Source organism: Haliotis rufescens, unplaced genomic scaffold (genome assembly GCF_023055435.1).
Source record: "Haliotis rufescens isolate VD_foot unplaced genomic scaffold, xgHalRufe1.0.p SCAF_5, whole genome shotgun sequence".
Classification (NCBI taxonomy): domain Eukaryota; kingdom Metazoa; phylum Mollusca; class Gastropoda; order Lepetellida; family Haliotidae; genus Haliotis; species Haliotis rufescens.
Genome location: NW_025964223.1, coordinates 55712586 through 55856764, shown reverse-complemented (window position 1 = coordinate 55856764; position 144179 = coordinate 55712586). Strand labels below are relative to the sequence as shown.

The window sequence follows — 144179 nt, the reverse complement described above, 5'->3', positions numbered from 1 at the left end:
CGATTCACGCATGCCCTAGTGCACACGAGACATGTATAAAAAACAACAGAAACGGCAAAGAGTGACAAGCACAACCAAGAAATATATTAAGAATGTTGTGGCTGTGGAGAATGTTGCGTTCCCCACACATTTCTTGAAAGATAATAAACATATTTTGTATGCTTATTGACTAAACATAATATTCCTGAAGCATATTTTTGTTCTATGATTCGAATGGTGTTGTTACCGCACTTTCAGTTCTTGATGCCCGAAGTTCTTACACAACCACAACTTATGACAAACCATCTTCCCGAGGCAAGGGAGTTAACTGACTATGAAAGTCCAGTTTCCACCCTTGCCGAACCAGACTGGAATTTCTGGGCTCAGTGGTTATTACGAGTTGTGTCCCTTTTTTGACTCTCCTACTGGCCAATCAGATTCCACCTCTCATATCACTTGCGTTTGCTTCAAACAAAATGGCGGCGCCCAGTCAAGACGATCTGATGATCTATATTGTTACAAAACGGGTCTTACACTGCGAAGTGCATCAAATCACGTGAGCACCTTGATTAAAAATATGAAAACATTTGGAAAATATCGGCTTTGCAAATGTTGCAATCGCCCAAAATCTGCACGACAGTTTACAACCCGGATTTCGATTTCGTTACGCGATTTTGATTGGACTATGCATAGACTCGTTAGTCCAGCCAAATGTAACTCCATAATACCAGCCTTATTCGGCAAGGGTGGAAACCGGACATTTATAGTCAGTTAACTCTCTTGCCTCGGGAGTGAGTGAGTGAGTTTGGTTTTACGCCGCTTTTAGCAATATTCCAGCAATATCACGGCGGGGGTCACCAGACATGGGCTTCACACGTTGTACCCATGTCGGGAATCGAACCCGGGTCTTCAGCATGACGAGCGAACGCTTTAACCACTAGGCTACCCGACCGACCTTGCCTCGGGAAGATGCTGACAAACAGAACCTTGAGGCAATGTGGCAAGAAACCAATGCGACCATGACATTGAATCCAGGACTTTCCAAACACAAGGATAAGGTTGTATGTGGGTGTCTTTCAATTAATATAAATTATTAACTCAAGATTCACAGATACTGTTTGAGGATTTGAGATCACACTTGTCAACTTTGTATCAAATGTTTCAGTTCTCCCACATGTTCTGTGCCTACACCAACGATGCATAGCGTCAGGGTTCTGCAGTTGACGGATTAAACGCCACATCAACTGTTAACTATAGTATTCAGAGTAACGAGCATGGAAAATTTTAACGATCGCATCATTTATGCATTTTCTCATTTATTTGACTGGAGTTGATTAATTCGTGATGCAGTGTAATATGCCTTGGAGATTGAGTAAATCAGTAAATAATGTGCGATTATTATTTTCATGATATTTTCCGGTGTTGTGTTCATGCTCATTAAGAGATAAAAATGAATATTATGACATTTATATGCGGGTCAAACGTTGTAACACACACCATGAAACCCCAAGACTATCGTCGTCACAACGAAACATTCATTTTACCGATGAACGTAATCACGTGTGTCTGTACATTGCGGATATTCTCAGGAAGAAAAGAACTTTGGTTTAGACAAGTTATTTCTAATTAAAGTAAATTAGTCTTAGTTCTGTATATTAAAAATATAGCGAAATGCATGTCATATTGATTATGTGCAATATATCGAGAGTTTCAGAAACACATGGTATCGTCTCTATAAATGCAATCAGAAATGAGACAGAAATATTACGTGCTACTGAAGATGCATAATTTGTATGAGTATGTTCAATGCTGTATTAGAGTATTGTACACTCTTCAATCACAAAATTATTGTTCCTAACTTAAATTCCAAAACACGTATAGCTCGGTATGACTTGGCTGTAGGGTATAAAAAATAACAACAATAAATGAATTATTGTCCAGAGGAAACGGAAAAGTGACAAGTATAGGCGAGAACTTGGCCTGTACTGGTCCAGACTAATGTCGATTTTAAAATGCAGCCCACTGAGATACCAAGCCGACAACAAGGGCTATCTTTAACGTCCTCAGGTATGTCGCGGTCCGGGGGTGGAACCACCGACCTTCTACTCTTCAGGCATCATCATCATCATCATCATCATCATCATCATCATCATCATCATCATCATCATCATCATCATAATACTAATAATAAGCATCATCACCATAATCATCATCATCATCATTATTATTATTATTATTATTATTATGATTATTATTATTATTATTATTATTATTATTTACAGATTAAAATAAAAAATGCAGCAAAGAGGGTTTGGGTGATCCTGGCACAGTCAGGCTGGTTAGGCTCATCAGCTCAGGGAAATGGCCCCTTTTCCCGCACGACGCACGCCCAGACAGCGCATGGGACTTCTCCCAGGTAGCGCTGCCTAGTCAAACCCAACCAGAAATTTTCGGAGAATGTGAAGACTCTCCAACACTGCAGCCTTCTGCATTACCCAGATTGTCAGAAGGGCTGTATTCCTGGTAGCACACCCGGGTACTCTCCCAATGTCAGTCAACAGATTGGGAGGTACCAAACCTAAGGCACCGAGAACAATGGAGAGTCGGACGACTTGGTACTTGGGATGCAAGCGTGACATTTCGAAAGCGAGGTCCGCACATTTGCCATGTTTTTCCCGAATCTTGTCAATAACATTGGTGTCAAAAGGGACAGAAAATTCAATGATATAAATGATTTCATTGGATTTATTAAAAAGGACAAGATCAGGTTTGTTGGCCTGGATATGTCTGAGGCTGTATACGGGCCTATTCCAAAGAATTTTGTATTTATCATTCTCCATGACGCGTTCTACATATTCCGGGTCGTACCATGGATGGACATCTGTGTCAAAACCACAAACATGGCGAAGACGGTAATAAAATCATTGAGCCACTCCATCATGTCGCTTAAGATGCTGTGTTTGTGCCAAAGCTGGACATTCCACTGATAATGTGTTGGACAGTCTCATTGAATTCATTATATAATCTCATTCATTTTTACATTTTGATGCAAAATCACACATTGACGGTTTCGAGGGGGAAATGACTGGTCCTGAGCAGCAAACAGAAAGCCTTCTGTTTCACTTTTCAGGCCAGCCGATTTCATCCAAGCGAAGAACTTCGCAACACACTGCACGCAAACTCGATGCAGTGGTCATTCAGAAACTGTTCTCCTATCCGAGTCTGGGCCGATTTGATATGGCACTTCGCTTGGTTGATACTCATTTCTGTACCGTCCAGCAGTGGGGTAATCGTCGCTGGTCACGTATCATGTTTTCAAATGAGTCCCGATTCACTTTTGCAGTTCCTTGATAGGCGTGGTCGTGTCGGGCGACGTCGACATGAACGTCAAGCCGATGTCAACCTGAGACCTCAGGACAGATTTGGCGGTGGATCGGTTATGATGTGAGGTGAATCACTTTCAAACCGAACCCCTCTCCATATTGTGCAAGGAAGGGTCACTGGACATGATGCCCTTTGCTGTCCTGTAGGCAAGGCGTAAGGGTCGACGTTTTGTCTTTCAGGGCGACAACGCCATTGCTCACCGTGCACGAACCGTCCTACCTCCAGCAGCACAACATCTATACAAAGTCATGGCCATCAATGAGCCTTGACCTTTTCTCCATTGGACACGTCTGGGACATGGTAAGAAGACGTGGAGACGTGTGCATCAACGTCACAGGCCGCCGACCTCGTTGGTTGAACTTGGCTAGGTTCTGCAAGAGGAGTGGGACAGACTCCCACTAATCGCCACTGGGAGACTCATACGCAGTATGTCTCGTCGAGTGAATAAATGTTTGACAAATCGTGGCGGTATTGAACACAACTGATCCAGAAACGCTAACTTTAAATTCCCCATCTAACACCTATCGTCCTTCAAGACCGTTGGCGGTCATAGCATCTACTGTCAAAATCTACCGGTTGTAATATGTTCCCCGGATACCATCATGCATGTGTGGGTTTAAGGTGTGTACATGTTGCCAGAAAGTAAAACAAACCCTGACTTTTACATATATATTACTTCTGAACATCACCCAAACTTTGAAAAAGCTTGGATATTATCGTTTCGTTCACGGCGATTTATTCGATTCTAGAAGAGTGTGTATGACTATGTATTTAACCCCATTCACATGGACGTGTGTGGGAGTGTACCCACACGTTATGCATTTTAAAAGTTTCACGTCATATTCACCACCCTTACATGGTAGTCCCTACACACCATTCTCCTGATAGCAATTCAACGCAGAGCGTCGATGAAGTCTGGGTAAACAAATACTCAGCGGACACAGGAAACTTCATTGGTCTGTGGCAATGGTTACCGCACAGCAAAGTGGATCTCCTCGCCTAGACTGTGGAATAGAGCTAGCTTGAGCTGGCTAGACTTGCTTTTGTATGCATTTGTAGATTATTATTTTTTCATAAAATAAATATATTCCACGGTCATGGTGCAGGACTACTCCTCGCCGTATGGTACTAATTACGCCACCGACGTGTGCACTAACGAGCAAATGTTGGCATATAATACAGTTATATTACCAAACTGTTAAAATGCGAAGTCTTGTTTTTATGGTATCCTTCCAATTACCTATGAACGAACATATTCCATACGTTAGAAAATACGTGAAAACGATGACCATGTTTACACATCTCTGCTGTATGTTTGGAGTCACCTGTTTGCTTTTTTTATTTAATGACCTGCGTAATTTATACAAATTTGGAGGCAAAATAAAACTTTGGACATAATATGGTTCTCAGATTACACGTTCACTTTCTTTGCGAGCAATATTTTGGAAATACTGTCCATTCTTATCGTTGCCTTCCGTATTTTGTGCGTGAAGTGATTAAAATAACAGGATGTGAAATTATTATTGTCATCATTTAATCTAACTACCTTGGTTTGCAGGATATTTTTAAAAAATACTATAGCATTTATTCTTGAGTAGATTTGTTTCTCTGACTCTCTGTCAATTAATCATAAGAATGACTTGAATGTGTTTTTGCGTTTAAAGCACAACACATGTAACCGATTTCGCTCACACGATTTTACCTCCATAAACGCAAAATAAAATTGACGTTAAACTTATTAACTCTTAAATCCATTAGGTCAATTTGTATTTTCCAGCACATACGGGAACAGATAACAGACACACACGTACACACACACACACACACGTACACACACACACGTACACGTACACACACACACACGTACACACACACACACACACACACACACACACACACACACACACACACACACACACACACACACACACACACACACACACACACACACACACACACACACATATATACACACACGCACGCACGCACGCACGTGCGCACACACACATACACACCACCGAATACCAGGTGACCATCCCCTTACAAAGAAGGGTAAAACTGTGTTAACATACATGTGCACCTGTACATCGATCACGCCTCCACGGGCAAACCATCAGTGAAATTACGTACATTACGTAGATGTTAGTATGATCTACGTGGTTGTAAGTATGATCTACGTGGATGTAAGTATGATAAAGTAGATGTGAGTATCATCTGCGTGGATGTAAGTATAATCTATGTAGATGTTAGTATGATCTACGTGGATGTAAGTATGATCTACGTGGATGTAAGTATGATAACGTAGATGTATCATCTACATGGATGTAAGTATGATCTATGTATATATGAGTATCATCTACGTGGATGTAAGTATGATCTATGTATATGTGAGTATCATCTACGTGAATGTAAGTATGATCTATGTATATATGAGTATCATCTACGTGTATGAAAGTATGATCTATGTCTATGTGAGTATCATCTACGTGGATGTAAGTATGATCTATGTATATATGAGTATCATCTACGTCGATGTAAGTATGATCTACGTAGATGTAAGTATGATAACGTAGATGTGAGTATCATCTACGTGGATGTAAGTATGATCTATGTATATATGAGTATCATCTACGTGTATGTAAGTATGATCTATGTATATGTGAGTATCATCTACGTGGATGTAAGTATGATCTATGTATATGTGAGTATCATCTACGTGGATGTAAGTATGATCTACGTAGATGTAAGTATGATAACGTAGATGTGAGTATCATCTACGTGGATGTAAGAATGATCTATGTAGATGTAAGTCTGATCTACGTGGATAAAAGTATGATCTGCGTAGATGTAAGTATGATAACGTAGATGTGAGTATCATCTACGTAGATACAAGTATTATCTAGGCAGATGACATTTTTAAAGAATGTGGCACTAATAAGCTTCCATAGCTTAGACACCAGTGGGACCCTTGCACACTTCTAAAACTCAACCATAGCATCAAGACTAACTGCATCACGCACAAAAACGAAATACTGCTGTAGGATTTTCAGGATGTGTTTAAGTTCACCAAGGTTTATCAGTTCAGAGTAGGGGACCATAGTAAGTGAATGCGTGCGTGAGTGCGTGCGTGAGTGCGTGCGTGAGTTGTCCACCCTGGTTTTCGGCGTAACGAGCTAAGTTTTAACAAACTAGTCCTTAAATATGCGACGTCATTAAATCGTAACGTTACAACCATTTTTTTTAAAGGAATGAACAGTTAGGGATTTTTGTTAGAGACAATTTTCAATCCCCGCTACAAGACATGCATTCTCTTCTCTGAAAGGTCTTTCCTGCGGGTCGCAATGTAGGCGGTGGATCATACAATATCGTATGATGCATTGTGTCTCGCATGTCAACACACAACCATAAAGTCACGTCCTCTCTAGTGGCAAGGACAAAGGTTGTTCGCGTGGGATGGTTCGCTCGATAACTCCAATCATACAGAAACTGCATTCAGACCCGGACTAAACATATCAAAGATATGGTGTTAATGATTAGTCTTCACAGCTGATCGATTTCTTGGGCGTGTAAAAAACCCTAGCCATGGATAAGTAAGCGACATTGTTCACGAAAACAGCAATTACTCTGAATATTCTACGTGAATCGATCTAACATGCGCGATACAGTATTCACTATGGAGTTAAAGCACTATGTCAATATGATTAGAAAGTTTCAAACTGGCATTAGATGCTAGTGATACTGGTGCTGGAGCTGTCCTGTTACAGGAAGATGCATCAGGAGTTTATCATTCTGTTTGTTATTATTCACGCAAATTTGACAAACATCAGACTGAGAAATTATTCCACCATTGAAAAAGAAACTTTTGCTCCGTTGTAAGCGTTGCAACAATTGGAAGTACATTTGAGGACCACTTTGTTTCCTCGTCATAATATGAAGAACAATAATCATCGCCTTATGCACTGGAGCTGGTCTTTGCAAGAATTCGATAAAACATCAAGCATATCAAATGTAAGACAATGTTATTGTTGATGCATATTCTCGAGTTGGTTGAATGTGATCAGTTCTGCCTGCACACATAATTTGCATTTTTGTAAACATTTCGCATAATTATCATGTGTTTTGTTTACTTTTATTTACTGTAATTAGCAGTTTCTGTACTTTCATCAGCAAAGAAAGTACTCAGTAAGTTAAAACTTTCTTTCCCCGAAGGGTGAGAGCGTTGTATAGCAGTGTATCTATTGTTAAACAATGATTGTAACTTATTACAATGTTTCTGTTGAGATTCAGTGGAAGTTCATTGCATTGTATCTGGACAATGACTAGATGTCAGGAATGTAGTACTATTCAAATTAAACAGTGTTGAGGAAGTTAGTATATTTAGATGCTCGAATCATCTGTAAACTTCCGGAAAAGCATGGATGGATGTCAAGCGTTATAGAAACATGTGGAATATTTTGTGATGTTTTAGTGGCACTTGACTGGTCTAGCACTGTGTGGAAAGTGCTAGAAGATGGTTAGGCTATATGAGTTAAGCGGGCGCGTCCCTGTCTCATTTCACAAATCATCTCACATTACACCAAGGCCAGCTTTCACGTGAAGATCACTTTTCACCCTGGTGGTCGGAAGCTTATTCTCTTGATAATGTTTTGTTACCAGCTGGCCCAGGTTTTGACCATCATCTAAAACTGCAATTAAAATCAACACTTGTTAAGCAATACTGATACTGTTCTATACAGTCAACTTTGACAGCCTAGGGCAGATACCTTAGCCAGAAATTATCACATCAAAGTAATTATTAGGGTGATACCAGTAGAGCTGTGGGGGTATATAACTCCTTGGGTGTTGGTCCTCGGCACACTTGCTTGAATAAACCCTAAGGACCTCACAGCTCTCTTCTCTCTTGTTTCAAGGTAAGAAATATTTAAATATTCCTATTTTATAACTAAACTTCTTATTTCATTGTTATTATTATCTAGAAAACGTTAGAGTTAAGTTGAATCAGTACTGTCGTATTGAAACGCTCAATCTAATATGTACAAGTTCTAAATGACTGAACCCGTGAAGATCCAGGGTAGAATAGGTCTTCAGCAACCCATGCTTGCCATAAAAGGCGACTAACGGGATCGGGTGGTCAGGCTCGCTGACTTGGTTGATGCAGGTCATCAATCCCAATTGCGTGAATCGATGCTCATGATATCAATCACTGGATTTTTCTGGTCCAGACTCGATTATTTTACAGACCGCCGTCATATAGCTGTAATATTGCTGAGTGCGGCGTAAACCAACCAACCAACCAACCAACCAATCTAAATGACTGCTCATTATATTGTATTTACCGTTTAATACACAGGCGGTATCCAGTGATGATTGAAGTGTAATGCTTCGTGGGCTCCTCCAGTTTATGTGTCATTAATATGCGAAACCAATATTTCTCTCCTATATTTCTACATCCATGATTAGGGGCGGTCGGGTAGCCTAGTGGTTAAAGCGTTCGCTCGTCTCGCCGAAGACCCGGGTTCGATTCCCGACATTGGTACAATGTGTGAAGCCCATTTCTGGTGTCCCCCGCCGTGATATTGTTGGAATATTGCTAAAAGCGGCGTAAAACCTCACTCACTCACTCACATCCATGATTATAGTCGCCTTCTGCGTCTATCATTATCTGTTCAACATGCCAGATCCATATACAGTCTATATTTCCGTGCAGTAACGTACATGTAGCTTAGTCACAAAACGGGGAGGTCGGGTAGCCTAGTGGTTAAAGCGTTCGCTCGTCTCGCCGAAGACCCGGGTTCGATTCCCGACATTGGTACAATGTGTGAAGCCCATTTCTGGTGTCCCCCGCCGTGATATTGCTGGAATATTGCTAAAAGCGGCGTAAAACCAAACTCACTCACTCACTAGTCACAAAACGGTTCCTAGAGTTAACACAACTGTTTCAAGCAAGATTTCGTTTATACGTAGGTCGCTTATTCCATATTTTTCCGACAGTCCCACGTTCAAAAGTTATATGAGCTGCCTTACCTTCCGTGCGCGTTTACAGAATAGGCTATCACAACGTACGCATTCCATATTTCTTAGGTTTTATCCTCATGAAGTAAGAATTTTAATATATTGTGAAGAGTCCCGTCCCTCATATAGTTGCATACGCTACAACACGTACTTGCGACAATTACATTACCGTAGTCATTTAAATACTGTTGTAGTCATCCTTTATACTCCACAACAACGTAAATTCAATCGCACACCGTTTAAGTATACATTACCGTATTCATCCCATTAGCTGTTATCGTCTAGCTCCGTATATATTTAGGAAATGCGCGTAGTCAATAGCAACATAGCCGCCGCGATTCATTACCGTAGTCACCAAAATAATCACTACTAAATCTAATAATTACACTAACTAAAACCGAGCTATAACTTCTATCGCGTACATTCGTATCTTTATTTGGAACAAGTATTTACTTTCCGTATTTGGCGAAATTATTATGCTGTGATAATTATTACTGAAACTACAAATATTAATGTTTCATAAGAAAATGCCATGTTCCTCATCTACCGTATATGCTCTAATTATTTATTTTGATTTAATGTTAATATTCATAAATGATTTACCGTAGTTACCCATTGGCGCGAGATACACACACAGAATTGTCATGTAGATTATACCGTACATTCTCTGTTTAAATGGTACGATTACTCAATTTAGCAGTTAAGAAATGTTATTTGGCATTACCGTTATTACTCTAGTACATACTGCACCCGCTGTATAATTATACCTTACATACTCCAATATAACATACATGGATTTTGTTCCCACATTTAGATTGAAACTGTGTTAGGATATTATTATCATTGTATGTCACTATTGTATACTAAGTGATGTCACTTGAATGATACATGGACACTTGCTTGAATAAAACGTCACAGCTCTCTTCTCTCTTGTTTCAAGGCTAGCTCCCAATAGCTAATTCCCAAAATCGAGGCCTGACAGTCATTTGAATCACAACAATGCTGCCTTAATTTGTAAACCTAGTTAATTTGGGGATACAATTGTTGATTGTATACCATTTCTTGGTTGCTGGTTTCACACTAAATTCTTTTATGTAAAGATTTCTGGGTTAACATATTGTTTCAATTTGGGAATCGACACGTAACAACATGCAGTCGTGATACATGATACACACAGTCGTGATACATGATACACACAGTCGTGATACATGATACACACAGTCGTGATACATGATACACACAGTCGTGATACTTGATGCATGCAGTCGTGATACATGATACACACAGTCGTGATACATGATACACACAGTCGTGATACATGATACACACAGTCGTGATACTTGATGCATGCAGTCGGGCGTAAACGCCTGGATATTGAATTCTAAGCTGCTTGTGGTGCGAGTGGTCTCTGTCGCCGATTTTGACGAATGAGGTTTTTTTTAGCTTCAACCTTCACCTGGGGCACATGTTTATATAGATATGAAACTCATTGTGTATGGAACCGTGAAGATTCGGGGTAGAATAGGTCTTCAGCAACCCATGCTTGCCGGAAAAGGCGACTATGCTTGTCGTAAGAGGCGACTAAAGGGATCGGGTGATCAGGCTCGTTGACTTAGTTGATGCAGGTCATCCTATTCCAATTGCGTGGATCGATGCTCATGACATCCATCACTTGATTGTCTGGTTCAGACTCGATTATTTACAGACCGCCGTCACATAGCTGGAATAAGGTTGAGTGTGGCGTTAAACAACAAACAAACAAACATTGTGTATGGCGAATGACACAGCGTTCGAGACCGTTTTCCGGGCGGTCAGGGTGGATGAGGCGACGTATAATCTGAGTTGTCGGGATTCAGCTGCAAGTACCTTCCATTATCGGTGCGATTTACAGGTATACGACCTTTGACAATAGCCCTAGGTACTTTGATTTGAGCGCGAGCACATCGCTCCAATGTCGCCAATTTTTTTTCGTAATCGTTTTGTAGGATGAGATGTCTCATTTATGAGTGACAGCGTATCTCGCCATCGTCTTTTGCTGATATCTCTCTTCAGAATGATATCATGAACACATGCAAGCAGATTAATTTCATACACGTTATATACTGAAACGCAAAAGAAACGTCACATGGATATATATGAGAAACCTTATTTGTCCAAACACTGTAAACATACTTTGAGACATATTTAAAAGATGAAACTTGATCAAGGTTGAAATTTAAGTGTCAAATGTTCTTAAAGTGAAACACAACACTAGTCTCTGAGAAAATAGCATCACAAGTCAGTATCTAATGTGTCCGCCCTGTGCATTGATGATTGCCGTGCAACGTCGATACATGGAATGGATGAGGCGTATGATGAAGGCCATAGGCACTTGATTCAACAACATCTGAGGAACGCCTGGCGCAGTTCAGCTGCAGTTGTCGGCCTTGGTCGGACGTCATTCAGCCGTCTTTTAATCTCGTCCCACAGGTTCTCAATGGGATTTAAATCGGGACTGAGGGCAGACCACTGCATGGTTCTGATGTAATTCTGCTGTTGCTCTCGCAGTGTGGGCACGGGCGTTATCATGCTGAAACTCGTAGTTGCGGCGACGTGCCAGTGAGGTATGGCGTGTGGTTTCAAGACTTGATCAATGTACCGAGCTGCTGTGACACCTTTGCCTCTCCCGGGACCGATGTTCTGGAAGACCCGGGGCCAGCCCCCTGTGCAAGACCAATTCCAGCCCACACCATGATGTTCGGACCACCCCACGAGTCTCTCTCAACAACACAAGCATCCGAATAACGCTCTCTCTCTCTCTCTGCCATCTGCTGTTGAGATACAGTAACGGCTCTCGTCTGAAAAGAGGACTCTTCCTCACTGCTGGTGGTGCCAATGCTGGTGCTGTGTTGCCCACTGAGGTGTGGCCTGTGGCAGTGGAGGTGTCTGCTCGTCAATCGTCGACGCACGGTGTCCGAACTAATGTGTCGCTGGTGTGTCCCCTTGGTCTGTCGATCACTTTCCGCATCCGTGACAAAGCGATCTTGAAGATGCAGTCGTACAATCCGACGATCCTGACGTTGAGTGGCGACCCTTTGTCTTCCACTACATGGTCGGTCATCTGTAATGTTGGTGGTCTGGTACCGTTGCTGGAGCCTGTATATGGTCCTTACGTGGACTTGAAATGCAAATGCATTGGCCACTTGCCAGGCGGTTTGTCAAGCTTGTAATCGTCCAAGGTCTTTGTGTCGCTGATTTCTTGTCAATCTCGGCATGTGGCAATTTAATAACGAATGAATGTTAGCCGATCTGGGTGGATTTTTATAGGGCAAGAAATGGGGGAACGCATGTGCATTTCAATTTGCACGGAACTCACGTGCATCGGGTTACCATGGCCGTTGCCGTGATGCGTTTGGGCGATCGGTTTTATTGTCACCTGCTTTGTTTTTTTATCATCAAATTTTAATTTTTCCGGACAAGGTAATGTTCACTTTTAGAAACTTTGACAAAAATTATCCAGATATTTAAATGTCAACTTTTCATACAATGTTACTTGGGGTGACGTTTCTTTTGCGGTTCAGTATATTTTATATTGTCATCTGGTTATTGTGTACATTTTTTTTTAAAAACTCAAGCAATCTTGAAAAACGACAATATGGGGTAGAAACGCTGGTCAGTGCGGGTTCAAAAGTGAGACCAGGTTTGGAGCTGATTTCTTATGTCAGCTGGACCCCGGTGCCCAAGAGTTCTGTAGTTAAATATCACCTTAATATACGAATTGCTCTTTCTGCATACGTAACTTTCGTGACTCCGTTTTGAACATAGTCTTTGAAAACACAAGCAAATTTGGGTCTGTGAATTTCTTATTTACGCGCTCATCAATGAATTCAGGCCCTCTTCCCCCGTCTCAGTTTTTTTAAATAATTAGCAAGACCCACAAATATCACGATAAAATGTCTCTCCCGATCGGTTATGGTTTATAGGTTTCCATTTAATAACGACTGACGTCAGTGACGTTCATGCTTTTCATTCACACTCATTCACTTAAGAATTGACTTTCACTTTGTGAGAGTTCATTGGAGTATGAACCTTCATACATATGATGTTTATTTTAAAATATTTGATACATAAATAAGCCCGATTCTATTGTATGGATCAGAAATTTGGGGCCTAGAACATTTGGATGTTATTGAGAACATACATTTATATGCATATAAAAGGTTCTTGGGGGTAAAATCTAGCACAGAAAACGCAAGGGTGTATGGTGAGTGCAGACGGTTTCCCATGTATATCAATAGTTATTTAAAGGTTATTAAATACTGGGTCAAGCTATTAAATATGCCATCTTCAAGATACCCGAGAAAATGTTATTATATGATGCTACTATACGACAGCTATGGGAAACAAAATTGGGCATCAAAAGTTAAAAACATGTTATACGAATGTGGATATGGTTGTATTTGGTTACAGCAACATGTAGATATGCCACAACGTTTCTTCTCCCGTTTGACACAGACTTTAAAAGATATGTACATCCAAAAATGGCATGGTTCTTTGTGCAGTTCTAGAAAAGCAAATTACTACACTACATTTAAGACTACTATTATACTAGAACCTTATCTACTAAGTGTAAATTTACATAAGTTTAGAACAGCTCTTCCTCGATTTCGTTGTGGCTCACATGATCTATTTATTGAAACAGGCAGATATGAAGGTATTGCAAGAGAACATAGACTTTGTAGGATACTGATTGTATTGAAGATGAATATCACTTTTTATGTGTATGTCAAGTGTATAAAGATTTAAGAGCAAAATATCTAAATAACTATTTCTCTCGCAACCCAAACGGTAACAAATTTTGTAAATTAATGACTAGTGATTGTACAGAAACTATTAGAAATTTATCAATGTTCATTTATCATGCCATGAAACTAAGAAAATGTATGAATTTGTAACACGCCCCAGACAATGTACTATAGGCCTTTGGCCTCATAAGTACCATGAATAAAGATTGATTGATTGAGTGAGGGCCAAATTGTATGAACGTCGGAGCTCTCGTCCAATGGAAAAGCCGTATATTGTGTAAACTTCAAATTAAAAAAAATATATGAAGTTAATACCATGCATTTGCAAAGAAGACTGAAATTTTGTTTCTCCATAAAAGTCTTCCCTTTTGAGGGGATCAAACTGACCCGTGTTTTTACTACGCTTGACATGATTACAAACATAGATAGTAAGTTTTAATTCATATTAACATGCACAGCCAGTCATCGTATAAAATGCACAGTTGGTAACCGTATAAAATGTACGGTCGGTACACCGTATAAAATGCACAGTCGGTACACCGTATAAAATGCACAGTCGGTACACCGTATAAAATGCACAATCGGTAACCTTATAAAATGCAAAGCCGGTACACCGTATAAAATGCACAGCCGGTACAGCGTATAAAATGTACAGTCGGTACAGCGTATAAAATGCACAGTCGGTACACCGTATAAAATGCACGGTCGGTAACTGTATAAAATGCACAGTCGGTACACCGTATAAAATGCACAGTCGGTACACCGTATAAAATGCACAGTCGGTACATCGTGTAAAATACACAGCCGGTACAGCGTATAAAATGCACGGTCGGTACACCGTATAAAATGCACAGTCGGTAACCGTATAAAATGCACAGTCGGTACACCGTATAAAATGCACAGTCGGTACACCGTATAAAATGCACAGTCGGTACATCGTGTAAAATACACAGCCGGTACAGCGTATAAAATGCACGGTCGGTACAGCGTATAAAATGCACAGTCGGTAACCGTATAAAATGCACAGTCGGTACACCGTATAAAATGCACAGTCGGTACACCGTATAAAATGCACAGTCGGTACATCGTGTAAAATACACAGCCGGTACAGCGTATAAAATGCACGGTCGGTACACCGTATAAAATGCACAGTCGGTAACCGTATAAAATGCACAGTCGGTACACCGTATAAAATGCACAGTCGGTACACCGTATAAAATGCACAGTCGGTACATCGTGTAAAATACACAGCCGGTACAGCGTATAAAATGCACAGTCGGTAACTGTATAAAATGCACAGCCGGTACATCGTATAAAATGCACAGTCGGTACAGCGTATAAAATGCACAGTCGGTACACCGTATAAAATGCACAGTCGGTACAGCGTATAAAATGCACGGTCGGTACACCGTATAAAATGCACAGTCGGTACACCGTATAAAATGCACAGTCGGTACAGCGTATAGAATGTACAGTCGGTACAGCGTGTTGTACAACCGAGTTTGTAAGTACAGTAAATTACCACTGAAAGGGACCACTAATTTTAGTTCGTTATAACCGTAGTCCGTTATAAGCATATATACAACAAATATACAGCAAAATGACTCGACCAAAAACAGTTTGTTATATCCGTCACTTCGTTATATAAGCGTGTTTGCTATGATTGTAGTTTACTGTTCCACTGTCGAACAACTTATTTCGGTAAAACATACTAGAGCATTGCATTCGACAAACCCCTCCACTGATATTGTTATAACACAAATGAACACAATGTCGAGTCTTAATTCACTACGTCCTCGCGCACTGTGTGATCACGTGGTCTTCTCCTGGATGTGTTAATGTGCCATGGTACATTTTTCTTTTTGTTAAAGTGTTAGGGGGAGGGGATGAAGATGTAAGAGAGTGTGAAGACTGATAAGATTTCATCTACCGTATCAACCCTTTTCGAACCAAGTCGGGTCACGGAACGATGACTTTGTATTTAACATACTTGCTTCTGCCTTAAAACCACACACTGGAGTTATGGCACGCATCAGGCACTTCAGGTAAAGACACTCTTGTTCGGCATGGTTCTAACAAGTCACATCGTTAAATTGTTAAGAAGAAGAGCTGCCCCACAGAGCCCTTTGCTTGGACGAAGTCGGCTGGCCTGAAAGATTCTCAGGACCAGTCGGGGTCACGGGTGGCCCAGTCGTCTAAGGCGCCGCGATTCGCTGTGCAGAGTTGCGTCCCTTGGGCACGCCAGAAACCTATGATTGTGGGTTCGAATCCCGGTTATGTTTCTAGGTTTGTCAGCACCATACCCGTGCTCGTGGGTTTCACCGAAGTTGTAAACGTCCGAGACCTACATCACTTCGGGCTTTCCTCCCACATTAAGCTGACACGCCGTGATATAACTGGAATAATGTTAAAAGCGGCGTTAAACCCAACTCACTCACTCACTCACTCAGGACCAGTCACTTCCCACTCGAAACTGTCAATGTGTATTTTTGCATCAAAAAGTAAACATGAAATGTAGATTACGTAATAATTAGTCAATGGATGTCCCCGCTTTTGCACTAACACAGTTTCTTAAGCGAAATGTGGGCATTGATCGATAATTCTATTACCGTCTTCGCCAGGCTTGTGGTTTTGACAGACAGCTTTGGCACAAACACAGTATCTTAAGCCACATGATGGAGTGGCTCGATCCTTTGTATTATCGTCTTCGCCAAGATTGTGGTTTTGACACAGAGGTCCATCCATGGTACGACCCAGAATATGAAGAAAATGGAAAATGATAATTGTATAATTCTTTTGAATAGGCCAATAGACAGTCTCGGGCGTATTCGAGTCAACAATCCTGATCTTGTCCTTTTAAATAAATCCAAAGAAATCATCCATACTTTCAAAGTCTCTGTCCCTTTTGACACTAAAGTGATTCACAAGATTCAGGAAAAACATGGTAATTATGCGGACCCCTAATACGAAGTTGTTCGATTCCCCTCAGTTCTCTGTGCCTTAGGTTTGGTACATCCCAATCTCTTGACTGACGTAAGGAGTGTACCTGCCAGGAATACATTCCTTCTGAAAATCTGGGTAATGCTGAAGGCTGCAGTGTCGGGGTGTCTTCACATTCTCCGAAAAGTTCTGGGTGGGTTTGACTAAGTAGCGCTTCCTGGGAGAAATCCCATTCGCTGTCTGGGCTGCGTGTAGAGGGGGCAAGGGCCCTGACCTAATGATGAGCCGAACCAGCCTGACTATGCCAGGATCACAAAAACCCTGATGCATTTTTTATTTTAATCTGTTCATCTGTAATGGTTCGATTCCCGACATGGGTACACTATGTGAAGCCCATTTCTGGTTCCCCATCCTAATACAGTGCTTGATGTGTTCGACTAGCCAGCATCTTCCCGAGGCAAGGGCATTAACTGACTATAAGCGTCCAGTAATGATGATGCCAGGTGTTTGCGAAAAGGTGAAAAAGTGGCTGATTCCCAAACAGTCGTACAGTTCGCGGGAGTTCGTCGAATCGGCGAGAAAGTTTTGGTTTGTCAAAAACTTTGGTGGAAGGGTCCCCGAATTGCAATTTCGTGGCTGTATCGTAATCCGTTCGTAATTAATTCTTATGTTCCGTATGAAGTATGTAGCAGTTTACGTCATATGCTTCAAACGCCAACACCTTGTGATTGGATCACTGGTTGTCTTTGCAAATTCTGTTGCAATATATATAATATATAATATATAAATAGCAAAGACTCGGAATGAGGCGAGGTTAATTTCACGATAAAGACGTCATCTCTGGAGATCGGAACATACGCTCGAAACTCAATGACGTCGTAAATTGGCCACGCCATTTCTGAGAGGGTAGTAAATTTTTGCCCTAAGATGTAGCTGGGCAGCGCAGATAAACACTTTTGCCGAACAATTGCATCCCAAAGTGGGCGAGATATAGTAATCTGTGATGGGGAAAATGGTTCAGATCATGGCCATGAGAGTTGTGAGAATATTAAGGAAATACCAAACTTACCCCTTTGTTCATACAATGGGCTTGACCGACAATGCCGTGGTTTATTCTTCCTTCAGTGTTATATCGAACGATAACCAACTCCCCTCGTCATTTATATATGTATATATACTAAAAGAGAAAAGTAACTAGTCACGTTCTTTATTATGCTTAGATTTCCTAGAAGCAAATAACTCGTTTTGAATTATTTGAAGTGTGCTGGTGTTGAATTGACAATGCAGTAACATTTGATACTGCGTTGAAATGTAATTGTTATTTGTGATTTACAACATTAGTTATCATATTCTTTGCAGCTGACCGTGTATAGTTGTTATCTGACAGCGTATTTTATTGTTTAACAGTGATTGTAGCTGTGTTGCATTGTTTCTGTTTAGATTCGTCAGACGTTCATTTCATTATCTTTGGACAGTGATTAGTCGTCAGAAAATTACTATATTTAGATGCTAGTGTGGTGTGTGAACTTCCGGTCCGGTATACCGCGGACGGTGATAGCAGGTTATGGAAACTTCTTTAATGTTCAAGTACCGTTAGACTGGTGAAGGCACTGTACAGAAAGTTCCAGTAGCTTGTTTGGCTGTATATATACAGGGACAAGATCGTGTTTGCGTATCTCTCACATTTTTCATCACCTCAAGACCAGTTTTCCTGTAGAGGTCACTCATCATCCCCTAATTCCCTGTCCAGCTCTTCTCGGAAACTCGCCGCTGAGTGAATATACTATTATCTCTGACATTTCCTATAAACACTGTATTTTTGTATTTGATACTGATCTCAGTGGGAGAGAGGTGAGTGAAACATTTTGGTTTCACTCTTTTTGTAGCATAATGGAAGTCGAAAAAAGAAATGTTTAAGTCGAATAAACACTGGAATTCGAAGTTGTTTGGAGTCGGAACCAAGACGAGAAAGAATAAGCTGTTACAATTAACGTAAGTATGTATTACGTTTCAACACTGTGTGTTACACTTAACCATTCAAATATCAGGATGAATGAGAGCAATAGAGGAATCACCTGGGTTCCACTTTTTGGACATTTTCGAGAACAGTCACTAAAACTCGAAGTTCCTTGGCGTTCCTTTTCTGTGTGAATGAAATCAAATAATGGAGACAAATGACTTGTATATTCTATATCAGTCCACTTGTATTCTACCATGACATTGATGAATTCTTGATTATAATTGGTTAAAAACAGGTTTCGCTTCGGAAACCCCTTTCAAATATATTAAGCCTTTTCACACAAAAACGTGTGTATGAATACACCGATAGCCTACATATCGATTCATAAACAAATGTTGCCTATTGGATGACCCCCACATGAACTGTTAAACGTATCTATATTTCCTATATTACTCGCTGGGTCTTATATACAAAGCAGGTCTCTAACACACGCCGTGTCAACGGTTCTAGCGAAACTAATAGACGGCCTTGCGTCTAACAGAGGAAATACGGTACTTTGATATTGGATGTTTTAAGCGTTCAATGCCGCGATCCTGACTTCTACATTGATGACATTAAAATATTTAACGAATGCATATAGTTTCCATACAAATGAACTGTTTATGAAACTGTAGGGGACATTCTATGGCGACCAGAATCGGAACAGGCTATTTACTCATTGAAACAACCGACAATGAAAGTAAAAAATAACATTATAAAAATGTTTGAAGAAACTTTATTCATGACAATGTTGTTTAAAAACCTTTTCGTGATTGTTATTCATTGCCATCTCAGTCAACCACCACCGAAAGGATTTGGCAGGAGAGGATTTAAAAGTTATCAGAAAACAGTCCAATATTCTCTAGCTCCGTTCAAAAAGCGAAAACAATGTCCCGACATCACTGAATTCAAAGCACACTTGATCATAGCAACTTATCGAACTTGATGAGATTCATTTCAGAGCACGCACACTTATAATCATACACGAGCCACTGTTTCTAGGCCACAGCTGTCACAATATTTCCCAGTGAATCTGCAGGTTCCAAATAAAATTAATTATAACTTCATTTTTCGATCAGGAATAGGTTTCGGCTTGAGCGTTCTTCATGTTGGGAAAAGATGGAGAATTCGGTTGGTGCTTAAGGGAGTTCAAAGTCAGACTCGTGGATTGTATCTGGCGGAAGAGCACACCATTTCTGAACTTCCCACTTCTCAACTTGAGTGTTGTTTGGCATTAAGGCGGACCTTAGTGAACTCAGGTTTCAACCATAGTCACATGTCGTTGCAAGAACCTTTCTGGCCAGCTTCAAACAGATTATCATGAGACATGTTCTGCCTGGTGCGTTTTCGATCAGATGTCAGAAGCTTAGGAACCCAACTAGCTGCCAAAGTGTCTGTGATAATGGACAGCCATCTCCCCGAGGCAAGTTACAATCTTGCCGAACTGACCTGGAATTTCGAGGCTGGATCGTAGCATGGCTATTATGAGTTATGTCACTTCTATGTTTCCCTACTAACCAATCAGATTCCACCTCTCATGCTGCTTGCATTTGCTTCAAACAAAATGGCAGCGCCCAGTCAAGATGATCCGATCAAGGTAACCGAAGAGAATTTTCACCCAGTGCATCTGGATTGTAGCCGTAACGCAATATTTATTGGACTATAAATGGACTCGATAGTAGAGCCAAATTTCGGACTCAATTTCTGGTGTGTCCACCATGTAAGGTGAATCATGCACGACAACGTAATGGCATACAGTATATTAACTTGTGTAAGGTTGCCCTTGGTATTGCCCGCCCTTCCGCCTGAAGAACTACCCCAAGCTTTGCCCCTTTGGCGTACGCTGGGTCTCTGGCGTGCTCCACCCGAGAACATCCCACGGATGATCTGTTGGGGACATGTCTAGGGACTCAGCAGGCTCGTCCGATGTCGGTATGCCTTCTCGTCAGATATAATCAGTGACGACCTGGGCACGACATGGTCTGGCATTGTCATCTTGCAGTTCAAAATCTCTGCTGATGATTCGAGCGAATGGAACAATGACAGAATGCAACATGTCGTAAACATATCACTGGCCAGTCAAATGTCAATTCACCATGAATACATCAGTTCGCCTGTTATGTGTGATACCACCCCATACCATGACACAACCATACCCATACCGATCTAGGTCAAGAATTTTTGTTCAGGCATTTTTGCTTTTTCTGCCATCACTGAAACTGAGGTGAAATCTTGATTCGTCTGTAAACATGCTGCAATGGCATTGGCACACATACCATCCCTGGTGTTGGCTAGCCGACCCAAATCTTTGCCGCCTGTTAGGGTCACACCCTTCAAAGGACACCATGCTTTCATGCGGGCATAAGAGCCGATTTTTTTGGCGGTAGATGTTGAAATTTGCGTTCCCTGTTATTGTAGTGAATTCTTTTTTGAAAACAGAAGCAGATTGGAAGCTATAAACACCTCAACGATAGCTACATTGAAATCATTGGTTCTCTTTTTTTGTCGGTGGAACAGGGCATAGTCAGGTACTGATAGTTGGAACAGGGGCATCAGGCCTGGCAGCAGCAAAGACGCTGGGTGAAAGAAGCATCAATGGATGCTGGAAGGTTCGAATAGAATTGGTGGGAGGGTCAAATCTGTAAAATTTGGCGGCAAGCCTGTTGAGGAAGGGGCGAACAGGGTGATAGGAAAAGAAGGCACCCGTTTATGGGATGTTGTCCAGAAGTACAAAGTGTCAGGAAAAAAGACAGATTATGACAGTGTTCTAATCAGAAACTTCCGTGGCCTCACAGGTACAGAAGGAGAAAACGCATGGACCAAATTAGAAGCTGCTCAAATGACCGTATCCGAGATCTACAAGAGAATTGAAGACAAGAAAACGGAGGACATGTCTGCGCGAACCAGCCTGGACATTGGAAGATGGTCTCCTGTGGAAAAGGTTGTGGAGATATTTGACTATGACTTCGAGTATGGGGGATCCCCGGGAGTCACTTCATGCTATAGTTTCGGTATTCCTGAAGAAAGTGCCAACGATCTCTACTACATCATGGACAAATCGGGGTTTTGAGTTTATACTTAAGACATATGCTGAAGAGGCAGTGACACCAAATGACCAACGGCTACACCTGAATGAAGTCGTCACAAGCATCAACTACAGCGACACTACAGTGGCAGTTACAACCCAGAGGGAAATGTCTTCACGACCAACGTAGTCATTGTTACTTTCAGTATTGGTGTCCAGAAAAGCGGCTCTGTGACCTTCAACCCACCACTCCCAGACTGCAAGAACGACAATCTGTTCCGGGTCCGGTTAGAGAACTATGTTAGTGTATACTTCAAATTCCCTAACACCTCATCGAGGTTCTGGGACAACACTAAATACATCCTGTACGCTGATGACAGACGAGGTTTATTTCCAGTCTGGCAGAACCTAGAGGTTGACGGACTATTTTCCCCTGGAACTAACATTCTCCAGATGGTCACACAGGGGGAAGATGCAGACAGAGTGTCCGAACTGACTGATGCAGACATCACTGGTGAGGTGATGGCGATACTCCGGCGCGTCTACACGAACGTTGTCGATCCGGAAGATGTATTCATCACCAACTGGAAGAGTAACCCGTTGTACATGGGAAGCTTTTGCAACATGGACACCTTGGCATTCAAGCCGGTAATCTTTGAAGCTATAAGAGCTCCTGTTGGGAACGTCTTCTTTGCAGGGGATTCGAAGCTTTTGATTGGGAGTTTGCCTGTTATTCAACGCGGGCTGCGAGGAGCGGAATCTACACTGTGAATGAAGTGGCTGAGTATGACTCATCAGGACCGAAACAGGCTGATGCCATATCAATGATTTGTCTACTCTTCCTGTTTGTAATAACAAGAGCGTAAGTTTGTGTATCCAAAATGTATACCGTATTCGACGTAATAAGCGCCCAGGGCGCTCTTAAAAATAGAAATAGGGGGCTCTTATTAGAATTTTGGTGAAAAAAACACAGAGTTGAATGATTGTAAATATCGTGGTTTATGCTGACAGCTTGAATGGCACAAAAGAAAAGTCTGTGCGTATTATACACGACAAACATATTTTCCAGAATTGAATTGCCCGTAATTATGGATGCATATAACACACGAGTGTGTATTAAACACAAATAAATAAGTCTTGTGTACATTGATCAATCGGAAGAGGTGCCAACTGGGATTGTTCACCAGCCAATATATTAGCAAATATTGCCGTGGGCGCTTATCACGTCGAATACGGTATCTGGCATTATCTGCCCATTGTGTCAATCAGTGTAAAATATGCAGATTCCAATTAATGCCTTGTTTTTGTTCTGCCCAGATATAGGAAATGCTCTTTGCATGCAATAGGCACGTTTGATATTATAAATAACAATTTGTTCATCGAAACAATTACCTTAACATGAGAGAGGATGGTAACATGGTACGTATGCATATTAGATGCATAACATCATCATAATAGGTTGGAAGGGATTACTGTCAGTTGGCATGTGTATTATTCTGGCATAACGGTCTTGTGGGTAAGTTGGATTAAACGTCGTTCGAAGAGGTGAGGTGATGGTAAATAGGGTTAAACGTTTCGACGTGCATATGTGTAAGTTACTGTTTGTGCAGTACTGTACTCTGGCCTGTCAGCATACTGGTAAAGGAAACCAAGAATGCACAGGTAGTAGCGGTTTATCATCAACGATGATTCAAGAGCAGATTTTGCGTATATAGTGCTGATAGATCAATGGAGTGAGGTGAGGTGAAATTGGGTTTAACGTCGCGTCCAATTGCACTTATATAGCGACGTGCATGTACGTATGAGTGTTTGTGTGGCTGCTTGTACTAGTCCGGACTGATGCCGATTTATAGTGCTAGCTCACTGAGATACCATGCCGCAGTTTAACATGAATACCCTACTCAGACACAGTATACTGACTCCGAGCCGACCAGTCCTTGTTTTAGCCCCTTAATGCCGAGCGCCAGACAGGGTAACAACAAGTACCATCTTTTAACGTCTTTTGGTATGACGCAGCCGGGGATCGAACCCCGGACCTTTCGCTCTCCGGGTGGACGCTCTACCACTAGACCACGGAGGCGGTCTATAGATCAGTGGATACTGATACTGGTCATGACACTGATTCAAACCTAGACCGAAAAAAATATCTAGAAAGGATGGCTAACGTTACTCGTCAGTATTCTTATACTTTAGTAGTACTGTTATAAGGGTAAAATGCGTCTCAAAAACATTAGAAGATGGTAACAAATTAAACCGTTATAGCTGCAATGATGAGTTGCATTAGATATACAAAGTTTGTGACAGAGAACTTTAAGATCGAAAGGAATTAATAGATAAAAGGCATTTCATATTTATCACAAGAGTATTCTGGACATTTCATATTTATCATTGGATTGGTTCCATGTTATCGTCGATTAGTTAATGAAACAAGCAGAGCGGTAAGATACTTTTCATTTGTAGCATCCGGAGTGAGTCACAAAATCAATAGTGAGATGATCAATCTGGCACGTAGGCTTCGGTATTACGACACACATGAGTTCATGGTCCGATCTAACTTTTAACGAATGAAAATGAGGTATTGTGACATGTGACAAAGATAGGCCAGGCCCGAACACTATAAAATGATACCTTCAACATTAGGAGAGGAGAGTGTGGTTTGCAATCGATCGAGTCGAATCCCGATCGATCTAAGTTCTCCCCATTTAGTGACGAGCCTGGTCGGTCTGATCCCGTCGTGTATTGATAGATGGGCTGAGAGTAAGTACAACTACATGTATGTGAGTATAAAGCTGGTATTGCGTTTCTTTATTATGCGAGTATGAATGCTGATGGAGACAACTTGGAGTAAGCCTTTTTAGACCAAACACTTCTTGACTGAGCTGAGCCGATGCTTACAGGGCGAGTTGCACAGTCATGGCTTAACTGGCCATGATGACCAGGAAAGACAATACTTTCTGTAACTGTAGTAGGGTCGCACTTGACACCCGAAAGCAGTTACGACAGTACTTTCATTAAAAGTTGAAAACCTTCCTGATTCAAAACTAAATTGAGACCTCATAAACGGTTAGGTCCTTTGGGAGCCTTCACTTCCACACCTCTGATACGCACGTAAAGTTCTCATATCTATTTGAAGTGAGGTACGTGTATGGCGAAGTACAGAAAGTTGAGGTGAGGTGAAATGGGGTTTAACGTCGCGTCCAAGATTATTGCAGGTATATAGCTGGTTGGTTTGTTGTTTAACGCCGCACTCAGCAATATTCCAGCTATATGACGGCGGTCTGTAAATAATCGAGTCTGGACCAGACAATCCAGTGATTGACATCATGAGCACTGATCCACGCAATTGGGATACGATGATATGCATCAACCAAGTCAGCGAGCCTGAACACCCGATCCCGTTGAAAGCCTCTTACGACAAGCATGGTCGCCTTTTACGCCAAGCATGGGTTGCTGAAGACCTATTCTATCCCGTATCTTCACGGGTCGCACGTGTGTGTGTGTGTGTGTGTGTGTGTCACTGCTTGTACTAGTCCGGACAGGTGCCGATTTATAGTGTTAGCCCACTGAGATACCATGCCGCAGTTTAACATGAATACCCAACTCAGACACAGTATACTCCGAGCCGATCAGTCCTTGTTTTAACCCATTAATGCCGAGCGCCAGACAGGGTAACAACAAGTACCATCTTTTAACGTCTTTTGGTATGGCGCGGTCGGGAATCGAATCCCGGACCTTCCCGTCTCCGGGCGGACGCTCTACCACTAGACCACGGAGGCGGTCTCAAAACAGAAAAACCCACGCATCCACTTACTGACAAACTCCAAAGCGGAATGACAGGTCCTCATCTCAGTGCTAGTTAAAAGTGAGGTTGGGGAATACCTATGCCCAATAACTGTTCACAGGTAGATCATGAGATCACCCCTTCACATCTCACAGGTAATGTTTCCACCCATTTCACAATCACGGATAGTTATCGTGTAAATTAGTATATATTTCATAGAGATTCATCCTAAATTATCAATCTGATAGTGATTTAAACCATATTATTGTCAAGTTTCTGTGTTCGGATTGTATAAACTAGGACTGCATCTCGTGTTTTTGTAACATAGAAACATGTCAGATTTGTCGGACACACCTTCTCGGGCGTTGCTTGATTTTAGGAAACAGATCCCCAAACTGTCTACATGATATTACCGGTTTCGGTATAACAAAGACCGGGTAACGATTCATGAGAATAACGCCATTTCACGGAAAACATGTAATTTATTTGCAAACTCACAATAACAGGACTCTTGTGAAATAACGTATCACAGCTAATTCTTAACTCGAAATATCGAATCACAGCTAATTAAGAGAGTCAATACCGTATCACGAAATAGGTATAGCCGACCAGCTACATTATCTTGAACTACCTAACACTTATGGACATGAATAATTGAGTCAGCACTCAGCAATATTCCAGCTATATGACGGCGGTCTGTAAATAATCGAGTCTGGACCAGACAATCCAGTTATTGACATCATCAGCATCTATCCACGCAATTAGGATACGATGACATGCATCAACCAAATCAGCGACCACCCGATCCCGTTAGTCGCCTCTTACGACAACCCTAGTCGCCTTTTAAGGCAAGCATGTATATCTTGTATAAAGAATGGGGTAAAATTATCAGGGTGTCTGCATGGCATAATGCTTCGTTTGGATATTGAAACAACTGCCCGCCTGTCGTGTGGCCGAGTTTGTCTGAAAGGCAATTCTCTTTCCAAATTCCTTGCTATCTGCAGTAGTGTTTATAACACATACACGTGCCATGTTAAATCACATGAATTTGTTCAGTTCAAAACTAACTTCGCCTCAAATGATTGCGATCCTGTCGTGATTCACCCGCATCACAACAGCATCACAACACCTTCACATCGCAACCGCATCACAACCACATCACAACAGCATCACATTCACATCGCAACCGCATCACAACGGCATCACATTCACATCGTAACCGCATCACAATCACGTCACAACCGCATTGCAACCACCTCACAACAGCATCACATTCGCATCGCAACCGCATCACATTCACATCGCAACCGCATCACAACTGCGTCACAACCGCATCACAACCACATCACAACAGCATCACATTCACATCGCAACCGCATCACAACCGCATCACATTCACATCGTAACCGCATCACAATCACGTTTCAACCGCATTGCAACCACATCACAACAGCATCACATTCGCATCACAACCGCGTCACATTCACATCGTAACCGCATCACAATCACGTTTCAACCGCATTGCAACCACATCACAACAGCATCACATTCGCATCGCAACCGCATCACATTCACATCGCAACCGCATCACATTCACATCGCAACCACATAACAACCGCATTTCAACAGCATCACCTTCACATCACAACCGCATCACAACTGCATCACAACCGCATTACAACTGCATCACAACAGCATCACCTTCACATCACAACAGCATCACCTTCACATCACAGCCGCATCACCTTCACATCACAACCGCATCACAACTGCATTACAACTGCATCACAACCGCATTACAACTGCATCACAACAGCATCACCTTCACATCACAACCGCATCACCTTCACATCACAACCACATCACAACCGCATCACAAATGCATCACAAATGCATCACCTTCACATCACAACCGCATCACAACCGCATCACAACAGCATCACCTTCACATCACAACAGCATCACCTTCACATCACAACCGCATCACAACTGCTTCACAACCGCATTACAACTGCATCACAAAAGCATCACCTTCACATCACAACAGCATCACCTTCACATCGCACCCGCGTTACAACCGCATCACAATTTATGACATAATAATGGCATATTGCCAATAAAAAAAGAAAACCACGCTCGCTCACACGTCACAGAAATTCAACAGGGTACGGTTTCATACCATATCTCTCCTTTTGATTCAGCGACATCAAAGGTTACCAGAGCGCCATACTTTACTGAAACTACTCATATTATCAATCATTAGTCTGCCTAAACCAGGTATTATTTGTATTTTTAAGCTGCTATGGTATAAAACGATTATTGCGGACATAAAAACACATCAAACCCAGTCCACTCCAAATCCGGTCGATTCTAAATCACCATTTTGGCGACTTCCCAATAATAATATCGTGTGAATCCCATTCATGAGCTCGAAGCAGTTACCCGGTATTTGATGTGTTCGTACTTGGTGTATTTCTTTCAGTTGTATCCATCTCAAAAGTGTCGCTGACCCTGTGATCAGAATGACGGCATCGGAGGAGTGATCTGGCTGTGTTTCTGAAAGGGGCGTATAAATAAAGGTAAAGCCCAATCTTCAGAGCGTGGTAGGTGTAGACTGTCAAAGTTGCCAGCGCCGTCCAGCCCTGCGGCAATTTCAAAGCCTGTGCAAGATGAATGAAGATCCATGACAGAATGAAGAACACGAAGCAGGCGAGATTCATTCTGGCTAGCGCCATCATTCTCAAAGACCTCTCAAAGCCTGAACCGGTCGACATGGACTGGGATAGGGTGGTGCAGTATATCCTGATCCGGTAGTAGCAGAAAGATGACGTGGTGACGGGGAGGACGATGGCATTGAGGAGAAGAACACATCCGAACCACCAGGTGGTGGTGTCATAGGTCACACTGACAGTAACTTTATCGGCAGTGTAGAAACCTTTCTGAATGAAATGAAGACATGACAAACCAGTGTTCCACATCCAGGTAAACACCAGCAGCAGCACAGTTTTCCTGAGGGTGACTTGTTGATATTTTAGTGAATGACACACCGCTACATAGAGAGCGATAGCATTGCAAGTCATGGAATGGGAGCTCTCACTGCAAAGGGACAGGAGGGTTGTGGTGAACCCAAGTTTCACATCGCCAGGAACTCTGACGAAGTTGAGGATATTGGTAGGAACGAATAGCAGTGTGATGACTGCAGTTAAAATGTCAGCCACCGAAGTGTTAATGAGAACAATGCGAGACACATTCTGAAAGGATTTGGTTTTGCACAATATGACAATAATCATGATGTCTCCAATAATACCCAACAGATTGACAACAGTCAGTGTGCTGATTGAGACTAGCCTGAGTAAAGTGTAGGTTTGGTGTCCATCAGAACTGTTCCCACCACCGTTGTCAGAAACATTCATTTTGTGAAATTTAGGAAACGCCCGTTTTGTATCCAAACGTCTTCAGCTCGTGGCTCCTTGATGACACCCGCGTCAGATATTTCAAGATAAGTGTTTGTTCCGAAAAATCAGGCATACTAGTTCAAATGAACACGGCTACAATCCATCATTGAGAACACGCAAAGTGGGAGACTTTCACATTTTGTGAGAAATGTAAGCAGTATCGAACCTGGTTATACTATGACGTTGACACTTGCTATTGTACACAGACAACAGACCTCACCACAGCAACAGGTAAACACATGGCAGGCCTCAGTAAGACTGATCATTAGGGGTTCATTAAGATGGTGCGTATTCTTGACTTGCGTGAGACTATCACCCTCTGCTAATGAGAGATGTTGAAGCTGAGGGTGAGAGGTTGTGACAAAGATGATCAGGACAAACAGCAGCGTCATACAGTGTTTGTTTGTTTGTTGTTTAATGCCGCACTAAGCAATATTCCAGCTATATGACGGCGGTCTGTAAGTAATCGAGTCTGGACCAGACAATCCAGTGATTGACATCATGAGCACTGATCCACGCAATTGGGATACGATGATAGGCATCAACCAAGTCAGCGAGCCTGACCACCCGATCCCGTTGAAAGCCTCTTACGACAAGCATGGTCGCCTTTTACGGTAAGTATGGGTTGCTGAAGACCTATTCTATCCCGTATCTTCACGGGTCGCACGTGCGTGCGTGTGGCTGCTTGTACTAGTCCGGAGTGGTGTCGAGTTATAGTGCTAGCTCACTGATATACCATGCCGCAGTTTAACATGAATACCCAACTCAGACATAGTATACCCTGAGCCAACCAGTCCTTGTTTTAACCCCTTAATGCCGAGCGCCAGACAGGGTAACAACAAGTACCATCTTTTGACGTCTTTTGGTATGGCGCCGTCGGGAATCGAATCCCAGACCTTCCCGTCTCCGGGCGGACGCTCTACCACTAGACCACGGAGGCGGTCTCAAAACAGAAAAACCCACGCATCCACTTTCTGACAAACGCCAAAGCGGAATGACAGTTCCTCATCTCACTGCTAGTTTACAGTGAGGGTGGGGAATACCTAAGCCCAATAACTGTTCACAGGTAGATCATGAGATCACCCCTTCACGTCTCACAGGTAATGTTTCCACCCATTTCACAATCACGGATAATTATCGTGTAAATTAGTTCATATTTCATAGAGATTCATCCTTACTTATCAATCTGATAGTGATTTAAACCATATCATTGTCAAGTTTCTGTGTTCGGATTGTATAAACTAGGACTGCATCTCGTGTTTTTGTAACATAGAAACATGTCAGATTTGTCGGACACACCTTCTCGGGCGTTGCTTGATTTTAGGAAACAGATCCCCAAACTGTCTACATGATATTACCGGTTTCGGTATAACAAAGACCGGGTAACGATTCATGAGAATAACGCCATTTCACGGAAAACATGTAATTTATTTGCAAACTCACAATAACAGGACTCTTGTGAAATAACATATCACAGCTAATTCTTAACTCGAAATATCGAATCACAGCTAATTAAGAGAGTCAATACCGTATCACGAAATAGGTATACCCGACCAGCTACATTATCTTGAACTACCTAACACTTATAGACATGAATAATTGACTCAGCACTCAGCAATATTCCAGCTATATGACGGCGGTCTGTAAATAATCGAGTCTGGACCAGACAATCCAGTTATTGACATCATCAGCATCTATCCACGCAATTAGGATACGAAGACATGCATCAAGCAAGTCAGCGACCACCCGATCCCGTTAGTCGCCTCTTACGACAACCCTAGTCGCCTTTTACGGCAAGCATGTATATCTTGTATAAAGAATGGGGTAAAATTATCAGGGTGTCTGCATGGCATAACGCTTCGTTTGGATATTGAAACAACTGCCCGCCTGTCGTGAGGCCGAGTTTGTCTGAAAGGCAATTCTCTTTCCAAATTCCTTGCTATCTGCAGTAGTGTTTATAACACATACACGTGCCATGTTAAATCACATGAATTTGTTCAGTTCAAAACTAACTTCGCCTCAAATGATTGCGATCCTGTCGTGATTCATCCGCATCACAATAGCATGACAACACCTTCACATCGCAACCGCATCACAACCGCATCACAACCACATCACAACAGCATCACATTCACATCGCAACCGCATCACAACGGCATTACATTCACATCGCAACCGCAACACAACGGCATTACATTCACATCGCAACCGCATCACAACCACATCACAACAGCATCACATTCACATCGCAACCGCATCACAACGGCATCACATTCACATCGCAACCGCATCACAACCTCATCACAACAGCATCACAATCGTATCACAACCGCATCACAATCGTATCACAACCGCATTACAACAGCATTTCACCCGTATCACAACCTCCTTACAACAGCATCACCTTCACATCACAACCACATCACAATCGTATCACAACCGCATCACAACCGCATCACCTTCACATCGCAACCACATCACAACCACACCACAACAGCATCACATTCACGTCACAACCACATCACATTCACATCGCAACCACATCACAACCGCATTACAACAGCATTACAACCACATCACAACCGCATCACAATCGTATCACAACCGCATCACAACCGTATCACAACCGCATTACAAGCGCATCACAACAGCATCACCTTCACATTACAACGACATCACAACCGCATCACAATCGTATCACAACCGCATAACAACGGCATCACCTTCACATCGCAACCACATCACAACCACACCACAACAGCATCACATTCACGTCACAACCACATCACATTCACATCGCAACCACATCACAACCGCATTACAACAGCATTACAACCACATCACAACCGCATCACAATCGTATCACAACCGCATGACAACCGTATCACAACCGCATTACAACAGCATTACACCCGTATCACAACCGCATCACAACAGCATCACCTTCACATCACTACTGCATCACAACCACATTACAACCGCATTACAACAGCATCACCTTCACATCACAACCGCATCACAACTGCTTCACAACCGCGTTACAACTGCATCACAACAGCATCATCTTCACATCACAACAGCATCACCTTCACATCGAAACCGCATTACACCCGCATCACAATTTATCACATAATAATGGCATATTGCCAATAAAAAAAGAAAACCACGCTCGCTCACACGACACAGAAATTCAACAGGGTACGGTTTCCTACCATATCTCTCCTTTTGATTCAGCGACATCACAGGTTACCAGAGCGCCATACTTTACTGAAATTACTCATATTATCAACCATTAGTCTGCCTTAAACAGGTATTATTTGTATTTTTAAGCTGCTATGGTATAAAACGATTATTGCGGACATAAAAACACATCAACTCCAGTCCACTCCAAATCCGGTCGATTCTAAATCACCATTTTGGCGACTTCACAATAATAATATCGTGTGAATCCCATTCATGAGCTCGAAGCAGTTACCTTGTATTTGATGTGATCGTACTTGGTGTATTTCTTTCAGTTGTATCCATCTCAAAAGTGTCGCTGACCCTGTGGTCAGAATGACGGCATCGGAGGAGTGATCTGGCTGTGTTTCTGAAAGGGGCGTATAAATAAAGGTAAAGCCCAATCTTCAGAGCGTGGTAGGTGTAGACTGTCAAAGTTGCCAGCGCCGTCCAGCCCTGCGGCAATTTCAAAGCCTGAGCAAGATGAATGAAGATCCATGACAGAATGAAGAACACGAAGCAGGCGAGATTCATTCTGGCTAGCGCCATCATTCTCAAAGACCTCTCAAAGGCTGAACCGGTCGACATGGACTGGGATAGGGTGGTGCAGTATATCCTGATCCGGTAGTAGCAGAAGGATGACGTGGTGACGGGGAGGACGATGGCATTGAGGAGAAGAATACATCCGAACCACCAGGTGGTGGTGTCATAGTTCACACTGACAGTAACTTTATCGACGGTGTAGAAACCTTTCTGAATGAAATGAAGACATGACAAACCAGTGTTCCACATCCAGGTAAACACCAGCAGCAGCACGGTTTTCCTGAGGGTGACATGTTGATATTTTAGTGAATGACACACTGCTACATAGAGAGCGATAGCATTGCAAGTCATGGAATGGGAGCTCTCACTGCAAAGGGACAGGAGGGTTGTGGTGAACCCAAGTTTCACATCGCCAGGAACTCTGGCGAAGTTGAGGATATTGGTAGGAACGAATAGCAGTGTGATGATTGCAGTTAAAATGTCAGCCACCGAAGTGTTAATGAGAACAATGCGAGACACATTCTGAAAGGATTTGGTTTTGCACAATATGACAATAATCATGATGTCTCCAATAATACCCAACAGACTGACAACAGTCAGTGTGCTGGTTGAGACTAGCCTGAGTAAAGTGTAGGTTTGGTATCCACCAGAACTGTTCCCACCACCGTTGTCTGAAACATTCATTTTGTGAAATTTAGGAAACGCCCGTTTTGTATCCAAACGTCTTCAGCTCGTGGCTCCTTGATGACACCCGCGTCAGATATTTCAAGATAAGTGTTTGTTCCGAAAAATCAGGCATACCAGTTCAAATGAACACGGCTACAATCCATCATTGAGAACACGCAAAGTGGGAGACCTACACATTTTGTGAGAAATGTAAGCAGTGTCGAACCTGGTTATACTATGACGTTGACACTTGCTATTGTACACAGACAACAGACCTCACCACAGCAACAGGTAAACACATGGCAGGCCTCATTAAGACTGATCATTAGGGGTTCATATTGGTTCTGGGCCGGAAGAGCGAAACCTAGCAATAATCATCTCTTAAATCTCTTCGCTTTCGTGAAGCTACAGTAAGACTGGTCACGCTACAGTAAACACGGGATATTGCTATACCGGGGCTCTCAAATTACAAGAAAAACACAGAAATGCGTATACCGTAATTTCGAAGGAAAAATACGCCAACTTGGGTTTTCGCTTTACTGATACTAGGGAAAATTGGATTTTCGCTAACCAGGCACGACATCTTCATATTCTCGACTAATGAGAGATTTTGAAGCTGAGGTCAGCGGTCGTGGCAAAGATGATCAGAACAAACAGCAGCTTCATACAGTGCGCACATTTGCTTAAATATAGCGATAAAATTAGCATTAAAGTTCCTGAAAATGTTACATAAAACGTCCCAGGAAATAGACAGGCAGAGTATGGATCTGTCAGAGTACAGGGCCCTAACGTGATTGGAGAGACAAGTGATGTTTTCTCGGACTGATAGTGGGTGTGTAAAAAAGCGACGGCATTGCTTCTTCGTGAAAAAAAAGTGTTCTGGTCGGGATTCGCTCCAACATGAAGCTGACACACCGTGATATTATGTGTATACTGTTCAAAGTGGTGTTAACGATTGGATCGTTATTCATACTGTCAACCATCGGTGTGACTGGTCCAGACTTGATGATTTACAGGTTTGATATCATTGCCAGTTGCGGCAAAAGACAACATTCACTTGATAGCACAATAGACTGCCAATTCCAACCCCGATCTTCAAATACTGCCAAATCCGAAATGCAAGGGCGGATCCAGCTTTTTTAAAAGAGAGGGGTCCAAAATATCAAAATCCTCTGTCAGAAATATCATGGCCGGGGACACCAGAAATGGGCTTCACACATTGTACCCATGTCGGGAATCGAACCCGGGTCTTCGGCGTGACGAGCGAACGCTTTAACCACCAGGCTACCCGACCGCCCCTGGTTTTCCAGAGGTCAGGTGCTGCCGTCAACGTCATTGTCAAGAGTCAGCATTGTATTTGCATCGGCGTTTCATGTCAGTCATTAATAGACATGTGTGAAAGGTGTCTGGTTTGCCAAGTTAACAAAGGTGAGGCTCAGCTGTGTCTTAAAGATAAACAGCAGGATCTAATTAAAGATGACTTCTAGTGAATCGACCCCGCTAACATGGAAACCTTTGGAAAATTCTAAAAAGAACCTAATTAAGCTGTGTCCGACAACGACCTCGGAGAAATTACGTGGGAAGGCAGTACTCGGAAGACGACAAATGAAATTTGGAAATATACTGAACAACATAAGTTCCTGTGACATTGACTAAGATTTAATGCAAAGTTATGTTTTTTACCAAATCTGAAACTGTGTGATTTCATAAAAAAACATGAACATGCCAAATTGTCAATTTACAAATCAATAGCGTGTGTGTCCACCTCTGGTTGCGATGCAAGCAACACATCTTCGTCTCATGGAATGGACCAGGCGTCGCACAAAGTCCTGAAGGATATCTGTCCATATCTGCTGGAACATGTTTCGAAGTTGAGTGTCTGTGGAACACGTTGTTGACGTCGAAGGCGCCGATCCATCTCATCCCACATGTGCTCGATTGGTGAGAAATCAGGGGAGCGAGTCGGCCAGGGGATGACATTCACATTGTTTGGTTGAAGATAATCCTGAACAAGTCGAGCAATATGAGGCCGGGCGTTGTCATGTTGAAAGGTAACGCCTGGGCCATGACGACGCAAACGGTAGAACAACAGGGCCGATGATCTCGTCGCGGTAGTGCTGTCCATTGAGATTTCCCTCTACCACTATCAAACGGGTCCTCTGTATTGCTGTAAACCCAACCCAAACCATAACGCTGCCGCCCCCGAACCGATCTTCTTCCATGACACAATGATTGACGTAAAGTTCACCTCGACTTCGGTACACTCGAATCCGCCCATCGCTGTGGCTGAGGTGAAAACGAGACTCGTCAGTGAATAGAACTTGTCCCACTACATGGCCGTCCAGCGTAGACGCTGTCTGCACCACTGTAGACGTGCTTGGCGGTGGTTTCCTGTCAAAATGGGACGTCTGGCAGGTCTTCTGGCGACAATCCCTGCACATCTGAGGCGACGACGTACGGTTTGTGAAGGTATTCCTCGAAGGCCAGGGATGCTTCTTGCAGTCACTGTTGCTGGCTGGAATCGATTTCGTAGGTGTGTTGTTCGAATCCAGTTGTCTTGTCGATTATTGGTTACGCGTGGCCTGCCACTCCGAGGATGGTCCCTGACTGCATTCGTCTGTTGCCAATGTTGCCATAAACACCAAATGGTGTTTCTGTGGACGTTAAATTGTCTTGCAACATCACGTTGACTCGATCCTGCTTCAAGCATACCAATGGCTCGCAGACGCTCATTTTCGGACAGGCGTGGCATTTCGTAATGTTGAATAATTGCGTAATTTTGTTGTTTTTCTGAGTGGTTGTTGTCAGCACGATGTTAAACAATGCATATGGAATCCCGTTAATGCACATGTTTTTATACCCATTCTTGGGTAGTGAAATGCATGGGGCTTGCATAAAAGTCAACCTTTGCATGGAATGCATGCTTTTCTGTAGCAGTTGCGTTTTTATGACTTGATTCCATACATGTACTACAATATTGAAAACCATACTTTACTTGTTTGAAAAATACACTAAAATATTGGTGTCACAGGAACTTTTGTTGTTGAGTATGATTTTAGAAATCATTTAAATAAAAATCATTGAAAGAAAGGTGAATAAGAAAATGCAAAATGAAATAATTAGGTGGTTTTTTTTATCGTGAGTGACATATTTTAAGAGGGTTCTGACTGGGGCTGGGCTGGAGTGGTGCTCGTGACTTTGTCTTTGGAGGTCTTATTCAGGGAGTTAGTAGAGTATGTCGGTTGCACGTTTTTAGTGTACATATTCAGTTACTGCCAATCTCATCAATAAAGACGTTATCTCAGTGTCGTTGGGGCGGTCGGGTAGCCTAGTGGTTAAAGCGTTCGCTCGTCACGCCGAAGACCCGGGTTCGATTCCCGACATGGGTACAATGTGTGAAGCCCATTTATGGTGTCCCCCGCCGTGATATTGCTGGAATATTGCTAAAAGCGGCGTAAGACCAAACTCACTCACTCACTCACTCACTCACTCACTCTCAGTGTCGTTTATCAATCAGAAGATAACATGCACGAATGTTTTCCATAAGGAAAATCATTTCACATTTTACTCTTGCGATGAAACTGAACGTTTTTAACGTTTACAGTCAGCAGTTATACCCATGAGGACCCTCATTCATTCTAATCTGATAATATATAAAATATTAAGTACCGGTAACATTCCCGTACGTAATTCGTCATTATATGGATATGATAGTTCCATTGATTTGTTCTAATTATATTGTAGGACCGTCTGTTTAGATTTGTTAAATGGGCATTTGAGGAGGAAAACCTGCTTATTCAACTGAAAGTGGGCTATGGATGCTGTTAACGCAAAGCAGATATGAGCACGCAAAGCTGCCGTTGCGTTCGGAATACCCAAAGGTACTCTTCATGAGTGAGTGAGTTGGGTTTAACGCCGCTTTTAACAGTATTCCAGTTATATCACGGCGTGTCAGTTTGATGTGGGAGGAAAGCCCGAAGCGATGCAGGTCTTAGACGTTTCATCCACAGGTCTTCCCCTATAAAGGACGGCCAGGCCAGCAGATCTTCCCTATAAAAGACGGCCAAGCCAGCAGATATATTGATCCTGTTTCATCCACAGATCATCCCCTATAAAAGACGTCCAAGCCAGCAGATCTACTGATCCTGTTTCATCCACAGGTCTTCCCCTATAAAGGACGGCCAGGCCAGCAGATCTTCCCCTATAAAGGACGGCCTGGCCAGCAGATCTTCCCCTATAAAGGACGGCCAAGCCAGCAGATCTACTGATCCTGTTTCATCCACAGATCTTCCCCTATAAAGGACGGCCAAGCCAGCAGATCTAATGATCCTGTTTCATCCACAGGTCTTCCCCTATAAAGGACGGCCAGGCCAGCAGATCTTCCCCTATAAAGGACGGCCAAGCCAGCAGATCTAATGATCCTGTTTCATCCACAGATCTTCCCCTATAAAAGACGGCCAAGCCAGCAGATCTACTGATCCTGTTTCACCCACAGGTCTTCCCCTATAAAGGACGGCCAGGCCAGCAGATCTTCCCTATAAAGGACGGCCAAGCCAGCAGATCTATTGATCCTGTTTCATCCATAGGTTTTCCCTATAAAGGACGGCCTGGCCAGCAGATCTTCCCCTATAAAGGACGGCCAAGCCAGCAGATCTACTGATCCTGTTTCATCCACAAATCTTCCCCTATAAAGGACGGCCAAGCCAGCAGATCTAATTATCCTGTTTCATCCACAGATCTTCCCCTATAAAAGACGACCAAGCCAGCAGATCTACTGATCCTGTTTCATCCACAGGTCTTCCCCTATAAAGGACGGCCAGGCCAGCAGATCTTCCCCTATAAAGGACGGCCAAGCCAGCAGATCTATTGATCCTGTTTCATCCATAGGTTTTCCCTATAAAGGACGGCCTGGCCAGCAGATCTTCCCCTATAAAGGACGGCCAAGCCAGCAGATCTAATGATCCTGTTTCATCCACAGATCTTCCCCTATAAAGGACGGCCAAGCCAGCAGATCTATTGATCCTGTTTCATCCACAGATCACCCCTATAAAGGACGGCCAGGCCAGCATATCTACTGATCCTGTTTCATCCACAGGTCTCCCCATAAATTACGGCCAGACCAGCAGACCTATGCATCCATTGTTTCATCTACGGATGGTCCCTATAAAGGACGGCCAGGCCAACAGACCTATGCATCCACTGTTTAATCTACGGATGGTCCCTATAAAGGACGGCCAGGCCAACAGACCTATGCATCCACTGTTTCATCCACGGATGGTCCCTATAAAGGACGGCCAGGCCAACAGACCTATGCATCCACTGTTTAATCCACGGATGGTCCCTATAAAGGACGGCCAGGCCAACAGACCTATGCATCCACGGTTTCATCCACAGATCACCCCTATAAAGGATGGCCTGGCCAGCAGATCTACTGATCCTGTTTCATCCACAGGTCTCCCTATAAAGGACGGCCAGGCAAGCGGACCTATGCATCCACAGATCTTCCCAGAAAGGATGGCCTGGCCAGCAGATCTACTGATCCTGTTTCATCCACAGGTCTCCCTATAAAGGACGGCCAGACAAGCGGACCTATGCATCCACTGTTTCATCCACAGATCACCCCTGTAAAGGCCGCCAGGCCAGCATATCTACTGATCCTGATTCACCCACAGGTCTTCCCCTATAAAGGAGGTCCAAGCCAGCATATGTACTGATTTTGTTTCATCCACGGACCTTCCCCTATAAAAGATGGCCAAGCCAGCAGATCTACTGATCCTGTTTCATCCCCAGGTCTTCCCCTATAAAGGACGGCCAGGCCAGCATATCTACTGATCCTGTTTCATCCACAGATCTTTCCTATGAAGGAAGTTGATGAAACTCTGGATCCTGTTTTATCCACTTTTCTTCTCTGTACAGGCCGCTATCTAGATGGGGTTAAAATCTTTCTGCAATAACATACGGTGGACCACAACATACACCACCCCATCCCCCACCCCCCACCCCCCCTCCCCGTAACTTAAGATTACAATACACAAAATACAGAAAACAAACATCAACATGGATATTTATTTTGACATCATCATATTACTGTACAGGGAAAAAACGATTAGTACATCAGCAGTGTGCAGAGGTTAAGTTAACGAAGCTCTCACACAGGACAAGTGTTGATAACAGCAAACAAATAAGATCTTCAACAATACATCATGTCCAAATGCACCCAAAAACACCGTTTCCTAACAAGTACGGCAAAATATTATCCAGTAAACTCAATTTCAAACAAACTTTTTGAACTTGCAAATCAGTTTGTTATAAATATAACTTACTCTTTGCATGAAAAGTAAAAACTAAGTTCATCACTGTAAATATATTACAATAATCAAGATTATCATTAACCAATGGCAATGTACCCGAAACAAACATTTTCTTGGCCAGATGGATTGCATTATCTGTCCTAAGAAATGATCAAAGGATATACTTAATAACATTACATAATATTTCCCAAATAATGATTGGATATATGATAATTGCACCAAGAGGAACAAACATGAAATTAATCTTGATAAATGAATATCCCCACTAAAACGCCTGGCAGACAGAACACTATACAGCAAAGCAACTGATTACTATGATTGGCTACACATCCTGTACACTAGACATGAACAGGAACTGTGCAGGAGGAAACCTATGGAGATCATACAACTGTTTTAGACCACAGATGCTTTCATTGGCATCAACAGCTTAATCACATTGGCAACTGGAAAGAATACAATAAATTACATCATTGAAAACCATAATTTTTTAAAATAATATTCATACAATTTTAGACAAAATACTGGTGTAGCAAATCAAGATTCAAGCTGATATATCTTTCCAAATATTATTTCATTGGTTTATCAGATTACCATTTGGTTTGTCCACTTGTTTGGCATAAATCTTTCTCAGCATGCTTAAGTAGTATGAGAAATAACGACTCCATTCCCAGTGCAGAATAAATTCTTCAATTTACGTCACATAAACCAGTCAAACTGACAATCTTTTCACTTTGACTTACCACAGAAACAGGTCAGGGATAACCACAACATCTGTGGTTAATACATCAATCGAACAGTAACACACAACACGATGTAGGAACCCACTTCCGAAATACAGACATTTTCTCTTACACATAGTTACGGTGTACACTCATGCACATAATTTCTTTTATTTTTTGGAAAAAAATTCTCGTAAAATGTGCAGGCTCAAAGTGAAAATGTATTCATCAATGCCGGAAAGACCCTTTTCGTGAACACCTTGTGTCCATACTGACTGTCAGTGATCCATTCATACAATGTGCACTGCTATTTTGACTTTTACGTCAAGTGGAATCTGTTTCATTGGATAATCAACAGGTGTTAAAAAATATTTTTTTTAAATGTAAATAATGTAAATTTTCCCAGTTTGTAAATGTCATTTTGCGCAAGCTTTATGTATTCCTGCATATGCATGTATTTTGGGCCAGTGGCCTTTTATTGAATAAATTGTCTGTCTGTCTGTCTGTCTGTCAACAGGCGTTGATGTTTCATATTTTTTTTAAATATATAAGGCTATGAGAAATATGCCTGAAGCAGAACACACCTCAATGGCATATCATATCCCAGTCTGTGGTGACCCCTAACCATCTGGAGCATCTGCTGCCAAGTTATAACACAGCTCAACAAAACAATCTTCTTCTTTTTCGTTAGTCAGCAAAAGGTTGCATCGTTCTTAAAAGGGAAATTGATATTGGATGCGAAGTGGATGCAGACCCATTACACTTCCTGGAGACATTCAGCGTGTGAGTGAGATTGGTTCAACACTGCTGTGTATCGGGTTCAGTTACATCACAGCGTGTAAGCTCGGAGTAGGAGGAAATCCCAAAGTGCTGCATGTCGAACGTTTACCTCTTGGGTGAACCCTTGGGTATGATGCTGAAGAACCAAGAATCAATCAGAACCAATCTGAGTGAGTGAGTGAGTGAGTGAGTTTGGTTTAACGTCGCTTTTAACAGTATTCCAGTTATATCACGACATGTCAGCTTAATGCGGGAGGAAAGCTTGAAGTGATGCAGGTCTCAGATGTTTACCACTTCGGTGAAACCCACGAGCACAGGTAAGGTGCTGACAACCTAGAAACATAATCTGGGCGAACAGGGCTTCCAACCCACAATCATAGGTTTCTGACGTGCCCAAGGGATGCAACTCTGCACAGCGAACTGCCGTGTCACCCGTGCCCACTGAGAACCAATCTGAACTCAACACCTGTGGTAATAGGTTCCTGGCATGCCTGAGGGGTGCAACTCTGCACAGCGAATTGGGGCACTTAGCAACTGTGTCAAGCATGCCCTTACAAAAGCATTCAGTCTTGTGCGCCTCTCTAATTACATTTTCCCACTACACACATAACCACATGCTATGCTCAGTCTTTGACCCCAATGGCAAGTATCACTGCGCAAGGATATATATTATCTGGGTATGTTCCTACTGTCTTTAGACAAGCTTTCTCACCTAATGTTTGATGTTAACATCTTTACATATTTGTCTATGGGGTTAGCAAAGGATATACAAAGTCACAAGGGCTGCAACTAGTCCTCCCACAATGGTGCATCATGATGCATTGTGCCACAATATGAGCAGTACATCATTAGGTCATGTATCGATACAATACAAACACATGGATACATGTTTGCTTTTTGTTTTACACCGCACTCAGCAGTATTCCAGCTATATGATGGCAGTCTGTAAATAATCGAGTCTGGACCTGATTGACATCATGAGCATCGATCCACACAATTGGGATCGATGACATGCATCAACCAAGTCAGCGAGCATGGCCACCCGATCCCATTAGTCGCCTTATACGACAAGCATAGTCACCTTTTACGGCAAGCATAGTCACCTTTGACGGCAAGCATAGTCACCTTTTACGACAAGCACAGTCACCTTTGACGGCAAGCATAGTCACCTTTTACGGCAAGTATAGTCACCTTTGATGGCAAGCATAGTCACCTTTGACGGCAAGCATAGTCACCTTTGACGGCAAGCATAGTCACCTTTGACGGCAAGCATAGTCACCTTTGACGGCAGGCATGCAGGTACGTGTATAAGAAACTAGTCTGTTGGTATGAGAGAGTGTCAGTGAGTGGGTTTAACGCCACTTTGAACAGTATTCCAGTTATATCATGTCACGTCAGCTTACTGTGGGAGGAATGCCAGTACAAACCTAGAAACATAATTGGGGCAAACCGTGAATCGAACCCACAATCATAGGTATTTGGCATTTCTAAGGGGCACAACTCTGTATGGAAACTGGACTTTTATAGTCAGTTAACTCCCTGGCCTCAGGAAGATGCTTTGTACAGTATTTTAGTTACCATGGCAGCTCGATGTGGGAGAAAAAGCCACTGTAGTATATTAACCCATGAGCATGTGTATTGCAGTCTTGTGCTCATATGAGAGCCTTACCATCAAGATGTCTTGTGACAAAGTGTAATGTTACAGGTGTATTAATCATGTGATCATATTATAATATATACAGGCCAATGGAGTTTTCGTATTTTTGATTAAACTCTAATACTCATCAACTAAGTAGACAGTTAAAGCAGAAAATATGCATATATGTATTTACAATTGAGAGATATCGCACTTTAACATCACACCATATAAAATTGGTTCAGAAACTTTCCAAATTTTCAATGACATTTGCCCAGAAGGTTAGTCTCCATTTCGAAACAAAGGGTAAATACAAGATAAAAATGAACTACTGAACAAATAGTAATCCCACATAGAATATCTTCTAAGAAAATCTTCTAAGAAAATCAAATTAAATTAACGTACTCATGTTAACACTGGCCATCTCTTTCCGAAATCAACTTTCAACATTAAAAGTAAACGATGCTTCATAGTTATAAGAGTTCTTATGTCATCATTTCTGATGCCTATTTTTATCATACTTTGTGTCCGAAAAAAGTGAGTGAGTGAGTATGGTTTAACGCCGCTTTTAGCAATATTCCAGCAATATCTCGGCGGGGGACACCAGAAATGGACTTCACACATTGTACCCATGTCGGGAATCGAAACCCGAGTCTTTGGCGTGACGAGCCAACGCTTTAACCACTAGGCTACCCGACCGCCCCGTTGGAAAAAAGAATGAACTCACAATTCAATTACGAATACTGAAGGAAGGAGTATTTGTATCCTTTGTATCTTGAATAAAATAATTGGATACTTAAAGGTAGTCATCAAGTGTTCATTTCATTTGCTGCTTAATCAAAATAAATCGGACATTCAAGCTATCTTAAGTCTTTCCACAACCTGTTAAGTCCTTCTACAAAGTGTTACAAACAGATAGGATGCTTTGTCAAAAATACACATTCAGTACTCGATTCAGCATGATCCCAAACCAAAATTGGAAATAGTAATAGCAGAGACTATGGACTCAAAATAGATATATACAATTAAATGCTTGTTCAGTGTTCCAAATAAAAGAGGGTTTTTGGGTGCTCGAAGTTTGCTCACATAGTACATTAATCCAGGATCCTCCAAAATCTTTAACCTTTAACAAAAGGGTAGTGACAAGGATGCCTTGAGTTACATCATTGGTTTCAAACAATGCTTGCTCATGCAAAATTTGAAAATTGAAAAAATTGTTCATTCGATCATACACAAATGAAGCATAAAGATAGGGAGCCATGAAGACTGGCGTCCCCTGAGGCTGGAAATATCAAATTCATGGACAACAGCACAGGGCTTTCAGATAACTGTAGCCCTTGAAAGACTCATAGCACAATTTGTGTTTTCTAATTAATGTGAATTATTTGGAACATTGATTGGTCCTGAAGGCGAACCTCATATTATGGTCATCCAGAATGTTTTAAGTATGTTACATGTTTCCAGTTAGTCTGAATTCATGGACAGCAGTGAGTTGATGGTTGCATCCTTGTTGCCGCGGTTCGCCTCAAACACCGATTTCACCACCTCGTCTTCCATATTTGGGAACATGTCCTTGACCTGTTGGAGGTCCTGTTCTGTGTACAAAGGTCCTCGTTGCTGTTGCTGCTGCTGCTGCTGCTGCACCATCTGCTGTGGGTACACCATCCCCGGCTGCACACCGGGCTGCATCCCTGGTGCAACTCCAACAACTAAAGAAAAAGCAAGAGTACTGTTGATCATGAAACTGAACGCGCCAGGTTCACCACACATTGCATGAATCACATAATAAATGCACCCAATAAACATTACATATTCAGAGTGTTATGTCTGTTATATATACTTATCCTGAATTACATATTGCAAATTCCTCATACTAAGGAACAGGGATAATTCTAGGGTGGAGCCTTGTGCTTTTAGCCCCTTAATTTGAAAAAAGGCCCACATTTTCAAATACAATGGGGCATTTTAACATTGCGCTGTATGGGCGTAACTCTGGACTATTTGAAATTTTCACATAAAGGGTCCATGTCAGAAAGTTCCTAGAGAACCCTGAAGACCTAACTGGAAATGAATGATGATCTAGTAGCGTCTTCTGTACTCTTTTTCCTAACATGACCTATATGACCTCCGTGACCTAGCCGGTAACTCCAGTATCATTGACAGCTTCCTGTCTTGAGCAACAACGCAATCGTCGAGTTGTCCGTGGTGATCATCAACCTGGCGATGGTCAGTTGGTGAGCCCAATGTTGAACTGCTTCTAGTTCCAGATTGTTGATGTGCCACTGTGTTTGTTCCGGAGACCATAGCTCTGCCGCTGTCTTATGGAAGACGTAGGCTCCCCATCCTGTACGCTCCCCATCCTTGGAGTGAGGCGTCTACGAAGAGGTGATGGGACGCCTTGAAGTCTGTCAAGGAGACGCCTTCTAAGGCGTTCAATGGGACCAACCACCAGTACAGGTAATGTAATTGCAGGCTCCTTATGCAAGGTGCCAGAAACAGTTGTAGCAGTCTGATGTTGAGCCATCCCCTGCCTGTGAGGTCTTGTGCTGCTTTGCGTAGGCCTCGTAGAACTTGCCCCTGGTGGACCAATTGGGGGCCGATCTTGTCCCATCTTGTCCCATCGGTCAACCAAAATCAATACAGTTTGAAAGACAAGCATGAAAGGATAGATTCTTCGAAATCACATAAGAGATCATCTCTCACATCCTTCATAGGTAGTGAAGAAGAACATAATGACATAAAGGGGTGTGTCAGATGTCACGGATGTCATGTTGGGCAAAAGAGATACGCTGATAGATCATCATTCATTTCCAGTTAGGACTCTGTAGTAAGAGCAATGTGCAATATGTAATGCAGGGCCCCGTTCCACAAAGCGATATAAGCGCTAAGATGATCGTAACTCCCATACTTTAACATAGGCTTACGATGTTCGTAGCGCTAAGATCGATTTGTGGAACGGGGCCCAGGATAAGTTAAAAATAAAGAAACTATAAGTTGGACTTAGTGCTTCTCAAGGTACTGTGCAAGTCTTTCCTATTTGGTTTACAATTGTTATGAAGGTGTCCCTGTTCTTGGTATTCTTGTCAAATAAGCTTATAAGTACAGGCAAACACAATGCATCCAGACATGAACCCAGTCTCTGAGCTAAGCCACAAGTCCGAAGATGAGTCTATTTAAATCTCTTCTGGTCTAGAAAGATTATCTTCCACGAGGGCATATACTAATTGTACTGAAAATAATACAAAAATACTGTCCAGACCAGTAGACTTAACAGACTGTCTGACTGTCAACCTAATGAAAATGTCTCACAATAGTGAGTGAGTGAGTTGGATTTAACGCCGCTTGAAACAGTATTACAGTCATATCGCAGAGTGTCAGCTTAATGTGGGAGGAAAGCCCGAAGTGATGCAGGTCTCAGACTTTTACCACTTCAGTGAAACCCACAAGTACGGGTATGGTGCTGACAAACCTAGAAACATAATCGGGGCGAACCGGGATTCAAACCCACAATCATAGGTTTCTGGCGTGCCAAAGGGACGCTACTCTGCACAGCGAATTGCCACCTGTGCCCCCGTCTCACAATATCTCGCACAAAAGACAACAAACATAAGTAGGTGTAAGCATTGCTAAATATCACAAAAAAAAGGAATGTTGCACATATTGCGGCAGTTGATATCTTTCTACACGAATGCTACATGTGGAATTGTTTCTCTCCTACTCACCGACAGGCTGTACTGCTGGGTAGTACATAGGCATCATAGCGGGAACTGTCTGGAACGTGGGGGGCGCATACGTGAACGCTGATGCCGGCATATCTGCCGCAGCCTGAAGGACAAACAGTCTCATGGTACAGGTATATCACTATTGCCATAATGAGCTTATCAATAGTCAGTGCGTGGGTGAATGAGTGAGTGAGTTTGATTTAAAGCCGCTTTGAAAAGTATTCCACCTTATGTCACCTTAACGTGAGGGGAAAGCCCAAAGTGAAGTGTTTATAAATAGATTTACATCACTTCCCCATCTACCAAACACCTTGCCTTACATCATTTTATTATTAATACAGTTTTAAAGAGCATAGTATATGAGTGTTCATGTCATACTATGTTTACGACACTCGTGCCTAAATTCTGGTATTTCACGAGCGAGAGTGTGGGAAATACCGGAATTTAGGCACGAGTGTCGTAAACATAGTATGTTCTATTTATTAGCAAAGAAAACAACTACCATCTTCCCAAGGCAAGAGAGTTAACTGACTATAAAAGTCCAGTTTCCACCCTTGCCTAAACTAGGCTGGTATTATGGAGTAACATTTTGGCTTGACTAACGAGTCTATGCATAGTCCAATCAAAATCGCTCACCGAAATCAAAAACTGTCATGCAGATTTCGGTCGATTGAAGGATTTGCAAAGCATGTGAGCCAACTCGTTGTCAGCAGATATTTTCCAAATCTTTTCATGTTTTTAATCAAAGTGCAGATGTGATTTGATGCATTTCACGATGTAAGACCCGTTTTATTATCGATCCGATCGTCCTGACTGGGCGCCACCATTTTGTGTGAAGCAAACGGAAGTGATACGACAGGTGGAATCTGACTGGTTCATAGGAGAGGCTTAGAAGGGACATGATTGGTAATAGCCACTGGTGGCGCTACAATCGAGCCCAGTAATTCCAGCCCAGTTCGGCAAGGGTGGAAACTGGACTATTAAAGTCAGTTAACTCTCTTGCCTCGGGAAGATGGATGTCTACATACAGAGACGAATTTTAGTGTGTACCTATGACAGCAAGTCGCAACAGCAGTGGAACCACAATTTGTCGAATGACGTCAACAATCTACAGCTATAACGTCGTTTAAAGAGAGTGACATCATTGCGACCTCACATCACAATAAGATTCATATGACGCCAACAATGCTGTTCGGATGACGGAAATAATACACAGTCATTGCGTGATGTGATATGACCCTAGGGAACATATGATTTTTATGTACCCCGATATGTTTGCCCTCGTAGGCAATAAATAATGTTATTGCATGGGATGTTGATAACACCTTTGCTTGTCTGTTGGTCCGAAGCTGGGATGTATGAAAAGGTGACTACAACTAAATTGTGAAAGGAATGAATGTCTTTGAATTGTATCTTAATTGCATGGATCGATGTTCATGATGTCAATCACTGGATTGTCTGGTCCAGACTTGATTATTTACAGACTACCATCATATAAGTAAGGATAAGAAATTTATGGATGAACAACCGATGGTTATCATCACTGCCCTTGTGTGTACACAACAGGCTTCTCTACCCCAGTATAACAATATCCACCCTACTGTGTAAACATTGCCTCTTACGTGTATATATACTTGCTTACTGCACTCTGTATAATCACTTGCTTGATAACGGTGTTAGAACCTACACCGAAACGTCGCTCTTAATTGTAATAAAGAAGTTGTTCATCCATAAATTTCTTATCCTTACTTAGTACTCCAACTTCTAAATGCCTATCAAACAAGTTACCATCATATAGCTGGAATACTGCTGAGTGTGGAGTTAAACAACAAACAAAAAATAATTGGCTGATGAAGCAATTTTTGGAATAAACCAAAAAAGAATCAGGCAACACCAACTGATGGACTTCTGTTTCCTGAATTGCTGATAATAGAAGTGATGGGGCTTGCACTGATTGATGTCACAGATTTCGTATGGTTGTCTTCAGGTTTTTTTATGCTAATGGTTAAAAAAGCTATAAGTATTTATTCAAGAATTGACCTCACTATGTTTTAACATTTAAAACCGTTCTGCACACTAGTTTTTACGTTTGTACCTCCATCAAAACAGAAAACTATTGAAGTCAATTCTTAAACAAACACTTTTTCATCTTTGTGGACACATCTTTGAATTTGATTAGTAGACCACTGAACCATGTTGAATGCATGACTGAGTGTCAGCTTGGGAGAAAAGCCTGAAGTGATGCAGGTCTCAGACGTTTACCACTTTGGTGAAACCCACGAGCACGGGTATGGTGCTGACAAACCTAGAAACATAACCAGGGCGAACCAGGATTTGAACCCAGGATCGTAGGATTCTGCTGTGTCCAACGGACGCAACTCTGCCCCACTGAACCAGGTTGAAGTTACTTACTGTGAAGCTCATCACAAGGTTGATCATTCCCTCCTTCTCGTCTCCTTGGCGACCACTCAGAGGATACCAATCATCCGAAGTTTCGCCATTCAGGGACGATGCCGGGATAGTGACGTGGGCCCATGCAATCCGGTCATCCACCGTGAAGGACCTCTGTTGAAAAACACAGACGTTATTCTTTGTTGTCTTTTGACACTGTTTTACACAGTTTTTTTTGTAGATATATATGCCAAGAGGCAAAGGCAAACCCCAAACAAACAAATTTTGTCAGAGTTGAATTCCTGAAAAACATACAAGATAAGCTTTGAGAAATGTTATTGATCTACTTATCCTATCTCACATGACCTGTGGTGCTAGATGAGTTTCAGTAGATTGTTTTTTAAGAAGCTGGAAACCTTTGTTTAGGCACGTTTCCACTTAGGATGGAAAGAAGAATGAGAAATCCATAGTGTGGGATAGGAAAACATTTTTAAAATTTCAATTTGAGGTAAGGCTCATTTTAACACAAGATAATGAAATCTTGGGCATCATAAAGAAATTTCAAAGTTGTTGCCTATTGATGTTGGACAGGTTGAAGGGTAAACAAAAATGTCAAAATGTCGGTATGTCAAAATGTCGTTATGTCAAAATGAACAAGCTCAGGGATTGATCTAACCCTACACAGAGGCCAGTATTCGTCCCTAAGTCTGCAGCAAATGTCAGTATAAATTCCAAAACTGGAATTCGAACATTCCAAATCATGTTAATATAGTTCTATCTAATGTTTGTTTGTTTGTTTGTTGTTTAACGCCACACTCAGCAATATTCCGGCTATATGACGGCGGTCTGTAAATAATCGAGTCTGGACCAGACAATACAGTGATTGACAGCATGAGCATCGATCCATGCAATTGGGATCGATGACATGTATCAACCAAGTCAGCGAGCCTGACCACCCGATCCCGTTAGTCGCCTTTTACGACAAGCATAGTCTTCACGGGTCTCTATCTAATGTGAAGGCTTGGTCTGGTCAACTTGTATTTTAGTGATATGAGGACAAATATAGAAGGCCTTAATGCTTAGTTTTACATTACTGAATGTTAATACACAATGTTAAAAGACCTCTGAACTTTGAGAAAACACTAAGTTTTATAAAATCCCAATTTCGAATGATATAACACTTTTCCCCATATTTGCTTGCCGTGGGCGCCAAGTGTGGAATCCCAGATAAATCCCTAAAGACAGTCATTACAACAAGAGCTTGTGGGTTGATCTACAAAGATGTATTCAATGAGTATAGACTGCCTACAATACACTCAGTCAAAGACCCACAGCATTATCATGAATGCATTGAGACCTGCCGATATTTGCCCCGAAGTTTGAAGTAAATGTCAGTAACAATTCCCAAATTGGAATTAAATATTTGCCAAGTCCTGTTATTATGGTAAAGACTAATGTTATTGCTCTGCATTCTCTGACAACATGACCAATGAACAAGGAGAGGCTGTCATGTTTAATTTTACATTTTTGCTTTGAATGAAATGCAATCTCATTAAAATCAGATCTTAGTTCTCGCTACCGCTAAACAAAGATCTGAGGACATCCTATTACGGGTCACGTCAGACCGACCTTGCGAAAACTTTGACCGACCAATGGAATAACCAATCAGAAGGCAGGTTTCTCGTGCTTTACGGCACTAATTTCAAATTGGCAACTACGCTTCGAAACATATTTTGACAAATTCTCGATTACAAATTTGAAACCTAAACAAAAGAACATTCTAGAATGGCTGATAGATGGTCTAGATTATATGGATTCAGTCGTTAAACCCTTAACTATCGTTCTGAATACCCTGTGTTAAAGTTTTCGAGGTTGCATGATTAAAAATCACATTCCGACTGTCACTTTCATGATCTGGTAAGCGACGCTCTGATTGGTCGGATGAAAGGTCGTTCTGACGTGACCCCTAATGGGATGTCTTCAGATCTTTGTTTAGCGGTAGCGAGAACTAAGGTCTGATTTTAATGAGATTGAATGAAATGTCAAGTTACACCTAACTTACGAAAATAAGGACTTTTTAAGAAAATCCCAAATTTGGAACAAATTAACTTTTCCCAATTTGTCTGCCAAGGGCAGTTAGTTTGGAATCCTTGATAAATCCACAATGATAGTATGACTCTAAGTTATCGCAGGCTCTATTGTTGTGGTATCACTAAATCTCTAATCCACACACCCTGTCAACTGATTCCTTATGCAATTCAAAGCACAATATTTCATTGGCATGATTGGTTGATCGAATACAGGACTCATTGCAGTATGTCACAGCTACTTGCAAGTATACATGTTAACTATTTTTATGATAGTTTCTGGAGGGTTTTTGAAGTGGAATTACCCCTACCTTCATTCGAAAATTGGTTAGAAAAGAACCCATTTGTTTAGACTAAGTCACCTGACCCAACCTTAGCCGTATGCATAATCCAAAACAGGAAGTGATGTAAACCACATAATCCACCCGTATCACATCACATCACTACTTTTATTATTGCAGAATGTCAGGGAATCCCAATGTTACAGTTGAGGGAATTCCCTTTCTGCTCAAGTGTATTGTCATGCACAGGACATTTAGCGACTTTCATGCATATTCATTGTCCAAACTACCCTTTGAAACCGGATTCAGACAGTTTGCACATCGGGTTTTCAATTCATATCTCAATGAACCGAAAAAAATACACAGTCAATCCTTAATTAACTAACACGATAATATAGGGTACCATCTTACATATGTTCATTATGGCAAATGTACCAAGTGTTGGACACACCTCATTATAATGGACACAATGGACACAATAGACTATTCAAATAATTCAAAACATTCATGTTCAAAGAGCAACTGGTAAACTGTCTTACCTCATCAAAGATCTCGATATACATCGAATCCACTCCATTTGGGAGATACCTAAACATAGAGCAACAGAGTCATCAATCACGACCTGCTTCCTTGTCCAACCAAGGGAAGATAACTCTAAGCAGATCTTGTGCCCCGGCGGCACATGGGGCCAGTCAAGCATGGGGTGAGTGATCAGATGTAAAGGGTGTCAGCTGATCAGTATTAAGACAGTGAAACCTCATTTATCTGGACAGTTCCGCTCCAGTTGTAATTGTCCACATCAACAAATCTCTGAATTAGTGAGGGGCGGTCGTGTAGCCTAGTGGTTAAAGCGTTTGCTCGTCACGCCAAAGACCAGGGTTCGATTCCCGACATGGGTACAATGTGTGAAGCCCATTTCTGGTGTCCCCCGCCGTGATATTGCTGGAATATTGCTTAAAGCGGTGTAAAACCAAATCAACTCACTCACTCACTCTCTGAATTAGTGAAACATGAATCATATTAAAAAAAGGATCCCCATGGAGCCATTAGACCTGGGACCACTTGCACAAAGCAATCTTAGCGCTACGACTATCGTAAGCCTATGTTAAAGTATGGGAGTTACAATCATTGTAGCCCAAAGATTGTTTTGTGCAAGTGGGCCCTGGTCAATGGTTGATTTTTGGCCCTGAGTCTGAAGTAACTGACAGTAAAAATTCCATTTGCACACACAAATTCCCAATACCTCAGAATTTACGAAAACAAGAACATTAAAAAAATCCTTTTGAAGAAGATTCCAAATTTGCCTGCGAAAGGCACTTAGTTTGGAATCCTAGATATATACCTGGAACCCGTTCCACAAAGCAATCTTAGTGCTAAGTTGGACGTAACTCACATACTTTATCATAGCCTTACGATCAACATAGCACTAAGATCGCTTTTGGAATAAGGCACTAATCCCTTTAAGGCTTAAAAAAATAAAAGAATTGGTTCTCAGGCATTAGTTTTTGAAAATATAGTGCGGGCAGGCAGTGTCTTTTTCTTATTCTTTTTTGGTTGTTAAAATTAGTATGTAACCAAATAAACAATTGTGTAAATGAACCAGGGAAAGGGCCTCCCTACATAAATGTATACCCTGATAAGTAAAATACTGGAATACAGTGTTTGACTACCACTGGACTTTGACTATTTAAGGATTTTGAATTATTTTTTGTTTAGAAAATGGAAATAAAAACGAAACATGCGGTGCCTGAGAACCAAGACTATTATTTGTTTTTAGCCTAACTATAGTAAAATGTTTCAGACAGTGATCATCTGGACGGTTTTCTGGATTAGCACAGTCCGGAATAAAAAGGTTTCACTGCGTGTATTTTTCAGATCTAAATGGTTTAATATAAATATCCAACTGTAAACAGAAGGGGTGTCACTGTTCCTTTTGTTTTGCCAGCTGCACTTCTTTACTCCTGCACCAATTGAAACTTGACTACACAACATATGAAAACCAATCATTGTTCAACATTTTTGCATAAAGGTATCATGGTGTTTAACGTTACGTCCAAGATTATTGCACTTATATAACATGCACGTGTGTGTGTGTGTGCGTGGCTGCTTGAACTAGTCCGGACTAATGCTGATTTATAGTGCTAGCCCACTGAGATACCATGCCGCAGTTTGACATGAATATCCCACTCAGACACAGTATAGTGACTCCACTAGACCATGGAGGCGCTCCATAAAGGTATCGTAAATACAAGTTACTAATATGATGCGGTCACAAGTAGAAGTGCTATCTCACATCAGCTCTTAGAGAAGGTAAGCTTGGGCCAGACAAACCAGCGGGTGATGCTGTGTGCAATACTCATGCCATTGGATACAATGACCAACAGCTCGCCCACTAAACATTGACTTGCTTCTGGCCAATGACCACCCATAAAGTATTTATCACTGACAACAGACATTGTGACCATCTAATCCCCTGTCATTTCATTGAAAGAGGGTATTCAGGGGACAAACATATCATTCATCAATCAGTGGTGATTGTGATTATAAACCTCTGTTTCACCAATCAGTATGGAGTATTTTCCAAACATATGGTAGGATGGGAATGCAGCATTTTCCTGAGGCAAGGGGGGGTAATTGACTATAAAAGTCCAGTTTCCACTCTTGCCAAAAGAGCCTGGAATTATGGAGTGATATCTTGACTGGATTAACAAGTCTATGCATAGTCCAATCAAAATCACATAACGAAATCAACATCCAGTTCTTAAACTGATTTGATGCACTTCGTGAGGCAAGACCCGTTTTATTACAATTTAGATCTTGCTTATCTGTCAGATTGTCTTGACTGGGTGGCACCATTTAGCTTGAAGCAAATGCAAGCGACATTAGAGGTGGAATCTGATTGGTCAATAGGAGAGACATGGAAGGGACGTAACTCTTAATAGCCACAGGTGGCGCTATGATTGAGCCCAGAAATTCAAGCCTAGTTCGGCAAGGGTCGAAACTGGACTTTTATATTCAGTTAACTCTCTTGCCTCGGGAAGAAGGGGAATGCATATGCCTCAGATCGATTCAATATTTAATTCATGTTAACAAAAGCTTTTCCTGCCACAGCAAGCCTGATGCAAGCTCCTTACGTCTGCACAGTCTTGTTCCATCTGGGATTTTTTGCGCCATTACAAGCTGTGGGCGTCTCAAACACCGTGTGCCCCAGTCTGATTCTGCAGTAGGGGTCCATCTTGGTCAGACCGTAGTTCTTCGCCAGCTTGGCCTGAAGGTCAAACAAGCCATGTACTGTGACAATGACAATACTGTATAACCCACAGGGAATTCCTTTTACATGTGAAAGTGCATAAGTAAATGTCATATATGATAAGATACACGTGAAAACACATATAGCGATACACACAGAAACAGCACTGAAAAACAGCATGGAATATTTAACGAAATGTACCGCATCAGAAACAACCATCTAAAAGCCGAATACTTGCAGGGATAAAAGATCTTTATAACCTGTTTGTTCAAAGATGTGGCATTAGATATCGCCATCCAGAAGGTAAAGGAAAATTCTCTGAATTTAGAATGTGATTGAGGTCAGATAAAATTGTATTAGAAGGATTAAGAACATGAGTGGCAACCCTAATAGCAACGAGCATGCCATTTAGAAAGTGGTCAAATGTAACAAATGTTATATTTGGGATAACACATTCTTAGTAAAGTACAGATTCTTGTACTTTTTTGGGTTGAGTCCCGTCCGGGGTTCGAACCCACACTTGCCAGAGTGAGGCCAGACCTACCTGAACGACAGTAATGCTGAGTCTGCCAACTATGTTGGCAGGCATCATCCCCACCCCTGCTTGCTGCTGAGCCTGCAGGATCTGGGCTATCCTCTCGTCCTCCATCATCTGTGTGGGTTGCCCCGAGATACGCAGGAAGTCAGTGGGGAGATCCCCAACCATCACCTGTAGCAGACGACCGAACATGATTGAAATATGAATAAACATAATATTTACGGTGGCAGTCGCAGAAGCAGGATGTCATGGGAAGCACCTATCTAACCCACCCCAAATCCCATTGTTCAGACACCTTCTGTGTCAATCTGTGTCCGTCTCTCTATCATCATGATCAAGAGTTTTGTTTACTTTGTGATTGGTACTGTGTTACCTGAATGGTTTTTTCCCAAATCGGCCTCTGGGTCTACTGGTGTCCAAAATGCAATGTCTGAACCTCTCTATAAAGTTATTGCAGAGATAGTCCAATAAATGTCCAATAAACTATCCTATCCCAGTTATCCTATTCAGCGGGACAATACAGGAGAAATTAACACAACTGTTAAACTAAGGATTAGGGATCTTATTCTGGGCAAAAGATTATGAACTAACATAGACTGGAAAATAACAAAAGTTTGCCACTAACGTGGCTATATCACCCCCCACCCCCACCCACTGTTGCAGAATTTATGACATAATTAAATCTAATCAAACCCTAACCTTTTTTAACCGAGGTGGAACTTGTCATGGAAACGTAAAAAAAAAAAAAAATTCTAAAATTTCTAAATAGCAAAAGGCACCAGTTCAGCATGTACCTGACAAACCTGCAAAGTTACATGAAAAAATATTGAACGGTTTATGAGTTATGCTCCGGAAACGAACCCTACCCTCACAGAACCTAAGTCCATCTTGTTGCCATGGAAACGTAAAAAATAAAAATTTCTAAAATTTCTAAATAGCAAAAGGCACCAGTACAGCATGTACCTGACAGACCTGCAAAGTTTCATGAAATAAATATTGAACAGTTTCTGAGTGATGCTCCGGAAACGAAATGTGACGGACGGACGGAGCCCGTTTCTATATCCCCCGCCAACTTTGTTTGGCGGGGGATAACCAGTGTATAGTCGACCAAGTCATCTATATCCCCCGTCCATTTTAATATGTTATGGTCCGAAACCAGGTAACTGACCCAACATTTCTCTTAGCCCATGTCAAAATAGCTAACAATGGAAATTCTAAACAAACCATTTCTAAAACTCCCTAATATCAAATGGCACCAGTTCAGTATGTGCTTTATATATAGACAGGCAATGTTTGGCAAGGAAATATTTCTGGAAATAATGCCCAGTAATACAAATTTCTAAAATTCATAAATAGCAAAAGGCAACAATTCAGCATGTGTCTGATAGATGTGGAAAAATTTATCCGAAATCGAAACCTACCCTTATTGTTTTTTAAGTCCAACTTGTTGCCATGGAAACGTAAAAAAAATTTTTTGTGTAAACATGCAAAGTTTTGTAAGAAAGTATTTAACGGTTTTTAGTTATGCTCCGGAAACGAACGCCACCCTTATAGAACCTAGGTCCAACTTGTTGCCCTGGAAACATAAACAATTTTTTTCTAAAATTACTAAATAGCAAAAGGCATCAGTTCACTATGTGCCTGGTAGATATGCAAAGTTTTGTAGAGAAATATTTAACACACACACACGCAAGGACGAAACCCATTTCTATATCCCCCACCAATTTTGTTGGGACGGGGGATAAAAAGATATTGAGTAACTTTAAGAGCAGTGGTACATCGATGATTTGCAAACCACCATCATATACCTCAACTATTGCTGAGTGTGGTGTAAATATATGAAGGAAAAAAAAGAGAAAGCTCCGCAGATCAGTCGTTCATTGTACAATTGGCGTACCATGACACACTACAGGTCAAGTCAGCGAGCATTACGTGACTTTAACCACTGGTCCAAAGCCTGAGTCTTTCTTCTGGTCTAGTAAGATCACGCAATACTAGTCCATAAACTAAGAGTGAGACTAATCTACACTGAAAATATTGCCAAAATACCTTTTTCCGGCTAGTAGATTCAAAAGTTTGACACCCATTTTAGAGGTATTTCGGACCCATTCTGATCGTAGACTCCTCAAGGAGTACAGTATTCTACGTAATAAGCGCCCCGCTCTAATAAGCGCCAACAGCGACATTTGCTAAGATATTGGCTAGTGAACAATCCCAATTAGCACCCCTTCCGATTGATCAATGTACACAAGACTTATTTATTTGCGTATAATACACACTCGTGTGTTATATGCACCCTTAATTATGGGCATTTAATTCTGGAAAAATATATCTGTCGTACATAAACTCTGTATTTTTCACCAAAATAACATTCTAATAAGAGCCCCCTATTTCTAATTTTGAGAGCGCCCTGGGCGCTTATTACGTTGAATACGGTATATAACATTACCACGCAACAAGTCCTCATAAAGATGTATGAGATGGCTACACAATCAATCGCAAAGAACAATGAAGAACCAAACATGTTGTTTTTTTGCGATAAAACATTGTTTTATCATGACGTCATTTCTGGTGATTTGAAAATGCACTAGCAACTTGATGACGTCATATATTTGACGTGGTTAGTTTTCAGAGGGAAGTGTCTAGACATGTGTTCCCTATAGATGTAGCTGGGCTATGCAGATAAACGCAGTGGCCGAACGATCACATCCAAAAGTAGGAGATATGGCAATCAGTATTAGGAGAAGAGGTACACATAGTTGATGTGAGGATTGTGAGAAAATGTGGGAAATACAATATTTAACCCACCTGTTCATAAAATGGAAATGTCTGACATTTCTGAGGCCTATTCAGGGAGTCATCATTATCCAAATTTGGGTAGATTCTAGGTATTTTAAAAACTTGTACAGTTTATCAACATCCTTAAGAGGCTGTACATAATGTTGATATCTCTGTTGATGTTAATGTTGATGTTTATCATACAATAAAACACAAAAGGGAGAATAAACCACTCTTGTCTGTGCCCCTCTCGGTTAGTTCTCCCTGCAGTGTTCTATTGTATGATAAACAACTCCCACTCGGCGTTTATTTCTTAAATACATGAAATCTTTCACAACATAAGTAATATACAGTAAACTACGTTTATAACGAACACGCTTTTTACAAACTGACAGATATAACAAAATGTGTTTTGATCCCGTCCATTTTCTGTATATGCTGTATTGATGTCTGGTTGTTGATGAAATATAGTGATAGCTAAATAGACAGATTTTTTATTCATGCACCGATTGTCTTTAAATGTAATATCCAGTTATGTATGACTGTTTAATAATCTCATACCAACTTTGACTGGAGTAGGTCCAATAGTTTTTCAGATATTGTAGTAAACGTCGGTACCTTAAATTACCTTCCAGACTATAAGTGAGATGTTTTACGGTTGTTCATGTGATTAGCAAGCGAATTATGAATGTTTGGATCCAAACTTAAGCATCCGAAAACCCATAATACGATAATGCCATCTGCAAATAATGGCCGTTATTATCAATGATTATTAACATAAGCTTTATTCGTAACAGTATTTTTAGTAGTAGTGAGTAGAGACATTTGTTTACATTATAACCGAATACTCCATCCATGAAATTGGAGCCCAAGCAAAAGGAAAAGATACTTTGACATCGGAGACGTGCGATTAGATTAGTCAACATGGTGAAGTGAGTGTCATTTTAGAATGAGCGCGACGACGTTACTGCGCCAGATAAAATGCGCAATTTAACACCTTTTGACTATATTATGGGTAACATTAAGAAAACAATCGTTTTAAAATAATGACACAGGTCTACAAGTTGTAAAGTTGCGTAAACAATTTAGAAAAAAATAGCACCAGACAACACGGAAATAGAATGTTTTCATTCACAGAATCGTATGAAACACACCTCCGTTGCCTTAGTCCAGTCAAATAATGTAATTAAATGGAAGATAAATGCAGATAAATATTGTTTAACAAATATTAAGCGAATAATAAGCACCTGATTTCGTCGATTGGTTGAAGCCGACATCTTGTTTGAGAATGATGATACACTGTCATGTGAAGAGGGAGGTAACTCTGTTATCGATTCATCTTTGCGTACCACCAATAGTTATCTACGTCGGCAAGTGTTTGTCACCAAATTACCAATTCGTCTTTTCACGTTAATATAAATTTTGAAAGCAACGCCGACAGTTTTTCAATGTTATTTGTTTTTATTTGCTCTCGCTCGGGAAATATCGGTATTAAGATACTCGTGTCATAAACATAGTATGACATGAACACTCATATAATATCCTCTATTTATTTCCTACGATGGGTGCAGGCTAAAACGGCACCTCAGCAAAACGTCACCGATTTCTCTGGCGAAAACGGCATTGCATTTGGCGAAAACGGCTACTATGTGTCGGGCGAAAACGGCACCTCTATTTTTAATAATGATAAGAACGATTTTTGTAGTAATATATATGGTTTATTTACATGTTATTGGATGTATGTGATGTATTTACACGGACAGGTAAGAAGTCCTCGGCAATCTGAAAATATGAATAAAAGTTAAAATACAATATTCGTTCTGTTACAAAATTGCGGCTATTCCGAGAATTTATACAATAGCATTATGTAGTTTATTTTATTATTATTTGTACCTCGAAGTCCAATGTCCTCGGCTCTTTGGGGCGCAACAGTTCCCGGGTTCAGTTCGCCATGCGAATGAGGGTTGAGTGGTTTTGGCGTCCACCAGCCTGGTCAGGGTCGACGAGTCTCTGTTGAGCATCTTCAACGATCCTGGCGCCCGATTTGTAGATGTTTTTCAACAGCTTGTTCCTTTACCTAAAACATAATACGTTCAATTACTCTACTGTAACAATAAACTATTCAACATGTAATTGAGAGCTTATTGTAAATTACCGAGAACAATTACACCAATCAGTTATAACAACAATATTAATACCTCAACTCGGAATTGAATTGCTGTCAACACTGACATCAAAGTTACCGATCACATGATACAGCATGTTGATTTTTTCTGACATTCTTCTCGCATGCAACACATCGAAAGGCCACTATGAATAATTGTGATCTGACAGCACCATGTTTGACCTCTTAAATACAGTTTCAGCTTAAACTGAGTGAAAGTACTAAAAACTTCAAAGTGTATATAGTGTTTTCACAATAAGTTAACTGCGCCTACCAATCAGAGTCGGCGAGTAAATCGGAGAAGGGGTCTAATTTCTTATGTAAGTTAAACATATCGGGGTCGGAATGACGTCACACTAGAAACGACGTCATAGCTGAAGATTGTTGACGTCATTCGACAAGTTGTGGTTCCGCTCCTGTTGCGACTTGCTGTCATTATAAATAAACACTTAAACGTGTGTCTGTATGTAGACGTCTCATGCGGTAAAGAATATAACATATATTCGAGTTCATGTCATACTATGTTTACTCGTGCCTAAATTCCGGTATATCCCCATCGCTCGGGAAATACCGGAATTTAGACACTCGTGTCGTATGACATGAACACGCATATAATGTCCTCCGTGTTTTCTATCGTTTCAGATGCTAAAGTATAGTGTTACTTTTTCAATTCAGTTTGAAAACCTGATGCACAAATGTAATTATTAAGTTAGTACCGTATTCGACGTAATAAGCCCCCGGACGCTCTCAAAATTAGAAATAGGGGCTCTTATTAGAATACTATGTTTACCTATATTAATCATTTGCGTCAGGGGCCAGGCAGACCAATCAAAACTTTCCTACAGTTTAGTCTTTGATACGCACGAGCACATAGTTGAATAATATGACTATAAGAACACTATTATTTTCCCTTTTCAATAGGTACACACATTGACTATATCGATGTTCTCTACGCAAACATATAATATGTACAAATAATAAAGCTGTTTTTCACCTTTTTTTTATATAAATATGAACAAGTAGCAAATCCAACCGATGAAACTAAAACGCATTTGGGTTTTGTTATCAGTTATCGATACTTTGAAAAAAGGTTCAATAAATAGACGGATACTGAATTTTTTAACTAACCCAGTTCAAGTCTTCCAATGGCATTTAGAAGTGATACACATAAGAGAGAGAGGGAGAATATTTGTGGATGTAACTTCTTTATTATGAGGAACATATAAAGCCAAATGAGGTCAAAACCGCAGCTAAAAAAATATCTTTTTTCAAAACTCGTCATTACGAGAATAAAGTTGTAATTACGAATTCATTAAAGTCGTTATTGCATGAATAAAGTCGTTATTACGAGTTCTTTAAAGTCGTTTTTGCGAGACTATAGCTCAGGTGATTAATATACAACGATACAATGCTTATTTAACTGAACTGTTCCACCAGATTGTCATACGAGCAATGTTAATCACAACAATTGAGTAACTGTTTGATAGACATCACTTAAAAGTCTACGGATGAAAAAACAGACACGATTTATGGATGACAATTTTGTTATTTACTGTAAAGGCGACGTTTCGGCATAGATCTATACCGAAACGTCGCTTTCACAGTAACTAAAGAAGTAGTTGTCCATGAATTGTGTCTACTTTAACAATTGACTAGTTTATTATTTTGGACAAGCGGAACAAAACGTGCCTCACGAGCCATGGTACTCCACATTAATTGACTATTAAATACTTCTTGACATGTTCTTAATTGTTCAGGTCAAGAAGAGTGGCCAGGATAACCTATGGAAGCATCCCGAGAAACGCACACTCTGTATTTTACCTGCTTAACACCTGCAGAGTCCTGTCAGGCATGTCAAGCTGAAACATAGTAGTCAGTATTTCCTATCAAGACTGATCGTCACGTATTGATCAGCGTCGGATATGAAATGTCACCATTAACATAAATGTTTCATTATTATTGAGTTATATAGTTTATGCATCCCACAAATAAATTTATTATATTAATGTTGTTATAAGCGTGATAGTCCATTTTTGTCCATATCTACTTTGACTGGCTCCCGTCAGGTTTGGTATGAATCACTGGTTTGTCTTGCACATTTATATTTCACAGGTCGCTGTCATCAGTACTGTCTTCACAAGTATGATTGATCGTCACGCTGCGTCTTCAGTTCTTTATCTATTTGTGCAGTAACTTAGCAACGGGTTACACAACGAACAGTTAAAATGCAGTTGCGGAGACACAATCAGCCATCACCCTGTCCTCATTAGTAGGCCCCTCTGACGAGCATGGGGCAAGTGTGACTCTCTGGCTGCCCGGAATCCCCACAGACGCCTGTGACACTAAAGCTTACAATAACGAGTACCCATGTGGGTGCGGCTAGAGTTGATCGTAGCTCTGAGTGAGCCAGTGTTTCAAGCTGTTGTCAACATAGTCTTTCCACGATGTTCGTTTAAAGCCGCGATCAGAATAATCCAGTTATGTGATGGACTGTAATCCGAGGCTGGACCACACAAACCAGTGATCGACATAATGAAGTGTCCCATGCTATTTCGGTAGTATATGCAATAATTGGGTCGGACTACCCTTCCATTTGGTCGCCTCATCCCCATGGGGACCTATTCTAACAGTAATATACATAGTGCAGTATCACGAGTGAGTGAGTGTGGATTATTACCATCTGGATCAGTATTGTAGCTATATGTCTGGTTTGTTGGGTATGAAACCCAGACCTTCCACAGAACAGGCAAACAGTGACTATGGTCTATTCATCAGAGGCCAAAGTGAATCAACAATCCAGTGCAAAGATAAATATGAAGTTTTATTAAATAATATGCTGAATAAATAATGCAATGAGATGCAAACAATGCTTAATCTGTTCTACACATACACATTAGCAAATGTGAAAACAATACATTATGCAATCATTAAACCAGTGTAAATAAGTAATACAATTATCCAGTCCTTCTTGGTCAGAGGCAATTTGTGATGTACATGTACATGTATATGCAACCTAAAAATAGCATCATACAGATTCATGATAACATTTGAAAAACAACAGATAGTTAATAAATATCATTCAAGTCCAATTGTACTCTGCATAAAGAAAACAAATGTCATTCAAAATTGTATTCCATGTTTTAGATGACACCCCATCGCTTGTACCATTCCAGTTTAAAAAAGAAAGAAAAGACAACTGTAGTCATTATTTCATACCCGTACTTGTTATGCACTAACATTTCAGGGAAATAAAACAATTAGCATTGTTAATATGAAAATGCATTTTCAATTTGATATCTTGAATTCTTATATGACTGATCATCTTCTACTTGAGCCCATTCTTTGTCTTAAAAACCAGAAAATAAAAAGACAGAATTGGTCGAATTTACGGTTATAACAAATGGTCCTGTCCATTTGCTGTGTATATGCTTATAACGAAGTACAGTTATAATGAACTAAAATTAGTAGTCACTTTGAATTAATTATAAACATCTTCCAGAGGCACGGGAGTTAACTGGCGATAAAAGTCCACTTTCAAGAACTAGGTTGGAATCATGGAGTTATATTTTGGATGGTCTAACGAGTCTAGGCATCTGGTTTGTAAAATGCCATGCAGGATTTGCAAAGCATGTGTACCGCCAACACTGCCTCAACATATATTTTACAAATCTTTTCATGTTTTTAATCAAGGTGTTCAAGTAATTTGATGCACTATGCGAAATAAGATTTTATCACAATTAGATTTTTATTATCGATCAGATCGTCTTAACTGGTCACTGCCTTTTGTTTAAAGCAAATGCAAGTGATATGAGAGGTGGAATGTGATTGGTCAAAAGGAGGGGCATAGAAGGGACAATATTCATAACAGCCACTGATGGCGCTATGAGCGAGCCCAGAAATCCCAGCCTAGATCGGTGACTTTTATTGTCAGTTAACTCCCTTGCCTTGGGAAGATGTAGTTTACTGTTGTAATGAAAGAATCTGGAAGAATACTTGACATTTATTAAAAAAACAACCTCACTGCTCTCTTTACTTTAATTTGCCTTGGTGTAACTACTGCATTCTGTAGTCACTCTATTGCATGCTGTTTTAATTAGAACATTTCAAGAAGTATGTTTCCCACTGGGCTGTAGAAACAAATCTGAAAACATTGTTACAAATGTCATGGACAAAAAGCCACAAAAACATAATTAACTTTGGACTGAATCCAAAATCCACATGCAGAACAATTTCATGTTCCTCTGGAAGATTCTCATATACAAGTGGAGTCATTATTAATAAATATTAAATAAGCACCTTTTATGAAATATAAATATACATAAATTAGTGAACCATGTCGGTTGGGGAAATGCAATATTGGTTTAAACAAGCAGAGCACTATATCACAGCACTCTCTTTTGATTCTGTCTTGCCAATGCTCATAACTGGTAAATATCACTGATTTATTGTCAATGTATAATGCCTCTTATTATTTTCTACAACTGTACCTATGCTAGTCATACATACCCAATGGAACTGCTGTGTGTATTGGGAACTCTTGTATATCAAAAAAATAAATTGCACGATTCCAGGTATAAAAGTGATTCCATGGCATTTGATTGGCTAACCCAACAAGACTAGTGGACTACTGTTTCCTGATTGAGTGAGTGAGTGAGTTGGGTTTAACGCCGCTTTTATCATTATTCCAGTTATATCACGGTGTGTCAGCTTAATGTGGGAGGAAAGCCCGAAGTGATGCAGGTCTCAGACGTTTACCACTTCGGTGAAACCCACGAGCACGGGTATGGTGCTGACAAACCTAGAAACATAATCAGGGCGAACCGGGATTCGAACCCACAATCATAGGTTTCTGGCTTGCCCAAGGGACGCAACTCTGCACAGCAAATCGCGGCGCCTTAGACGACTGGGCCACCCGTGCCCCCGTTTCCTGATTGACTGATAATAGAGTGAGCAGGGCCTGTGATACATAATTACACTGAACAATGCCACTAATTTTGTATAATTTTTGTTTGTCTTAATGATTAAATAAGCTGTTTTTGAAGAATTGTCTTCAAAATTATTTTGCATTCATGGAAGTATATACGTAAAATCTGGTTTGCACTCAATAAACCCACAAAATACAATTCATAAATATACTTTGTCTATTAACTTGATATAATGATGTACAGCAATATACATGATATCACATTTCATGGTTACCATGGTTACCCTACACAAGACAACATCTCAGACTTTTACACATGGCACTGAACTACAATACGACTAGATATGACCCCAAGACCTTGGAACATAGTCCTTTAATAATGTCACTTGACAAAACATTGTTGTGAGCATTACGAGCATATAACTGAGAATATTTAACATGTTTAACAGCTTTATTGCAGTCACATCCAGGTATAGGCACCCAAGAAGCAATCAAGTCATCAAAATCATAAAGCTATCTGACTAGTCAAATAAGAATCTGAAAAATAGCTCTTTTTTTTATAATCTTGAATGGCAAGACTAGATTCACACCTACAAGAGTATTGCTTGGATTACACATGCTAACACAACCATTATACTGATATCACAAGGCATGCTTAACTAATAGGCAATTAGGCTTCTACCCTATGGTGTGGCTATTATTGACTGATCAAATATTGATGTTTGCATGCACCGTGTCTCCAACTATTGCATCAGTAAACCAAGCAAATGTTAGTAGGTGAGTTGACAAGGGTTGAACCAGTCCTTAATCAGGATATAGATAGATTGACATCTCTAATCAATGACCTTCCCAGCCTGTGGCATCGCCTATTACGTGACATGTGTCTAGTATGCTAAAACTCTAAAACACATGAGGTAATGTTTCCATGACAGCAAGTCTTACTAAAAATGTTTTATTCCAAATATAAGTCACTATGACTTTAAGCTTCTTAAGGCCTTATATTAAGGCAACCCACCCGCATGTGAGTATGGTGTTGACAGACTAAGGATCACAATCAGGGCAAACCTGGTATATATATGGGCACATAGCCAGCAGATTCAGATGCAGCTAAGGGATACAACTCTTCATAGCCAATTATAGTTATATGTTATACATTCAAACAGAATAATTTACTGCTAAATACAATTACTTCTATTGATAGCCTTAAAACATGTTTATAAAGTCATAGCAAAAGAATTATGGAGCCTTGGCTAAACTATGACAACATTACCTAATATTTCAAACCATACCATAATAATAATAATAACAATGCATAACTTAAAAAGTAAATTGCCTAAGCAGCGAAATGCCTTATCACATAGAGCATTTGATATGTTTGTTTGTTTCTTGTTTAATGCTGCAATCAGCAAAATTCCAGCAATATGATAGCGGTTGGTAATAATCAAATCTGGAACAGACAATCCAGTGATTGAGATCCTAAGCATCAATCTACGCAATTGGGATACGGGGACATGCATCAACCAAGTTAACAAGACTGATCCCCTCCGATCCCGTAGTCGCCACTCACGACAAGCATGGGTTGCTGAAGACCAATTCTAATCCAGATCTTCACACGCTGCTTGGTATGTAAAGCATCCAGAAGTTAGTCAAAACGTGCATCTGTTCTGTTAAAAAAAATATCCATTTAACCATTAAGACTATGAAGGCACTATTGTTCACTAGATGAAAAGTTTGACTTACATGCTCCCTAATCAATGGACAGTTCAACATGTTCAAGAAAGAAGCAACTTGTTGACAAAGGCAAGAGGGTGGAACTGTTGCAGGCATGGTTCATAGGTGTTTGTGGCATATATGATAATTAGGTAGCATTCTACCCTAAACATTGACATGTATTGCTCATCAAGTTAACATTGAACTTCAGGGACCAATGCCACATGTGCCCAGGGAGACAGCAACCAGGGTTCATACATGTTCTCCAATCCACTAAATAACCTTTAGTTCACATTACTTAAAACCTTGGAAGCTGAAACTTCCTGTAACGAATGCTATAAAATAAGTCCCCCAAACTACAAGTTTGCAAATACAATGTATATTATTTGTTTGGTTTATGCAGCGTATATTTCTTTTCAAACCCAGAAATTGTGTAAAGATATAATTTGTTTCTAATTTCAAAGCAGTGATTGTAAAGTTTGGAAGGTTTTCTCAGATATGAAATTGAAAGGATACAAAATATGGAGAAAATTCTGTCCATTGCCCTTTCCATCAATATGTTCCTGTGCTGTTTACTAATAAACAAGCATGGCACAAATTTTGTTGCTGTTTTTTTCGTTAAACTTCCCTAGGCACAATGGTAAGATAGAATCCTGGATGTTACCATGATTACACAGCTTCTAAACTGTATGCCGGGAATATTAATGATATCCCTTTACCTCAAGTGTTTTTGTCAACTTTGAAATACATTCATGATTTTGACATATTTGACAAGATTGTTTTCAGCATGTTCAGGCATATGCCATATGAATGAAAATGTTCAATTTCAAAAAACCTTTTTCTCCACTGCAAAATTTGGGGACATTCAAGTCTGAATTTATTCAATAGGTTTCAGGATTAACATCAAACAAGTCAAATTTGTGTAAACATAATTCTCTGCAAAAGTGTAAATATGATCAAAACATGTGTAAAGTGTTAAAATTGTTTCCAGGATAATCAACTTCGAGTGAATGGACACTGTGAAGTATATATGACACAGACCATACCCATACAAATGTGCCATCAGTGTTTCAAACCTTATGTACATAACATCCAAAAAGTGTGGTTTCAGTTTTGTAGAAACATGTCACTTGGTATCAGCGTCCAACAAGTGTGGTCCCATATCTTGTACTTTCACGAAGAGTTTCCCATCAAGGGTTCCATCGATCAGGTACGGAGAATCGTCCTGCATCAATTTGTCCAAGTCGATGATGTTTTCAACGGTGAGGGTTGACGATTCCTTCCCAAACAAATGACTCATGTTGACGGTGTATGCGATATACCTCACAGAATTCTTTCGGCCATATAGCACCAGGGCGACATCGACCTTCACGGGATTTTGATCAGAAAACTTTCGACACAGTTTGAATGTCGTGGCATCACTCTGACGATTCATGTATGTGCCATATAAGGTGATTGTATTGTAGAAACCTCGAGGGTAGAAGTATGCAGTGAATTCGGTGCAAGAAGCTCGGGATTGATTGGAGGGCATGAAGTGGGTTGGGACGTGACATTCTACTATGATACGGCTGCTTATCTTGCCGATGCCAGGATAATTCTCAAGCTTGAATGGAAAACATAGGTAGTAATCTTTACTATAATAGTTCCTGAACTGCTCTCGATTTTCACAAAGATCCCCACAATCCATCATGAGAGAATGGTGCCGATAGGCGTGATTCAGCTTTTCTGCAAAATGTTCCGTGTATTTCGAACACAAAGGAGACGATTCGACAGTCAAAAGACTTTTGGGCAAGATCATGTTAAATCTCAACAGGGGCAAGATGTCTTTGAGATTCTCTACAAGTGAATCACGATTTTCTTCACAGGTCAGCCATTTCTCGACTTTATTCCACAAATGGATCTCACTCAGTACAACAAGTTCGGAGCTGCTGAGGAACTCGACAAGCTCGGACTTTGTCATTTCAGGCCAGTCCGGTGCATCAAGAATAACATCAAAATTGGACAGGATGAATCTCTGACAGATGTCTTTCAATTTTTCCTGTCCAGTCATCTTGGCATACTGGTACCATGTTAGTGTTCGATTTGTGTCAGGAGACTCAACAATGTGTCGCGTCATGTATTCGATACAGGACTCACGCAGGGTGGTGATGCTGTATTTGTCAGCCAGAAGGAGGATGGGTAGGACCGTGTCTGTTGACACCTGGACTGAGCCACTGTAGAGATATCTGAAACAACACAACAGCGATACACTTTAGAGCACTGTTCTATGTAACAGTAAGAAAGAACATAAAGATGAAAATTATCTATTATTTAAAAATTTTTTTTTTTTAAAACAGTGCCACTGTACCTCTCGCAACAGAACAAAAGCTGTAACCACTGATAGTTAGGCTAAAAAAAATAATACTCTTGGTTCTCACGCACCACCTGCATCATAAAGTCTGCTGCATGTTTCGTTTATTAATTTTATTTCCATTTTTAAAAAAATAAATAAAAAAATGCTTAAATATTCCAAGTCCAATGGTAGTCAAACACTGAATTCCAGTATTTTACTTATCAAGGTATTCATTTATGTAGGGAGGCCCTTTCCCCGGTTGATTTACACATTTGTTTATTTGGTTACACAACTGTTTATTTGCATACTAATTTGAGCACCAAAGAAATTCCAAAAGGGCACCGCCCGCCTGCACTATATTTTCAAAAACTAATGCCTGAGAACCAATTCTTTTATTTATTTTTTAAGAGTTGTTAGTATTTATCACAAACACTTAAATCTGATGCAATTGAAAAAAAATATGACATCATCATAAGGAGAAACTACATGTCAAAGCTAAGCTGCCGCAGGCTGGTAATTTCAGAGAAGAAGTTTATAGAGGCAAATTCGGATTTGAACATCTTGAATGAATTCAGGTGTAATTGGTAGGTACAAGTATGTGAAGTTTCAGCTACACTGGCCCATTGATTTCTGAGGAGATGTGACTACAGTGAAAAGAAATGCATTTTGAGAGAAAATTTTAGTCAAAATGCAAAGGGCACATGAGGAAAAAATGCAAAATATACGGAACATGTATTGAGCCCACTACTTAGCATGCTAAGTACACATATACCAAATTTCATGACATTTTCAAAGAAAATGGTCATCATTTATCAATATGGCTTTGGTGGAACACATACTGAAAATCAGATTTGAAACTCTTGAGTGAGTGAGTATGGTTTTACGCCGCTTTTAGCAATATTCCAGCAATATCACGGCAGGGGACACCAGAAATGGGCTTCACATATTGTACCCATATCGGGAATCGAACCTGGGTCTTCGGCGTGACGAGCGAGCGCTTTAACCACTAGGCTACCAGACCACCCCTATGAAACTCTTGAACAAACTGGGATGCGAACAAGTAATTGAAGTTTCAGCTTCGGTGGTTCAGTGGATGGTCTGAGGATGGACAACGAACGACACAGATGCAGAGTTGAAAAAATGAGATCAACAAGACAAACCAATCTGTTTGTCAATGAGTATGCTGCACTACCTCATCGAGTGATATTCATGTTGGATCAGTTGTTTTGTAGTGATATAATACAAACCTCCAGTTTGAAATGAGCCCTGGACTAGGACTGGAGACTGAACTAATGCAACCCTGTATCACCACATGTTATCATCTACCTGTGAGAGAGCTAGCACCTACTTGAGGAACATCCCAAACACTGCGATGCACTCTGGGTCTTCTGTCAGATCAATCTCCGGCTCCTGAGATTCCACCCATTGCCTCTGGTTCAACATAGCTCTGCAAGTACAGGTCAACATTAAATCTAACACTGACAAGTCTTTACAGGAACTGTAAGCATATGAACAAGCCCTTCTGACAGTATGATCTACCTTGTATTACAATGGCTACTGAGTCTCCTCATGTTTATAGGACCCGTGAAGATCAGGGTAGAATAGGTCTTCAGCAACCCATGCTTGCCGTAAAAGGCGACTATGCTTGTCGTAAGAGGCAACTAACGGGATCGGGTGGTCAGGCTTGCTGAATTGGTTGATGCATGTCATCATATCCCAATTGGGTAGATCGATGCTTATGATCACTGGATTGTCTAGTCCAGACTTGATTATTTACATACCGCCCTCATGTAGCTGGAATATTGCTGAGTGCGGAGTTAAACAACATGCAAACAAACAAACAAACATGTTTATTGTTCCCCTACCAATCTACTCACTCGAAGACATCACTGGCTGTGATGAGGATGAACCTGTGGGAGTAGTATCTGTCCCTGCCCACTCGTAGCACCAGGTCGCTGAGGCAGCTGCTGTTGTAGAAAGCGCTAAACCGTGACACAAACGCTGCCTCATCTTTGATCGTCTCCAGTGTCAGATTTTGCTTCTTATTCAACTCCTCGTCCTTGACCTCTGGATGATGACGTTTAGGTGGAGGACTCTCCATCTTGCGGGATTTACTGAATGGAGGCCAGAAGAGGTTTCCTGGGATAGTAAGAGGAAGGAAGGAATGAAGAAACATGGATCACATGGACCAACAGGAACGTCAAAGTCATTATTTCTCATTTTAAACATGACTAAAAAATAAATTAGTTTGGATATGTTTTGTTGAATTTAAAACCCCTTCTAATGTTAACCTCCAGGAAAACAGACCATGCCCTCTTAATGTCAACAGACATTTATTAAAATATAATCTGAATCTGACATTAATACTTCATATGATTCTCAATTTTTTTTCTTTTCAGTATTTGGTTTTGAGTTCTTCATAACCCTTTTGGACCCGTGAAGATCCGGGATAGAATAGGTCTTCACCAACCCATTCTTGCCGTAAAAGGTGACTATGCTTGTCGTAAGAGGCGACTAATGGGATCGGTTGGTCAGGCTTGCTGACTTGGTTGATGCATGTCATCGATCCCAATTGCATGGATTGATGCTCATGATATCATTCACTGGATTGTCTGATCCAGACTCGATTATTTACAGACCGCTGTCATATAGCTGGAATAATGCTTAGTGCGGCATAAAACAACAAACCAACCAACCATAACCCTTTTTATCATATAATGGGTAGGTTTCTCGGCAGGATAAAGCCAACGGATAAAAACGATATCCGTTGGGGTCATATGCGGATAGAGATGCAAATATCAAAGGTCAAGTAGGGACTACTTGCAGTGTTTATAAACAAACATGGCGTCGTACTTGTCATTTGGCGATCGAGTCAGAATTAACTATCGGGAATATGGATAAACTACAGGGATAATTGCTACAATTATCAAAAGAACAGTCTAATATACTGAAAATCAGTGTCTAACTGTGACGTAGCTAAAGAACACGCAGACTATTAGTCTATTAGGGCTGGGACGAGTCCAAATTTACTACCCGGGTACCGACCACCCTATTACCCGTCCCTACCCGGGTACCCGCTGTAGATATTTAGAGATAGGTACAAACTGTCTGATTTGGAAAAGTTTGGCAAAATGTATTCAGATACACGTGTAAAACTACATGGTCATGCATACACTGAAGTATACTGCATGAAGTTTGATCTTTATTCAAACATATACAAGTCAGAAGGAATGGGTGTATTGTCAGAAAGAAATGGGAACATTAGTGACTAAATAGTTATAGTGTAACCATAGAGTTTTAGATAATTTATGTCATTAAACAACATATCATGTGACTGACCACGGGTCCGGGTAGTCCTGTGGGTACCCGGGTCCTACTCAGGACCAATATGACCCGAGTACCCAAGTTACCCGTCCCAGCCCTAAAGTCTATGCAGTGCTTGATCTAGATCTGTCTCATCCGATTATCTCATCAGACAGCTCAACACAACCATTTACGATTCCATATTTTAACAAAATGTTTTAGGTGTAGTGTAAATTGTAGTATATGATGAGATACACTAACAAAGCATCTTTCTTTTTTTCTTGTGAATTTGAATTAGGTTTGAAATGTGAAAAATTCATATATCAAATCTGACAATAATTCTTGTTCTATTGAACAATACTACAAACGACACAACAATAAAAAGCTGACACAGATTTCTAATGAACACTGGGTCTGAACAAGTTAGAACAGAGTGAGTGAGTGAGTTTGGTTTAACGCCGCTTTTAACAATATTCCAGTTATATCACGGCGTGTCAGCTTAATGTGGGAGGAAAGCCCGAAGTGATGCAGGTCTCAGACGTGTACCACTTCGGTGAAACCCACGAGCATGGGTATGGTGCTGACAAACCTACAAACATAATCGGGGCGAACCGGGATTCGAACCCACAATCATAGGTTTCTGGCGTGCCCAAGGGGCACAACTCTGCACCGCGAATTGCGGCTCATTAGACGACTGGACCACCCGTGCCCCCAGTTAGAACAGAAGACCAACACGACACTACAAGTGCAGTATGAGGAAGGCGACAAGTTGGCCCCAAAGTAAACAGAGTGAGTGAGTGAGTGAGTGAGTGAGTGAGTGAGTGAGTGAGTGAGTGAGTGAGTGAGAGAGCGAGCGAGCGAGCGAGCATGGTTTTTACACTGCTTGAAGCAATATTCCAGCATTATCCTTGCTGGGGACACCTGAAATGGGCTTCACACATTATACCCATGTGAGGAATTAAACCCGGGTCTTCGGCAGGACGATGAACGCTTTAACAACTAGACTACCCTATCCCCAAAGTACAGGAAAAACAAAGAAAGGCCAGATTCTAACTCCTGAAGACCAACTGCAGATGGGCCAACTAGTTTGGAAGCGTTTGCTGAAGATACTGCCTGTGTGCTGTCCATTTAGAATAAACTGTTTATATGTGCTCAAATACATCTGTATACATACAATTTACTGACTTGGTTGATGCATGTCATCGCATCCCAATTGCAAAGATCGATGATCATGATGTCAATCACTGGATTGTCTGGTCTAGATTGGTATATTTGCAGAACGCCTTCATATGGCTGGAATATTGCTGAGTGTGGCGTTAAACAACAAACAAACTTACTTATTTCATAAATCATCTCTCCAACCTTGATCAGAAGGAAAATTCCACCATGAGAAATGAATGGCACCATCTTCTACACCATCAGTACAACACCGGATAACCACAGGCTTACAATGAAGACCACAACACTGACAGATCTAATATGGAACCATCAACAGACAATATTTATGACTCTTCATTTTAACAGTTTTTAATTAAATCTGCAACTGAAGCTGTTAGATCCAGTTGACTGAGCAAACCTCAATACAGTTATGCCAGAACTATTACTACCATTAAAGCTCAATTCCACAATGAAGAAAATTTGTATGCAGGATGCAAAATTAATCATAGTCCATACTGATACAATGGAGTTTGGAGAAAAAAATATCTATTATGACAATATTTCCATGTCCAAAATCTTTTCTGAACATGGTTATTCTGATTAGTGATTAACATGATCAAGAGGCTATACAACTTGAAACCTGGCTGATAGTGTCACTGTAGTCTGTCTCACAGTCCCTGAACCATATTATTTTCACTTTTGCCAAGCCCTTGATCTGATGCTCTGGTCCTAAATGAAGCAAGTCTACATTTTCCACAAACTCCCACCTTCTTTTGGCTCCTTTTCAATTTAAGTGTAGTTGCATGTTTCTATCAAAATAATATATTTTCAGAGACTAAGCATTACTCTAGTATTTTATGTTTAGAAATGAATGCAGTTTGCAAAGGCTTAAAAAAGTGAAAAGCTGGTCTTTTTGTGTTTTCTGGGTTACAGCTCCTGTTATGATCTATTATCAACATAATACATTGTTCATCAAAACAGGTTTGTGTATGTAAAAGCAAATGGTTTGTGATGTACATGATACTCTACAATGTGCACATAAATCTTACTTGTAAAAACATATTTGACACTGTACAAGGTAGAAGTGTGCGAGCAATTCGTAGCTACATATTTCAGATCAATATTTTTTTTAACATTAATTTAAAGCAGCACATGGCTACAATTGTGCAGCTGTGATATCATGTGAAGTTTTAATTCTGGACAGCTGGAGCCTTTGCAACCACTTTTAAAGGTATACACTAGGGTTGGGTGGATCTTGTGGAGCACCCACTGTCATGTTAGTCACATGACATACTGTTTAATGAAAATAATAAAACTCCATGGTTACACAAAGAGTCGCTTATATTTGCATTAGTTTCTGACTATACACACATTCCTTTTGACTTTTATGTTTTGAGGAAAGATAAAGCTTCAGTAAACTTCAATGCATGTTTAATCAGATCTTCTTTACATGTATCTAAATAGTTTTTTTGCCAGGGTCGGGATAAAACAATTCCCAATCGGACATTTTGTACCCAACTCTTGATAACTACAGTGGGTACCCGAGTCTGGTCGTGTAATAGGGGGTCGAGTATGCGGACAGTAAATATGGACTAGTCTCAGCCCAAGTAGACATAATGTCTATCTATTGTTGAAAGGTTATCGATTGCAGTGTTTTATGCTAAGGGAGGTTCTGGCGTCCTTTAGATTTGCTGGTGTATTTGAATCTAGAAACCTCTTCAACATACTTTGTCTGTATAACATTAGGGTTATGACAAGGATCCCCCGAGTTTCACTTTGTTTCGAACACTGTCTTGTATTATCCAACAAGAAGCTAGTGAGGGAGCGGAGTAAAGGATTGGACGCATCTGGGTCAAGCCTGCAGTACTGTAATTAGGATACTTGTCATCACAGCAGTTTTGCAGTGTAGTCACTGGTCAGCTAAGTATATATAGTGTTTGTATTCTTCAGTCAATATGACCATCACATTCCTCGTTTTGACCATTACAAGCCTACTGCCACATATGCCTATTGTATTGTTTCTACAGAGCTCCAGATAACTTTTGAGCAATTGAGTTTTTACACTGGGGTTTCTATTTTAATTGGGTTACCGTATTCGACGTAATAAACGCCCAGGGCGCTCTCAAAACTAGAAATAGGGGGCTCTTATTAGAATAATATTTTGGAGAAAAAAAGCAGAGTTGAAAGATAAATTTCGTGGTTTATGCTGACAGCCTGAAATATTTATATTCGACAGATATATTTTTCCAGAATTTCATTGCCAATAATAAAGGGTGCATATAACACACGAGTGCGTATTATATGCGAATAGGGGTCGGAAGGGGCTCTAATTGGGATTGTTCACAAGCCAGTATTAGCAAATCTCGCCGTGGGCACTTATTAGAGCGGGGCGCTTATTACGTCGAATACGGTATTACATTTTTCATTGGGTAACCAATATCTTTTCACTCATCTATTCATCACTCTATTGGGTTTTTCCCAAAATTAGTGAACATTCTAAAATTTAAAAAAAATGAAATAATGTTTTAGATGTATAAAGTAAATTAATTAGCTTGTAATAGTGAAAGTATAAATATGCTGCCTATCTGTAGCTCTGACATATATTCCTATCTCATAGTAACCTTGTGAGAGGTAATGCATTCAAGTGAGACCTGCTCAGAGGTTTTTCATTTGAATTGTGAGACCATGAAAACAAGCATTTTGACACTGCATGTGACAGGGGCCTATTTTGCTAGGGATTGAGTTGGTGAATGTTTCATGCTGTAGTCAGAATAGTCCAGATGTATCATGGCCACCACAATATCATAAAGTATGTGTCATACTCCAAGACGACCAGTCCTTGTTTTATCCCCTTAATGTCAAGCGCCAGGTAGGGTAACTACTAACTATTACCATCTTTTAATGTCTTTTGGTATAACATGGACGGGAATAGAACCCCGAACTTTCACTCTCCGAGCATACACTCTATCCACTGGACCACAGAGGCGGTCTTGCCAGAACAGTGGTTGACAGCATCAACAACATTTCATTCCATAGGCTCACAATGACACACATTCAGCCAGGTGGCACAATGTAGGGTAACGACTAGGGCTGCAACGAATACACTTTGAGGCGAATGCGATACGTATCACGAATATAGAGTAATGAATACGAATATTAATTCACGAATACAATAACGAGCCAGCAGTTGATGTATTATTTGTTATATTCAGTGAAACAAAAGCAACACAAATTATTTGACATGGTTTGTTAATTATTAACATATTATACATTTATATACTGCACTTATCCAGGCACTAGTATCTGCTCAAATGCAACGATGACCAGTGACCACATTACAGTCAAATTAAATGTTATAAGAGTGTTGTCTTTCCAGAAATCTATGCATTTACATGTAATATGTTCTTATGGATATTTTTAAATACAGGGTATGTAAATGGTTATGACTGCATATTCATGAATATTTGATTCTATTGGTCCCCATTTAACGAATTCAATTTTGATTCACTGAATACGTGGGTGAATCGTAACAGCCCTAGTAACTACCTGATCTTCAACAGACAGTTGTTATGACAAAAATGAAGAGCTTTGGGCTTGTCTGAAAAAAGGATATCCCCAGTCTTTTTGTTGTCATGCTATATCAATATTGCATAATCGTGACAACAAAATGTCAATACATACTGAAACAATACTAACCAGACCATTGTGAAAATAGATCCATTAAGTTAGGGAACACACAGAAATCCTCATTTACAAATATTGGTAACATCCTCAATTTGTCTCTCAGTTCTCCCTCTTAATCTAGAAGTGACTGTTTCATGTGATTAAATATTCTGTAACGTGTCATATTTCACTGTTCACCAGTGTGTCATTCAATCAACTATTCCTCTGCTTTATCATTGAGTATGATTGGATCTTTCGAACAAGTTTCAATTGCCCTTTCACAGTTGGGAATTTACTGACTGCAGATCTCACGGAGAGTAAAATTAGTGCATTATTAGTCTACAAGAGCAGATGTTTTCAATAGTGTGCTGAAGTGTATGAGCACAAAGGTTTTGTTGTTCAAATGTTCCCATCTATTTGCTCCCTACAATTACACTTGATCTCTACAATTGAACTTGCTCTCCATAACACTGCTTGCCTTTTCCAAATCTATTTGCTCTCTTCAATGTTTTCTACTTGCTTTCTACAATTCTACTTACCCGGTACTCTCTCAAATTCTACTTGCTTTCTCCAAATCTACTTGCTCTCTACAATTTTTTTCTACTTGGTCTCTACAAATCAACTTGCTCTCTCCAAATCTACCATTCTACTTACTCTCTACCATTCTACTTACTCTCTATAATTCTACTTACTCTCTACAATTCTACTTACTTTCTACCATTCTACTTACTCTCTACAATTCTACTTGCTCTCTACAATTCTACTTGCTCTCTACAATTCCATGCATCCCAAGAATAAAAATAGAAAATAGTAACTCCTTCCTCCTTATATTTGCCACAACTACTGAGTTGTCAATATACATTCTACTATGAATTTGGGAAATACTTGATTTTGATTGGTTAATAAGAGGTTTCAAATCACTTAAAATCCCCAGCTAATTTGAAGGCCGCATCACAGCGGAAGCTAATATTTTTAGAATAGAATTCTTTTACAGCCATTGTCAGGTGGCATATTTAAATAATTATATGTACAATTATAGGATACAAAATGCAAATTTGCAGTTACTACCATATTCAAAGGATGGCAATGTACATATCATGCACAAAACGTGATGTAAATCTACAAAGAGAATGTATTTCAAGTTTTGAGTACAACAGGGAGCTTGCTATTACGTGCTTTTCTTTATCAAATGTGAGGTCATATCTTTTGTGTCACAATGAGCAGTATGACCTTATAATGGTGTAGAACGAAACCTTTGCAAAGCTTACTTAGTTTTCTTCAGTGGAGCCGCGGCATGCGAGTTGCTTAGCCAATCAAATGAGTTGTATGCTATTTGTTTCCAAATGTTTATCTCCTAAATGATGCATGAATAAGGAACACATGGCATTTCATATGATAAATGAATAATAAAATATCATTTTCTGATGGAATTTATGCAAGTCTTTCAACGCCACATTACACATTATCACTTGATGTCTGAGGTAAACAAATATTATATCATATCATAATTGTGACCATGGTGACAAAGCACATTGTTACCCGATTAACTTCTCCAACAAATGAGTGAAAAATGAACATGACGAACAGTGTTTGAAATCTGGAATGTAAGAAAAGGGGCCATTGTCAGAATGTACATTAAAAAGCTTAGGGTGTCATCCAATCATCTAATAGAACTCAACCTCCACAACGGTCTAAACGAAAGATGACGCAAAATAGGGCATCTCTCCAACACATTGCATGAACTTAGACTGACGCTTAATCAATTAATACAATTTTGAGAGAAAGAAACAACTCCATTTAAACTGAAAAGGTGCCCCATTGACATGGGAGACTCAGACCTTTACCTGGGAAAATCATTACAGAAAGGGCTGGTTGGAAGACAAATTAATATGGTTAAGGGACGCGAGACAGGCTATACATGTACATTGTACCATACGCCATCTGTAGCCAAATATCATGAAACATAACAGTTTAATATTATAATGATCATTGACAATTGGCATCTCTGCAGTGACTTTGCTGGAAACAAAAGGCATCGGGAAATTTTCATGATTTTATCAATTTTTGATTGGCCCTTTTTCAATCGGATATAATTACATTCTGGAACCTTTAGGCTATTTTGGATAATTATCAGTCAATGTCCTGGTAATGAACCATCCTGAACCACAGTTTATTTGTCATAAATAGGCTAGTTTTTGCATTTGTTTAGCCAATAATAATGACCACGGGGATAATTAGCTTCATTGAAACTAGCTGTCATACTAGGCCTAGAAGAGTATATATGTGTGCTGATTTTGATCAATAGATTACATGTGGCTTGACCTCAGGATAACCAATTGACAATATCGAACTTTGAAACAGCTGTTTCATTGCGACAACAATGGGATGACAGAACATGCTGAGTGGGTTAGAAAACTTCGTGCGACCACTATACAATTGTTAGTTGTGGTGAAAGGTGATGGTTGTTAGTTGACCGATGATATACATGAAGATTAAAGAACAGATCGTCTGCTGACGTTTCTCACCCATTTTGACAACACTGTGACGTCTTTCTGTCGCTCTTCATCATAACTGTCGAGTGTGATCGCGTGTGGTCTGTTGCTGTTTATGTCAATTTCGTTCCAGAATTCACAATTCGCAACAGTGTAAAAGAATGCTAAGTTCAAACGCAAGCTACAACAGTAAAACTGCCAATCATGCTGTCGAATAAGGCAGCTAAGCTTATATGTACCAGTGAAATAATGAGTCACTTTTGTTCTCGCCCCGGGGACACACTGACCTGGGACTCGTTGGCCGGATTCACTTCGCCATCGCTCAACAGTTGTCACATTCGTTTATGATGTTGTCAAAATTATTCACCGTCGTGCGATGTATGTATACATGCGGGTTAATAATATACCTGTATTTACTCAACTTCCTTAACAAACAAACTTCTAACCGCAAAGATGGGAAATAATCATCAACATATTTATGGCGTCCGTTGTCTGAAGCCGAAGGGAGATAACTCTGAAACAGACTGTTATTACGAGCTCACATCACTTTCCGCGAGTTCGAATCACAAATAATGGTTTGCATTATGAATGTTTATTACTTTAAGTTTTTACTTATAAATTCTCCATAAATAATACCACAATGAAATAAAAATAATATCTTATATAGCTGTTAAATCCAAATATGTTTTTTGTGTGTGTATCAGTCACAATTTAATTACATGAAGTCTGGTGAAGAGGAAATATTTGCTTGCCAGTTTCACTGAAACATTCCAGAGTGACAGCCTCTTATTTACCGGTAGCATGTTTAGGCTATAAGATGAATAATAAAACGTATGATATCCATGTACCACACGTTTTCACATTAAAAACAACTGATTATGAAAAATATTGTAATTATTAATCTTCCAGAGAATCAGAATTTTGATTATTTGTCTTAAAGCAGAAATTAAATGATACAGTGAAGTATCAATTTGCTGATGCTGAACCAAGAATGTTTTTAACCCTGTGTCTCTAATAAAACAGCAATGTTTGAATTGTTTTAGACACTTCAGAAATCTTCTTTCATTCCTAATAGAAAGAATAGCCACTCGGGATATATACATTAAACATACTCCATATACATAATATATGGCTCATATGAATGTTGATGAAATGGTTCCCTTACAATTTGTCTGGATGAACAGCTAGTTGACCCCTTGTCTGATTGACTGAAATAAGATTACCATAATCTTGACCAATCTGTAATCTTTGATAGAATCCCTACAGAGATAGAAAAGTTACATGACAGTCCAATATTTTCTTGTGCATATTTTAACAGAAAACAGCAGCACAGGAGGGTTACCAAACTATCTTGTAATTATTATTGAAACAGATTTAGTTTCATCAACCTTTCAACTGCCACTAAATCTTCCCAATTGCGTGGATTGATGCTCATGATGTCAATCACTGGATTGTCTGGTCCAGACTTGATTATTCACATCATATATTGCTGAGTGCGGCGTTAAACAACAAACAAACAAACCACCCAATCTCAAAAAATAATAATTAACCTGTATATGGTTTTAATAAGTGTGCCCCTTTGTCAATTTTCTTATCACATAATACGTTGAATAAGGTATCCAGACTACATCTGTCCAGGTCCCTGTTCCTAACAGAATGAGCGAATTAGGTTTGTCACAGCTTCAAACAGTATTTTTATAACATCCTTGCATGTCAGCCTAATGCGGTATGACTGCCCACAGGAATGCAGGTCAAATCCATGAGCAAAGGTGTGGTGCTGACAAAACCAAGGATGATAATCCATGGGAATCTGGGATTCAAACCCACAATCTGCAGATCCTGGCACGTCTTGGGGTCATAACTCTGCATTGTAAATTCCCATGCCTTAGACGACAGGGTGTTGGGCCCGGTTCTTCCTATTACAACTATTGTTAGGCAATGTCTATGCATAGAACAGGGGTAGACACCATTGTTTGTTGTTTAACGCCACACTCAGCAATATTTCAGCTACATGACGGCGGTCTGTCAATAATTGAGTCTGGAACAGACAATCCAGTGATTTGACTTCATGAGCATCGATCCATGCAATTGGGATACAATGTAGACACCATTGGTCACTTTCAACTAGTCAGCAGCACATATCGTACTAGTTATGTAAAATAACTAGATTTGGGGATTAAACAACTAGATTTTTACCGGTCCTTGACTGACAGACCTCTTCGCCAAGTTACTACAGTTGAACTACAGTTGAAGACTCGTGAAGATCCGGGGTAGAATAGGTCTTCAGCAACCCATTCTTGCCGTAAAAGGCGATTATGGTGGCATAAAAGGCGACTAACGGGATCGGGTGGTCAGGCTCACTGACTTGGTTGATGCATGTCATCGTATCCCAATTGCGTGGATCGATGCTCATGATGTCAATCACTGGATTGTCTGGTCCAGACTTGATTATTTACAGACCGCCGTCATATAGCTGGAATACTGCTCAGTGCGGCGTTAAACAACAAACAAACAAACAAGATACTACAGTTGTATTTGTGGTAACAAGACTCCTTTGTTCCTAAAGTGAACGCATCGCTAAGGCTGTCACAACTCTTAAACTTGTCTTGGACTAGAGAGCTTCAACAGTATTTCATACCACAGAATTTTGCCAAACTGATGACAATTTTATTGAATGTGTTTCAATCATCACTGCAACACTGATGCACGCAATAACAAAGAACTATCATAATTACAAATGATACATTTATTTACACAAATATTACACATCAAATCTCTCATAACAAATATTGTGCCCATGTTCGTCAAACTCCTGCTTGGTGACGACCATCTTGCTGAAATTGGGATCCTTGGCCAGCAAGCACCCACCTTCCCACGCATACGCTGCTGGGCTGAAACAACATAACACACAGTTGCTTGACAACGGTATAAGGATCTGTTCTAAAACATCGCTATTGTAGTATAATAAAGAAATTGTTATCCATAAATATTTTGTCTACTTAAATATCGTCCTTACTTTTTTGGCATCGTGACTGTTACATCATACTCGTCAGGGGCCAACTTCCGCACATCACTATAGCTGAAAGTACAAAGCATACTCATTATAACAATAAGTTCATTAACCATGTTTACACCTTTCATAACAACTTTACCTTAAGTCACTGTTTGAAAATTATGAGGTGAGGTGAGTCTCAGATTATTGCACTTATATAGTGACGTGTGTGTGTGTGCGCGTGCGTGCCTGCGTGCCTGTACTAGTCCGGACTGATGTTGATTTATAGTGCTAGCCCACTGAGATATCATGCCGCAGTTTAACATGAATACCCCACTCAGCACAACATAATGACTCATTGCCGACTAGTCCTTGTTTTAGCCCCTCAATGCCGAGCGCCAGGCAAGGTAACAACAAGTACCATCTTTTAACGTCTTTTGGTATGATGGGCGGATGCTCGCTCCACCACTACACCACGGAGGGAATTGAAAATTATGTAGACATGTTTTTCATTATTGAGGGGACACACAGATAATTAGAGATAATACATCGCGTTTTCAACTTCTAAGAGTGCAGTTCAGTATATCACCATTTTATTCCAACATTGACACTTGCTTGTCATGCATTGCCTGTGCATGGGCAAAACCACTGGTTGTGTTCAGACATGAATTTTGGGTAGCTTTTTTCACCTCCTTCAATCTTGCACTTTTATTGTTTTTAATAACCGTTGTCCATTTTTCCAATCTCATTAAAATCAAATCTAAGTTCTCGCTGCCACTAAACAAAGATCTGAGGACATCCCATTATGGGTCACATCAGAACGACCTTTTGCGAACTTTGACCTACCACTGAAATGACTGACAAGAAGTCAACATGAGCCAATTAGAAAGCAGCTTTCTCAAGCTTTACGGCACTCGTTTCAACCTGGCGACTTCCATTTCAGACTGTGCTTGAAAAATATGTTGACACAGTTCTCAATTAAAATTTTGAAAACTGAACAAACGAACATTCTGGAATGTCTAATATATGGTTGAGATTGTATGGCAGTGGTTCACACATACTGTGCAACGCCTCCTCCGTTCAAATGTTTATCACACGGAAGCGAGAGATAGACAATAATTTTTTACGGAATCAGTCGTACGGACCGTAACTGTTGTTTGGAATACACTGTGTTAACGTTTTCGAGGTTGCATGATTAGAAAACACATTCCGACTGTCACTTTCATGTACTGGTAAGCGACGTTTGATTGGCCAGATGAAAGGTCGTTCTGACGTGACCCATAATGGGACGTCCTCAGATCTTTGTTTAGCGATAGCGAGAACTAAGATCTGATTTTAATGAGATTGCCATTTTTCCAGTTTCATAAAAAAATCCAATCAGAATGAAAACCATAAACAACATGTTTGGTCTTCAACTGTTGATCATATTGACGACATACGCACACCTATTGACGCTTGTTGGCATTGTTCATGGTTGACACCTTACTTACCCAGGTGACTCCTTTATAATGACGCTGAGTATACATGACCCGGTACTGTGAACGCAATGAGTCATCAAACATAGGTCAAGAAATGCCTGAGGTAAAACATATTTGTGGGTCAACATGTGGTACTGAAGGCCTATACTGACCTGTAAACCCCAGGGGTCATTAGTGTGCAGCTAATGCCAAACAAAAATAACACGCTACAGCAACATGCAAGTACATATCATCTTCCCGAGGCAAGAGAGTTAACTGACTGTAAAAGTCCAGTTTCCATCCTTGCCAAACTAGGCTGCATTTAAGGAGTTATATCTTGGCTGGACTAACGAGTCTATGCATACATAATCCAGTCATAATTCCGTAACTGAATCGACATCTGGTTCGTATACAACATGGATGTCAACGTGCAGATTTCAGTCGACTTCAGGACTTGCAAAAGATGTGTACCGCCAACTGGGCGTCGAAAGATATGTTCCAAATGTTTTCATGTTCGTAATGAAGGTGTTTAGGTGATTTGATACACTTCGCGAAGTAAGACACGTTTCGTTTCATTATATATCCTGATCATTGATCAGATTGTCTTGCCTTGGCACCTCCATTTTGTTTGAAGCAAATGCAAGTGATATGAGAGGTGGAATTTGATTGGTCAATAGGAGGGGCATAGAAGGGACATAACTCGTAATAGCCACTGGTGGGGCTACGATCAAACCCAGGCATTCAAGCCTAGTTCAGCAAGGGTGGAAACTGGACTTTGAGACTCAGTTAACTCCCTTAGTTCGTGAAGAAGCTATGTATTCACTGGGCCTTTGTACATGTGTACTTACATTCGCTCATCGAATCCTGGCAGGTGACAGTTCCCCCCCGTCAAGAGGATGTTCCCAAGTAGGTGTGGCTTCATCTCTGAAATACAGTGGCCTGAGTCCACATCAACCACATATGATCTGATCAACACCATTTGGAGTGAAGTGAACAAATGTGATAATTGTTTAACGAAGCTGAAGGTCAAAATGTTAAAGAAACCTTGAAAAGATTTCGGGTAACCTCATGATCTACTCAACATTCCCAGGATTTCAGTCTAAGTTGTTGCTATGGAAACTCGAAAAAATAAATTTAAAATTTAAAAAATTCCCAGACTATCAAAAGGCTTACCACTAGACCTACCTATGTGCAAAAAACAGAGTTGAAAGATATATTTCATGGTTTATGGTGACAGCCTGAAATGTTTATGTACAACAGATATATTTTTCCAGAATTTAATTGCCCATAATTAAGGGTGATATAACACACAAGTGCGTATTATACACGAATAAATAAGTCTTGTGTAGATTGATCGATCGGACGGGTGCTAATTGGGATTGTTCACTAGCCAATATATCAGCAAATATTGCCGTGAGCGCTTCTTAGAGCGGGGCACCATTAAGGCTGATTAATCTGATGAGCCTCCATAAAACACATTAACAATCAAATGTCAAGACTGTACCTTCTTGTATTGGTTCTAGTGAGTTGATTATAGCCTCTGGAATTCCCATTTCTTGTATTCCTACATCAGATGGATGGAAAAGTAGTTCCGGCACAGCAAATCTCTCATTATTCATACGTACTAACTGAAACAGTAAGAGTCACTCAACATTACAATATGTTCCAAACCATGTTTGGGGCTTTTTTTCCATTGAGATATGATTAGGTGCCAGAAGTGTTCATCATACGAAATACCCAACGAACATAATAATATTCTATTTTCTCAGATCAGGAAATGATTGTAAATTTCATCAGGAAATAAACTGGAAGTAAAAAATTCAAAATGGCCACTATTTTTTAACCTAACATTATTAAGCAACACCTTTTGAATCTTTTAATCTCCCCAAAAGTATTATGTTTTTTATCCCTGCTAGCATCATTTTCAACCCCACGCTTGAGGCGTTTTTACTTTCCGGGATTTTAACCAAGGGCCATTAACTGCAACCTGCCTTTTAAAAAATGTACATACGAACTGCACAAGAAAACACAATGCATGTTGTATCTGCGCATGCTGTGTGTGCGTGTCTGCATGTGTGCAGGATTGTACGGTCATCATGGCTTGTCAAGAATCACTGCGATAAAGGCCATCTTAAAACTACTGTATTTTCTTGAGTATAGTGCACACTTTTCTTCCAAAAAACACAGCTGTGTAGAAGGGGGTGCGCATTATACATGCCACAATGAGTTTCAATGTTTTTTTACCCAACGTAAAGACATTACCGTGAGCTTGTAACACTGGAAATACCATGTCAACAAATCCGTACTGGAGTACGCAATGTAATCTTGCAATTACACTGTCTAGCTATAAAAAGTGTTCATTGTATATCTAGACTTATGTTTGTAACGTATTTCATTAATTTTATTCGAAATTTCTTTCAATATTGTGTAAATATAAATTTGGCATAATCGTGTGTGAAGTAATCGGTAGATCGCACAACTCACGGTTATTTACAGCAACCACGGTCAGATAACTGCTATTGACGCCTTGAAACAAACTTTAGTTGACTACGGTTTGTTTTTCTCTCCAGAATATGAATATTGTATCATTTAGGACAGTGTCAGTAACTCGTACAAATGACTTTGCCAAAATGTAATAAATAAATAAATAAATAAATAGATAAGAAAAGAAGAAGAAGAAGAAGAAGAAGAAGAAGCAGAAGAAGAAGAAGACAACCTGTTCGTTGTCCTTGGCTTTGCCCGTGGTGTCTTCCTGGGGGCGGACATAGCCACGCTTGATGTGGGTGTAGTCTGGCAGCACATAGTCTCGGGCAATGGTGTTCTCCTTTCCCCGCTTCCTGCAACATGCAGGAGGCCATGTGTACAGCAATACACTAAACAGATCTGTTACCACGGTTACAGTCAAATCTTATCCCAGTTACCAGAGAATATCTCAACTTTAACATAAACAGGTAATAACCAACCTTGACAACAATAAGAATTTAAGAACACCCATGCTAAATATGTCTAGGTACATTAACACTTTGCGCTTGTGTGGATTCCAGGTCAGACTTGTCCCCAGCAACCAGGCGACTAAGTGCCTTCTAAAAGCCAAAACTGTCAATTATGCTCATCGATCCTTTTCATTTGCCGCAGCAAAAATTAGAAACTTTCTGTGTTCAGAACTTGTCGACTCATCTCCTTAAGCTAGCTTTCCTAGCTGGAGTGGGGCGGTCGGGTAGCCTAGTGGTCAAAGTGTTTGCTCGTCATGCCGAAGGCCCGGGTTCGATTCCGAACATTGGTACAATGTGTGAAGCCCATTCCTGGTGTCCCCCTCCGTGATAGTGCTGGAATATGGGCTAAAAATGGCATACAACCATGCTCACTCCCAGCTGGAGTGTTCCGTGCACTACAAGCATGTATTACGCGTGGAGTAACGTGCGTCATAAATAGTGAGTGAGTTTGGTTTAACGCTGCTGTTAACAGTATTCCAGTTACATCATGGTCTCAGACGTGATGCAGGTCTCAGACGTTTACCACTTCGATGAAACCCACGAGCATGGGTATGGAGCTGACAAACCTAGAAACATAATCGGGGCAAACCAGAATTCGAATCCACAATCATAGGTTTCTGGCGTGCCCAAGGGACACAACTCTGCACAGCGAATGGCGGCGCCTTCGACGACTGGGCCACCCGTGCCCCCCATGTCATAAATGGAGTGTTGGTAGTATTTGGTGGTCAGGGCTTGGCCATGGGGTTGATTGCGTGAGACCGTGATGGCGTAGGACATTGTTCATGATATGAACACTAGTTTGGTCTGGTCCAGACACAGGTATATAGCAGCCACTGTAATATAGCTGGAGTATTGCTGCCTGCAGCATCAAACAGCTACAAACCAGACATTAACACTGTGGTGACTTCTGAAAACAAACAATCGAAGTCTAATTGATATTTCTTACCTGGCCACATTCATGTCGGCGAAGAAGTCGGTGGCGACATAGCAGACATCTTCCTTTACCTGGTTGATGACATACGTCTCGTCCATCACCATCAGTTGTCTACAGACAACAGTCAGCATATGTTAGCATACATACTGGACACAGCACACAATACAACAGTCACTCCCAGACCAATTCTGCGGTAAAATTATCAAAGTTCTGTGGTTAAATCTGCACAATTCTGACGTAAAAACATAACCATTTCTCCTTCAAAAATTAATTCAAACATTTGCAATATCAACATAAGTGGCATTTAGACATTTCAAGGTATAAAATTATGCAAATACATATGCATAGTGTTACTGATATTTATTAATTGTTACATATAGACATAGTTTATCTAGTAATAATACCACAAGAACTTTTAAACATGAGAATTATTTATTTCAAATATTCTTTTATTGAAGGATTCATATATTTAATGTTTGAATCGCATGTTAAATGTTAAGGCTTCATTCGAGAGCAAATTAGAGCTTGAAAATAATTTTTAATTAGTGTATTGATTGATAAAAAAAATGGCAAATTCCGTGATTTTTCTGCAATAAGTCACATTTTCTGCAATTCTTTCCGCGATCGTGGAATCACAGAATTCATCTAGGACTGAACAGTTCTCATAACATAAGGGCAATTCCTAAACATGGAAAAGATAAACAAAAGAAAGAATAAGAGGTAGGGTGCAAAGCTTTTGGTGAATGAGGACACTACCAGGATACAAGTATTGTATCATGAGGTCATGAATCAATACAAAATGAAACATGTTTATAAACATGCTATAAGGAGGACTTGTTCAAATGTACTAATATGAACAATGAAGTAACATATCCTCAATCTCCCAAACAACATAGACTCACAAAGTCACATTTCACTAATGGTAACATCCTACTCAACTTTTGATAGGATATTCTGAGTGTCCAGGTCAGGGTTTAACATGATGCACAAATGTGCGTCCAGTATGCACAAATGTAAAGAATGGAAGCAGAAAAAAATACATTGCATCTCAAGGGATGCACAATAATATTCATTGTACCCAATTCTTGACAAAATATATATAGGTTCGGTAATTAAAGTAATTACCAAATCTTACAGTACACTACTCAACACTGTTTCATTACATCACAGGGCCCCCATATTTCCTGCAAGGACCCTTAAAATGAATTACCGTATTCCACGTAATAAGCGCCCAGGGCGCTCTCAAAATTAGAAATAGGGGGCTCTTATTAGAATTTTATTTTGGTGAAAAAACAGAGTTGAAAGATAGATTTTGTGATTTATGCTGACAGCCTGAAGTGTTTATGTATGACAGATATATTTTTCCAAAATTTATAAGCCCATAACTAAGGGTGCATATAACACACGAGTGCGTATTATACGCGAATAAATAAGTCTTGTGTACATTGATCAATCGGAAGGGGTGCTAATTGTGATGGTCCACCAGCCAATATATTAGCAAATGTCGCCGTGGGCGCTTATTACGTCGAATACGGTATTTTGGGTCGCCTGACCACTAATTGTGCAGGTCAAGGTAAAGCCCTGGTCCAGCCGGAGACTCACTGTGACCGATTACTTGTTCCGCTTCAAGTAATTAAACATCGGTTAAACAAAGTTGTCTTCTATTTTCATAGAAGTATGAAATATCTCATTATCCCTATAAATTGTTGAACAGTATATATACAATCAAGAATAATTTCAGAGGCTTTGATTTACCAGACTATAGGTCTACATGGAGTTGTGGGGTACCATTTACCGAACATGACTGTCTTGGGTATTGATAAACAGGACAAATGGGCACTATTATTCAATGACAAGAATGCTATTATCTTCACAAAGTTTCCTAAAAATAAAACCATTTTATTATCAACAGCATTATCATGATAATTACACAATCTATCGGTCACCGTTACCATGGTTACTCATTAACATTGTCACATGATTTTTAACATGGACGATCAAGAGAAGTACACAGAATACTAAACGAGCTCTCAAGGAATACCAGAACTATTCACAAGTTTTTCATAATTTGCCGTTCATTATTTTTTATTAAATTTCACTGTCGCGTGTGAATAGGCAGATACGTACGCAATCCATAGCTTACTCCAATTGATTTTAACAGATTAATAATTCATACAAATCAAAAGTTGATATTTATTAATTTAATACCAATCAATAGCACACTAAGCTATTGTACCGCTTATCGTAAATCCCATACTTTAACATAAGACTTACTGCTGTTGTTGCACTACGATCGCCTTGTGGAACGGGACCCTGCACCACAAAGTTTACAATCACCTCACAATGCCCTATGTCGTAAATTAAGGAATTTTGTTGCAAGTGAAATAATGTCATGTGATGTCTGCCTAGCAACAGGGTTGCGGGGGTCATCGAGTGTGCACAAGCTCCTCTCAGTGATCTATCATCTCTCCACGCAATGTCATTGAAAAAGTCCAGGGATGTTGGGAGTTTACAATATTTGTGAGTAAAACTTGTTCTTGCAGTGCAAAAGAATGCACTTTGGTATTACACAATGTAAAATACAGCTGTATGTTTATTAAACGGGTGATCTCTTAAAGGGCAAGTAATAAAAAGACATAAACACTTACCTATAGGATATGATTTCTTTTAAATGGTTTGTTAATAATTTCCCTCCAACATTTACTCTGAAAAAACAAAACAAAAAACAAAATAAACAGTGATTTTGCGGATTACAACAAGAATGTCATTATACTGTAAAAATGATAATGTACAAGCATAAAATGTATCACAATCTACTAGGACTGTGTATTGACTTTGATTTTGTATTGCAATATATTGCCATACTTAGAACCTGTGTTGCGATACGTATTGCAATATATTGCCAATTTACATTTTCATGAGTTAATCAGAGTTACACCTTGTATTAATGTCCTTTAAAGCGTGTAACACCGCATTATACTCTCAGTATAGAGAGCTCCGCTAATGGGCTATCGCTGTCAGGAGCTTGATAGTTGTGATTAGTACACGCTAATTGATAAAAAGATCATCAGAGGCAAGTTGTATCGGAAAGATACTGTTTTCCATCTCCATACTGATTAGGAACACATAAACATACTTATTTATATTTGCCCCAATAATTGTTACATTTACAAATGTATCCCAATATGTATTGCTGAAGATTTGCACCACAATATACCAGTCTACTGGTAATACCGCACACCCGTACAATCTACACTACAGTTCATGATGACCTTATTTACAAGTTGTCCAAGTTTTACACAAGACCATAACAATGTCTACTACAATGGGGACCAGATTGTGAAACAGTCCTAGGTTCTGACTCCTTTGTGCAGTGATGTAGACAAAAACTGACATTGTAATGAACATTATGAACATAGTTAGCGACCATCGCATAACAGCAGCTCAAACTACCCTCTCAAATATTGTATTTAAGAAATAAATGAGTCGAAGTTGTTTATCCTGCGCCCCTCATGGTTTATTCTCCTGCCAGTGTTTTATTGTCGACCATGAGACGTTTATTTCTTATATATGAGATATCAACATTATGTACATGATGTACAGCCTCGTTAAAGACGATGATAAATAAAGTGTACAAGCTTCACCCGTATCTACATGATCTAAGTAATGATAACTCCCCGAATACAATCTGACCTCAGCCATGCTGGACAGTTCATTTTAGGCACAGGGGGGTATTTCCCGCATATTCTCACATTCATTATGTTGAATACCTGTGCCTTTTCCCCCAATACCGATTGTCACTAGACACTCCCATCTAAAAAATAACGTCCTCCAATCTACGACATCATCAGTTGCGAGTGCATGATCGAATCTCCAGAAATGACGTCATGATAGAACAATGTTTTATCGTGAAATAAACCACACTTTGTTCTTCATTTTTCTTTGCGATTTATCGCGTAGCTATCTTATATTTGCAATTATTCCCGGTCTTCTGGTAACTGGTTTTCTCACTACTGCACAATACTTCAAATTATAAAAAGAAAATACCATTTCTTGGGAATATATTATTTCATACCTGTTAATCATGTTAATATGGACAAATCACAGTCAAGTATCGTGATTCACTGATATTTGGAGGTATTGATGAATTGTGACTGTTCGGTTGTATCACAACGTGACAATGAAATGGAATTGTTCACCGATCTACTGAATCGTCTCATTATGTATCATGATTCTGATATGAATTGACGCATCATTGCACCACTATGCTCCAGTAACGTTGGAATGACTAGCAGGGAGTATTCAATAGGTGTGTCAGAAACAACAAGTCAGAGCTCCAGATCATTTTTCAACCATATGAGTACAGTTTTTTCTTGGTCATTATCAGACCTGACGAGTACCAGACATATTTTTTTAAACCAGTAAGTACCATACTGCTTGTTTGTAGAATTGACGAGTACTAGTATGATATTGTGATACAAACATTATAAGATCGTGTTGTAATTCAGATTTTGGTGCCAAAGTAATGTAAACTTAACCAAGATGAGATAATTCAAATGTGTTATTATTAGCCAATGATTTGGAGGATTTAGAGAACATCCATTTGCTAAGGACCGGAAACGATGTACATGTATTCCTGTTTAAGCAGACGATAATGCCTGATACGGTAAACCGAAGTTTAACCATGTTACGAAAAATCATTTTGAAAACAAGCATTTGTCACAGAGTGACGAAATATCCCCCGCCATATACACCATAGTACCAAATATGAAGACAATCCAGCGATTAGTTCTTGAGATATTGTGGCAACACCGTTTTCCAACTCCAAAAACAGATTTGCCTGCTGTGACCTTGAAAATGGGGTCAAGGTCACCAAATCTGACAGGTGTATGCGGTGTCTGTATATACACTATAGTTCCAAATATGAAGACAATCCAGCAATTAGTTCTTGAGATATCGCGGCAACACCGTTTTCTAACTCCAAAAGCAGATTTGCCTGCTGTGACCTTGAAAATGGGATCAAGGTCACCAAAACCGACTGGTGTCTGCGGAGTCTGTATATACACTATAGTTCCAAATATGAAGACAATCCAGTGTTTAGTTCTTGAGATATCGCGGCAACACCGTTTTCCAACTCCAAAAGCAGATTTGCCTGCTGTGACCTTGAAAATGGGGTCAAGGTCACCAAAACCGACTGGTGTCTGCGGTGTCTGTATATACACCATAGTTCCAAATATGAAGACAATCCAGTGTTTAGTTCTTGAGATATCGCGGCAACACCGTTTTCCAACTCTAAAAGCAGATTTATCTGCTGTGACCTTGAAAATGGGATCAAGGTCACCAAAACCGACTGGTGTCTGCGGATTCTGTATATACACCATAGTTCCAAATATGAAGACAATCCAGTGTTTAGTTCTTGAGATATCGCGGCAACACCGTTTTCCAACTCTAAAAGCAGATTTGTCTGCTGTGACCTTGAAAATGGGATCAAGGTCACCAAAACCGACTGGTGTCTGCGGAGTCTGTATATACACCATAGTTCCAAATATGAAGACAATCCAGTGTTTAGTTCTTGAGATATCGCGGCAACACCGTTTTCCAACTCCAAAAGCAGATATGCCTGCTGTGACCTTTAAAATGGGGTCAAGGTCACCAAAACTGACTGGTGTCTGCGGAGTCTGTATATACACCATAGTTCCAAATATGAAGACAATCCAGTGTTTAGTTCTTGAGATATCGCGGCAACACTGTTTTCCAACTCTAAAAGCAGATTTGTCTGCTGTGACCTTGAAAATGGGATCAAGGTCACCAAAACCGACTGGTGTCTGCAGAGTCTGTATATACACCATAGTTCCAAATATGAAGACAATCCAGTGTTTAGTTCTTGAGATATCGCGGCAACAAACAGGTGGGACGTACGGACGGACGGTCGTGAATACTATATCCCCCGCTTCGCGCTTTCGCGCGGCGGGGGATAATAAACAGACACGGTACGGTTAAGATAAATCATGAGAGTGTAAGGATTTGTGTGCCCACGTTTTTGATACAGCCGTAATTTGCAATCCACCCGTATTAAACTGCTTTTCATCCATACAATACGCTGATACAGAATCTATCTGGAACACTGCCAGGTAATCAAAAAATGCCACCTTTGGCATCTGATCTGGTTAAATCCTGTGGGCTCTAATGACATGACATAGTAAGTCACATGCAACAATGTACTCTTAGAGTGAGTGAGTAGGGTTAAACGCCGCTTTTAACAGTATTCCAGTTATATCACAGTGAGTCAGCTTATTGTGGGAGGAAAGCCCCAAGTGATGCAGGTCTCAGACGTTTACCACTTCGGTGAAACCCATGAGCACGGGTATGGTGCTGACAAATCTAGAAACATAATCGGGTCTAACCGGGATTCGAACCCACAATCATAGGTTTCTGGCCTGCCCAAGGGATGCAACTCTGCACAGCGAATCGCGGCACCTTAGACGACTGGACCACCCATGCCCCCTGTAATCTTGGAATGTCACCATGGTTACCAAAAGCAGGCCTTAATGCCAATCATTCCCTATGAAACAACATTTCAGTGTTAGTTATCTCCACCGTGTACACTACCTCCGGATTGCTTCTTTGATTTTCTTGCCTTTGAAGTAGGGGACGATGTGTGTGAAGGAGTAGCCGGTGTCCACCACCAGCGTACATAGGTTCTTCCCTGGCTCCTCCTTCTGGCTCTTGTACTGACTCAGACATGATGCTGGAAACAGAAACAGCAGTTGTATACGTGGTATAATGAGATGTAAACAGAAACAGCAGTTGTATCCATGGTATAATGAGCTGGAAACAGAAACAGCAGTTGTATACGTGGTATAATGAGCTGTAAACAGAAATAGCAGTTGTATACGTGGTATAATGAGCTGTAAACAGAAACAGCAGTTGTATACGTGGTATAATGAGCTGTAAAGAGAAACAGCAGTTGTATACGTGGTATGATGAGCTGTAAACAGAAACAGCAGTTGTATACGTGGTATAATGAGCTGTAAACAGAAACAGCAGTTGTATACATGGTATAATGAGCTGTAAACAGAAACAGCAGTTGTATACATGGTATAATGAGCTGTAAACAGAAACAGCAGTTGTATACATGGTATAATGAGCTGTAAACAGAAACAGCAGTTGTACACATGGTATAATGAGCTGTAAACAGAAACAGCAGTTGTATACGTGGTATAATGAGCTGTAAACAGAAACAGCAGTTGTATACATGGGAAAAGAGCTGTAAACAGAAACAGCAGTTGTATACATGGTATGAGCTGTAAACAGAAATAGCAGTTGTATACATGGTATAATGAGCTGTAAACAGAAATAGCAGTTGTATACATGGTGTAATGAGCTGTAAACAGAAATCAATTCCACAAATATCTGAAACCAGAAATATTGATTGTAAAATGAGCTGTATATCTTAAAGTCTACATAAATAGTAGCTAATACTATGATACAGCGATTCACTTTGAGCAGTCTTCAAAACTATTCATGGTTACAGGTTTTTCATTGCCTCACACCGCAACTGTCGACTTACTGTGAGAGGTAAGCCCACATAGATACTGACCTTAGATGTTTACTTAGTTGTCGAAACCTGTGAGTAAAGGATGGTGGATCAAGGATGATGATCAAGATGAACGGGTTAAAGTTCCCACAAGTGCAGATACTAGCAAAATACTACCAAGCTCCTCACAGTGACAGCCCGTTCATGGAGCTCTTTACACTATTGCTGCCATCAGTCAAAACTCCACACTGTGATAGGTGGTCACAACCATGCTTGGAGTTGAACTCGCAATCGATGGACCGTTATGCTTACAAACTAGCGACGCTGAATACTCTTACCCTAACTAAACTATTTTCTTTGTTTGCCAATTTGAACTTCTGTTTCATTTCAACTATCATGTAATTGATATAGTAAGAATGTAAGGGGTGATTTGGGTGATTTTTCGTTCGTCTGCATGCAATCTCGAACCAATTTGATCAAACAAACAAAAATTTAAATTCATCTGGGAAATACGGTCAGTCGTAAACCTTTTAAAAAATAACTGTATTGGCATCCCCAAAAACATAAACAAAAGTATACACGTTACTACATTTGGGGTTAGAGCGCAAATTTCAAGATTCTTGTAACGGCCACGCCCACACTGGTGGCAGTGATGTTACAGAGGTGTCACACGCTGGGAAGGAGCTTGAAATACTACCAGCTAAGGGACACAACTCTGTAGAGCCTGTTGCCACTATACACCAAACTCATTCCATTTATTCTGTGACGTTGGGAAAGACTTATCTCACTTGTTTAGTAGACTTATTAAACAATGTGGTCGCCAATAACTCTTGTAAAGTAAACAAAAATAAGAGTATTAACAGTATTCTAACCATTGCATCTGTACAGGGCATTGAACTGGTATTCTTCAAAGAAGACTTCATTCATCGCTTCTTGAGCTGAGGCAAAGTTGAAGCATGGCTCTGTGACAACAGCTGTACATTCATTTGAGTTGACCTGCAAAACAATGAGAGTAGACACATGGTAGGGTATGGTCAAGTTACACAAGCAAATTAGTCACATATTAGTCACTATATGTCCTAGTTTATTTATTTACTATGAATTGTTATCAAAAATTGCAAATTACAACTTGGTTTAAACATATATTTATTTCAAAAGACATCTGGATCAGTAAACAATCAAAACTTGCTTATGTAAATACCTCTCCAGGTAATAACTTTACAACAGCTGGTTATATATAAGATAGTGCTAATCATAAACATTCAAAATGCACAAATGAAATACATGAAGCCAATACATTGAAGCAAGTCTGTGAAATAAAAAACAATGCAGTTTTCCATTACTACATGCATAAAATTAAGCTAATCGAATCTTTTGCTTTGGACAATGAAATCGTGAACTGATTAAGGAATAGTCATGTTTGTAGAACTGCTGACATGTAATATCGTTTTTAAATCATACCCATGTTGTCTAAACTTATCAGCGTTTAAGTCACTGCAGCCAAGCCTAAGGCGACAATGTTCATGTTTTGGGTCCCCTGTCCAAATGAGAAAAGTGATTTCATCTTACTACATATTACAGCGGTAGAAACTAACAGTTTAAGTCCACTAGTCCTTATAATGATAACATATAGCAAAACCCTTAAAAATGGGAAATTTCGACTAGTCCTTACGACACCTTAGTTTAGCAAGGACTACAGGACTAGCGCAAATTTCTACTGCTGTATTACATGTGTATTCTATCGCACTGTATCAGGGTTTCAGATCGGCTAATTTGCTAGGACACTGACAGCTGTGAGTCAAAATATCCTGAAGACTTGTCCAAATAGTAATGATGTATAGTATGTCCTGTCAAAAGTTGATAAAATCATGAAAATGTCCTGATGATACTTGTTTCTAGCGAAGTCAACGTGTATAGACTTGGAGTTGTCTCCCCTGTGATTTTGAAGACACTATCAGGGTGTTTGTTTCCTGTGTACCTGGAAGACATCTTTTCCGAACATGTAGTCCCATACTTGTCTCTCGATGTCCCAGTTGGTCAGGAAGCCCTGGAGGAGGAGTACATATCTAGTGTAAATAAACAACTCTCAGCTTGGACATCATCTCTTCTGACTTATTTAATAGCAGGGCAGTGGGGTAGCCTTTAGGGCTGTAACGATTCACTGACACCTACTATATCAACGATGCATAAGTGAACACGATACTTGAATCGACAGTGTGTGAGATCGTTATATGATATAAATAGAACAGGAACTAATTGCATTATCTCCCATAATGGAGGAGTAGCATAGTGTCACTTGTAAGAAAGGCAGAACACGAGGACATGGTGACTGAGGACACACTGACTAACTGTTATAAAATTTAATAACCACCCCTTCAATAAAAAATGTTTTTTCTTGTGATTTTCTTTGTTAAAGTTTTTGAGATAACAAAATAAATGTATGAAGAAAGAGGTTTTAGAGCTGTATTACAGTGATTTCATCATTTCTTTTTATTTGATGTGGTGTATCGTGATATCTGTAGTATCGTCAGATAACAAGCGATACTCAGCTCTAGTAGCCTTGTAGTTAAAGTGCTGGCTCGTCACACTGAAGACCCCAAAGAGTACAATGTGTGAAGCCCATTTCTGGTGTCCTGCTTTGATATGATTATGTTTAAAGTGGTGTCAACTTTTACATCCTCATCTTCCCTAGGCAAGGGAGTTAACTGAGTGTAAAAGTCGAGTTTCCACCCTTGCCGCACTAGGTTGGAATTTTCTGGCCCGATTGTAGCGCCACCAGTGGCTATTGAGAGCTATGACCCTTCTAAATACCTCCTTTTGACCAATCAGATTCCACCTACCATATTACTTGCATTTGCTTCAAACAAAATGACGACACCCATTCAAGACGATTTGATCAATTAATATCAAGATCCATATTGTTAAAAAATGGGCCTTACCTCGCAAAGTGCATCAAATTACAAAAACATGAAAAGATTTGGGAAATATTTGTCAACGCCAGGTTGAAGGTACACATGCTTTGAAAATTCTGTTACGAACAGGATGACAATTTCATTACACACTTTTGACTGGAGTATGCATGGAATTGTTAGTCCATGCCAAAACAGAACTCCGAAATTGCAGCCTATTTCGGCAAGGGTGGAAACTGGACTTAATCTTACTTGTAAAACTTACCGGACTTGTAAATAATTGAGGCTGGACCAGACAATCCAGTGATTGATATTATGATCCACACAACTGGGAAAGGATGCCATGCATCAAAGAAGTCAGCGAGCCTGACCACCCGATCCTGTTGTCGCCTCTTACGACAAGCTTGGGTTGCTAAAGACCTATTCTAACCTGGATCTCCACGGGTAGGTAAAGATGTCATCTGTTGGATGACTCCATACCTTATGGCTGCTACAGTAAGAAGTCAAGACAATTGCTCTCACCTTCTGAAATGGCAGCATGTAGTACAACCCTGATAGATCTTTGCAGTCATCGATTTGATCACCAATGAAAATTCTTGTCCGCACATTTTTTGCTTTTGTTACACAATTGGGAATTATCCTGAAACGAAAGAATGTAACACAATTGAAATTATCCTCAAACGAAAGAATGTAACACAATTAGGAATTATCCTGAAACGAAAGAATGTAACACAATTGGGAATTATCCTGAAACGAAAGAATGTAACACAATTGGGAATTATCCTGAAACGAAAGGATGTAGGGGGATAGTTGTGTATCTGAATTTAGTCAGAATCAGTCGTTTTTTTTATTTTTCAGATATTCCCAGTTGTTTACTATCTCAGCCATTACGATCCCAAAACGGCTGGTTCTCTCGTATTTTAGGGTTAGAGTGCGGTAAGCTTGTCCGTTTAAATGCACTACACCCAATCGGTTTTAAAATTAATGCAACGATATCTTTAACATGTTTAACACACATCCTCAGTGGAGCCGAAGGCGAAGAAAGGCTGTAGTCAGTTGGTATTACAAGCCTCGAATTTAACCGCAGATCAAGATCGCTGAACACAGTGTAAGCCTTTGTCAGCTATCCAGATTTTCCTCATACTGTTCCCGTACACTTTACATCAAACATGTCCTTACCTAGGCTCCTTGTCGGTAGCATAGCCAACTTTTGCAGTTCCCGCGCCGTTGTCCAACACCAACACAGCCATGTTGGGAAAAATAATCCTACTTGTGGTTGTCGTAAAAAATAAGAAATAGATTTGAAAATGCATATTTAAACCTGAGAAACAACCCGAACACCATAAACCACATTGTGAGATGTACTGAAGATGTGGTATCGATATATGTCCGGCATGAAATAAATTGTGTAGCCATTTTTAACGACAAATAAAAACACGTGCGTGTTCTATATTTATAAATGTGACGTCACGTCCTAGCTGCAGGTTGTTGCCAAGCTGTTGTGTACAAAGTGCCCGCACATGTGTCAGTAGAGTAGCACGGGCTTATTCTATAGAATGATTGACATAATGGGACTAGCGCAAGTTTGACGAGTCTTGTAACTGTTTAAAATGAACAAAGTAGAGAAGATGCGCAGCTCGTTTCCAAAGATTGGATTGCTCGAGGGCCAAGGGGGTCGGGATATAGGAGGGGGTGTGACTTGGAGGGGGCACGGGGGTGTTCACCCCACCCCAAGCAGTGTTGAGTTTGACAGACAGCTGGATAAAGTAGCGATATGGCTTGAACGCTGGGACCACGATGAGGTAAGAAATGCGCAACAGATATAAATGTATACATTTATATTTTTTTATGTGGAATATAAAAAAAAAAGTTTTTAATTTTTGTCATTATTTACTAACTGTCTCTGGACTGTTTTTGTTTTCATTGTGCAGTTATGGATATAAACAACCTTGATAAATGTTTAATATATATCTGTATCAGTTTAATATTTGGTTGGTATCAGTGAAACATGCTTAGGGAATAATTTTATTTAAAAAAAACCATGGAATTGCAATAAAATTTGTTGATTCAAATATATATGATATCTGATATTTTTTATAATTAATGTTTGACCTTTATTTAATTTGTAGATAAGTAAGGAGAGTGTTACAATTTTGTTTACCAACAGTATTTTAGCTTGTAGAACAGGATTGTCAGTCTGACCTTTACTCCCAAATTTCACCTGTTGAAAATAAATTATCACTATAATCTAGAAAAACAAAAACTTTAGATATTATTTCTTCATATTCACACTTCAGTTATTTTCACATATCAGTAAGTAACAAAGGATTATTCAATCAGTTTCATTTCATACACACAATCAACCAAGTTCTCATACATCTAACATAATAAAGGATGCTGTATAAAATTCAACAGATGTTACAAATATAGATGCAATCAGAAAGTAGTGCTGACCAGGCGTACTGTCCAGTCCAATAATTACATTTATAGTGTGACCTAAATTAGTGTATTGCAAGATAGTAGGGCTGGGATGAGTCAAAATTTACTACCTGGGTACCCACCCCCCTATTACCTGACCCTACCCGAGTACCCACTGTAGGTCTCAAGAGAAAGGTACAAACTGTCCGATTGGGAAAAGTTTGACCGTAGTCCTGGCAAAATGTATTTAGATACATATATAAAATGATCTGGTCATGCATACACTGATGTTTACTGCATGAAGTTTTATCTTTTTTTTTCAAACATATAAAAGTCAGAAGGAATGCGTGCATAGTCAGAAAGAAATGGAACATTAGTGACTTATAGTGTGACAATAGAATTTTAGATAAGTTTTGTCATTAAACAATATAATACTAGACTAACCACGGATCCGGGTAGTCCTGCTCAGTACCCACCCGACCACAACCCGAGTTACCCGTCCCAGCCCTATAAGATAGTATATCGTATCTGCATATATGCTACAACTGTATTTCACACTAATTGCCACACTTACTCTCACACTATTTTTGCCAATGAACTACAATTACCCTAGCATGAATACGGCTATTTTCCTGCATATATGCTACAACTGTATTTCACACTAATTGCCACACTTACTCTCACACTATTTTTGCCAATGAACTACAATTACCCTAGCATGAATACGGCTATTTTCCTGCATATATGCTACAACTGTATGTCACACTAATTGCCAGACTTACTCACACACTATTTTGGCCAATGAACTACAATTACCCTAGCATGAATACGGCTATTTTCCTGCATATATGCTACAACTGTATCTCACATTAATTGCCACACTTACTCTCACACTATTTTTGCCAATGAACTACAATTACCCTAGCATGAATACGGCTGTTTTCCTGCATATATACTACAACTGTATTTCACACTAATTGCCACACTTACTCTCACACTATTTTTGCCAATGAACTACAAATACCCTAGCATGATACGGCTTTTTTCCTGCATATATGCTACAACTGTATTTCACACTAATTGCCACACTTACTCACACACTATTTTTGCCAATGAACTACAATTACCCTAGCATGAATACGTCTATTTTCCTGTTATCTGCATGTTATCTGAACATATAAACTGAGAAGCTAGACTGTCAGCAATTTAACCCAACGCCACAATGTTACACCACACAGTACCAGATTAGTGCTTATTGATGTCTGTAAATGGGCAGGATTTCTATATGTCTTTAAGAGATATTGAAGCCAGGACCAATACAGAATAGAGCTGTCAAATCACAAATATATTATCAAAAGCTATTTGCTCACATCATAAATATCTGATTTGACAAGTTAATCCCCTTGGCCTAGTTGTTTTCAACTAATGTATGAAATATGTTTGTGTCATAACTTCACCACATCATGGATAAACGGTACTAAGCTGTGCTTGCTTATAGACGTCCGGATAATGGAACACTCTTATAGAATATTTTATTGCAATAGGAAATATTGCTTATAAAACACGGTAATGAAATGGTCTGGTGTATTATACTGATGGAAATTGATCTATCTTTGATGTTTGTGTCTAAACCTGAATGGTTATAATTCAAGACATAACTATTTAGCACTGAGTAGAAGAATGTGTTGGAACCTAGGATCCTGTATGTCCCAAGGGTATATATTTCTTTTTATGAAATCAGTTTTACCTGAATAATGATATTTGATCATGTTTAGTGCCAAAGGGAGATGTGTAGATGTGTATGTTGTGAGGAATGAAAACTGGTTTCTGATGAACCTAGGAACCCGTATGTCCCAAGGGTATATATTTCTGTTTATGAAATAACTTTTACCTATATATTGATATTTGATCATAGAAACATGACATTAAAGACTATAGATGTTCTAATATTATACACATTTTTGTACAATTTTACCTACCTCAGCCAATTTAAATTGTAAATTTGTTTGTAAGTGACTGAAATATGCATATTTTTATGTTTTTACAAAAAATAAATTTCAAGAGTTTTTTGTCGGAAAAGAAAACAGCTAGACTTACCATATTCGACATAATAATCGCCCAGGGCGCTCTCAAAATTAGAAATAGGGGGCTCTTATTAGAATATTATTTTGGTGAAAAAACAGAGTTGCAAAATAAATTTTGTGGTTTATGTTGACAGCCTGAAGTGTTTATGTACGACAGATACATTTTTCCAAAATTTATAAGCCCATAACTAAGGGTGCATACAACACACGAGTGTGTATTATATGGGAATAAATAAGTCTTGTGTACATTGATCAATCGGAAGGGGTGCTAATTGGGATTGTTCACCAGCCAATATATTAGCAATTGTCGCCGTGGGCACTTATAAGAGCGTGGCGCTTATTACATCGAATACGGTATGTCAATGCAACCTGTGTCTAGATGAAACATTGTATTGAGTGAATTTTTTAACTCTACTTTTCATTTTTATTTCTTTGTAATTAATTAATTTCAAATCACTCCTAAAAGCTGTTTTGTTATATTGTCTCGTAAAATATGTGCGGGAAAATCTACCAAATATTACCAGATATGCCAGATAGTTGGTTTAATTAGGTGTTAAACATTTTGATAACAAATACACTATTCAGACGTAAATAATGATGTAATAATGGATAATTACATTCATCCACTACGAATGTGTGATATTTACTTCAATGTAATAATGGATACTGTATTCGATGTCATAAGTGCCCACGGTGACATTTGCTGATATATTGGCTGGCAAACAATTCCAATTAGCACCCCTTCCGAGTGATCAATGTACACAAGACTAATTTATTCTCGTATAATACACACTTGTGTGCTATATGCACCCTTAATTATGGGCAATAAAATTCTTGAAAAATATATCTGTCGTACATAAACATTTCAGGCTGTCAGCATAACCATGAAATTTATCTTTCAACACTGTTTTTTTTTCCACCAAAATAATATTCTAATAAGAGCCTCCTATTTCTAATTTTGAGAGCGCCCTGGGCGAATGTGTGATATTTACTTCAATGCACCAGCTTGGCCATTTTACTACATAGAGAGGCAAAATGTAGGATTACAGTTTATAAAAGAAGAAATGTTCTCTGATTAATCCCTGTCTTTTTGCTAAGCATCGCTGTTCATGTGAACACATGGAGGGTAATTGGCGCTGGGAAGAGAAGTAGATTGGTCTCATTATGACTTTTTCTTAAGTACTGTATTCACAAAGAATATTGTATTACTGATGTCATGCTGCCCCAGAGAATACTGTATTACTGATGTCATGCTGCCCCAGAGAATACTGTATTACTGATGTCATGCTGCCCCAGAGAATAATGTATTACTGATGTCATGCTGTCCCAGAGAATACTGTATTACTGTTGTCATGCTGCTCCAGAGAATACTGTATTACTGATGTCATGCAGCCCCAGAGATTACTGTTTTACTGATGTAGAGAATAATGTATTACTGATGTCATGCTGCCCCAGAGAATACTGTATTACTGACGTCATGCTGCCCCAGAGAATACTGTATTACTGATGTCATGCTGCCCCAGAGAATACTGTATTACTGATGTCATGCTGCCCCAGAGAATAATGTATTACTGACATCATGCTGCCCCAGAGAATACTGTATTACTGACGTCATGCTGCCCCAGAGAATACTGTATTACTGATGTCATGCTGCCCCAGAGAATACTGTATTACTGATGTCATGCTGCCCCAGAGATTACTGTATTACTGATGTAGAGAATAATGTATTACTGGTGTCATGCTGCCCCGGAGAATACTGTATTACTGACATCATGCTGCCCCAGAGAATACTGTATTACTGATGTCATGCTGCCCCAGAGAATACTGTATTACTGATGTCATGCAGCCCCAGAGAATACTGTATTACTGATGTCATGCTGCCCCAGAGAATACTGTATTACTGATGTCATGCTGCCCCAGAGAATACTGTATTACTGACGTCATGCTGCCCCAGAGAATAATGTATTACTGACGTCATGCTGCCCCAGAGAATAATGTATTACTGATGTCATGCTGCCCCAGAGAATACTGTATTACTTATGTCATGCTGCCCCAGAGAATACTGTATTACTGATGTCATGCTGCCCCAGAGAATACTGTATTACTGACGTCATGCTGCCCCAGAGAATAATGTATTACTGATGTCATGCTGCCCCAGAGAATACTGTATTACTGAGAGAATACTGTATTACTGATGTCATGCTGCCCCAGAGAATACTGTATTACTGATGTCATGCTGCCCCAGAGAATACTGTATTACTGATGTCATGCTGCCCCAGAGAATACTGTATTACTGACGTCATGCTGCCCCAGAGAATACTATATTACTCATGTCATGCTGCCCCAGAGAATACTGTATTACTGATGTTATGCTGCCCCAGAGAATACTGTATTACTGATGTCATGCTGCCCCAGAGAATACTGTGTTTTCCTGCTCATGTCGTTTTTTTTATGTCAGTCAATGCAGCACTAAAGTAACTTTAGGTTCATGATATTCTTGGAGCAATGAATATGTTGCATTGATCCTTGCTTTGTGAGAGCCTACAACTGAATTATTTGTTGTGAGTTGATAATGATTAAGTGTGAGACATTTGTCAGTTAACGTCTATTAAACACAGGTGGCAGATTGGCTTACGATGGACACAATCAATGGTTCAACCATGTTTGAATGATGTTTAACAGTTTTTTTCAGCAAACTGTCTCAGGTGAGGTAAGTAAATAGAAACTAAATGAACATCATCAACAGCCCAGTTAATCAGTTTCTTCCAATGACCACCACTCCTGTCTGTGCCCTTTTTGAAAATGAATTGTTGCAAAGACCATGATAGAGACAATATGATGTTAAATATTGAGCCTGTGAAGCAAATACTCAAAATGAATAAGCAGCATTGTGAAACTGCTGTTTTAAATTAGCATATGGTCAGAGTTTTATCTTGGGATTCCACGTAAAGACTACTGACATTGGTGGAGAAATGCTGCCATTATTTTCCATGACCCTTGGGAATTCTTTTGGCATCTGTCATGAGGTTAAAGGTGAAGGTAAAGGTCACAAACAATAAAATCTAAAGTCTCAAAGTACTGGCTCTAATTTCCAGTGTCGGATTAGACATCAATTGTAATTATGTCCTTATCTGACACTCCAACTTGGCTTTGTGCAAACTTAGGGCTATCATTCACTGCCAGACTGACAATCTGGCATGTTCATACATAATATAATATAAATTAGCTGACAAATACTTGATGAAACTATCAAGACAACCTATTGGCTTGAACCTAGCAGATCTCTTTAATAGTGTTCTTTGCTGGCTCATGTGATGTTTTGGCCATCACTGTTTTAGAGCACACAAAGTAGAGAGCCATCTGATTGGCTGTTATATTTTCCTTTAAGTTTATTTAGGTATTTTAAGACAAAGTTTCTAATAAAGTCATGGCTTAGTCCTAATCTACTACCCGGGTATCCGTCCCCATATTATCTGACCCTCTCAAGAGTTGGGAACAAGATGTCTGATTGGGAATTGTTTCACCACAGCCCAGGCAGTGACCTATGATTTAGATACATGTATCAAACGATCAGATCATGCGTTCACGGAACGTGACTGAAGTTTTTTCAAACATATGCAGGTCAAAAGGAATGTGTGTATCATCATAAAGAAATGAGAACATTAGCGACTTGTAGTGTAACAACTCAGGTCGAGTGAGTTTTTGTCATTAAACAATATATCACATGACTAATAACGGTTCTGGGTGGTCTAGTGGGTACCCGGGTCCTACTCATGACCCACCCGACCCGAGTACCCGAGTTACCTGTCCCAGCCATAGCTCAGTAGCAATAATTACGGTTAACATAACTTGCTATGATCACAGCAGCCCTTTAACCATCACTTCTGAGGTCTAGCGGGAAATATTGGCAATAATGTATATTCAGGATTAGTTTTGATCATTTTATACATTTTGAGTGCATGACAGTTACAACGCATCGGTGCACGCTGCTAATAATTATTTGCATATACCCAATGCAAGAGGTTGGCATATAGTTTTCGGTAGGAAGTGACAGCATGGACTCAATGTACAATACAATGAGGATTAACAAATTGGTTTAGCTTCTTATAAATAACAGCAATTAAGTGTTTCAAGTCATATACATAAATGGCTATGAGGTAATTAGTCTTTGGAATTAATTGTTTATTCAGACAATGGTTGTCCCAAATCAGTCGTTATGACAGGAAGACGGGGACTTAAGTGTTTCTGAAAATTGTTTTTGAATTAATCATCTTAAAATACATGACAGTTTACTTGTTTACATATCATGATGTTGACCTTCAGACATATTTTCAGTGCCATTTTATGAAATTTAATACTATATAAAAAAGTTGGCACCAATCTTGAACAGAAAAATTCTTTTCACAATATTGAGTCTGTTGTTTAGTAAATGAACCTAAAGCATCAGTGGTTTAGGAACACCTTTTCAATGTGAACTTTTGATCCTTTCTCAAAGCTCAAAGTACTGTTCATCATACTATACAATGCTATTTACCTTGCTAAGACTACTGTTATAAATCTGTGGATAAAGGTCACATTCATTGTTATAATCAGTTGTGTTGACAACAGTATGAAGCATAAAGGTTTTCCCTCCCCAAACGGATAATCTCTGTATGTTTATTTCTCGGATTCCACAATGGATATTGTTAAAGTGATAGTTCCAAGGTTAACACAAAATCAGTTCCAAGTCATCTAACAAGCGATGTATATAAAGCAGAGTAGGTTTAGTACACTTGAATAACTCCAAATGAAAGGTCGACCTCAGCTTGATAAAGGATTTCTTTTCCTCTTTATGACCAGGTATTGTGAATGGGTCTCTGATAGTGGGGATCTACTTTGGGAGTTAATCAAGCGGAAGGGAATACCAACACCTGATATGAATAGAATACAGTCTCGTATGACATGCTTGTCTATGTGCTATGGATGTTGTTTTGCTGTATAACATAAGGCCTCGGTTAGCCTAGTGGTTAAAGCATTCCCTTGTCACAGCGAAGACCCGGGTTGATTCCCGACATGGGTACAATGCATGAAGCCCATTTTTGGTGTCCCCCGCCGTGATATTGCTTGAATATTGATAAAAGTGGCGTAAAACCACTCACTCACTCACTCACTCACTCACTCACTCACTCACAGGCCTCCTCTTGACACTGCATGTCTACAACAGCAATGTTAAACTTCATAATACATTGAATGTTATTTTAGCTAAGTTGTAATTTCAAACTTTACAGTTTCAATTTACAGTTTATCTCTACTGTTGTATATGTAATGTTTTAAGGACTAATATGTATGTTTGAAGGACTAAGCCTAAAGTGATTGTTTTTGTTTGTTTGTTTGTTGTTTAACGCCGCATTCAGCAATATTCCAGCCATATGATGGCGATCTGTAAATAATCGAGTCTGGACCAGACAATCCAGTGATTGACATCATGAGCCTCGATGCACGCAATTGGGATCGATGACATGCATCAACCATGTCAGCGAGCCTGAGCAACCGATCCCGTTAGCCATCTCATACGCCACCTTAGTCGCCTTTTACGGCAAACCAGTTGCTGAAGACCTATTTTACCCCGGATCTTCACGGTCATTAAAGTGATTGAGAAAAAAGGGAAGATATTTCTTGAAATATTGGACAAGTTTTGATGAAGATTGATAAAGTTCCTGTATATCTGCTATTTTTTAATGTCAGGCTAAATATATATTTTCTTGTTTTATTGATTTTCTTAATATGCAAATAATAAAAATAAAATAATAGATAAGGTAATGATTTATTTTAGGTTAATTTCTTAAAGAAATTTTTGAAATAATATTTAAACAAATAAAACAGTCATACTCACAGTTCATTTTTATAACAAAAAGTATTTCTCATATGTAAGAAAATATTTTGGGGGGAATGTCAAATGTAAGTTAACCCAGACATATCTTTTTTATGCTGCCTCCTGCATCTGTTAAAGACAGCTGTTTACAACATGGAGTGAGTGAGTGAGTATGGTTTTATGCCGCTTTTAGCAATATTCCAGCAATATCACGGCGGGGGACACCAGAAATGGGCTTCACACATTGTACCCATGTCGGGAATCGAACCCGGGTCTTCGGCGTGCCGAGCGAAGGCTTTAACCACTAGGCTACCCGACCGCCCCTTACAACATGGATGATAAACTGTTCAATATTTATATCATCACTTACAGCTTAAGACAAAACCACAATCAGTTAGTGAGTCCAAACATCAGACAAATTCAAGTACGATATAAATTTGTAATTGTCTGTCTATAGCCAGGAAGCTCTTGAGAGAGATCAGATAATAGCTTAAAGGACATTATATGGTTGCTGACGTATAATGTGTACTTGAGATTTCCTCAATGACTACTGAAGCCCTCGGGCATGATAAGTCGCCTACAGTCGAGAGGGGACATATCCTGGCAACCCTTGGCATAGCATGCTCTTCTTGTATATCAGAAAATGGACGTCAAATCGCTACTGCATAAATCAAGTGGACATATTTATCGCGGATTGTGTATCAGCTGTTTTTGATGAGGATTTATGGCTTGAATGAACAGCAGTAGTTTACCAACTTAGTTCAGGTTGCGATATGACTGTTATGTTGTTGTTGTTGTGGCATGTATTAGTTAAAATGTGGGACCCGAGTGGCATGTTTTTATATTAACAAATTTTAAGAAAGTATTAAATCTGTTTCATGTTTATTCCGAAAATTATCTTTTTTCTTAAATTAATATGAAGATAGTCACATAAAAAAATAAACACCCTTTCTGCACTTACATTCCAAACGGTTAAATTTTTGAGGTTTTTGAGACTTTATTCGTTAGGAAATGGTAGATTACCATCATGTAATGAGACATTTATATGATACGTATGAAACTACGGAAGCCTTTTAGGACCATTTTTTTTCCATTTTTTTTTGATAATATGTTGAAATTTCAAAATACAGAAGTTGAAATTTCAAGATACTAAGTTGAAATTTCAAGATACAATCGAAATATTTTTATTAAAACAAATGGTCCTAAAAGGTTTCCGTAGTTATGAATCATTATACAAATATTAATTTGACAAAATATCATATAAATGTCTCATTCAACTGGTAAAGAAGCGCAGCCGGACTGGAATACAGACTGTGAAAAGTTTACAGATATTGTTAGCTGCAAAGCTAAGTGTATCCAGAGATATGGATCCACTCAACCAACTCTACTTATCTGGAATTTAATGAGGATTAATAAGGTAGAACAGTGCAGTGACCCAGTTGAAATATCCCATTAAGTAACTATTCATTTATTAAATTACCTCTCTCTATCAATCCTTTCTTTTTCTTTCGTTGTTGAATCGAGGAGTTTCTTATTGTTTCCTGTGAGCCTTCTGATTTCGTAGCAAAATTTCCGACCTCTCACATTATATATCATGATATATATTATGTATATATTTTGTTTATATTGTATATAGTGTCTCATGAGCCAATGTCTGGCTGGACGCAGTCCATACACCTTTTGTCTTATGTGCATCAATTTTATATAGTACATGTTGTGTGTGTGACACTTTGATAAACATTTTACTACTGCTACTTTACTACTACTAGTACCGTATTCGACGTAATAAGCGCCCCGCTCTAATAAGCGCCCACGGCGATATTTGCTAATATATTGGCTAGTGAACAATCCCAATCAGCACCCCTTCCGATTGATCAATGTACGCAAGACTTATTTATTCGTGCATATTACGCACTCGTGTGTTATATCACCCTTAATTATGGGCAATTAAATTCTTGAAAAATATATCTGTCGTATGTAAACATTTCAGGATGTTTGCATAAACCACAAAATTTACGATCTTTCAACTCAAAATAATATTCTAATAAGCGCCCCCATTTCTAATTTTGAGAGCGCCCTGGGCGCTTATTACGTCGAATACGGTAACTGATTTTTCCAGCCGATTGCTGCTAACAGGAATAATTTGTTAACTGTATAAAGCCATGATATATAAGTAATAGATATTCATCCCTGTGTGTATTGAAGCATCATGTTATTGGCTATGAACCAGCAGATGAAGCAATCGCGTGTTGCCATCTTTCTTAACTTGATGAAATACGCCAGAGAAGATGTCCTACCAAACGTTCATGCTTCATGTGAATCATCCTCAGTTATCCAGGGTATTACCCCTCCATTGTGCTAAATACCCTGGACCCATTCGCTGCCATTGCTTTGATTTGAAAGTGAAGTCACCATCTCTGACCCATATCACCAACTCAGTCATAAAAGGCGACTATGCTTGTCGTAAGTGTCGACTGACGGGATCGGGTGGTCAGGCTCCCTTGGTTGATGCATGTCATCGTATCCCAATTGTGTGGATTGATGCTCATGATATCAATCACTGGATTGTCTGGTCCAGATTCGATTATTTGCATATAGCTGGAATATTGCTGAGCATGCTGAGTGCGGCATTAAACAATAAACAAACTAATTAAGCACAGAATTTTTCAGGGTCAATCCAATGACACTCCTGAACACAGGTTTGATATATATCTAATTACAAAATTTCTTCCTTGTAGGAGCAAGCCCTCGCTATATCTCATCGAATCAAAGGACTTTTATAAATGATCTTTTTACTAGACAAATTGTTTTCATGAGTAGTAAGATAGGGAGGGACTCCTTGTGGTGTGAGGTGTACCAGGGGTATTTACTGTATCATGCATCAAAGTCAGCTAAGTACTGGAGATATCGCCACTTGTTGAATCAAGAACAGGCTAATTTGATTGGACAGATTATTATCAACCTTGTATCATACCACCCGGACTCAGAATGAAGCTATGGTGGCAAATGTGTCCAGGGTATTTTGCGTAACAAAATGGAGATATTATACCCTGGACTATCAAGGATGGTGATTCACATCAGTCAGCTGTAATAAAGAAATAAAATGCCTCCCAAAACATATTTTTAAAAATTTGAATGAAAATCTAATAATTAATTATCATTGCCGATATACATATATTAGTGACATCAGTGTACGTGTACTTGCAAAGGCGACTGTGCTTGTCGTTTGAAGCGACTAACAGGATCGGGTAGTCAGTCTCGCTGACTTGGTTGAAGCATGTCATCGTATCCCAAATGCTTGGATCAGTGCTCATGATGTCATTCACTGGATTGTCTGGTCTAGAGACTATTATTTACAAACTGCTGTCATATAGCTGAAATATTGCTGAGTGCGGCGTTAAACAAACAAACAAACAAACGTGTACTTGTATTCAGTGCACATGTACTTGTATACATATATTTGCAACAGGCTGACATTCTTCTTATCCTGTGGCTACTGTTGTATTGCAAGTTTGGTACTTGGTGATTTGAGGGGAGGCAATTTGACTTTGGGCTATACAACACTTAAAGGCTTTCTGTAAGTGGAGTTCTATTTGAGGAGGTATAAGTTATTCTGCACTTTGTACTTATAGATCTAGATAGCAGTAGTATTTGTTCTGATAGGGCACTGTTTTGGGAGTAGTTTTGATCGAGGTGGTTTCAAGCTGAACATGGAAATAAGCTAACTAAAGTTCAATTTTAAGGAAATTCAATATGAGATTTATAATCAATAGGTTACTTAACTAATGAATTAACATAAATATCGCATCCTTTGGAGACCCAATCCAATGGCTATTCCGTTTTACTTGTTTGTAGTTTAACGCTGCACGCAGCAATATTCCATCTGTATGATGGCAGTCTGAAAATAATCGCGTCTGGACTAGACAATCCAGTGATTGACATCATGAGCATCGATCCACGCAATTGGGATCGATGACATGCATCGACCAAGTCAGCGAGCCTGACCACTGGATCCCGTTAGTCGCCTCTTACGATAAGCATAGACACCTTTTACGGCAAGCAAGGATTGCTGAAGACCTATTCTACCCCGGAACTTCACGAGTCTTCAATATGAGATTTGTAATGGCTTTGTTAACTTATGAATTAACATAAATATCGTCACTCTTTTGAGACCCAATCCAATGGCGTTTCCGAGATGGAATAGATCCTCGGTATCGTGTGTTTGTGCTGCAATGTATGAAGAACAGTCTCCGTGGTCTAGTGGATAGAGCGTCTGCCCGGACCGTCTCCGTTGTCTAGTGGATAGAGCGTCTGCCTGGACCGTCTCCATGGTCTAGTGGATAGAGCGTCTGCCCGGACCGTCTCCGTGGTCTAGTGGATAGAGCGTCTGCCCGGACCGTCTCCGTGGTCTAGTGGATAGAACGTCTGCCTGGACCGTCTCCATGGTCTAGTGGATAGAGCGTCTGCCTGGACCGTCTCTGTTGTCTAGTGGATAGAGCGTCTGCCTGGACCGTCTCCATGGTCTAGTGGATAGAGCGTCTGCCTGGACCGTCTCCGTGGCCTAGAGGATAGAACGTATGCCCGGAATGTCTCCGCGGTTGCATATAACACACGAGTGCGTATTATACACGAATAAATAAGTCTTGTGTACATTGATCAATCGTAAGGGGTGCTAATTGGGATTGTTCACTAGCCAATATATTAGCAAATATCGCAGTGGGCGCTTATTAGAGCGGGGAACTTATTACCTCAAATACGGCAAGCCATTTTCAGATTAGTTCAACTGGAATTTTAGTAAAGCAATTTCAGGCACAACAAGAAAGAACTTTTAAGTTTTTTAACTAGTTCAGTTGGAATTTTGTGCCTTAATTTCAGGCACAAGAAAGAACTTTCTCTGCCCTAATACTACCCTACATAACCCTTTTCTTTACTTATTTATGGATGTGTGACTACAACCTGGGAGCATTAGGGTGTTGAGTTGATCCTGGGATTACCAGGTGAATGGCGGCAGACCCTCAGTGACGGACAGTTTATTCTGAATTACCGTCACATCTATTGTTGCCCTAATACCTCATTTCCACTGAGTTTCTGCCCTTTTTTGGTACTGCTCTGTGTCGTGTCGATAGCTCAATAAAATATGTGCCTGTTAATTGTCTTTTCATTGGCTAATAAATACATTTTCTATTCATCTTGTAAAAAATCAATATGGTGGATTACTGTAAATCTAGCGATCAATAGGAGGGATTAAGTCATTTCATATTAGGTGCATTTTCTGTAGGACTCAAAGAGTGGCAGCTAGATGATCAATATCTTATTTAAAATAAACAATTTTGATAAGGCCACAATAAAATAATCATCAGGTTTTCCTCCAATTTGTTAAAGAAATACCAGACAGGAGGGATTTTGTTTTTCAGATATATATTTTCTTAAACAAATTATTCATGACAGCTTTGTACATTAAGCTTGTCACCAGCTGACGTATGTGATTCACATGTTTGGTAGGACTATTGCCACAAGAAAATGTTTCTCATCAATTTCAGATTTTAAAACTGGTAATAGTTTTGTATATATTGTATCATGGCAAACAAGCTTGAATTCTGAAGGCGCCATAGAAAAATCTAAAATGTGGAAAATTAGGAATGGCTGAAATTAGAACCGGGCAAAATTTTATTAACCCGCTATGTTTAAGAAGAGTGAGTGAGTTGGGTTTAACGCCGCTTTTAACAGTATTCCAGTTATATTGCGGCGTGTCAGCTTAATGTGGGAGGAAAGCCCGAAGTAATGCAGGTCTCAGACGTTTACCACTTTGGTGAAACCCACGAGCATGGGTACGGTGCTGACAAACCTAGAAACATAATGAACTGGGATTCGAACCCACAATCATAGGTTTCTGGCATGCCCAAGGGATGCAACACTGCACAGCGAATCACGGCGCCTTAGACGACTGTGCCACCTGTGCCCCCAGGTTTAAGAAGACCCACGCGATGACGACAAACATTTCTTTTTCTGTGTTTTGTATATGGTGTATTTCATCCAGAAAGGGAAGAAGGGAACTCATGTAGCGATGTTTTTTATCTGTAGATTCATGCGGACAGCGTGGTGTGAGTTTAAGGGTCTGGTAGTGAGTTGGACACGGATGAAAATCAAATAATTCCGTTATTATGGCCTAAAGCATGGTCTTCTGTTTTCTGATGTCACGTGTTCATTCCTGTGTGTGGTAGTGTAGCGAGGCAGACATCAGTGATGGTGATAGATTAGTATTGATTAGGACTGTATCACTCTGCCAGTGTCATACCACCTCACAACAGTTCTTTAATGAGGCAATTTGTGGACATTTTGACAGATCATCTGAATATACTTGGATTAAAAAAATATGAGGATTTGTTTTTGATATACCACATTAATACAATTTTTGTTTTGAAGACTAAAAGTTGGTAATTGGGCAAATGAGTGTTTGAAAAATGTGAATAACAACATAAGCACATTTTCTACAATCAAAGAAACATTTAAAAAATTTTTTTTTTTGAAGGGCTGACTTGGCAGTGATACAGGCTTACACCACAGTAATACATGCATATGCTATGGTAATTAGTGTCCAAATAAATTGCCTGCCCACCTGCCCGTGGCTGGTAACTTTTCTGTTGGGCCGCATGATATTTTCCTCCCCCTGCCCGACTGTCTGGCAGATAATTTTAAGACTACTTACATATTCAGTTTCATCATAACTCCTCGTAGATTCTCAAGTAATTGTTAGCATTATTTCAACTGAATCAAGATAAGATTTGTCTCAGTTTTCATGTTTTTTCAATAATTATAATGCCTGAATGCAGGCAGGTAACTTTTAAGATGGGCAGGCAACACTGTTGGGTCACCTGCCCGACTCTTGTTGGGTTTAAGATTTAAAACACTGTTGGTAATACAGGCTTTTATCACAGTACACTGTGAAATAATCATGATAAAAACAGTATCATGGGATATGATATTTAACAAGCATTGCTGATTGAAGAATGTATTTATTTTACTGAACAGTGACAGTGTTTAAAGCTAAACTGCTGATATTTGTTTGTTATGAATTGAAAAAATCCAGAGCCAGTTTCTTATTTTCTTCTCAGCTGTGGCATGCATTGGTTTCCACAGAACATGTGTTAAGGAACATACCTGCTGTTCCTTGAATACAGCTCGGCTAATGAGCTTACGTGTTGTATAAGTTGTCTTATTGCCCGTGCAGGTAGAGTTTGGGCACAGTCACAAGCAGCTTTGTTGACACTGAACTATGTAACAGTGTGTTGCTAATTACTGTTCTTCACCCGTGAGTGCATACATAAGGGTGTGTACATAAAAGTGGCTATATAAGAGCACTATGAGTTTTGTACCTGTTCTAAACAGTCTTTGTAGCAGGGGCTCGGAAAATGTAAAATCCCAATTGGACATTTGCATTCAGGCCACGCCCCCTTCAAATGGCGTATTTTTGTACGACTTTTGACACACATTACAAGTTGTTACGTACAGTGTTCCCTCGTTATTGAGCGCTTCAGTTATAGCGCGGTAAAGCATGGCTCCCAAAATTTACTAACATTTTGAATAAACTCAAGTTTTCCAATGACACAATGTTTTCCCCCATCTCAGAAAACATTATCAGCTGATCACGGCAATCACGTAACACCGGAAATACCAGTCAACAAATCCGAACTGAATATGCAATTTAATCCTATCATTATAATATCTGGTGATAAAAAAAACTGTTTATCTGGACTAGAGTTTGCAATATATTTGATTAATTTTATTCAATATTTCATTCAATAATTATAATGATGTTTACAATAATTTCGGCCAAATCGTATGCGAAGTGATCGGTAGATCGAAAAACTTACCGTTATTTACAGCAACCATGGTCAGATTACTGCTATTGCCGCCTTGAAACGAACTTTTGTTGCAATGGAATGGAGTTTGTAGGCATTAGAACTTTGGAGAACATGAATACATGACACATTTTATGGAGAGCAACTTCTTTTATTCCTTGTCACGATGTTTCAGAGCTACTTCTTGCTCCTTCATCAGGTGAATGATTTATTAACTTAAAGTGAATGATCATGAAAATAAAAATATAAAAAGAATAAAATAAGTTGCTATCTATAAAAAGTATCATGTATTCCTGTTCTAAACAGTCACCTTCACGTTCTTGTCCAATCAAATTATTGTGCTCCTCATACTCAAGAAGCCATGTTTGTTTTGCTGAATGTTGTGTTGGTGGGTATTTGTGTAGACACTACATATAGGGCCACTCTGTGGTGACTGAATTAATTATCCCCAAATATCACACTTCGGAAGATTGTGTTTTGAAAAATTTAGGCAAGTCTTTTCAGTTATTGGTTTACAGTTTAATCTGAAGGACATGACTTCAATGTCCCATTCTTTAACCGCTATGACTGTCATAATTACATGTATGTTAAAGTATAGGAGTGATGGTAGTGTGGGGTAGTGTTTGGCACTCTATGAATAATCAAATCTGGACCAGACAATCCTGTGATTGACATCATGAGGATCAATCTACTCAATTGGGATACGATGACATGCATCAAACCAAGTCAGATCCCATTAGTCACCTGTCTAAAGACAAGCATGGGTTGCTGAAGACCGATTCTAACCCAGATCTCCACAGGGTTGACGAGTAGTGGGTGAGGACTGAGGAGTATAGGATTATGATAATATATTGCTATGGTTTTGATCTGATGTCATAAAGTAAAAGTTTCTGAGGGAGTGAGTGAGTGAGTGAGTACGGTTTTACGCCGCTTTTAGCAATTTTCCAGCAATATCACGGCGGGGGACACCAGAAATGGGCTTCACACATTGTACCCATGTCGGGACTCGAACCCGGGTCTTCGGCGTGACGAGCGAACGCTTTAACCACTAGGCTACCCGACCGCCCCAGTTTCTGAGGGAAATAACTTTTTCTGAATGCAAAAGTATAAGTGGTAGCAGGATCACGAGGGGTACATGAGGTTTTGTGTGCCCCATATAGGGTTTACACCATGTGACCGAGTGATCCTGCTACAAAGATTTTATCTTACCAACATGTTTAAATGTGACATTGTAAAAGATTTAACACAAATTCAAAATTGATTGAAAACAGCTGTTCGATTAAGCTGAGGTTATGTCGCGTGACTTTAATGTGACTTGAAAAAAATGTGCAGCTTTTTGCTTTGTAGCGGGGTATAAGGGATTTATTCTGCCTCTCAGAAATCCATGTGCAGGCTGTATTGCTCATGGCGGGGTATAAGAGATTTATTCCCCCGCTGAGAAATTTATTACACTCCAAGGCGGGATACATCATATTTTATCAAGATCACATGGACCAATCAGATCCCATCATTCTGACATGGAGGTATGATAATATTATTTATCTACTGAATACACATCAGGTGGTATAGGAACAAAACAGCTCAAACAAGGACATAGATGCCTCTGGTCAAATTGAGAAATTAAAGAAACAGAAGTACTATGCATAAATTACACAATGTCGTTAAATTGAATCATTTACTCCGATACAACCCCCTAGCCGATCTTCACACTAGAGCTGTTGTAGTGGCTATGCTTCAACATAGACTCACAGTAGTCGTAGCGCTGAGATCGGATTGCGGAATGAGTCAGTGGTTGCCAGATTTAAATATATGGCCATGTATGTATTGCATATCAGGTGTCCAACACTTTGCCACTTGTATAATACACAGACACACTCAAGGGTTCCGTCAATATTTGACTTCCTGACGAACTTGTCACTCCACGTTGAGAGTACACCCACAATGAGCTTCACTATCAAAGAGAAGCCTGTGTGTTCGGGCAATAAAATTTGACTCCGGCAAGTACAAATAACTCGATAGTTAATAAATCTTGACACCTGTGATTGAGAAATATATGTACCTAGTAACTTGAGTTTTGAGTTGAGGAATAAAATTCAAAATTGTGCAGTGAGTGATATCTAGACCATACATCATGTGCAGTGGGTCTTGAATCAAATCAAGGTGTGTTTTATTGGAAAGCAATCATCGGGGAAAGTGTGATTGGTTTTGAATCATGGCTGTTTGTGATGGGAGAGGTCTGTAATATTGCCTCGAGTTAGTTCTTTGCATGTTATTGATGGTGATCGAGTCGGTGTACATGGCCCTTTGATTGGTGCACTGTTATAACATCCAGTTACAGCCTCATTGTTCAGGTGGTCAATATCAGCTGATTGCTGTTGTTGGTAGTTGTATGTTGTGAGGAAAACAAACAGACCTTTGATCCCACAAACAATGATATGAAGTAAATGGTAGAGCACAATGACTACATTTTGCTTGGCTGCAGCGATCTTAGCGTCGACAAATTTGCCAGAGTTATATACGACAGCCCGAGATGTTGTTGTGGCGATCACACACAAGATGCACTTCATTTCTTTCTTATGTGTCCCTTAAACAGTACATTAAGGCAAAATATGTATTATTTTGTAAAAGGCTACGATTTAATTTCAATTCTAAATGGTAATTCACATTTAACGACTGTAACAAATCTTGACATTTTGAAATCAGTGCGCAGTTTTATTCTGTCTTCTTGCCGATTTAGAGATTTTGTCTGAGATGTTGGCTTTGCTATATGATACTGCGATGTTGTTGTGCTGGATGTAAATAATAACGTAGCTGTAGTTACGAAAGATAATCGAGTAAGGAAACACTTACAGAACAATAATTATCTTTAATGCCAATTATATAATGTATGCTATTTCTCATGTCACTATCAATACATTGTAATTTGTATATGTATCATGTTTGGGAGAGGCATTCTGATAAGAAAAATTTGCTTGTTTGCCAACCCCTCCATTTTATGGAAATAAATATGTTTATTTCAATTCATATTTTGGGTGCATTGTTTTGTACCTGTTTGTGAATATATTGCTAACTTTTTAAAATTTTAGTTGTTGAAGTGACTGAAGTGGTTGAAAGTTTCAGTTGTGTTGTTTATGAAAAACATTTTGTTGTGCAATTTACAGGGTTGTCATTTAATATTCAATATATATTTCAAGTTATGAGACCTTTTTAAAGCTTATAATTTTCAATTGTCATTTTGTGCACTTTTCGTTGCAGTAATATTGCAACATAAGTAGGTTTGTATGCCTATACTGTACATGTCGTTGCAGCGATGTTGTCTGCTGGAGTCGCTGCTGCGCAAGAGCAACTACACACAGTTCCAGTTCCTGTACACGGTGATGCAGCCGACGCTGCACCGCGACTTCATGTACACCGCCCGCAGCCACTTCCCCGACATCGACTTCCAGCCCATCAGCACTCACACCAGCAGGGAGCTCAAGGTGGGTGGGAACATCACCGGAGTGTATACTGCGCTGTTTGGTATCCTGAATTATCCTAAATCTCAGTACAATTCTGTCTGTCGATCCAGTATGATACCACCATGTGTGACAAACCCTGGAAGACCCTGTGGTAATCTTTGACCACCCAATTGAAATGAAGGAACAGTGTTTCTTAAGCCAATCAGATAAGTTTATGTTACATATTGTAATAAATATCCAGAATAATATGAGAGCGCTGCCTTTTTTTTTTCCATTTAGCCCTGCATGTTTATGTTCATTTTCAACATTTCCTCCCACCTCTCCAATCACCTTCTTCACCCATACCAGGGCGGTTGGGTAGCCTAGTGGTTAAAGCGTTCGCTCGTCATGCCGAAGACCCGGGGTTCGATTCCCGACATGGGTACAATGTGTGAAGCCCATTTCTGGTGTCCCCCGCCGTGATATTGCTGGAATATTGCTAAAGCGGCGTAAAACCATACTCGCTCACTCACTCACTTCACCCCTACCAACCCCCTCCATCTCTATACGACCACCTATGCCATCACCTTACTCTTACCCCTCACACAAACCCAACCTTCACATCTTTTCCTTGTTTGTATCATTTCAGGAAAAAATTACAAGGTTGCGACAAAATAATTACTTTCGAGTGAAGTCAGCATATCTTCAACTTGATGATGATGTGAAGGCCAAGTTCAAGGACACAGAATGCATTAAGCTGCCTCATCTTGCCCCCCAGCAGTCCAGGTGAGGCATCTTTCCTGTCAGAGAAGATATCCTTTTACTCATCATGTCATCTGTCTCTCCAATCTCCCTCCCACTCAAACACCAATAGCAGGGTAAACGTAGCAGACATTTTATCTCATTAAAGTCAGACCCCACTGCTTGGCCAGACTCAGTAACAGTCCCCTGTAATATAGCTGGAATACTGCTGAATACCACACTCACTCACTCAAACAATACATTGAGAATTACTTTTACTGTTCATATAGATAAAAGTGACAAAACCTTTTACATAATATAAGAAATCGCTACTAAAAGTAGAGTCCATTGGGCTATTCAGACCATATAACGTGTTCAAATTTGCGTTGAACCAAACTCACTCACTCACACAAGCTCGGAGGTTCACACAGTTTAACCATCGCTTTTCAATCGTTCACACTTCAATGAACCCATCCAAACTGACGTTCATTTCTTAAATGTACTGAAATAATTATTCTCCCCTGATCCATATCATATTTTTCAATGACCCTCCCCAAGCTCTTGTACATTTTTAACATGTCTTTTCCTGAAAAGACAAAATGCACGAGAACTTTACGTTTTATTATAGAATGTCCATTTTCCCCGGCCTCCTCATGGATGTGTTTAATATTTTAGGACCCTCCCCTAGAGACTGTCCTATTTTTGGGTGACCCTCCCTCCCGATTCCTTGCACCCACCCCCTCCTATGATAAATGACTGGTCCCTAGGATCTGATTTTAATGAGATTGAAGTAACAAGATGCTAAAATAATGTTTATTGGAAGTCATTACTTTTAAATCACATGTTAATAAAGACAGGTCAAGTTTTAGAAATAGAATCACTGGATCATAATCAACAGATTGATTGGCTTTACTGTTCTGAAATCTAAACGATATACTTCCTTTCTACCAGTTTATTATTCAATGGCTTGCTGCTTGTAGAGTGTATGCATGTAACCCAATAAAAAAATCAGTACTAAAGATCATTTTGTTGTCCAGAATATGTCTAAGTTTCCCATCAAATACCTGATTCTACATAAATATTTATTGGAAATCAGTACATTGAAATTGCCTCAAGTTATTTGACCTTTTAGATAAAAGGATATATTGACATAAAAATGTACTTAGAAATCCGAAAACTTTTAACACAAAGGTATTGTTGTTTTGTTTACTTTACCTCTTATCATTGATGACTGATGGTTAATACTTAATGAATATTCATAAGGCTGTATGCTGGCATATCAGTTGGAGCACTCTGACAGGTTGGGGTTTCCTAATCTGAAGATTGTGTTCCGCTGTAGTGGACGGAGGTTACAGGGATGAGTTAGTCTGCGGAATGCTGGGTCGTACTACCGTTGCTTTGTGGGAATAGGCCTTCACTGACAAATGTCATTTTCTTATGTTGTGGAAGATTGTTTTCGAGCAAGTGACACAAAAATAATTTTTGTTTTTTTTCTTTTATGAAGAAAAAATGTAAGAATCTCATTTCAAGATATCCATTCCGAGATATTTTTGTAGACATTCAAAGAATTACTTTTTAATGTGTAAATTATAACTAAATCAAGAAGGAATGTGGAATTCTTGATAGAAGCCATATAACACTTTGTATCTATTGAAGTAATTTGTCGCTAAGAAAATTAGAGATAAAAGAGAAGAAAATGGATTTCTTTCAATAAAGCCCAATAAGATTTCTTCAAGTGATAGAAACATTTTCTTTTTTCACAGAGTTTTAATTCTTACTTTTGTACATTTATGTTGCATGGTTTAAGGAAAAGTATTTCTAAACAGTTTCTTGTTTCAAGATGTTTTAAGTTAATTCTTTTAAAGGTTTAGAAATTTCTTTGTAGTGATATCTGATTCCTTGGTCCCAAGTTGGGGGGTTTTCTTGTGGAATAAGTGTTTACATGGTAAAATTACTGTAATGCTTCCTGATGTTTAGATTCTTTAAAGAGTTGAATAGAAATTAAAACAAACTTGCACAAGCATATTTGTAAACAGTAATCTCATAAGATAATAATTGTCAGGGTGTAACAAGGAAATCTACTTGAGATAGATTTTTTTATTACTTAAATTTGTTAACATACTTGATGGGTCGAAGTATTGTATATTTTTATTCAGCAAAATTATGATAAATATATCGAGGGCTCACTTGTACAAGTCTGTGACTTTGAATGTAAATGTATATGGAAATCGTGTTCGGAAGAGGCAGTTTGATTGGTTATTCATTTCCTGTTCATGTGTGAGAGAAATTCTGTTCAAAAGTAGTTTTAAGAGACATGGAACTGTTACGTCACCTTTGAAACAAAGCTGTGTTGTTGAATTATAATAGTCGAGGGTATTTATCATAAGAGAATGGAGATATTAGTACCCTGGATAAAGGAGGATGGGTGAATGAATGGGTAAGTGAGTGGTTGTGTAGATGAGTCTTTGAATGAGTGAGTGAATGAGTGAGTGAGTGAGAAGTGGTGTGAGTGGTTAAGTGGTTGAAAATATCAGTATCACATGCCAAATATTTGGGCATCAAATACTCAATAACAACGGCAAATCTCAAGAAACATATTGTCCTAAATGTTGCAGATGTCAGCCAGTGAGCAAGTCAGCCCCAAGCCTGCTCAAGTTGACGTCTAAGTCAGTGTTGGCCAAGCTGCCCCAGGTACACCAGGCAGCAGTGGTGAAGTGGGGCAGCACCAGCAGCATCAGCAACAGCACCGACATGCAGCAACACCCTGCACAGCGCACCGACACACTCCTCAGGTAGGTTGGCTCAGAGGGAGGTATCGACACACTCCTCAGGTAGGTGGTCTCAGAGGGAGGTATCGACACACTCCTCAGGTAGGTGGTCTCAGAGGGAGGTATCGACACACTCCTCAGGTAGGTGGGCTCAGAGGGAGGTATCGACACACTCCTCAGGTAGGTTGGCTCAGAGGGAGGTATCGACACACTCCTCAGGTAGGTGGGCTCAGAGGGAGGTATCGACACACTCCTCAGGTAGGTGGGCTGAGAGGGAGGTATAGACACACTCCTCAGGTAGGTGGGCTCAGAGGGAGGTATCGACACACTCCTCAGGTAGGTTGGCTGAGAGGGAGGTACTGACACACTCCTCAGGTAGGTGGGCTGAGAGGGAGGTACTGACACACTCCTCAGGTAGGTGGGCTGAGAGGGAGGTACTGACACACTCCTCAGGTAGGTGGGCTCAGAGGGAGGTATAGACATACTCCTCAGGTAGGTGGGCTCAGAGGGAGGTATCGACACACTCCTCAGGTAGGTGGGCTCAGAGGGAGGTATAGACACACTCCTCAGGTAGGTGGGCTCAGAGGGAGGTATCGACACACTCCTCAGGTAGGTGGGCTCAGAGGGAGGTATAGACACACTCCTCAGGTAGGTGGGGTCAGAGGGAGGTATCGATACACTCCTCAGGTAGATGGGCTCAGAGGGAGGTAAAGACACCCTCCTCAGGTAGGTGGGCTCAGAGGGAGGTATCAACACACTCCTCAGGTAGGTGGGCTCAGAGGGAGGTATAGACACACTCCTCAGGTAGTTGGGCTCCTAGGCTCCTGAGGTCCTCAATCTCATTAAAATCTGATCTTTGTTCTCGCTATCGTTAAACAAAGATCTGAGGACATCCCATTACGGATCATGTCAGAACGACCTTTCATCCAACCTATCAGAGGGCCGCTTACCAGATCATGAAAGTGACACACGGAATGTGGTTTCTAATCATGCAACCTCGAAAAATGTAACAGAGGGTAATCCAAACGACTGTTACAGGTTTTATGATTATATCCATACAATCTAGGCCATCTATGAGCCATTCCAAAATGCTCTTTTTATCAGTTTTAGAATTTTTAATTGAGAATACGTCAAAATATGTTTCGAAGCGTAGTCGCCAGTTTGAAACTTGTGTCGTAAAGCTCAAGAAAGCTGCCTTCTGATTGGCTAATGTCTATTTCTTGTTGGTCGTTTCACTGGTCAGTCAAAGTTCGCGAAAGGTCGTTCCGACTTGACCCGTTATGGGATGTCCTCAGATCTTTGTTTAGCGGTAGGCTTCTGGCCTCCTTGGCCCCGTTCCACAAAGCAGTCCCAGCGCAAAGTTGATGTATTTTCACATAGGCTTACCATTGTCATTACACTAAGATCGTTTTGTGGAATGGGAGGCTGGCAAGCTGATGAAACAGAGTTGAAAGTAAGGACTCAATATCTTATGCTAACTGCAACATTGCTTCTGTTTGTTTGAGTTGCTACTATTGTTGTGCTGTTTCAGGTTTGTGGAGATGCCAGTGAGGCGGCACATGCAGGACGAGACCTCGCCACGTGTCAGCAACAACGTGAGATCCTCCCTGACCTCTGACTCCCCGAACCCGGGCAGCTCCACCACCGACTCACAGCTTCTCTCCACTGCAGTAGCAGGACCCAGGAAGAAGAGGAAGGTGAGCTACAGAACTGTAGGGGAAAGGGGGGGGGACAACCAGCTGTCTGGGGAGGCTGCCCAGGATAGCCCATCTTCCCGAGGCAAGGGAGTTAGCTGACTATAAAAGTCCAGTTACCACCCTTGCCGAACTAGGCTGCAATTATTGAGTTATATTTTGGCTGGACTAACGAGTCTTAAACTGCCATGCAGATTTCGGTCAAAGTATGTGTACCTCCAACTCAGCATCAACAGATATTTTCTAAAGCTTTTCATGTTTTTATTCAAGGTGATTGGATTCACTTCGCAAAATAAGACCCTTTATATTAAAAAAGACAATTTTGATTATCCATCAGATCGTCTTGACTGGGCGCTGCCATTATGTTTGAAACAAATGCAAGTGATATGAAAGGTGGAATCTGATTGGTCACTCGGAGGGACATAGAAGGGACAAAACTTGTAATAGCCACTGCTCGCACAAAGATTGAGGCAAGAAATTCCATCCTAGTTCGGAAAGGGTGGAAACTGGACTTTTACAGCCAGTTAACTCCCTTGCCTCGGAGGATGAGGATAGCCACTTGTACCTATGTTTGTACTACAAGTTAAACACAGGTGGCACAGTGGACTAAGCCATAGCTGCCATGATCTGCTTGTCATCAATCCAAGATTGGCACTTATGATGATCCTTGATTTTTTAGCTGCCAAACTAACTGTCGACAGAATATTCCCCAGGGCTTTCCTCCAGTATCAGCCCCACCCTTTGTGGTGTAGTGGATAAAGTGTCTGCTCTGTCACTGGAGGTCGGTGGTTCAATCCCTGGCTGCATCTTACCAAAACACTTTAAAAGATGGTACTTGTTGTTACCCTGCTGGCGCTCGGCATTAAGGGGATATATCAATCACTGGTGTCCATGTTTAACTGTGTGATGTTTTCTCAGTAGACTAGCACAATGGACTAGGACAGTGTTAGTCCGAACTAGTACAAGCAACCACACACACATGTGCATGCATGTCGCTATATAAGTGCAATGATCTTGAACACGAAGTTAAACCCCATTTCATCTCTCCTCACTTTCCTTCAGTATCAAGTTAAACATGTTGACAGGACATGAAATAACTGCATGAAGGACAGTTGGTATAGAAACAGATCAGTCATTAATTACAAACATTTGATAATCTTTTGCTTCTTCATAGCTCTAGATCTATTTCACTTTAAGATTAAAGTAAGGTCTTAAATTTCCTATTGAATTTGGTTACATGGATATTAAGGAACTTATTCTTTTACTGAAATCTATGAATATATATACTCTTTTGTTTCTTGTAGCTGAAACTTTCTTTTGCCAAAGACAAATCAAGAACTATCGACCATGAACCTAAGACAGTAAGTATGCATGGATCCCAGGCTTTGTTGAGTGGTGCACTGGAGTGTTGATTGTTGTTATTCAGACCAATTCCTCCCCCACCCCTCTTCCCCATCCACTGCACTTGTAGTACCCTGCATGTCACTTAATGGAGAGGGGGTGAATATTTTAGTCAGATTATTTTGGTCAGATGGCAGTTGGTTGACATTTCTGACACAGGAATTGGTTGCCACATTGCTTGTGATGTCAGATGTAGGAATTGGTTGCCATATTGCATGGGATGTCTAATGGTAATGTAATTGGTTGCCACATTGCATGTGATGTCAGATGCAGGAATTGGTTGCCACATTGCATGTGATGTCAGATGCAGGAATTGGTTGCAACATTGCATGTGATGTCAGATGCAGGAATTGGTTGCAACATTGCATGTGATGTCAGATGCAGGAATTGGTTGCAACATTGCATGTGATGTCAGATGCAGGAATTGGTTGCAACATTGCATGTGATGTCAGATGCAGGAATTGGTTGCCACTTTGCATGGGATGTCAGATGCAGGAATTGGTTGCAACATTGCATGTGATGTCAGATGCAGGAATTGGTTGCCACTTTGCATGGGATGTCAGATGCAGGAATTGGTTGCCACTTTGCATGGGATGTCAGATGCAGGAATTGGTTGCAACATTGCATGTGATGTCAGATGCAGGAATTGGTTGCCACTTTGCATGGGATGTCAGATGCAGGAATTGGTTGCAACATTGCATGGGATGTCAGATGCAGGAATTGGTTGCAACATTGCATGTGATGTCAGGTGCAGGAATTGGTTGCAACATTGCATGTGATGTCAGATGCAGGAATTGGTTGCAACATTGCATGTGATGTCAGGTGCAGGAATTGGTTGCAACATTGCATGTGATGTCAGGTGCAGGAATTGGTTGCAACATTGCATGGGATGTCAGGTGCAGGAATTGGTTGCAACATTGCATGTGATGTCAGATGCAGGAATTGGTTGCAACATTGCATGGGATGTCAGGTGCAGGAATTGGTTGCAACATTGCATGTGATGTCAGATGCAGGAATTGGTTGCAACATTGCATGTGATGTCAGATGCAGGAATTGGTTGCAACATTGCATGTGATGTCAGGTGCAGGAATTGGTTGCAACATTGCATGTGATGTCAGATGCAGGAATTGGTTGCAACATTGCATGTGATGTCAGGTGCAGGAATTGGTTGCAACATTGCATGTGATGTCAGATGCAGGAATTGGTTGCAACATTGCATGGGATGTCAGGTGCAGGAATTGGTTGCCACTTTGCATGTGATGTCAGATGCAGGAATTGGTTGCAACATTGCATGGGATGTCAGATGCAGGAATTGGTTGCCACTTTGCATGTGATGTCAGATGCAGGAATTGGTTGCAACATTGCATGGGATGTCAGATGCAGGAATTGGTTGCAACATTGCATGTGATGTCAGGTGCAGGAATTGGTTGCAACATTGCATGTGATGTCAGATGCAGGAATTGGTTGCAACATTGCATGGGATGTCAGGTGCAGGAATTGGTTGCAACATTGCATGGGATGTCAGGTGCAGGAATTGGTTGCAACATTGCATGCGATGTCAGGTGCAGGAATTGGTTGCCACATTGCATGTGATGTCTGACACAGGAATTGATCAGATGAAAGGTTGTTCTAACATGACCTGTAATGGGATGTCCTCAGATCTTGTACGCGTCACTCTGATTGGTCGGATGAAAGGTTGTTCTGACATGACCTGTAATGGGATGTCCTCAGATCTTGTACGTGACGCTCTGATTGGTTGGATGAAAGTTTGTTGTGACATGACCTGTGATGGGATGTCCTCAGATCTTATAAGTGACGCACTGATTGGTCGGATGAAAGGTTGTTCTAACATGACCTGTAATGGGATGTCCTCAGATCTTGTAAGCGACGCTCTGATTGGTTGGATGAAAGTTTGTTGTGACATGACCTGTGATGGGATGTCCTCAGATCTTATAAGTGACGCACTGATTGGTCGGATGAAAGGTTGTTCTAACATGACCTGTAATGGGATGTCCTCAGATCTTGTAAGCGACGCTCTGATTGGTCGGATGAAAGTTTGTTGTGACATGACCTGTGATTGGATGTCCTCAGATCTTATAAGTGACGCACTGATTGGTCGGATGAAAGGTTGTTCTAACATGACCTGTAATGGGATGTCCTCAGATCTTGTAAGCGACGCTCTGATTGGTTGGATGAAAGTTTGTTGTGACATGACCTGTGATGGGATGTCCCCAGATCTTTGTGCAGCAATAGAGAGCTGTAAGGTCTGATTTTAATGACATTTGTATCCGAGTGACATCACATGCAGTTTCTCCCTCAAACCTGACGTGTATGTTGGTTGTTCCAGAGAGTCCCCCTTCCACCATGTCCACTGTCTGACGAGGCCCAGGAGCTGATGTACTGGTACACAGATGTCTGGGATAGTGGGTACACTTTTCAATCTTATGCTGTTACCGTATTTGAAGTAATAAGCGCCCCACTCTGATAAGCGCCCAAGGCGATATATCTAATATATTGGCTAGTGAACAATCACAATTAGCACCCATTCCGATTGATCAATGTACAAAAGACTTATTTATTCGTGTATAATATGTGCTCGTGTGTTATATGCACCCTTAATTATGGGCAATTAAATTCTGGAAAAATATATCTGTCGTGTATAATAAGCACAGACTTTTCTCTTGTGTTATTTCAGGCTGTCAGCATAAACCACAAAATTTATGACCTTTCAACTTTTTTTTCACAAAAATTATATTCTAATTAGAGCCCTCTATTTCTAATTTTGAGAACGCCCTAAGCGCCTATTACGTTGAATACGGGAATTTATTTTTCGAATTTATTTTGCATGTTCTGACCTTAGAAAAACTGAAAAGTGGGAAAAAAAATCTGGAAAGCAAAATTTCTTTTATTCAATGACTATACAAAAGAATTATGGTCTGTAAAACTGCTTGAAATTTCTATTTCAGATACTAGGAAAAATGAATTCTTCCACAAAATGCTGTTAAAATTAGACCTGAGACAGCACTACTTCATCTCAAACTTCCTCATTGTGAGTATAGAACATCTACTTGTATTTATCTCGGAAGTCAAGAGCCTGCCCATTACCGTATTTTCTTGAGTATAGTGTGCACTTTTTTTCGAAAAAACACAGCTGTGTAGAAGGGGGTGCGCATTATACACAAATTATGAGTTTGGATGTTTTTTTCCCCCATGGAAAGACATTACTGTGAGCACGAAACACCGGGAATACCATGTCAACAAATCCATACTGAAGTACGCAAAATAATTATGTAATTACACTGTCTGGCTATAAAAAGTGTTCTTTGTATATCTGGACTTATGTTTGTAACTTATTTCATTGATTTTATTCAAAATTCCTTATAATATTGTTTTTATTAATTTCGGCGAAATCGTGTGTGAAGCGATCGGAAGATCGCACAACTCACCGTTATTAACAGCAACCACGGTCAGAATACCGCTATTGACGCCTTTAAACAAACTTTAGTTGACAGAGAATGGATACATATATCATAAATGACATACTTTGACTCGTTAAAAGTCATATTTGTTTTTGTTTGACGATTCTCTGTCAACATGAAATTCTCGCGATCACGTGATCACGTGCACGTGAGCCTTGACGGTGACTGGTCAGACATGTTCCATGTAAAAAATAATACCCGGGAATAGCGATCAGCTGCTTCGCTTAGGGTTATTATTATTTTAAATATGTTTAGTAAAGGTTGCATATAATTAAGAAAATAATGGAATATATTATTCCTGATAAATAAAATAGTTTCAGATACAATTGTTGCCGATCCTTGCATTAAAAATCTTATAAAGTTATATCATTGGGTGTGTCTTGACGAATCACCGGTCGATTCCAAGAAAACGTGTGTACAGCCACGGACGTATATACAATATTCTATATACGTCTTTGGTACAGCTGATTGCTGTTTCCAGCTTAGTTTACGAGAAAATACGCAAGGTAATCTTAATCCCTAAATATAAAACAATGCCTAGCAGAACAATAAATACTATTTAAACGGTAAATAAACATGTCTGGTGATTTTTTATCTCAAATTTCGAATTTGTACTGACGAAGTTTCTCAGCACCCGTTTGTTTGCCGGACTTCGCTGAAAGGGTAAGGTGTAAAAAGTTTCTGCGCATAATATTCAAATTTCTTTTTTTTCCAAAATATTGAACCCGCTAGAGGGGGGTGCGCATTATACATGGGTGCGCACTATACTCAAGAAAATACGGTATACAAAAATATCCTATATCAACTACTTTTGTAACTTCTGCTTTAATTACCAACTGTGGGAAAGAAAATATACCTCGGATATTGTTTTTCAATATATTTGCGAATGTGTTTTGTAATTGCCCTGCTGTGTCCCCCCAGATCAAGCAGTACCGGGACTTCCTGGCCCTGCTGCCGGAACCCCTGGCCCTGAAGATCCTCAGTTACCTCTCCCCCGTAGAACTCCTGCAGGCATCCAGGGTAAGTGTCTGCAGGATCTCACAAAACCTGCTGCATGTCGGTTATTATTGTGAGTACTGGTACCTCCAAGGGTAAGTGTCTGCAGGATCTCACAAAACCTGCTGCATGTCGGTTATCATTGTGAGTACTGGTACCTCCCAGGGTAAGTGTCTGCAGGATCTCACAAAACCTGCTGCATGTCGGTTATCATTGTGAGTACTGGTACCTCCCAGGGTAAGTGTCTGCAGGATCTCACAAAACCTGCTGCATGTCGGTTATCATTGTGAGTACTGGTACCTCCCAGGGTAAGTGTCTGCAGGATTTCACAAAACCTGCTGCATGTCGGTTATCATTGTGAGTACTGGTACCTCCCAGGGTAAGTGTCTGCAGGATTTCACAAAACCTGCTGCATGTCAGTTATCTTTGTGAGTACTGGTACCTCCCAGGGTAAGTGTCTGCAGGATCTCACAAAACCTGCTGCATGTCAGTTATCTTTGTGAGTACCGGTACCTCCAAGGGTAAGTGTCTGCAGGATTTCACAAAACCTGCTGCATGTTAGTTATCTTTGTGAGTACTGGTACCTCCAAGGGTAAGTGTCTGCAGGATCTCACTAAACCTGCTGCATGTCAGTTATCTTTGTGAGTACTGGTACCTCCCAGGGTAAGTGTCTGCAGGATCTCACAAAACCTGCTGCATGTCAGTTATCTTTGTGAGTACTGGTACCTCCCAGGGTAAGTGTCTGCAGGATTTCACAAAACCTGCTGCATGTCAGTTATCTTTGTGAGTACCGGTACCTCCCAGGGTAAGTGTCTGCAGGATTTCACAAAACCTCCTGCATGTCGGTTATCTTTGTGAGTACTGGTACCTCCCAGGGTAAGTGTCTGCAGGATTTCACAAAACCTGCTGCATTTCGTTTATCATTGTGAGTACTGGTACCTCCCAGGGTAAGTGTCTGCAGGATTTCACAAAACCTGCTGCATGTGGGTTATCATTGTGAGTACCGGTACCTCCCAGGGTAAGTGTCTGCAGGATCTCACAAAACCTGCTGCATGTCGGTTATCATTGTGAGTACCGGTACCTCCCAGGGTAAGTGTCTGCAGGATTTCACAAAACCTGCTGCATGTTGTTTATCATTGTGAGTACCGGTACCTCCCAGGGTAAGTGTCTGCAGGATCTCACAAAACCTGCTGCATGTCGGTTATCATTGTGAGTACCGGTACTTCCCAGGTTTCTATATACTACTGTCCTCCATCTTACGAAGACTTATTAACCTTCAGTGACTATATCTTATTGTTCTCCAGTCAGGTTAAATCTCAAACAGGGATGTTATTATATCCCCGGGCATTTTACATAATATCCCAGGCATTTTATCAATACAACTTCCGTTTAGATGTTGACAATCTTGCTAGAAATGTATTTTGCATTTTGACACAATTTAATGAAATGTAAAATCAAATGACAAATGTTTTCTTTATATTCCTGAGGATCGAACACATAGCCTTCATATCACTAGCGTACAACTATAGTCCGGAAGGTAATTTAAGGTACCGATGTTTACTACAATATCTGAAAAACTTTTGGAAATAAACACTCACATAACACGAGTCATTGGCGTTAACTGACTATAAAAGTCCAGTTTCCACCCTTGCCGAACTAGGCTGGAATTCCGGAGATACATTTTGGCTGGACTAATAAGTCTATGCATAGTCCAATCAAAATCCTGTAATGAATAGGCACACAAGAGTGCGGTCGACTGCAGGATTTTCAAAGCATGTGTACTGTGAACTGTGCATTGACAGATATTTAGCAAATCATTTCATGAATTTTAATCAAGATGCTCAAGCGATTGGATGCACTTCGCGAGGTATGATCTGTTTTATTACAATGTAGAACTTGATTATCGATCAAATCGCCTTGACTGGCTGCCGCCATTTGTTTGAAGCTAATGCAAGTGAGAGGTGGAATCTGATTGGACCATAGAAGGGACTAACTCGTAATAGCCACCGATGGTGCTACAATTGCAGTCTAGTTCGGCAAGGGTGGAAACTGGACTATAGAAGTCAGTTGCCCTTGCCTCAGGAAGATGCATAACATTGCACAAACAGCAAATGTGCCAACCTTGTGAGCATGTACACTACACCTTGCTTCAATATCAGACAATTTTGAACTTTATTTGCAAAAATTATTAAACTTAATTCAAGAAAAACAGATACAAATCATGTTTATGTATGGAAATAGTTATTGGAGCAGTTATTTAGGACGAAATGCGAAGTTTTATTGTCAAATGCTGGGCTGGCTATCGGACGCCGGTTGACATCGCCAGTGGAAGCTGAAAGTGAAACAACTGGAAAAAAATGTGAGATCTTCGACTCTGTGTATAAGACGACCCCCCCTTCTTAACTCCCTCATTTTAGGTCTGAAAAACTCGCCTTATACACAGCGATATCCGGTAGTTTTGTCACAAAGAGTTGCCAATATGTTCAACAAGTTACTTTTATTTTCCTGCTGTTTTCTTGGGGAAGTATTTGCAGAGGCTTAAATTTTTGGCCTATTAGCTCGCTATGCTTGAGACAAATGTGGAGGAGACTTCAGAAACTGCTAGACTGACAAGGTTGGATATTGTGCTAACAAAGTAAGGAAAATTACTGAGGGGAGTATGGACTTTGATCAGCAGACGGACCTTCACCCTCTTGGTCAACCTTGCCATAACCATTTTCAGAGAAAATGTGTGAGCTTCTGCATAGATTCAACCCAGTTCACACAGTGATTTGCAGTAGATTCATCTAAATATGTTTATGTTAGGTGAACAAGACCTGGCAGAGCCTCACCAACAATAATGAGCTGTGGAGGTCAAAGTGCAGCGAGGTCAAGCTGGAGGTCAGGGTCAACAGTGCGCCAATCTGGAAGAAACTGTTTCGGGACAACATGTACCTTCGCCTGAACTGGAACAATGGCGTCTGCCGAAAAATAGATCTCCAAGGACACACACAGAGGTAAGAACTGCCCATGAGTTGGTAGTGTACTCCACAGGGTGCTGACAATGACATTGGACCCAAATCCTTTCCATAATCATAAGAGTCCATTGTACTACATGTACTCTGACTATATAACTTCATAACGTGTTCAAATCAGCGTGGGGCGGTCGGGTAGCCTAGTGGTTAAAGCGTTCGCTCGTCACGCCAAAGACCTGGGTTCGATTCCCGACATGGGAACAATGTGTGAAGCCCATTTCTGGTGTCCCCCGCTGTGATATTGCTGGAATATTGCTAAAAGCGGCGTAAAACCATACTCACTCTCTCACTCAAATCAGCGTTGAACCAAACTCACTCACTCACTCACTCTATTCTTGGATGACTGCTCACACAATCAACCAGTGGCCTAATCTTGTCCAATCTCATTTAAATCAGATCTTTGTTCTCGCTTCTGCTAAACAAAGATCTGAGGACATCCCATTACAGCTCATGTCACGGCGACTTTCATCCGACCAATCAGAGCGTTGCTTTCTAGATCATGAAAGTGACAATCGGAATGTGTTTCCTAATCATGCAATCTTGACAAGGTTAACATGAGTCCTTCCGAACATCACAGTTACTGGTTGCACGACTGATTCCATCAAAATCATCGTATATCTCTCGCTTCAATCGGAGAACCATTTGATTGGAAGAGATTTTGTATAGCAATCTCTGCCATCTATTAGACATATTCCAGAATTTTCTGTTTGTTAGTTTGAGAGATGTTCCTGGAAGAACTTTGACAAAATATTTTTTCTATAGTCTGGAATGGAAGTCACCAGTTTGAAAACTGTATTGCTCGAAGAAGCTGCATTCTGATTGGATATTGTCAACTTCTTTTTAGTCATTTCATTGGTCGGTCAAAGTTTGCGAAAGGTCGTTCCAGTAATGGGATGTCCTCAGATCTTTGTTAAGTGGTAGCGAGAACTAAGATAAGATTTTAATAAGATTGAATCAGGTCCACAAATTACCAATAGGCTGCTATGGGCGGCCATTCGGTATAAAAAACAAAGTTGAAAAAAGGACAAAAGTACGCAATTAAGGTCAAATATTATGAATAAAGAACTAAATGTTACTACTAAAGGTCAAAATACAAAACAAACAGACGAGGGTTAAACATACAAAGTTGAAATAAATGTCAAAAGTACGCAATATTAATAGTCAAATGTTACGAAAAGACGTCATAAGAAAAGAAAGAACAATGTGTACGAAAGAACGTCAGTGAGCACGAAAGGACTGCCCACAGGCCGCAGTGATATAGTTTCCGACTGGTGTAAAACCCTACTTGCTCACTCATTACTTTCAGCGTGTTATCGGTGACATTTGACGAGTCCCGCCTTGCCAGCGGGAGCCTGGACCAGACGATCAAATTGTGGGACATCAAGTCAGGGGAGTTGTTACAGACGCTGAAGGGACACACCCGCGGAGTCTGGTGCCTCAACTTCTACACCAAGCATCTCCTCATCAGTGGCTCGTACGACTCAACAATACGGGTGTGTTGATGTTCCATAAGTTTATTTGTTGTTTAATGTCGCACTCAGCAATATTCCAGCTATATGACGGCAATCTGTAAATAATCAAGTCTGTACCAGACAATCATGTGATTGACATCATGAGCATTGATCCACGCAATTGGGATACGATGACATGCATCAACCAAGTCAGCGAGTCTGACCACCAGTTCCTGTTATTCGCCTCTTACGACAAGCATAGTCCCCTTTTACGGCAAGTGTGGGTTCCTGAAGATCTATTCTACCCCGGATCTTCACAGGTCAGTTCCATGAGTGAACTTATTAAGAGTTTGGTGTCCGGTGCATTGTAATATTTAGCATTTCAATCATATGACCAATATGATGACTTTGGATAGATTTCAACAAAAATGTCTATAGACAATGCTTGCAGAGTTCTGATCCAATCTTTAACATGGCAGTCACATCAGTACTATTGAAAAAGTCATTTTAGAACCATAATTTAGCTAATGCTTCTTGTATGATCATGAAAGTTTGTTTAAAGCATTTTATTGAGGATCTGTGTTTTCTGGTCTTTCTTTCAAATAATTTCAGATCATTTTAAATAGGTGAGCTACAGTGTGCCTAGTCCTAGAAATGTGAACCCATTCTGTATGAAACAATATATGACATCAAGGTAGTCCAGTACAGTATAATTTCAAAAGTCTTTGTCTTGTCTCTTAATCACCGGAGGTTTGCTGTCAATACAATGTTGAGAAATAGTATTCACGAAGATAGAAAAACACAGTCATCCCTGGTTGTAGGGCCCCTGGTTATAATGTATAGCTATTCCTATCTTGAGGGGGGCATGGGTGGCCCAGTCGTCTAAGGCACCGCAGAAACCTATGATTGTTGGTTCGAATCCTGGTTCACCCCGATTATGTTTCTAGGTTTGTCAGCACCATACCCATGCTCGTGGGTTTCACCGAAGTGGTAAACCTGCATCACTTCGGGCTTTCCTCCAACATTAAGCTGACATGCAGTGATATAACTTGAATACTGTTAAAAGTGGCGTTAAACACAACTCACTCGCTCCTATCTCAAGAGATGAGTTGTTTCCAATGCTCGTGTTCAGGACCATACATGTTCTTGTTAGTGGATGACAGGTTATCAAGTTTGTTAATGTCTATATATCTAGAGCTTCATATAACACTCTTTTTAGTGTTTATGTATTTGACTACATTGTATTCATTGGCTAAATATTCAAGTGTATCTCAAATATAGAGCTGGCAAAAAAATGCATCAAGGGAGATAACTCTTTACTAAGTAAATTTGAACTTCAAGATTTGCGGTTGTGTTTTTGTTCTAAGTGACTGAATAACTGAAAATATTGATTTTTCGACTGAAATGTGAATTATTATCCCCTGCTGCAAAGTGGAAAGGGGATATAGGAATGGGTGCTGTCAGTCCGTCCATCACAATGCTTTTCTGGAGCAGAACTCAAAAACCATGAGAGATATCTTAACAAAACTTGGCACACAGATAGGTCTAGTGATGAACTGGTGTCTTTTGATAGTTTGGGATTTTTTTAAAAACTTATATTTCGAGTTTCCATAGCAACGACTTTGACTTTGACAGAAAATGGCGGTAGTGCTTGTTTCCGGAGCAGAACTTGAAAAACGCACAATTTTTCTTGCCTTGCACACAACCGGACATGTCATATTGGCAGGGGATATGAGTAGTTCATGCTTGTTGTCATTTTATTTCAAGATCTGGAACTTGAGAAGTGGTGGTACCACTCGGACGCTACTGGGTCATGAGGGGCCAGTGTGGGCGATGGTCAGGAGGGGCAGCACGCTGGTGTCAGCATCACAGGACAAGACGGTGAGACTGACCACACAGGTCTAACGCTTGACCGTTTTCAGAATTTCACTGTTTGAAAACAAATGAAGAAATGTTATAAATGGAAACCTATACATATATAAATTTTCCCATGGGCAAATGTTTGGATGAAATGGCTATTGGAATGCAAACCATAGGTATATTATGGTGCTAGATTAAATGTTGTTTGCAGTGAGTATATATTGAACAGTTTGAGGGAAAAGACGTATTTATCTTGGATTTCAAACTAAGTACCCTTGGCAGTCAAATGTGAAAAAAATGTTATTTTGTTTAAAGTATGACATTTTTAAAGTTTTTAAAATTTCAGAGATATTTCAAAATTGCACTGTAACATTGCACTTAATACTAGCATGTACAATTGAGCCTCTTCCTCCCGTTTGGTCCTGTTGTCTGTGGAATACAAGCCACCTCTACCAAGTCATCACACTAGTTGTAATTGGGAAGTTTGACTGACATTTGCTGCAGACCTGGTGCCGGCCATCAGCTGCAGCAGGTCTGGGTAAACCCCCCAAAAGAGGATATCAATTTGGTATCGATATCAGAACAGATTTGAAATTGATATTTTTAATTCCTGTCAAAATGACAATGTTCACTGTGTCAAATTGTTGCTTGTATCCAGGCGAAGGTGTGGGACATCGGCCGCTGTCTCTTGCTGCACACGCTCAGTGGACATCATGCTGCCGTCTTCGCTGTCGATATGACGGAAGATGGGGCCATCATCGTCACAGGCTCAGCAGACAGAGTAGGCATACTTCACTGAGAAAATAAACTGATTAATTATGTTCAAAGATTATCAAAATCAAAGTTCTTCTGAAAAATATTGATCCAAACTGATGTTTAGTTAATGTCGTGTCCACTTCCCCAAGCTGAATGGAACGTTTTCAAATTTGGGAGTGAGGAAAAAAAGACGCTTATCAAGAAAAATATTCATGTGCGGTGACTAGTCCAGGAGATTCCAGGGTTTGAGTCCCATGCAATCCTGTTTTTCAACCATTCAGATTGTATCACATTCCAATTCATTTTACAATCTATATTAATTTCCCGGAGCTTAATATTCAGTTGTAAATGTTGGCAAATTACCCATAAATTTCCATCAGTGTAGTTACTTGATAATGATGCTTCATATTACAAGAGTCAGTTCAAGATTCAATGTCTTCAGTGCAGTAAATGATACATCTTCTTTGGGTCAGTAAATAATACATCTTCTTTAGTTCAGTAAATAATACATCTTCTTTAGTTCAGTAAATAATACATCTTCTTTAGGTCAGTAAATAATACATCTTCTTTAGGTCAGTAAATAATACATCTTCTTTAGTTCAGTAAATAATACATCTTCTTTAGGTCAGTAAATAATACATCTTCTTTAGGTCAGTAAATAATACATCTTCTTTAGTTCAGTAAATAATACATCTTCTTTAGGTCAGTAATTAATACATCTTCTTTAGTTCAGTAAATAATACATCTTCTTTAGGTCAGTAAATAATACATCTTCTTTAGGTCAGTAAATAATGCATCTTCTTAAGGTCAGTAAATAATACATCTTATTTAGTTCAGTAAATATGACACTTGTTACATTTGACCCCTTTCTAAATGGCATTGTGTGTTCATAAAAGAATACAGAAGTGAAACTCCATAATCCACACTGATGCACCAGTTGTACCTATTTTCCAATATAGCAATTGTGTTTTTAAGTATCACTATACTATTGCTGTAGAAACGTTTCTCTCGATAGTGACCCTATTGAATCATAACACCCCCACCAACCCCTATTGAATACTCAATCATAACATCCAAATGTCTGATTATCTTCCTATGCTATCATTAAGAAAGTCTGCCTGTGTTGTGCAGAGTGTCCGACTGTGGGACTGTGAGTCCGGCAAGTGTAAGAAGGTGATATGGGTGAGCCAGACCACCTCCATCATGGCCGTCAGCTTCAGCCACGGCTACCTGGCCTGCTCCTATGGGGAGACAATCTGTCTGTACAGGGTCAAGGACACCAAGCTAATCAGGACCTTCCAGGAACACCGCAAAAGGTCAGATATATACACAATAGGGCTGGGACGGGTAGTTCAGGTACCCCGGTCGGGTGGGTACTGAGTAGGACCCGGGTACCCACTGGACTACCCGGATCCGTGGTTAGTCATGTGACATATAGTTTAATGACAAAAATTATGTAGAACTCTATGGTTACACTGCAAGTCACTAATGTTCGCATTTCTTTCTGACTATGCACCCATTCCCTCTGACTTTTCATATGGTTGAATAAAGATATAACTTAAGTCAACTTCAGTGTATGCATGACCAGCTCGTTTAATACATGTATCTAAATATGTTTTGAAAGTGCTCTGGTAAAACAAAATTCCCAATCAGACATTTTGTATCTCTTGAGACCTACAGTGGGTACCCGGGTATGGTCAGGTAATAGGGGGTTGGGTACTCATCCCAGCCCTAATACACAAGTTGTTAGAGAAATGTCCCAAATAATGCATCTGAAAAATTAATTAACTACAGCAATATGTTTTCAAGTATATCTCTAAACTTTTATTCCACAGTGCAACCAACATGGAATATTGTCATGAGGTTAAAGTGACTTATTATTTATTGAAGGGAGATATGAGGATTGTTGTGTCATATGTTAGACTTGCATAATCTTGTACTGACCTAGAAACTAGGGCTGGGACGAGTCCATATTTACTGTCTGGGTACCCAACCACCTTTTACCCTATCCTACCCGGGTACCCACTGTAGGTCTCAAGAGATGGGTAAAAAATGTCCGATTGGTAGTTTGAAGGTAGCCTTGGCAAAATGTATTTAGATTCAAGTAAAGAACAATCTGGTCATGCATACACTGAAGTTGGCTGAAGCTTTATCTTCATTCGAACATATGAAGTCAGAAGGAATGTGAGCATAGTCAGAAAGAAATGCGACCATTAGTGACTTGTAGTGTAACCATGGAGTCCTAGATATTTTTTGTCATTAAACAATTATTGTAATTATTATATATCACATGACAAACTACAGGTCCGAGTAGTCCTGTGGGTACCTGGGTCCTCCTCAGTACCCACCTGGCCCGAGTACCCGAGTTAACCCAACCCTACTACAAACTCATCTACAATGACAGATTTCATCTAACAGTCTCAGCTTCTACCAATTTCTCAATGATGATTGGTCAGTTGAAGCCATATGACATCACAGTGCTTATTTTTGAGAAAAATATATGATGTCATCCATTGTTCATAACATCACAAATTGATTACATGACGTCATCTGAACAATAGGCTGACTTCAGTGAAGTTTCTATGTCAGGCAGACATATCATATTTTTTTTTTTTCATTTTCTCTCTTAAACTGTCAATGATTAATATATAGAATAACCTTCTTGAAACTCGGAATTACGGATTTTTCCGTCTTGAATGAATACTTTAAGTCCCATGTCAAAGGTTCAGGAATAACACCATTTATTCATGAGGGACAGATAACTCCTTGTAGCTCGCTGGTTATTCTCTACTTGTTACTGTCTCCATGTACAGTTGTCTCGGCTCTGGGAACACTGTAACAAACAAGCTGTCAGGAGGTGGCAATGAGGATTTGAAATATTTTCAGAGTGGAAAGTGTAGAGTTGCGGATAGCTGAGTCCGAGACGTTTGAAGGGATGATTGTCAGCGCTGGTAAAGATGGCCTCCTCAAGTACTGGGATGTCAACAAGTACGTACAGACATGTTCATGAGAAGGAAAAACAATTTCTTCCGCACACAAAAAAATAATATCAGTTTTAATTTCCTGAACCGCGCTCCAAAAACTTTACCACCCTCCTGGCTTCAAGCCCCATATATTGTCTCAGACTCTTCAAGTTAACTTATGTTCAGGAATGTTTTCAATATTTTCCCCTGTGAGAAGTACTGTAGATTCCAGTGGTACCATGGGTATGAAAGTGTCAGTGGCGTAGTTGTCTAAGGGATCAGATTCATTGTGCAGAGTTGCATCCCTTAGCCTGCCAGAGTCCAAAGGTTTTGGTTTTGTCAGCACCATACCCGTGCTCGTGGGTTTCACCAAAGCGGTAAACGTCTTAGACCTGCATCACATCGGGGTTTCCTCCCACATTAAGCTGACAAGCTGGCATAAATCTCACTTATCATAAAAAAAACATGATACAGAGTTTGATGATTTCTAAATTATATTTGTTGTTATCTATTGTCATATGAAAATATTGGGTGTTCTTGAATTTCTTTTGAGCAGTATATTTATCACCAATATGTAATTTGAATGATTTATGTTTTCCAGAGATGAGAGTATTCAGACCTTTGTTGGCCACTCAGAGCAGGTGAACTGTATACGCTTTGATGAACTGAGAATTGCCAGTGCTTCCTACGACCACAAGATCCGAATCTGGGACTTCAATGTATGAAACTGAGACTTCAGTGTATGAAACTGAGACTTCAGTGTATGAAACTTGAAACTTCAATGTATGAAACTTGAGACTTCAGTGTATGAAACTGAGACTTCAGTGTATGAAACTTGAAACTTCAATGTATGAAACTTGAGACTTCAGTGTATGAAACTGAGACTTCAGTGTATGAAACTTGAAACTTCAATATATGAAACTTGAGACTTCAGTGTATGAAACTTGAAACTTCAGTGTATGAAACTTGAAACTTCAGTGTATGAAACTGAGACTTCAGTGTATGAAACTTGAAACTTCAGTGTATGAAACTTGAAACTTCAGTGTATGAAACTTGAGACTTCAATGTATGAAACTTGAGACTTCAGTGTATGAAACTGAGACTTCAGTGTATGAAACTTGAAACTTCAATATATGAAACTTGAGACTTCAGTGTATGAAACTTGAAACTTCAGTGTATGAAACTTGAAACTTCAGTGTATGAAACTGAGACTTCAGTGTATGAAACTTGAAACTTCAGTGTATGAAACTTGAAACTTCAGTGTATGAAACTTGAGACTTCAATATATGAAACTTGAAACTTCAGTGTATGAAACTGAAACTTCAGTGTATGAATCTGAAACTTCAGTGTATGATGTTGAGACTTCTATGCATCGAATTTGAAACTTCAGTGTATGAAACTTGAGACTTCAATGTATGAAACTTGAAACTTTCGACAAGTATTTCCAGTTAGGACCTGTTTACAGAGTGGCTTGTACCTGTCAGTTTGTTCGTCTGTGTTATCCGTCTGACATGGAAGGAAGGATATGTGCTGTTCACGCATCAACAGTTCTGTACCAGCAGTGGCTGCATGCTACACAATGTTTATGTCAGAGTTATTCCAATCAGCCATTAGCCATTGAATCTACACTTACTTCATTGGACGCTTGTAAGCCAAGGAAGTTCCATATTCTGTTGGTGTATTTGTCAACACTCAGAGGTAAATATGGCATAACTACATGTAACTTATGCCCTACTCAGGGCCAGTAGACACAATTCTTCCTTACCTTGCAAACTTTTCACAGTTTCACGTATCACAGCTGACAAGTTTAACTGAATCAGGCCTAAAATAGTCACTCCAAAAATCCTTAAAATAGTTTCTAATGCTTCTGTCATCATTGTGGCTTGACAATCATAAGATTTCGGGTTTGTATGCCAGGCAGGGACGTTTTCATTAGTGCAGTAATTACAGAGACCAGACCTAGACTAGAAATTATATTATATTGGGGAGCATGGTCTCTCTCAGAGGAAGATTAAACAAATTATTAATACTGTCATTTTGAATTGATTCCAATGTTAGTCATCCAGTAAGTTGACATTACCTCAAGCAAGTACAGGACACATCACATGTTTTATCTTATCCCGGTGTTGAGCATGTACATTAAACTACGGTTACAATGAACACAAAGGGACCACTAAGTTTAGTTTGTTATAAGTGTAGTTTGAGTGAGTATGGTTTTTACGCTGCTTTTAGCAATATTCCAGCAATATCATAGCGGGGGACACCAGAAATGAGCTTCACACATTGTACCCATGTCGGGAATTGAACCTGTGTCTTCGGCATGATGAGCGAACGCTTTAACCATGTTAACCACAAGGCTACCTGACCACCCCTAACCGTAGTTTGTTATAAGCATATATACAGCATATATACAAGAAATAGCCAGGAGAAAAAAACATTTGTTTTATTGATCAGTTTGTTATAAGCGTGTTCGTTATAATTTACTGTAGTAGGTTTTGGTCAATAACAAACAAGGATTTTTTGTAGTCATAGTCAACTCCAGATAAGTCAAAGCTTGCA

General features: G+C 40.1%; 5 protein-coding genes across 7 annotated transcripts; 2 read left to right on the top strand and 3 right to left on the bottom strand.

Moving 5' to 3' along the window:
- Window positions 1-21697: 21697 nt before the first annotated feature.
- Window positions 21698-22894, top strand: LOC124127302 (polyamine oxidase 7-like). Its single transcript, XM_048384340.1, has 2 exons — window positions 21698-22161; window positions 22330-22894. The coding sequence occupies exons 1-2, from the start codon at window positions 21698-21700 to the stop codon at window positions 22892-22894; spliced, it is 1029 nt and encodes a 342-aa protein (XP_048240297.1).
- Window positions 22895-39839: 16945 nt separating this feature from the next.
- Window positions 39840-59597, bottom strand: LOC124125486 (toll-interacting protein B-like). The gene is made up of 7 exons (XM_046488810.2): window positions 59528-59597; window positions 55509-55673; window positions 54849-54982; window positions 52254-52302; window positions 49368-49520; window positions 46956-47058; window positions 39840-44942 (listed from the first exon to the last, which is right to left on the bottom strand). Exons 1-7 carry the CDS (start codon window positions 59555-59557, stop codon window positions 44698-44700), a joined length of 879 nt encoding a protein of 292 aa, XP_046344766.2. The 5' UTR covers window positions 59558-59597; the 3' UTR covers window positions 39840-44697.
- A 5651-nt stretch (window positions 59598-65248) lies between these two features.
- On the bottom strand, window positions 65249-80555 carry LOC124125497 (BTB/POZ domain-containing protein 17-like). 2 transcript variants are annotated; one of them, XM_046488821.2, is made up of 4 exons: window positions 80060-80555; window positions 71288-71549; window positions 70759-70857; window positions 65249-69303 (listed from the first exon to the last, which is right to left on the bottom strand). In XM_046488821.2, exons 1-4 carry the CDS (start codon window positions 80061-80063, stop codon window positions 68205-68207), a joined length of 1464 nt encoding a protein of 487 aa, XP_046344777.1. In that variant the 5' UTR covers window positions 80064-80555; the 3' UTR covers window positions 65249-68204. The 2 variants fall into 2 exon arrangements, with proteins under 2 accessions (XP_046344777.1, XP_046344785.1); XM_046488829.2 differs by having other exon boundaries at window positions 80314-80554.
- Window positions 80556-82757: 2202 nt separating this feature from the next.
- LOC124125513 (actin-related protein 6-like) lies at window positions 82758-100153 on the bottom strand. 2 transcript variants are annotated; one of them, XM_046488841.2, is made up of 12 exons: window positions 100028-100153; window positions 99371-99488; window positions 97918-97986; window positions 96812-96935; window positions 95012-95150; window positions 91051-91107; window positions 88415-88513; window positions 87192-87312; window positions 85980-86103; window positions 85324-85414; window positions 83043-83105; window positions 82758-82917 (listed from the first exon to the last, which is right to left on the bottom strand). In XM_046488841.2, the coding sequence occupies exons 1-12, from the start codon at window positions 100096-100098 to the stop codon at window positions 82788-82790; spliced, it is 1206 nt and encodes a 401-aa protein (XP_046344797.2). In that variant the 5' UTR covers window positions 100099-100153; the 3' UTR covers window positions 82758-82787. The 2 variants fall into 2 exon arrangements, with proteins under 2 accessions (XP_046344797.2, XP_046344803.1); XM_046488847.2 differs by having other exon boundaries at window positions 85324-85399.
- Window positions 100154-100458: 305 nt separating this feature from the next.
- LOC124127363 (F-box protein MET30-like) lies at window positions 100459-142736 on the top strand. The gene is made up of 16 exons (XM_048384339.1): window positions 100459-100650; window positions 120369-120539; window positions 121147-121283; window positions 123854-124030; window positions 125538-125703; window positions 127005-127061; window positions 129449-129524; window positions 130068-130150; window positions 131502-131600; window positions 134382-134572; window positions 135897-136083; window positions 137809-137922; window positions 138560-138682; window positions 139789-139973; window positions 141544-141645; window positions 142222-142736. Exons 1-16 carry the CDS (start codon window positions 100459-100461, stop codon window positions 142343-142345), a joined length of 2184 nt encoding a protein of 727 aa, XP_048240296.1. The 3' UTR covers window positions 142346-142736.
- Window positions 142737-144179: the final 1443 nt, after the last annotated feature.

Bases quoted from the DNA above. Each gene is read 5' to 3' on its own strand.
- LOC124127302 (XM_048384340.1), top strand. From the start codon at position 21,698: ATGCTGGAAGGTTCGAATAGAATTGGTGGGAGGGTCAAATCTGTAAAA. The intron at 22,162-22,329 runs GTTTTGAGTTTA...TGTTACTTTCAG, and splicing joins TACATCATGGACAAATCGGG to TATTGGTGTCCAGAAAAGCG.
- LOC124125486 (XM_046488810.2), bottom strand. From the start codon at position 59,557: ATGTCGGCTTCAACCAATCGACGAAATCAG. The intron at 55,674-59,527 runs GTGCTTATTATT...CGTCTGCTACAG, and splicing joins CAACCAATCGACGAAATCAG to GTGATGGTTGGGGATCTCCC. The intron at 47,059-49,367 runs GTAAGTAACTTC...TTTGTCCTTCAG, and splicing joins ACCTTGTGATGAGCTTCACA to GCTGCGGCAGATATGCCGGC.
- LOC124125497 (XM_046488821.2), bottom strand. The intron at 70,858-71,287 runs GTGAGTAGATTG...CTGTACTTGCAG, and splicing joins ACAGCCAGTGATGTCTTCGA to AGCTATGTTGAACCAGAGGC. The intron at 69,304-70,758 runs GTAGGTGCTAGC...GTGTTGTTTCAG, and splicing joins GTGTTTGGGATGTTCCTCAA to ATATCTCTACAGTGGCTCAG.
- LOC124125513 (XM_046488841.2), bottom strand. From the start codon at position 100,098: ATGGCTGTGTTGGTGTTGGACAACGGCGCGGGAACTGCAAAAGTTGGC. The intron at 85,415-85,979 runs GTACAGTCTTGA...ATGTGGACTCAG, and splicing joins ACTAGAACCAATACAAGAAG to GCCACTGTATTTCAGAGATG. The intron at 83,106-85,323 runs GTAAGTACACAT...TTGTACTTTCAG, and splicing joins CCAGGATTCGATGAGCGAAT to CTATAGTGATGTGCGGAAGT.
- LOC124127363 (XM_048384339.1), top strand. From the start codon at position 100,459: ATGAACAAAGTAGAGAAGATGCGCAGCTCGTTTCCAAAGATTGGATTG. The intron at 127,062-129,448 runs GTAAGTATGCAT...TGGTTGTTCCAG, and splicing joins TCGACCATGAACCTAAGACA to AGAGTCCCCCTTCCACCATG. The intron at 130,151-131,501 runs GTGAGTATAGAA...GTGTCCCCCCAG, and splicing joins TCATCTCAAACTTCCTCATT to ATCAAGCAGTACCGGGACTT.